The following is a 130,118-nucleotide window of genomic DNA, read 5'->3' as shown; positions in this document are numbered from 1 at the left end:
AAGATTTGTGACTTCCCCAGTTGCTCCTATAAATAACATCAGTATTGTACAACTGAAGATCGCTTTTTGAGATATTTTTCAGACTGACCCCACCTGGACTCGTGACTCATGACTCAGAACTGGTCCTATGGCCCCACCCAGAGGCAGGCTCAGCACTTAAGGACTGTTTTCCACACCCCCATGATTCCATCCCCATCAGCAGAACCCATTCTCTAGTCCCCTGCTCACCAAATTGTCCATAAAAACCCTAACCTCCAACCCAGGGGGAGACTGATTTGAGTGATAACTCCAGTTCTCCTATGTGACTGGCCTTGAGTCAATTAAACACTTTCTCTACTGCAATACCTTGGTCTCGGTGAATTTTGTCTGTGCAGTAGCCAGAAGTAATCTGGCCGTTACAATGGAAGGCCATTTTTACTTGAAAGAACAATTGACAGACTTGGCTCATGCCTCCCAGCACTTTGGGAGGCTGAGGTGGGCATATCTCTTGAGTGTAGGAATTTGAGACCAGCCTGGACAATATAGCGAAACCCCATCTCTACAAAAAATACAAAATTTAGCCAGGCATGGTGGTGTGTGCTGGTAGTCACAGCTACTTGGGAGGCTGAGGTGGGAGAATCACTTGAACCTGGGAGGCAGATGTTGCAGTGAGCCAAGATCATGCCACGCTGCACCCAGCCTGGGCAATAAAGGCAGACCTTGTCTCAAAAAAAAAAAAAAAAAGAAAAGAAAAGAAAAGTAGAAGAAATTACCACTTGTTGAATTTCACTATAGTATCAAAGAAGAATATCCATAATTATCCAAAAAGATTATTTAATTTTCTTTCAAAGGCCTGAGTTTCTTCATATACTTCAACCATAGAAAACCTAGCTATCTTCTATTAAATCAAATATTTACAGAGTTGCAAAAATACAAAAGCAATCCTTTTCTTCTGATCAAATTTTTTTTATTTTGGGAAATATGGTTATTTTTCATAAAAGCATGCAATTTATGTTAAATGTGTTTGGTTTATTATTTTTTAAAATTAATCAGTAATTTAAAAAAATTATTTTTTTATTTTTTTTTTTGAGACGGAGTCTCGCTCTGTCACCCAGGCTGGAGTGCAGTGGCGCGATCTCGGCTCACTGCAAGCTCCGCCTCCCGGGTTCACGCCATTCTCCTGCCTCAGCTTCTCCGAGTAGCTGGGACTACAGGCGCCTGCCACCACGCCCGGCTAATTTTTTGTATTTTTAGTAGAGACGGGGTTTCACCGTGGTCTCAATCTCCTGACCTTGTGATCCGCCCGCCTCGGCCTCCCAAAGTGCTGGGATTACAAGTGTGAGCCACCGTGCCCAGCCTTAAAAATTTTTATCCTTTAAATTTCTAATACAATAACTATTTATAGATAGATAGTTTCCCGAGGCCTCCCTAGACACTGAGCAGACGCCAGGATCATGCTTCCTGTACAGCCTGCAGAACCATGAGCCAATTAAACCTCTTTATTTCATCAATTACACGGTCTCAGGTATTTCATTATAACAATACAAGAATGGCCTAATACAACAGATATAACCCACATGAACATAAGCTCTTCTAAGTCCTCAATAATTTTTTTTTTTTTTTTTGAGATGGAGTTTCGCTCTTGTTGCCCAGGCTGGAGTGCAATGGTGCAATCTCGGCTCACTGCAACCTCCACCTCCCAGGTTCAAGCTATTCTCCTGCCTCAGCCTCCCGAGTAGCTGAGATTACAGGCATGTGCCATCACGCCCAGCTAATTTTGTATTTTTAGTAGAGATGGGATTTCACCATGTTGGTCAAGCTTGATCTTGAACTCCTGACCTCAGGTGATTTGCCCGCCTGGGCATCCCAAAGTGCTGGGATTACAGGCGGGAGCCACTGCACCCAGAGTAATTTTTAAGCGTGTAAAGAAACTGAAAAGTTTGAGAACCACTGCTCTAACTCATGAAATTCCTTCGCTCTCATCACGTTCCTCTTAACTCTGGTTGGAAATGTGATCGAGCGTGAAGGGTGCCAACCATAATCACTATAACAGCCCCCTTTACTTCTAAATTCCAGTGATTGCCCCTACCTCTTTACAGTTTACCCAAACTCTATAGTAGGGAAATAATATTCGTAAAATAGTTATTAGCATCCAAGCCCTTAATATCAAAGTGAAATTACTTCCTTTTTCCAGAAAAAAAATTCTTTCTGGGTACCCCTTTAAGTTACCACTTTTAGCATTAGTTGGACCTCACTCCCCAAACAAACCTCAAATCCTAGTTCATCTATGATTGCTTTCCTTGTTTTACTTTTTGGCAAATGCTGCATTTTACAAAACTGTGTTTTGGCCTTGTATGTTTATTTAATTCCTTTATAACTGTTTCTGACTTCAAAAGTAATGTGTTGGCGGGGCACAATGGCTCACACCTGTAATCCCAGCACTTTGGGAGGCTGAGGCTTGTGGATCACTTGAGGTAAGGTGGATCACTTCGAGACCAGCCTGGCCAATATGGTAAAACCTTGTCTCTACTAAAAAAAATACAAAAATTAGCTGGGCATAGTGTTGCATGCCTGAAATCCCAGCTACTCGGGAGGCTGAGACAGGAGAATCACTTGAATTCAGAAGGTGGAGGTTGCAGTGAACCGAGATTGTGCCACTGCACTCCAGCCTGACAATAGAGCAAGACTCTATCTCAAAAAAAAAAAAAAGAAAGAAAGAAAAAAATACATGCTTTTTGTAAAAACTACCTCTACTATAGAAATAGAGAATCATGTTTGGATTGATGTACATAACTCACGATTTATTTCTATGAATATGATTAAATATATTTTTATATGTATCAGAACGTATAATATATATGCTATTTTGTAGTCAGCTATTTGTACTTCTCTGATTTTGATCTTTATGAAAATGCAAATAATTATTTTGTGTGTGTGTGTGTGTGTGTGTATATGTATTTTTGAGATGGAGTCTCCCTCTGTTGCCCGGGCTGGAGTGCAGTGGTGTGATCTTGGCTCACTGCAACCTCTGCCTCCCCGGTTCAAGGCATTCTCATGCCTCAGACTCCCGAGTAGCTGGAACTACAGGCACATGCCAATACACCCAGCGAATTTTTTTGTATTTTTAGTAGAGACAACGTTTCACCATGTTGGCCAGGCTGGTCTTGAACTCCTGACCTCAAGTGATCCACCCACCTCAGCCTCCCAAAGAGTTGAGATTACAGGCGTGAGCCACCAAGCCCAGCCAGTTATGTCATGTATTAAACATTTTTCTACCTTTTATTTTGGGAAACCCCTAGATACTGTACAACAGTTTTAACGTTTGGAGTGGCTCATTAAGGAGCTATTTTGAGGCTGGGCACGATGGCTCATCCTGTAATCCCAGCACTTTGGGAGTCTGAGGCGGGTGGATTGCTTGAGGCCAGGAGCTTGAGACCAGTCTGGCCAATATGGTCAGACCCTATCTCTACTAAAAATACAAAAATAAGCCCAGGCTGGTGGTGTGTGCCTGTAATCCCAGCTACTCAGAAGGCTGAGGCAGGAGAATCAATTGAACCTGGGAGGCAGAGGTTTCAGTGAGTTGAGATCATGCCACTCCAGCATGGGCAACAGAGCAAGACTCTGTCTCAAAAAAGAAAAAAAAAAGAAAAAGAAAACAGCTATTTTGAGCTTACAAAAGTGCGAGTCTCTTTAAAGAAGTGGCTGACGTGATGGCCGGGTACAGTGGCTCATGCCTGTAATCCCAGCACTTTGGAAGGTGGGGATAGAAGGGTCACTTGAGGCCAGGAGTTCAAGACCAGCCTGGGCAACAGAGCAAAACCTTGTCTCTATGAAAAATAAATACAACAAAATATCAGCTGGGTATGGTGGTGCATGCCTGTAGTCCCAGCTACTCTGGAGGCTGAAGTGGGAGGATCACTTGAGCCCAGGAGGTCATGTTTGCAGTGATCTGTGATTATGCCACCGCACTACAGACTGGGTAACAGAGCCAGACCCTATCTTTAAACAAACAAATAAACAAAACTGTATAGGTTAAGAAAGTAAGGAAGTACTAAAAAACAAAACAAAACAAAACAAAATCTGCTTCCATAAGAGTATTTCAAAGGGGCACAGGAGCCAACTGAGAGACAGATGGTGTTGTTTGCTGAAACTAAATTGCTTGTGTTAGGTTTTTAGTAGTAGAAAGATGTAGCTTCAGGTCCACTTTTTTTTTTTTTTTTTGAGATGGCGTTTCACTCCAGGCTGGAGTGCAGTGGTGCAATCTCAGCTCACTGCAACCTCTGCCTCCTGGGTTCAAGTGATACTCCTGCCTCAGCTTCTCAAGTAGCTGGGATTACAGACGCCTTCCACCATACTCAGCTAATTTTTGTATTTTTAGTAGAGATGAGGTTTCACCATGTTGGCCAGGCTGGTCTCGAACTCCTGTCTTCAAATGACCCGTCCACCTCAACCTCCCAAAGTGCTAGGATTACAGGCATGAGCCACCGTGCCCAGCCTCATGCCCCTTTTCTTCAAAGGTTCACCTTATCTTATGTAAACTGTAGATTTACTGAGCACCAACTAAAGTGTCACAAGTAGGTAACTATTTGCCTTACTGCCACCCCCTTGATTTAAGAAAAATGTATAAATACTGAACTTCCTGTGAACCTCTTTGGAAAAAGCAGCCAGATGCATCTGTGCCTCGGATTTTTCCTAGTTGTACCCTTAAGCTGGCTCAGTACACCTCAAGGAGGGAGGATTGCTTGAGGCCAGAAGTGCAAGACCAGCCTGAGGAGGCTGAAGTGGAAGGATTGTTTGAGTTCAGGAGATTGAGATTGCAGTGAACTGTGATCGCGCCATTGCCCTCCAGCTTGGGCAACTGAGCAAGACCCCCTGTCTCAAAAAAAAAAAAAAAAAAAAGAAGAACTTACAGTGACACAATCTGACAAATATCCCTCAGCCAGGTGATCAAGCTCAGTATTAACAATGTACCTTTGGCATGATGTGCTGAGAATGGCACTTTACCTCTGTGATCATCCTCCCCAAACCCCTAAGCTCAGTCTATCATGAGAAGAATATTAGACAAATTCCTGCTGGGCACAGTGGCTCACGCCTGCAATTGACACTTTGGGAGTCCATGGTGGGTGGATCACTTGAGGTCAGGAGTTTGAGACTAGCCTGGGCAATACAGCAAGACCCCATCTTTACTAAAAATACAAAAATTAGCTGGGTTTGGTGGTGCATGCCTGTAGTCCCAGCTACTGGGGAGGCTGAGACATGAGAATCACTTCAGCCTGGGAGGCAGAGGTTGCAGTGAACCACAATCATGCCACTGCATTCCAGCCTGGGTGACAGAGCAAGACTTTGACTCAAAAAAATTAATTAATTAAATAAAATTAAATAAATAAATAAAAGAGCAAAAGTACAAGGTCTCTAATCAGAAAAGCTCAGAACTCATATCATATTCTGTGGGTGATAGTGGTACCAGATGAACAGGTTATATCTTTGCCTCTCCTAGACAATTCTGGTTGAAAGCTATTTAAAAAGGAAATATAAAAAGTGTTCTTTCTTAATAAAAAGAAATTACCAGTGGATCCTTTATATTTCTTTGCAGTCACTTTTAGACAGGTAATTTAATAAGATAAAAGCTGCACTGGAAAAGAACTCATTTTGAGGAAAAGCCCACTATTTGAGATAAATAACTCACTATTTGAGATGGATGATGCATTTATGATTTCTCAAAATTGGGAATACAGAGTAAATCTGGGTAATGGATTGCAAGGAGTTATACATGATATGTGAAAGAAGGGGAGATGACATTTTTCTGAACTGTTACATCATATTAAAAATACCCCAGGCACGGTGGCTTACACCTGTAATTCCAGCACTTTAGGAAGCCAAGGCAAGAGGATTGCTTGAGGTCAGGAGTTCAAGACAAGACCTATTTCTACCAAGAAAAAAAAAAAATGTGTGTTACCAAGAGCAAAATATGAATTGTGACCCATCCAGATAAGGATGATGACAAAGAAGATGGAAGAACTTGTAACTTAATAAAAATAAGCAGGCGGGGCACAGTGGCTCATGCCTATAATCCCAGCACTTTGGGAAGCTGACATGGGTGGATCACCTGAGGTCAGGAGTTCGAGACCAACCTGGCCAACATGGTGAAACCCCATCTCTACTAAAATAAACGAAAAATTAGCTGGGCATGGTGGCGGGCGCCTGTAATCCCAGTTACTTGGGAGGCTGACGCAGGAGAATTGCTTGAACCCAGGAGGCAGAGGTTGTAGTGAGTTGAGATTGCATCATTGCACTCCAGCCTGGGCAACAAAGCAAGACTCTGTCTCGAAATAAATAAATTAAGTAATATAGGCCATCTCATTTGAGAAGATAGGAACAAAGAAAGTGAACAAGTCAAATGTGGCAAGTCTGGAGGGAAGCTAATTCACAGAAAGAACAAATGGACTAAAAGACGTAGTTCCTGGGCTAAGGAGGGTTGATCAATAATATTAACTTGGGCTGGGCGCATTGGCTCATGCCTTTAATCCCAGCACTTTGGGAGGCCGAGGCGGGCAGATCATGAGGTCAGGAGATCCAGACCATCCTTGCCAACATGGTTAAAACCTGTTCTACTAAAATACAAAAAATTAGCTGGGTGTGGTGGTACCCACCTGTAGTCCCAGCTACTCGGGAGACTGAGGCAGGGGAATTGCTTGAACCTGGGAGGCAGAGATTGCAGTGAGCCGAGATAGCATGGCTGCACTCCAGCCTGGCGACAGAGTGAGACTCCGCCTAAAAAAAAAAAAAAAAAAAAAAAATTAACTTGTACCAAGTGGATCCTGAATATTGGGTTTGCTCAACATCAATGTTAGAAGTAGAAACTACCCAAGATTATACAACCAGATTTCTAAAATAGCATACTTAGACTTAGCGAGGCTGAGACAGGTGGATCACCTGAGGTCACGAGTTCAAGACTAGCTTAGTCAACATGGTGAAAGCCCGTCTCTACTAAAAATACAAAAAAAAAAAAAAAAAAATTAGCTGTGTATGGTGGTGCATGCCTGTGATCCTAGCTACTTGGGAGGCTGAGGCATGAGAATCGCTTGAACCTGAGAGGCAGAGGTTGCAGCCTGGGCGACAGAGCAAGACTCCACCTAAAATAAAATTAAAAAATAAAATAGCTTACTTACGTATGGATGGCAAGGTTAAGAATCTGAGCTAAGTGTCAATGCCTTTTCCAATAAATAAAATATGTGTTAAGTAAGCCAAAAGAAAAAAAGAAAAAAATGGACTTTTATTAACCTTATGGTTTACTTGACTAGATCTCTGTGGGCAAGTGAATAAGACTAATATACTAAGAATTGTATAGTGGGGTTTTTGTTTTCATTTTTTTTTCTAGAGACAGAGTCTTGCTATGTTGCCCAGGCTAGTCCGAAACCCCTGGTCTCAAGCAATCCTCCTGTCTTGGCCTCCCAAAGTGCCGGAATTATAGGCATGAGCTACTGTGCCCGGTCTTGTACAGTCGTTTAATATTTAATAAAACATTCTATAAAATAAAATATTCTGGTATAACACCAACCTAAAAAAAGGTTAGCAACATCTTGCTTCCAAAAAGACATCTTTTGTTATTAGAAAATAAAACAAAGAAAAAACATTCACAATATGAACTCTTAGATCAGAGTATGCACCAAACACTCCGCTAGAAATAAAAAAGGATAAATCTGCTGGGACTTTTGTAACCTGCACTACATGTAACAAGTTGCTCACTTGAAGCCTACATCCTCATCACATTTCTCTTACTAGAAAAGATGGGAGGCATGGCCCCTATTGCACTGTTTTATACTTTATTTTCTGTTTTTATGGTTTTATTCTTATTTTTAAATGACCCAGGTCAGGCGTGGTGGTTCATGCCTGTAATCCCAGCACTTTGGGAGGCCGAGGCAGGCGATCACTTGAGGTCAGGAGTTCAAGACCAGCCTGGCCAACATGGCGAAACCTCGTCTCTACTAAAAATAGAAAAATTAGCTGGGCATGGTAGTGTGTACCTGTAATCCCAGCTACTTGGGAGGCCGAAGCAGGAGAATTGCTTGAACCCGGGAGGCAGAGGTTACAGTGAGTCAAGATAGCACCACTGCACTCCAGCTTAGGCGACAGAGTCCTTCTCAAAAAAAAAAAAAAAAAAAAAGACCCTACAGTAAAAATTGACTGGGTAGAGGGGTGTACCTTCTATCCATTTCAACCCACTTACAGCCATGCAGGGCCATCACTGCAATCAGGATACAGAAGAGTTCCATTCTCCCCAATAAGCTGTCCTGTGCTCTTCCTCTATATATCACAGGGTTTTCTTTCCATGTCGCCATGGGTTTTTGTTCATGTCCTTTGCCACCTGAGTTTTTCTCCCTTCTTCCCAGTCATTTCTGACCACTTGAGCCTTGGAACAATCGGGAATGGAGAGTGCTTCTACCCTAGGAGTGAGAAAAAGGAGAGGGAATTAGAGGAGGGGCCTTCTCGGTTGTGGGAATACAGGAACCTTATTCAGATCAGATCATGAGGTTTCCAGCCTTCTATCTGGAAGAGTCTCATAGCCAGTTGGGCATTTAATTTAGCTCAACTAAAAATCTCTAATAAAGGTGAGAGGTATTAAGCCATCAACAGACATTCACCTGATGTCGCTGGCAATAGTGGCTTATAATTGTGGGACAGCTCAAAGCTACAGAACCAGTTGCTTTCAGCATGGAGACAACGGGTCTACCATTGTAGAAAATGTGGAGACCACACTTTGACCTCATTAGTACCAACGTCTAGCCTGTGTATACAGGAATCTGTTTTAATATCACCAGATTAACTCACATCAAAACAGCTGCTTTGATTTTTAGGGTCCATTATTATTCCTGTTTTACTGGAAGCTACAATGAAGACTTAAGTGATGGAAGTGTCAACACAATAGATTCATGCCTACTAATTCCTGCTGTAGAAACCCTGAGACCAAGATTAGTTTCGAACTGAAGAGTTACAAGTGGGATGCTATGTCCTCTCACAGCTCAGTCACCACACACACAAGAACTCGTTTCTTCTGAATCAATTCTTGTAACTCTTCAGTTCCAAACTAATCTTTTGCATCATTCAATTGTACTCTAATATCAAAAGCATAATTAGAAGACATACTTCACCCAGAACTAGAGCAGTTGCTATTGACATTTGTAGCAGTACAGCTTGTGCTCGGCTCCCTGCTCTAATTCTAGTGCACCAAAGGGGAATGGTTTCTAATTACAGGGAGTAGAACTAACAAAGCATGAAAAACAGGATATCTGTGTTGTAGCTGTGATATAACCTAAGTTATTTAGTGTCTGCACTTGACCAGTAAAATAAGAAACAGCCTCCCAAAGTGCTGGGATTACAGTTGTGAGCCATTGCCAGGCGGGCCAATCACCTGAAGTAGAGAGTTTGAGACCAGCCTGGCCAGTAAGGTGAAACCCCATCTCTACCAAAAATACAAAAATTAGCCAAGCGTGGTGGCACATGCCTGTAATCCCAGCTACTTGAAAGCCTGAGGCAGGAGAATCGCTTGAACCCGGGAGGCAGAGGTTACAGTGAGCTGAGATTGTGCCACTCCAGCCTGGGTGACAGAGCGAGACTCCGTCTCAAAAAAATAATAATAATAACATTAATAAAAAAAAATTAAAATAAAATAAGAAACATGGCCGGGCGCAGTGGCTCACACTTGTAATCCCAGCACTTTGGGAGGCCGAGGCGGGCGGATCACGAGGTCAGGAGATCGAGACCACAGTGAAACCCCGTCTCTAGTAAAAATACAAAAAAATTAGCCGGGCGTGGTGGCGGGTGCCTGTAGTCCCAGCTACTCGGAGAGGCTGAGGCAGGAGAATGGCGTGAACCCGGGAGGCAGAGCTTGCAGTGAGCCGAGATTGCGCCACTGCACTCCAGCCTGGGTGACAGAGCGAGACTCCGTCTCAAAAAAAAAAAAAAAAAAAAAAAAAAGAAACAGGCTGGGCACTGTGACTCACACCTGCAGTCCCAGCACTTTGGGAAGCCAAGGCAGGTGGATAACTTGAGGCCAGGTGTTCAAGACCAGCCTGACCAACATAGTGAAATCCTGTCTCCACTAAAAATACAAAAATTAGCCAGGCATGGTAGCACATGCCTGTAATTCCAGCTACTTGGGAGGCTGAGGCATGAGAATCACTGGAACCTGGGAGGCAGAGGTTACAGTGAGCTGAGACTGTTCCACTACACTCCAGCCTGAGCAACAGAGCTAGACTCTGTCTCAAAAAAAAATAAAAAATAAATAAACTTAAAGGCGGGGCACCGTGGCTTATACCTATAATCTCAGCACTTTGAGAGACCGAGGCGGGTGGATCACAAGGTCAAGAGTTCAAGACCAGGCTAGGCGCGGTGGCTCACGCTTGTAATCCCAGCACTTTGGGAGGCCGAGGCGGGTGGATCACGAGGTCAGGAGATCGAGACCACGGTGAAACCCCGTCTCTACTAAAAATACAAAAAAATTAGCCGGGCGTGGTGGCGGGCGCCTGTAGTCCCAGCTACTCGGAGAGGCTGAGGCAGGAGAATGGCGTGAACCCAGGAGGCGGAGCTTGCAGTGAGCCGAGATTGCGCCACTGCACTCCAGCCTGAGCGACAGAGCGAGACTCCGTCTCAAAAAAAAAAAGAGTTCAAGACCAGCCTCGCCAAGATGGTGAAACCTTGTTTCTACTAAAAATGCAAAAATTAGCCGGGCACAGTGGCAGGTGCCTATAATCCCGGCTACTCGGGAGGCTGAGGCAGGAGAATCGCTTGCACCTGGGGGGCAGAGGTTGCAGTGAGCTGAGATCACACCACTGTACTCCAGCCTGGGCAACAGAGTGAGACTCTGTCTTAAAAAAAAAAAAAAAAATTTGAAGAAGAAACAACCTAGGTGACAATGTTAGTTCCAGCCGCAATACTCCAATTATTAAAATCAAAGTTGAACAATGCTGCCTGTCTATTAAGGGGAAGAGCTAGTTGTAACATTAGTATGAAGAGCTCTCTAATCTAGTGTTTTCATTGTGTCCAATCTGTTAGATACTTGTAAATTGTCTAATCCAGAAACTTATGCACTTTCAAGTTACCTCCATCCCAAATCTACTTGGCTCAAAAAAATTTTTTTTTGTTTTTGAGACAGAGTCTTGCTGTTGCCCAGGCTGCAGTGCAGTGGTGTGATCACAACTCACTGGAGATTCAAACTCCTGGGCTCAAGGGATCCTCCCACTTCAGCCTCCTGAGTAGCTGGGACACAGGCGCCCGCCACCAGGCCAAGCTAATTTTTTGTATTTTTAATAGAGACGAGGTTTAAGTATATAGCCCAGGCTGGTCTCGAACACCTGACCTCAAGTGATCTGCTCACCTCAGCCTCCTAAAGTGCTGAGATTATAGGCATGGGCCACCATACCTGGCTGCTCAAAATGTTTTCACCGATGCAGGATTTTCCCCAGCCAGTATGAACTAATATTGCTTTCATACTCTGCCTCTCATTTATTCTTTCTCCTCTAGATATAATCTAAAGGTTTACAATAAAATGTAACCTCTCCAAGGGATAGATCTTGGAATTGAGGGGATTCACTTAAAAAAAAAAAAAGAGAATGTAAAAATGCAAATAAAAAATGCTAGTACCTGGCATAGGGCCTTGGGAAATGAAATTTAAGCTTCTTTAGCTTTATGGTAACTCATTCCTGTCTCTAACATCTGGAAAACTTTAAACATAGTCCATTAGCTGTACAAAAACACTTATTGAGCTAAGCATACACATATGTGCACACACACGATTTCACACACACATGCAGGGTCCATAAGATGACACCAGAGGCTGGGCGTAGTGGCTCACACCTGTAATCCCAGCACTTAGGGATGCCAAGGAAGGTGGATTGCTTGAGCTCCGGAGTTGGAGACCAGCCCGGGTGACATGGAGAAACCCTGTCTCTAGAAAAATACAAAAATTAGCCAGGCATGGTGTCGTGTATTTGTAGTCTTAGTTACTCTGGAGGCTGAGGTGGGAGGATGGCTTGAGCCCAGGAGTTCAAGGCTGCAGTGAACCAAGATCTCGCCATTGCACTCTAGCCTGGGAAGATGGCCCCAGACATTATTCTTCCCATTAAGGTTAACCCCTTGACTACCTGGTCTCCTTCCCTTTTCTCTCCTCCCCTCCATTTATTTTGATTGCCTAGAACCTTGGTGTAGGGAAGGAGGTGGAATTGCTGGGCTTCTTTTCCAATTTTTACTTGTGTTAAGGATAGGGTAAATTTTAGGAAACCATAGTAATGTGCAAATACAGGCACTCAATACATTAATGGCAAATTAATTAAATGTATAAGCAACCATGGAATCCAATATATTTTTTTTAACATGAACAGTCCTACTAAAGGAAGAATCAAAGACTTTTTTGGGGGGAGGGGACAGTCTCGCTCTTGTTGCCCAGGCTGCAGTGCAATGGCGCAATCTCAGCTCAATACAACCTCCGCCTCCCGGGTTCAAGCGATTCTCTTGCCTCAGCCTCCTGAGTAGCTGGGATTACAGGCACCTGCCACCACACCCAGCTAATTTTGTATTTTAAGTAGAGACGGAGTTTCTCCATGTTGGTCAGGCTGGTCTCGAATTCCCTACCTCAGGTGATCCAACTGCCTGGGCTTCCCAATGTGCTGGGATTACAGGCGCGAGCTACCGTGCCCAGCCCAAAGTCTCTTAAAGATATATTCAGGCTTGAGAAATGTGTTGAAACAAACAACACGACATTTAATAGGGATTGAATGTGATGGCTTGGATTTAGGTTTTAAAAAACTAAGTAATTGGCCGGGCGCGGTGGCTCACGCCTATAATCCCAGCACTTTGGGAGGCCGAGGCAGGCGAATCACGAGGTCAGGAGATCGAGACCATCCTGGTTAACACCGTGAAACCCGTCTCTACCAAAAATAGAAAAAAATTAGCCGGGCATGGTGGCCGGTGCCTGTAATCCCAGCTACTCGGGAGGGTGAGGCAGGAGAATGGCGTGAACCCGGGAGGCAGAGCTTGCAGTGAGCCGAGATGGCGCCACTGCACACCAGCGTGGGAGACAGAGTGAGACTCCGTTTCAAAAAAAAAAACAAAACTAAGTAATTGGGCCGGGTGCGGTGGCTCACGCCAGTAATCCCAGCACTTTGGGAGGGAGACCATGCTGGCTAACACAGTGGAAACCCGTCTCTACTAAAAAAATACAAAAAAATTTGCCTGGTGTGATGGCGGGCGCCTGTAGTCCCAGCTCCTCAGGATGCTAAGGCAGGAGAATCACTTGAACCCCGGAGGCAGAGGTTGCAGTTAGCCGAGATCACACCATTGCACTCCAGCCTGGGCAACACAGCGAGACTCCGTCTCAAAAAAAAAGAAAAAAACCCAAAACTAATTACATACAATAAAGGGAATATAATTAATGTTCAACAGAAGCTTTACTAAAAGCCATGAACCTGGCTCCTGAAAGAGGCAATCTCCTGAAAAAAAAAAAAAAGTCAACAAACATTAGTAAACTTTAGGAGAAAAACACACAGCAAATGACATATTGGTATGATGACAGTGTACTTTACACATAGATAGCTAGGAAGGATAAGAACAGCATATATTTCCAACAATCGCTGAAGTAACAGATAAAAATTTAGAGGGTTGGAGATTAAACAAAAATGTGTAGGTGCTATAGAAAAAATGCATTCCCCAAAATTCATATGTTGAAACCTAATCCCCAATATGATGGTTTTTGTAGTACAGGGCTTTCGGAGGTGTTACACCATCAGGGTGGAGGCCTTCTGAATGGGATTAGTGCCTTTACAAAAGAGTTCCCAGAGAGCTCCCTCACTTCTTCGGTCATGTGAGGACACAGCAAGAGGATGACCATCTGTGATCCACAGAGGGGCCTTCACCAGACACCAAATCTACCAGCACCTTGATCTTGGACTTAGCCTCCTATAAAAAAAATAAATGTGAGTGTGTTTTTTTTTTTTTTTTTTTTGAGACGGAGTCTCACTCTAGCCCAGGCTGGAGTGCAGTGGCACGATCTCAGCTCACTGCAAGCTCCGCCTCTCAGGTTCACGCCATTCTCCTGCCTCAGCCTCCCGAGTAGCTGGGACTACAGGCACTGACCACCACGCCCGGCTTTTTTTTTTTTTTTTTTCTTTTTTTAGAGACGAGGTTTCGCCATGTTAGCCAGGATGGTCTCGATCTCCTGACCTCATGATCCGCCCGCCTCGGCCTCCCAAAGTGCTGGGATTACAGGTGTGAGCCACTACACCAGGCCAAATGTTTGTTGTTTATAAGCCACCCAGTCTATGGCATTTTGTTATGGCAGCCCAAGTGGAAAGATAGTGGGTCTGATGTTCTTACAACTCTTGTTAGAAAAAGGATAAATTATGTCCGCATTGCCCTTACCTGGTTTTGAAAGCAGAGTGGTTATGATCTGAAAAAGGATTATAGGCGGTGGCTTTGAAAGTAGGCTGAAGGTCAAGATTTTAGAGAAAATGGCAGTTTATTACTTCAAGCATTTTTCATAATTGTCAATAAACAAATATACGTAAAATACCTCCAAAAAGATACATGGCTAAGTGCTGCCTCTGGGGAGAACTGGAGAAGTAGGGACACAGAAATGTGTCCTTTAATGTTGTTGTATCTTTAATGTCATGTGAATTTTGTGCCATGTTTATGTATCATCAATTTAACACTTACTAATTATTTTTTTTTTTTTTTTTTTTTTTTTTTTTTTTTTTTTTTTTTTTTTGAGACGGAGTCTCGCTCTTTCACCCAGGCTGGAGTGCAGTGGCGTGATCTCGGCTCACTGCAGGCTCCGCCCCCCGGGGTTCACGCCATTCTCCTGCCTCAACCTCCCTTGTAGCTGGGACTACAGGCGCCTGCCACCTCGCCCGGCTAATTTTTTGTATTTTTAGTAGAGACGGGGTTTCACCGTGTTAGCCAGGATGGTCTTGATCTCCTGACCTCGTGATCCACCCGCCTCGGCCTCCCAAAGTGCTGGGATTACAGGCGTGAGCCACCGCGCCCGGCCAACACTTACTAATTTTAAAAAGTAGAAGACTTGGGCCTGGCAAGGTGGCTCACGCCTGTAATCCCAGCACTTACGGAGGCCGAAGCAGGCGAATCACAAGGTCAGGAGATGGAGACCATCCTGTCTAACATGGTGAAACCCTGCCTCTACTAAAAATACAAACAATTAGCCAGGCGTGGTGGCGGAAGCTTGTAGTACCAGCAACTCGGGAGGCTGAGGCAGGAGAATGGCATGAAGCTGGGAGGAGGAGCTTGCAGTGAGCCAAGATCGTGCCACTGCACTCCAGCCTGGGCAACAGAGCGAGACTCCATCTCAAAAAAAAAAAAAAAAAAAGTAGAAGACCTGGTTCCTACTCTTCCTAAGTTAATTGCTCCTTTTCTGTGTACTCGTACTCTCTGGGATTATTGCTAATGTGGCACTTATCTGAATTCATTGCAATTATTTAGGGCAAGGGAAGAGTTTGTGAGGTTTTCATGTTGGAAAAACAACATCTTAGCCTTTTGCAAATGGAGAATGGATTAACAAGAGGCCAGAATGGATGCAGGCTGATCAGTTAAGAGGCTATTGCAGCTGCCTAAGTGAGAAGTGACAGTAGTTTGGGCCAGGCACGGTGGCTTACGCCTGTAAGCCCAGCACTCTGGGCTAAGGTGGGAGGATTGCTTGAGCCCAGGAGCTCCAGACCAGCCTGGGCGACATGATGAGATCCTGTCTCTTCAAAAAAATAGAAAAAATTGGTGGGGTGTTGTGGTGTGTGCCTGTAGTCCCAGCTACTTGGGAGGCTAAGGTGGGAGGATCACCTGAGCCCAGGAGATCGAGGCTGTAGTGAGCCAAGATTGTACCACTGTACTCTAGCCTGGGCGACAGTTAGACCCTGACTCAAAAAAAAAAAAAAAAAAAAAAAGAAAAGAAAAAAAAACAAAGTTATTTGGACTAGAATAGTGGTGGGAAAGACAGGGAGAAATGAAAAATTTGGGAGATATTTAAATGTCTTTGATATTGGAATTGAGGTAGGAGGAAGTTATCAAAGATGACACCTGTTTCCAGATTTGGGAATGTATTAGCTATCTATTGCTGTGCATGGATTCTTTGGGTCAGATTTGGGAGTGGCTTAGCTGAATAGTTCTTTTTCAGGGTTTCTCATGAGATTTCAGTCAAAGTATTGGCCTGGGCTACAGCCATCTGAAGGCTTGACTGTGGCTGGGGGATCCTGCTACCAAACCCACTCACATTACTGTTGGCAGGAGACCTCAGTTCCATGCAGTCCCTGTGGACCTCTCCATGGGACTTTCTGGATCTCCTCATAAATCGTTAGCTGTCACACAGCAATCTGATGTTTGCTGAATTAATGTTTTTTAAAAACCTAGCCATTTCTGCTAGGGACAGTGGCTCATGCCTGTAATCCCAGCACTTTGGGAGGCCAAAATGGGTGGACCACCTGTGCTCAGGAGTTGGAGAGCAGCCTGGGCAGGATGGCAAAACTCTATCTCTACAAAAAATACAAAAGTTAGCCAGGTGTGGTGGTGCACACCTATAGTTCCAGCTACTTGGGAGGCTGAGGTAAGAGGATTGCTTGAGCCTGGAAGTCGAGGCTCCAGTGAAGCATGTTCGCACCTAGCAGAAATGGTTAGGTTTTTAAGAAACATTTAAAAATGTTTAGCCTGGGTGACAGAGTGAGACCCTGTCTCAAAACCAAAACAAAACACAACAAAAAACCTGACCATCATTTCAACCAGAATTATACATTTATGCATCCATCAATCTTTCATTCCTTGATTGATTACATAATTATTTCATATATATTATGTGCCATGCAATGTTCTAGGTGCTGGGCACAATATTTGTAGGGTCCTTTTCTCAATAAACTTACATTCCAGTGAGCAGAGACAGATAAAAATCAGGTAAATGAATGACAAAGATAATTTTGTCTAGTAATTAATACTGTAAAGAAAAACAGTATAATTGAATAAAGTGATGGGGGATACTACATTAGCTAAGGCCATCAAGCAAGGATTTTCTGAGGTGACATTTGCGTTTACATGGCAAGGAGAGGCCAGCCCCACAAACATTTGCAGAACAAGATTTCCAGGCAGTGGGAGCAGCAAGTGAAAAAGCCTGAAAGATGGATGAGTTAGGTGTGTTTGTGAAATAAAATGAAAGCCAGTGTGATCAGTGCATAATGAAAAGGAAGACCAAAGCCAAATCTTGTAGGACTTTATCAACTTTGATAGAGAAGCTTGATTTTATTTCAACCACCTGGAAGTCACTGGAGGTTTTGAAGCATGAATAATGATATAATTTGGTTTGCCATAATTAAAATATCCATAGTGGGCCAGGCATGGTGGCTCACACCTGTAATCTCAGAACTTTGGAAGGCTGAGGCAGGAGGATTGCTTCAGGCCAGGAGTTCAAGAGCAGCCTGGGCAACATAGTGAGACCCTATCTCTAGAAAATAATCGAAAAATTAGCTGGGTGTGGTGGTGCATACCTGTGGTCTCAGCTACTCGGGAGGCTGAATTAGGAGGATCACTTGAGCCTGGGAGGTCAAGGCTGCAGTGAGCCATGATTGTGCCATTGCAACACAGCAACATTCTGTCTCAGAAACAAAACAAAACAACAAATGAAATAGCCATACTGCTATAGGAACAAGGAGGTATAATTGTTTGCTAGGGCTGCTATAAAAAATGCCACAGACTGAGTGGATTAAAGAATAGAAATTTATCCAGGCGCAGTGGCTCATGCCTATAATCCCAGCATTTCAGGAGGCCGAGGCAGGTGAATCACTTAAGGTCAGGAATTCAAGACCAGCCTGGTCAACATGGTGAAACTTGTCTCTACCAAAAAATACAAAAATTAGCTGGGTGTGGTCCCAGATACGCCTATAGTCCCAGATACTCTGGAGTCTGAGATGGGAGAATTGATTGTACCTGGCAGGTGGAGGTTGCAGTGAGCTAAGATCACACCACTGCACTCCAGCCTGGGTGACAGAGTGAGACCCTGTCTAATAACATAACATAACATAACATAACATAACATAACATAACATAACATAAAATAAACAGAAATTAATTTTGTCACAGCTCTGGAGGCTGGGAGTCCAAGATCAAGATGCTGGTAGGGTTGGTTTCCCCTGAGGGCCTAAGGGAGGAGTCTGTTCCAGGCCTCTCTCCTTGGCTTGCAGATTGCCACCCTCTTGGTTGCTGCCTCTTCACATATTTGTCTCTGTGGGCATGCATCCCTCATATCCCCTTCTTATAATTACACCAGTCATATGGGATTAAGGTCCTACCCCAATGGCCTCATTTTAACTTAATCATCTCTTCAATGACCTAATCTCCGGATATGGTTACATTCTGAGGTACTAGAGGTTGAGACTTAGACAAGTGAATTTGGGAGAGACACATAACAGCCCATAACAAAAGTCAAGAATGGAAGCAGCAAGATCAGTTAGGATACTATTGCAGTATCTCAGCAAGAGATGCCAGTGGCTTGGATTAGGATTTTTAGATTAGGAGTGGTTGGATTAGATAATTATTTTAAAAGTAGCATGCATGGGTTTGCTACTTCTAAGTGCTGAAAAGAAAGGACTCAGGGATTATCATCAGTTTTTGGTCTGAGCAACTTGGTTGCCATTTGCTGAAACAGAGAAAATGGAGAAGCAAGTTTACAGGGAGAACAAGAATTATGAGATTAAATGATTCTTTAAGAATCACTCTTCTCTTATGAGAAGACTTTTTTTTTTTTTTTGATTCGGGTTCTGGCTCTGTTGCCCAACTAGAGTGCAGTGGTACAATTGTGGCTCACTGCAGCCTCAAACTCCTGGGCTCAAGTAATTCTCCTGTCCTAGCTTCCCAAGTATTTGGAACTACAGGTGTGCACCACCACGCCTAACTAAGATTTTCTATTCATACTTTTTATAGAGATGGAGTCTCACTATGTTGCCCAGGCTGGTCTCAAACTCCTAGCCTCAAGCCATCCTCTGCCTTGGTCTCCCAAAATGCTGGAATTACAGGTGTAAGCCATTGCACCCAGCCAATAATTCTAATTTGAACATGTTATGTCTAAAACATATTAGACATTCAGGCCAGGCACGGTGGCTCACGCCTGTAATACCAACACTTTGGGATGCTGAGAAGGGCGGATCACTTGAGGTCAGGAGTTCAAGACCAGCCTGGCCAACATGGTGAAAACTGGTCTCTACTAAAAGTGAAAAAATTAGCTGGGCGTGCTGTGGCATGTGCCTGTAATCCCAGCTACCAGGGAGGCTGAGGCAGGAGAATCACTTGTTGCAGTGAGCTGAGATCACATCATTGCACTCCAGCCTGATATATTGCTATTAATTTCCAAAAAACTTTTCATGGTCTCTGATTCAATTCCTGCACAGCACAAACTCATAGCCTACTGTCCAGAGATTGGGAGTGTGGTAGAAGAGGAGTCACTGCTCAACTGTACAAGGGTCTATGTGTAGAGAAGAACCTGAAGGCCTCATTACTCCTTGTACAAACTCACAACCAAATCCTATTTCAGCTCCTATTTTCTGGTACCTACTTTTCCTAGGACTCTTAGAAGTTCTTCAAAGTAAATCAAATTGCTTCTCACTTGTCTTCCCTTCTGCACCCTATGTCTACTATTAACTATCATTCTTTCAGTCTTACAAAATTTTGTTGAACTCTTGTCTGCTGGAACTTCGCTTTCAGCGAAGATGGAAAGACCAGAACTGGATTTATCCTTCTGCCTAAAACAACTAGAAAACCAGACAGAGTACATAAAACAATGGTTTTTAGATTGTAGATAATGGGCAGTGCAGGACTGTGATCCCCGAGCAAAGGGAAAACACAGGTGACTCCTACAATTGAGCCAGCTTACCGTCTGGAGGCAGTTTTCAGGCTCTAGTGCGGGTAAAGGGAACCCAGACAGAGCATGGCTCTCTGGCTAAGTTGAGGAGATAGATACCAGAGTTCACAGAGGCCAATAGAATTTTTAGGACAGACTGCAAGAGAAGACAGAGCTCTATAGAGAGAGGTCTAGAGACCTGGAAAATGAGTTTCCTCAAGTCTATGACTGAGTTTTGGGCTGTGCATGCACGAGAAGAACATGACTGGGGCCAGAGAAATAATCTCTGGAAAGGAGTAGACAGAAAAAAATCCTAGACCTCACACAGGGCTGGAAATAAATTATTCATGTCTCAAAAGTCACAGTATTATACAGGGCATGAGGCAGAATCTTCAAAAGGTTGTTGCCTGAGTTGTGAAATCAAAATAGATCAAGATTAAAGACCATTCTTTATTTACACCAATAATCTTAAAATAAAATTTTAAAAGGATCTAACTGATTTCAAGTACTTAATGCACACTGTATAAAAGAATTCAGGCCAGTCGTGGTGGCTAACGTCTGTAATCCCAGTACTTTGGGAGGCCAAGGCAGGCAGATCACAAGATCAGGAGATGGAGACCATCCTGGCCAACATGGTGAAACCCAGTCTCTACTAAAAATACAAAAATTGGCTGGGTGTGGTGGCCCGCATGTGTAATCTCAGCTACTCTGGAGGTTGAGGCAGGAGAATGGCTTGAATCCAGGAGGTGGAGATTGCAGTGAGCTGAGATCGAGCCACTGCACTCAAGCCTGGAGACAGAGCAAGACTCCATCTCAAAAAAAAAAAAAAAAAAAAAAAAGAATTCAGCGGCCAGGTGTGGTGGCTCACATCTGCAATCCCAGCACTTTGGGAGCCCGAGGTGGGTGGATCACCTGAAGTCAGGAGTTTGAGACCAGCCTGGCCAACATGGTGAAACCCTGTCTCTACTAAAAATACAAAAAAATTAGCCAGGCGTAGTGGTGTGCGTGTGTAATCCCAGCTACTCGGGAGGCTGGGGCAGTAGAATCGCTTGAATGTGGGAGATGAAGGTTGCAGTAAGCCGATCTCACGCTACTGCACTCCAGCCTGGGCGACAAGAGCGAGACTCCGCCTCAAAAAAAAAAAAAAAAAAGAATTCCGCAAGATCCAGTAACTAGCAGTGTGAAATTCACAACACCTGGCATCTACAAAAAATTACCAAGAATGCAAAGAAGCAACAAAATATAATTCATAATCAGGAGAAAAATAGAAAAATCAATAGGAACAAACTCAGAAATAATAGATATGATGAATTTAGCAGACAAGTTTTTCTTTCTTTTTTTTTTTGAGACGGAGTTTCGCTCTGTCACCCAGGCTGGAATGCAGTGGCATGATCTCAGCTCGCTGCAACCTCTCCCTCCCAGGTTCAAGTGATTCTCCTGCATCAGGCTCCCGAGAAGCTGGGATTACAGGCGCCCACGACACCCAGCTAATTTTTGTATTTTTTATTATTTTTTAAATTATTATTATTATTATTTATTTTTTGAGACAGAGTCTCACTCTGTCGCTCAGGCTGGAGTGCAGTGGCATGATCTCCGCTCACTGCAAGCTCCATCTCCTGGGTTCACGCCATTCTCCTGCCTCAGCCTCCCGAATAGCTGGGACTACAGGTGCCCGCCACCACACCCAGCTAATTTTTTTTTTTTTGTATTTCTGGTAGAGACAGGGTTTTACTGTGTTAGCCAGGATGATCTTGATCTCCTGACCTCGTGATCCACCCGCCTCAGCCTCCCAAAGTGCTGGGATTACAAGTGTGAGCCACCACGCCCGGCCCCGTATTTTTTTTTTTTTCTTTTAGTAGAGACAACGTTTCCCCATGTTGGCCAGGTTAGTCTGGAACTCCTGACCTCAAGTGATTCTCCCTACCTCGTCCTCCTAAAGTGTTGGGATTACAGGCGTGAGGCACCACCCCCAGCTGCATTCTAATGTTTTTGTTGTTGTTTTTTGTTTTTTTGAGACAGAGTCTTGCTCTTGTTCACCCAGGCTGGAGTGCTATGGCACAATCTCAGCTTACTGCAACTTCTGCCTCCCAGGTTCCAGCGATTCTCCTGCCTCAGCCTCCCGAATAGCTGGAATTACAGGCACCCACCACCACGCCTGGCTAATTTTTGTATTTTTAGTAGAGACAGCGTTTCGCTATGTTGGCTAGGCTGGTCTCGAACTCCTGACCTCATGATCTGTCCGCCTTGGCCTCCCAAAGTTCTGGGATTACAGGCGTGAGCCACCACGCCTGGCCTGCAGACAAGTTGTTAAAAATAGATTTTATAAATATACACTGTATGTTCACAAAAGTAGAGGAAAACATGAGCATGGAGAGGAGAGAGAAAATATTTTTAAAGTCCCAAATAGAACTTCCAGAAATGAAAATGCAAGGTCTGAAATTAAAAAATACATTGGATGGAATTTAAAGAAGATCAGATGCTGCAGAAGAAAACATCAATGAATTTGACGACACTGGTATAGAAACGATCTAAAATGGAGCACAAACAGGCTGGGCGCAGTGGCTCAAGCCTATAATCCCAGCACTTTGGGAGGCCGAGGTGGGCAGATCACCTGAGGTCAGAAGTTCGAGACCAGCCTGGCCAATATGGCAAAACCCCATCTCTACTAAAAATACAAAAATTAGCTGGGTGTGATGATGTGCACCTTTAATCCCAGCTACTCGGGAGGCTGAGGCAGGAGAATCGCTTGAACCCAGGAGGCAGGAGATTCTCTTGAACCCAGGAAGTAGAGGTTGCAGTGAGCTGAGGTCATGCTACTGCATGCCAGCCTGGGCAACAGAGCAAGATTCTGTCTAAAAAATAAAATAAAATGGAGCACAAAGATAAAACAAGGCCAGGTGCAGTGGCTCACACTTGTAATCCCAGCACTTTGGGAGGCGGAGGCGGGCGGATCGCGAGGTTAGGAATTCAAGACCAGCCTGGCAAACATAGTGAAACCCCGTCTCTACTAAAACAAAAAAATTTAGCCAGGCATGCTGGTGGGTGCCTGTAATCCCAGCTACTCGGGAGGCTGAGGCAGGAAAATCGCTTGAACGTGGGAGGCGGAGGTTGCAGTGAGCTGAGATCGTGCCACTACACTCTAGCCTGGGTGACAGAGCAATACTCCATCTCAAAAGAAAATATTAACAAGGGAGATAAATTAATTAATCTAAACGTTGGTTCTGGCTGGGTGTGGTGGCTCACACCTGTAATCTCAGCACTTTGGGAGGCCAAGGCATGAGGATCACTTGAGCCCAGGAGTTTGAGACCTGCCTGGGCAACATAGTGACACTCCTGTCACTACAAAAAAATACAAAAATTAGCTGGGTGTCCCACACACTTGTAGTTCTAGCTACTAGGGGGACTGAGGCAGAAGGATGGGTTGAACCTGGGAGGCTGAGGCTGTAGTGAGCCGAGATTGCGCCACTGCACTCCAGCCTGCATGACAGAGTGAGACCTGGTCTCAAAAAATATAATCAAATAATAAATAAATGTTGATTCTTTGAAGAGAGCAATAAAATGGATAAAAACTGAAACAGGGAAAGAGAAATGATAAAAATTACCAAGATTTGGCTTGAAAGATGATATCACTACAGATCTGATAGACATTAAAGGATAAAAAAAAATTATGGGCTGGGCACAGTGGTTCACACCTGTAATCCCAGCACTTTGGGAGGCCGAGGTGGGCAGATAACCTGAGGTCAGGAGTTTGAGACTAGGCTGGCCAACATGGTGAAACTCCGTCTCTACTAAAAATACAAAAATTAGCCAGGTGTGGTGGCAGGCGCCTGTAATCCCAGCTACTCTGGAGGCCGAGGCACAAGAATTCCTTGAACCTGGGAGGTGGAGGTTGTGTAGTAAGCTGAGATCACACCACTGCACTCCAGCCTGGGCTACGGAGCCAGACTCCATCTCAAAAAAAAAATTATGAACAATTTTATGACAATAAATTTGACAATGGAGACAAAATAGAGAAATTCTCTGAAAGGCATAAACTACAAAACTTACTCTTTTTGAGTAAGAAATAGATAAGCTGAAAAGATCTGTATCTATTGTTTCTCTCTGATGCTGTTTAATTTCACAGTAATGTACCCAGCTGTGGCTTTTTTTGTGATCTCGTTTAACCCTCTTTGAATCCTCTCAATCTGAAATTTTCCTTATTTATTATGTAAGAATATGACTTTTGGGGGATTTAAAAAGCAGTATGTCAAGTATTTAGTAAATGTCCAGTACTCAGTAAATATGAGATGCTCTGGCTGGGCATGGTGGCTCAAGCCTGTAATCCCAGCACTTTGGGAGGCCAAGGCAGGCAGATAACAAGGCAAGAGATTGAGACCATCGTGGTGAAACCCCATCTCTACCAAAAATACAAAAAATTAGCTGGGCATGGTGGCGAACACCTGTAGTTCCAGCTACTCGGGAGGCTGAGGTTGGAGAATCGCTTAAACCTGGGAGGTAGAGGTTGCAGTGAGTCGAGATTGTGCCACTGCACTCCAGCCTGGGCGACAGAGCGAGACTCCATCTCAAAAAAAAAAAAAAAAAGGTTAGCCAGGGCTGATTTCCAGCTTGTTTTGGATGTAAACATCCAGAAGAGACATTTCTTCCACCCTTACAATAAAAAAAAAAGGTAAACTTCCTTCAAATTAGCAAGTATTTTTGAACTTATCAAAGAGTTGAGTTCCCAGAACAAAAAACTGGTCCAAAATCTAAGAAGCAACAGATGCCTGCAGGAAGAGAAGGGCGCTAGCTTAATTGGGACAGACACAACCAGATACTGGTATAAGTTTAGCTAGTAGAATTGCGGAATTCATGAAGGCTGGTGTGGACTGGCAGAGCACTCAACTCTGCTGTTCAGGCTGGAGTGCAGTGGTATCATCTGGCTCACTGCAGCGGTATGATCTTGGCTCACTGCAGCCTCTATCTCACAGGCTCAATCCTCCCACCTCAGCTCCTGAGTATTAAGACTATAGATGAGTGCCACCATGCCTGGCATTTTATTTTTTGTAGAGACGAGGTCTCACTATGTTTCCCAGTCTGGTCTTGAACTCCTGGGCTCAAGCAATTCTCCTGCCTCAGCCTCACAAAGTGTTGGAATTACAGGCGTGAGTCACTGCAACTGGCTTTTTTTTTTTTTTAAACTGCTCTAAAAGGCAACTATCAAAAGCAAAAATAGCACAAGTATTGTATGTTTACAGCATTTGTAAAAGTGAAATGTATGGCAACATTGGCACAATGAATGGAAGAGTTGGGAATATACTGTTTTAAAGTCCTCCTGCTACATGTGAAGCGGTCTTTACTGGAGGAGGTTCCTATTATGTGGAACCTATCTGAGTGGACCATTCCATGAAAGTTGTAGGCATGGAAGAATAAAAGTGTTACAGAAATATGTGACCTTGAATTCTAAAATTACACTGCATTACATGTATTATTATAACAAGTATGCTCTTATGCTTTAAAAAGCTGTCTTTGTTTTCTTAATAGACTTGATTTTTTTCAGAAAAATCACAGCAAAATCGAGCAGAAAGTACACAGTTCCTATCATCCCCTCCCCCATATATGCACAGCCTCCCTATCAACATCCTGTACCAGCATGTTCTATTTGTTAGAACTGATGAACCTACATTGACACATCATAATCATCCAAAGTGCATACATAAGGCTTCATTTTCAGTGATGTACATTCAATGGATTTTGACAAATGTGTAACAGCATGCATCCACCATTATAGTATCATGCAGAATAGTTTCACTGCCCTAAAAATCCTGTGCATTCCCCTTGGGCATTCTAAATTTTCATTCCTCTGAAGCTAGAAATCCCAAAGTTAGAGTTGGCCTTTTTCATTCTAAAGTATGTCTTCAATTCTGGGAAATTCTCAGCAATAATTCTTTCACGTTCTTTTTTTTCCCCTGCTGGAATTTCTAGTAGAAAAATATTTATGCTTCTATCTTCCACATTTCTTAACTCTCCTTTCATGCTTTCCATTTCTTAGTTCCTTCCTTGCTCTAATCTTCCGGTTTATGAGTGAACTGTCCAGCTATATTCAACCCATCCATTGAGTTATTTCATTAATATTTGTCAACATCCAATTCACAAATGCTTGTTTGTGCTTTGTGTTTCCAACATTCTCCCTTCTTTCTCTGAAGCTCTATTAAGCTTATTTTCAATTCTTACTGTCTGATCCATTCACTTGACTTTCTCTGATATAGCTAGTTCTATGTATCGTTTTAGTAGTTCTCATGGTCCTCAGATGTTTCATGATTTTCCCTCTGTGCTCATACTTATTCCTTGGGACAATCAGCTGCCTGGGCTATCATGTCTGCCGGAGGGAGAGAGAGAAAAGCCTCAATGTTGGTTTGTGCTGCTCCGCAAGAGTTTAGGACTTAGGAAAAAGGTATATCTCATGTCAAAGTGCTTCCAGGATAATGATCCAGTTAAAGCATTCCCTGTTTTCCCATTTCAGGCATGTCCAGATCACTTCACAATTCCTCTACTCCAGCCACTGCTACTGTTGGAGAGGTAAAGGTAAAGAATAGGGGGACAATAGGGTCCCCAGGCACAGGCTGGCCAATCCACACTGACACACCACACTTCCAAATGTCTTGGCTGGTTCTTTTTTTCCGACCTACTCCTTAAAAGTTGATGTTTTCCAATGCTCCTTGTGTGTTCCTTTTATCTAACATTGGATGGAGTCTCTCTGGCTCACATTTTCTTCACCTACACATAGCAGGTGAACAAATAACATTCAAAGTTTGTTAAATTGTGTAATTGGGAAATTCAAGGGACATTTTCAACCACATTCTCAGTCTTGGAGGAGGTAAGGCTCAGTTTCAGCTTTAAAGTACCTGTTTTTATTGGTTCAGTTATTTTATCTTAAAAAGGAGGTAAATACTAAACAAAGTTAGAAAAAGAATTCTAAAGGTCCAACTCTCTATTTCTGTGGATCTCCATTTGCACTGTGGAGTTGCTTGAGCCATATAATTTTACCACGTTTAGTCTCTGGTGGATGTCAGTTAATATTAAGTGGGTTATGGACTAATTTTTAGCTCTCTGTGAAAATCAACACACCTAGATTTTAACACAAATATTTTGGTATTCATATATCTAGGCATACTATAATTTTTAGGGAGGTTTTAAAATTAATTTTATTTATTTATTTATTTATTTATAGAGACAGGGTCTCACTCTGTTATCCAGGTTACAGTCCAGTGGTACAAACTCCTAGACCCAAGGAATCCTCCTGCCTCAGCCTTCCACCTAGCTGGGACTACAGGCATGCTACCACGTCTGGCTCATTTTTCTTTTTTTTTGGTAAAGATAGGATTTCACTATGTTGCCCAGGCTGATCTCGAACTCCTGGCTTCAAGCAGTCATCCCACTTCGGCCTCCTACCTCAACTTGTGTTGAGATTGTAGGCACAGACCACCTTGCCCAGCCCAGGGAGGTTATTTTTTGAAACTCTTTTCCTTAGACTATATTGCTCTCCTAAGCCAGTCTGAGGTTACTCCTTTGGCTCCACACATTAATATTTATTTTTTATTCTTACCTTTTCAGAACATGGCAAAAAAACCTTTGGCCCCAATTTCTTTGCACAGCCTAGTATCCAGAAAGAGAGAAAACTGATCATCTATGGGGACTGCATGTATTATCAAGCTATGGTATTCAGATTTATTTTATCATCTAAATGATCATTTCCAAATTTTGTATACTAAAAACTCAGATATAGAAGTCCCTGAGTGAATCTGTACACAGAAAGGCTTAGACACAAATACCAAATTAATTGTCATGACAGGCTGGGCACAGTGGCTCATGCTTATCATTTCAGCTACTAAGGAGGCTGAGTTGGAGGATTGCTTGAGCCTGGGAGGTGGAGGTTGCAGTAAACTGAGACTGCACCACTGCACTCCAGCCTGGGTGACAGAGGGAGACCTTTCTCAATAAATAAATGACATAAAATATAAATTGTCATACCTGGGTGTTGGGATGGCTGAGTTTTCTAGTTTTTTTTTTTTTTTTTTTTTTTTTTGAGACGGAGTCTCACTCTGTCACCCAGGCTGGAGTGCGGTGGCGCGATCTCGGCTCACTGCAAGCTCCGCCTCCCGGGTTCACGCCATTCTCCTGCCTCAGCCTCCCGAGTAGCTGGGACTACAGGCGCCCGCCAACACGCCCGGCTAATTTTTTGTATTTTTAGTAGAGACGGGGTTTCACTGTGTTAGCCAGGATGGTCTCGATCTCCTGACCTCGTGATCCGCCCGCCTCGGCCTCCCAAAGTGCTGGGATTACAGGCTTGAGCCACCGCGCCCGGCTGAGTTTTCTAGTTTCTATTATAAAAAGGTTACATTTTATTTGAAGAAAACAAAGTATCCACATGATGGCACTATAACCTACAAAATAAGAGGTTGTCAATTTATGAAGACCAAGAACTTGGTAAATTCTACTTAGAGTACTTACTACTCTAAAATGCTGAAAAGAAATTGCCTAAAGAATGTGCTGAAAAATGGCTGGGCTCATGCCTGTGAATCTCAGCAATTTGAAAGGCCAAGGCAGGCAGATCGCTTGAGCCCAGGAGTTCGAGGCCAGCCTGGGTGACATGGTGGAAACTCCCTCTACGAAAAATACAAAAATTAGCTTGGCATGGTGATGCGCACCCATAGTCTCAGCTACTCGGGAGGCTGTAGTGGGAGGACTGCTTGAGCCCAGGAGGTTGAGGCTGCAGTGAACCAAGATCATGCCACTGCAATCCAGCCTGGGCCATAGAGTAAGAGATCCTGTCTCAAAAAAACAACAAAAAAAAGAATGCTGAAAACTAAGGCATTTTATATACAAGGTAATATGGATATAATTCCCTTATGTTTTACAGAGACTTACTGGCTAATCCTTCATATCCCTTTCCAAGTTCATTTTTCCATGATTTATTTAATAACAGTATCTTAGTCCTAATGTGACCACATGACCATGTTGGGAGCTACTTAATGCATTCCCCATAATGTCATGTCTTCCTATAGGCAATTCTAGGGGGCAATTCAGGAGCTATTAGAGAAACAGTGTTAAATAAGACAGATGCCATCCATGGAGTTTATATTCTGGCCGGAAGATAGGCTTTATTTATTTTTTTGGGATGGAGTCTCACTCACTCTGTCGCCCAGGCTGGAGTGCTGTGGTGTGATCTCAGCTCATTGCAACTGCCGCCTCACAGGCTCAATTGATTCTCCTGCCTCAGCCTCCCAAGTAGCAGGGACTATAGGCACACCACCACGCCCAGCTGATTTTTTGTATTTTTAGTAGAGACGGAGTTTCGCCATGTTGGCCAGGCTGTATAATATGCACTGTATTAAAACCTTTATGTTATTAGCTAATGTATTCTTCTTCACAAACACTTTATGCAGTACGAGGATCCCTGTTCTACAGCTAAAGAAAACTAGGCTGAGAGAGGGGCTAAGGCCACAGAACAAAAATGTGGCATGGAGCCCTTTTCCAGTATGAAATATATTGACAATAACAATCTTCCTCTTTTCCTCATACCTTTCTTCTCCCTTAATGAGGCATGGTGGCACATGTCTGTAGTTCCAGCTACTTGGCCAGCTGAGGTGGGAGGATTGCTTGAGCCTGGGAGGTCGAGGCTGCAGTGAACCATGATTGCACTACTGTACTCCAGCCTAGGTGACAGAGTAAGACCCTGTCTCAAAAAAAAAAAACAAATAAATAAAAATTAGCTTAGTTTAACGACTGCAATCTTATAGTTTTAAATAATTCAGTAGCCTGGGTTTTTATTATAATATCCTTTAGCGATAGTTCTAAGTAGTTTCCTGAGTACAGAGCACATCAGATTTAGAGGTTTAAGTTTACCAAACTTAAAAACCAAAAGCACGTAAACACACATACAAAATGGTATTTCCCATGTTGGAACATAGAACTGTTAACTCTCTAATAGAATGAAACATTTTTTGCCAAATGGCAAATCAAAGACATCATAAATCAAGCACATATTATACTAACTTGTTTTTACCTTTCTCAAATATTTAAATTGGGCACACTATCTTTGTAAGTCTCAAATCCTAAAGTTTGAATAGAAAGGGCCTGCATAGAAATGCTTTTAAGGTGAATCGATTTTCTAGTTTTTCTCTGTATTAAATTAGTAAAATAAACAAAAGAGGATAGTCATTTGAAAAATGCTAAATCTTGAGATCTGTGGTCTAGTGGAAAGAGTACAGGGTTAAAAGTCACAAGTTCAGGGTTCTAGTCCTAATATTACTGTCTACTAGCCAAAGGATGTTTTGAAACCTCTCAGCCTCTACTTTCTAATTTATAAAACAAAGGGGTTTATTTTGACTTCTAAGTTCTCAGATTTCACACAAGTCAACAAATAAACTTGGCCAAGTCATAAAATAATAATTATAGCTTACGTTTATTTAATGCTTATTTTGTGCCAGGCACAATGTTCTATATACTTTACATGCATTAATTTAATTCATGTAACTTGTGAGGCAGGTAGTAATAATATCCTTATTTTATTTTATTTATTTATTTTTTTGAGATAGAGTCTTGCTCCATTACCCAGGCTGGAGTGCAGTGGCACAATCTTGGCTCACTGCTACCTCCACCCCCTGGGTTCAAGTGGTTCTCATGCCTCGGGCTCCTAAGTAGCTGGGATTACAATCATGCGCCACCATGCCCAGCTAATTTTTGTATTTTTAGTAGAGACGGGGTTTTGTCATATTGGCCAGGCTGTTTGTTCTCAAACTCCCCACCTCAAGTGATCTGCTTACCTCAGCCTCCCAATGTGCTAGAATTATAGGCGTGGGCCACTGTGCCTGGCCAATATCCCCATTTTAGAGAACCCATCTATATATTAAAAAAAAAAAAATTAGCCAGGCGTGGTGGTGCACACCTGTAGTCCTAGCTACTCAGGAGGCTGAAGTGGGAGGATTGCTTGAGCCTGGGAGGTCAAGACTGCAGTGAGCTGTGACGGCACCACTGCACTCCAGCCAGGGTGACAGAGTAAGATCCTATCTACAAACAAGCAAAACAAAACAAAACAAAACAAAACAAAGGACTTCATGTCAAACTTAGTTGCATTCTGTTAGCTAATGACATCTCACTGGTGTTTTTGCTTCAATTAAAACGTCATTTTTTAAAAAATATGTAAAACATTCTTGCAGTACACAATTCAAGAGGCCACCAAAGATAATTCAGTCTCCTTTCACTTCTGTTCCTTAAGTTTCAGTCCCTCCTAGTCACTGTAGATTTTCTAAGAGAAAGCACATCACCAGAGCTGTATCTAAGGAAAATGAATCAGACAGAAATACTTAGGACGAACTATACTGGAAGTACCAGATGGGTAATAGTGGGATTAAAAAAAAGGGATGGGTGCAAGTTTCTACAGGCAAAAGCAACAGGACTTAGCATTTAGCACAGGGCCTGGAACATAGCAGGCACTTCAAAATATTTTCTATGTGGCTCCTGAATGACATGAGTAGAAGAATGACCAAAATGATTTCCAGGTGTAAAGGCAAGATGACAAGGAGCTGAAAAGTGCCATTAACATTGCTAAAACAACAATAAAAAAATCAAGATTCAGGTATGAAAGGGGAAGAAGACAAGACATGTAGTTTTGAACCTATGAGTTGGAAATGCTTATGGGCCATGTAAGTGAGAACTGTCAGGTGTTTGGAAATGTGATCTGGTGCTAATGAATGAAGTTGGAAGCTTTGGGTATAAATTTTAGAATTATCCTTCAAAAAAAATGGGTATGATTAGATAACTAAGGAAAATACTGTTTGAGGACAGTATAGAAGATGATGTCCAAGGACAGAAAATTAGTAACTGTCTACATTAGGGAGACAAAGATGAGTGAAACCGTAAGAGCCAAGTATCATGAAAATTCAGGAGGGAGACTATATTAAGAAGGTGGCAGGCTTATGCCTGTAATCCCAACACTTTGGGAAGTCGAGGTGGGAGGATTGCTTTAGACCAGGAATTTGAAGCTGAATGAGCTATGATTGCACCACTGCACTCTAACCTGGGTGGCAGAGCGAGACTCTGCCTCTAAGTAAATACATTAAAAAAAGAAGGCAGCAGTCATTGGTAGTATCTGATGAGGAAAATAGGTCAAGTAGAATGAAAAATGAGAAAAAGTGGTCAGATTTAGTAATCAGAAAGGCGACAGATTTAGTAATCATTGCAAGTGCAATGGCTCATGGCTATAATCCCAGCACTTTCAGAGGCCAAGGTGGAAGGACTGCTTAAGCCCAGGAGTTCCAGACTAGCCTGGACAAGAGACTCCATGTCTACATATAAAAATAAAAATTAAATTAAAAAAAAAAGAGAGGGAAGAGGGCAAAAATTTGGCAGGAAATAACAAACAAGTGGGTGGTGAGGAAGTGAATACAGCCCATGCCTTGCCTTCCTCTCTTGAGAAATCTGAAGGTGGCCGGGCGCAGTGGCTCAAGCCTGTAATCCCAGCACTTTGGGAGGCCGAGGCGGGCGGATCACGAGGTCAGGAGATCGAGACCATCCTGCCTAACATGGTGAAACCCCGTCTCTACTAAAAATACAAAAAATTAGCCGGGCGTGGTGGCAGGCGCCTGTAATCCCAGCTACTCGGGAGGCTGAGGCAGGAGAATGGCGTGATCCCAGGAGGCGGAGCTTGCAGTGAGCCGAGATCGCGCCAGTGCACTCCAGCCTGGGGGACAGAGAAAGACTCCGTCTCAAAAAAAAAAAAAAAAAAAAAAAAAAGAGAAATCTGAAGGTGAGGGGATGGCAAGGGACGGAACAGTAGGCAAATGGGCAAAAAATGAAATGTAAATGTGCAACCTGGAATTGGCAACTCTGTGGCCTTCCTTATAGTGCTAGCAGTGCCAACAGTTTTCAAGAAGCAAGATACTAACACATTTGTAGGGAAAGAAGGAGCCAAGAGGACGAAAAAGGCTGCAGGTATGATTCTTGGTAATTGAGCAAGATCTGATATGGGAAAGAAATGACATCTAACTTACAGTTGGATTTGGAGAGGAAAAAGAGGCGCTCCTCCCGACCCAGAAAGGGAGGGAAAGTTTAAGATATTTTGAAGTGAGGAGGGAGGATAAGGGTGTGACTGACAGCCTGTATTTTCGCAGAAAAGTAGGTGACCTAGTTGTCCCTCCCCAACACAGAATTAACTATCACCTAGGTGAGGAGCCCCAAAAGCTAGACACTGGACTAACATAAACATGAGTAGGTTTTCAAGTATTCATCTTATGGCAGATATTTTTTAAAATCTATAATAATCCTAACAGGTAGGTACTATTTTTCTTCCCATTTAAAAATCTTATGCTTCCCTTAAGAGGATATGACACTTGCCCACAGCTAACAAGCATACATTTAAACCCAGATCCAACTGCATGGTTTTTAAGTCTATTACATCTTACAGCAAGGGTATAGCAGAGGCCATGAACTGATGGGCTTACAAGTATGTGTATCTCACCTCCAGTATTGATCTTTGTAAAAAAACAGATGAACAAAAAAATATGGTTTGTGCTTTCTGAACTTTATAATTAAGACTACATACATATGGGAGTAAAATACTGGCAAGAAAGGAAACAGTAGAGCTAATACTTTGCAAATAAGAAATTGCCATTCCTTTGGTTCTTTTTGATTCATATGAACTCCTGTTACAGAGACAATTGTTGCGGATACATTCCCTTTGACCTATGAAAATTAGATTTGAACAAAGGTTCAGATTGGATTTAGATTAGGTCCTGCTCAGTGAAAATTATGAAAACACTCTGACACTACAGTAACTGATATGAAAGAATACAATAAATCCTCACTTAACATTGTCAATACCGTCTTAGAAACTGGTTTTCAGTGAAACAACGTACAATGAAACCGATTTTTGTTGTCATCAACATTATAACGAAATGAAGACAACATTGAAATGTTTTTTTGTGGACCTGCTGTAAGTTGTTTGGCTTAAAGCCATGATTTCTAAGACCCTATCGTTAAGTGAGGACCTACTGTACTCTATAACCATGCTGCTATTCTTTATTCCTGATATCCCATTACTTTTTTTTTTTTGAGATGGAGCCTCACTCTGCACTCACCGAGGCTGGAGTGCAGTGGAACGATCTCAGTTCACTGCAGCCTTGACCTCCCAGGTTCAAGCGATTCTCCTGCCTCAGCCTCCCAACTAGCTGGGACTACAGGCGTCTGCCACCACTCCTGGCTAATTTTTGTATTTTTAGTAGAGATGGGGTTTCACCATGTTGGCCAGGCTGCTCCTGACCTCAGGTGATCTGCCCATGTCTGCCTCCCAAAATGCTGGGATTACAGGCTTGAGCCCCCGGCCGACCTTTCTAATCTAAAAAAAAAAAAAAAAAAAGAGATGGGGTCTCACTGTGTTCCCTAGGCTGGTCTCCTGGGCTCAAGCGATCCTCCCACCTTGGCCTCCCGTGTTGGGATTACAGGCCCGAGCCAGCGAGCCCGGCATGCGGAGCATTTCCAGTGAAATACTGGGATAAACTGCAATAAATGACCCTAAGAAGCAGGTGAATTGTCTCAAGAGCTCAAGCTTCTTTTGGAGAAGGACTCAACCAGCTGTGACTGGCTGTGAAGACGGAGGAAAAGGGCCACTAGTCAAAGTATGTAGACAGCTTTTAGAAGTCAGAAGAAGCAAGCCTGCAGTCCCAGCTACTCAGGAGGCTGAGGCGGGAGGATCGCTTGAGCCTGGGGAGATAGAGGTTGCAGAGAGCCGAGATCACGTCACTGCAGTCCAGCCTGGACAGAGGTGAGACGCTCATGGACCTTGGCTTGGGGTTGGCGGCTTTAGGAAGAAACCGACCTCGAGCCCCTGAGGACCTGAAAACAGCCGTTACTCTGGCCGACAAGTCGTTGGATTTCTGGCGCACGCGCGGCGCTGCGCGGGCAGCTTCCGGTTTCCAGCCTTGCCCCCGCCCCTACCTTCCGCCCCACCTCCAGGCTAGTTCCTCCTCTTGGCCCCGCCCTCTGACCTTTCTTCTCCCCACCCCTAGGCCCCGCCCCCTGACCCGCACCTTCCCGCCGCCCCTCCCCGGTTCCATTTCATTGTTGGATTGTGGCGCCTCACTCCTGCTGGCGGCCGGCAGGGGGCGGAGTTCGAGCCTGAATTTTTTTCCTCCGGGCGTCCCCCGGAGGCCGTCCCGGCGTGGGGGAGCGGAGGGGAGGGCGGGGCTGGAGGACGCGGTTCGGTCGGCTGCAGCGCTACTTTTGGTCCGGGGTCGGCAGGGAGGCCGCGGCCACCGCATCAGAGCTGACGTGGGACTACGTGGGGCCGCTGCCGGCTCCGGGTTGCTGGGCGGCGGCGCCGCTGCTGAGCGGCGGTCGGGCTCGCCGTCTCCACCTCCTCGCGTCCGTAATCAGTGACGAGGTCCGCTACGTAAATCCCTTTGCGGCGGGTAAGTGGTGCGCCGGCTCCGGCCCCGAGACCCAGCAGCCGGCAACGCGGCGCTGGAGGCGGAGATGGAGGCAGGAGGCGGAGCGGAGCCGGGGGCGGTGGAGCAGCGGAGGCCGAGCGGAGCCGTGGGCGGCGGGCCGGGACCCCGGGGCCGGGCCGAGGACTGGCTGGACAGCCGCGAGTTCACCTGACGCGGCCCCTCGCTCGGCGCCTCCGAGGACGGCGCCTCCGAGGCCGGCGCCTCCGAGGCCGCCGTCTCGCCGCCTCACGTCTGCTTCGTCCGCTCAGCTGCCCCGGGACCCGTCTGCCTTCTCGCGAACTTGGGACGAGTTGGAAAATCCGCCCTCAGCCCTGCGGCTCAGGGGAGCGGTTTAACTCGGAAAAGGAAAAGGAATCCAGAAGTAAGGACCTCGGATTTCAGTGCCCATAGCGCCTCTACCCCACTTTACGAGTGCAGTTTAGACGAAAGCGGACGCAGCCCGTTTTCCCCAAAACCTGGGCCGGAGGGCCTGGCAGCTGAGTCATTCGGTCCCGGGCGCGGGCAGTCTCAGGAGTGGGAAGGGTAGAGCCGCGACCGCTCGGAAGGCGCATTTTCCCTTCTGCCTGAGTCTTGGCTATTTAGGGCCATCTGGTAAGGTTTCCAGAGCCTGTTGAATTTGGGGCATAAACACATTATTAAACATACCTTTTTTTTTTTTTTTTTTTTGAGACAGTCTTGCTGTTACCCAGGCTGGAATGCAGCGGCATGATCTCGGCTCACTGCAGCCTCTGCCTCCTGGGTTCAAGCGATTCTCTTGCCTCAGCCTCCCGAGTAGCTGGGATTACAGGCATGCGCCAACACGCCTGCTAATTTTTGTATTTTTAGTAGACATGGGGTTTTACCATGTTGGTCAGGCTGGTCTCGAACTCCTGACCTTCCACCCACCTCGGCCTCCCAAGTGCTGGGATTACAGGCGTGAGCCACCGCGCCTGACCTCAGCATGCTTCTTGATCCTGTTGCGTTTTATTTGTATGTCAGATACCTGAGTTTGAAATCACTTAGGGGTTTCCTGCATGCTGCTCAGTGAAGCAGCTCTGAGTTTGTAATCACATTTTAAGAAATTGTGACTTACAGGGCCAGTCTCAAAGTGTCACTGAAACTGAAAGAGCCCCTTTAACACTGTGGCTTACGTACGTGACTCAGTTTTCTTTCTACTTAATTTGCCGGGCGGATGAGAGTGTACCTTTCCCTTGAAACAAAAACCTAGATTGAACAGTGAGAGGTCCGCTATGAACATTGTATCAGATTACATTAATCAACAACGCTGTTTTGTTTTGTTTTGTTTTTTGCTTTGGGCGCCACGTTTTTTTCCTAGTCTTTTTTTTTTTTGATACGGAGTCTCGCTCTGTCGCCCAGGCTGGAGTGCAGTGGCCCGCTCTCAGCTCACTGCAAGCTCCGCCTCCTGGGATCGCGCCATTCTCCTGCCTCAGCCTCCTGAGTAGCGGGGACTACGGGTGCCCGCCACCACACCCGGCTAATTTTTTGTATTTTTAGTAGAAACGGGGTTTCACCGTGTTAGCCAGGATGGTCTCGATCTCCTGACCTTGTGATCTGCCCGCCTCAGCCTCCCAAAGTGCTGGGATTACAGGCATGAGCCACCGCGCCCGGCCGTTTTTTCGTAGTCTTGATTCTCTTTTTGTATAACAAACTTTCCCTTCCTAAGTCATAGTAGTCTTAAAGTCTTTCAATCTAAAGTAATTTTTTCCCAAAGGAAGGCAAATCGCACACAGTATGTTTTGGCCAATAAATGCTAAGTATTAAAACCGATGTTTAAAGAACTATGTATTGATCCCAACACAACTTTAACAAATATATTAAAATGGTTTTGATCCTGAATGAGTAAACACTTAAAGCATTGTCAGTATTCACACAACTTTGGCGAATCTGTAAATAGATGAATATAACACATACTTTCCCAGTGAGTTGGTGATGGATATGGAATCATTTTGGTGAGTGTGAAGTTGTAATTACGGTGATGTTTTGTGTACATATTTTGGTGACAGTATATGAATAAATTTTTATTGAATGTGTAAACAGAGGGCATTTTTATTTTTAGTGTTTTTGTTTTTGCATTGTCCCCGAAAGTTAATGAAATTTACTTCTTCTTTCTGAATTTTAAACTCTGGAATCCATAGTTAATAGGCTGTATTCCGTTTTCCTACTCAGGTGAGTCACTGCCTAATCAAAATACAAAATCTTGCTTAGGGTTATGACCATTTCATGAAAAGTAGGGAAGAGTTTTGAATTATTAACATATATGAGGAATCCTGACTGAATCTTTACCAATATAGACATGTAGTTCTTATCCTTTTTCTCCCAAGTTGTATTGCCTGCAAATTAAGTATTGGGCCAGAAGATTGAGCTAGGTTTATTGTTGAAGTGGATATTCCTACTGAAAAGCTCTCAAATGTCCTGTTCTTTTTAGATAGACTTCTTAAAATAAAACTGAACAGTGCAAACACTTAATAGCTGAACCATTGAGAGACGTTATTTTTTAGAGCAGTTTTAGAACCATTGATATTTTTATATTTCCTTATCAACATTGGTAAGGAAATAAGCCTGAAATATTGAATTTTATTGTTTCTGCTTAAGTAAACTGATGGATTCCATATGTAAAAGTCAGCTTTGAAAATAATTATTATTGTACATTGAATGTAGTTTTTTTTTTTTTTTTTGAGACGGAGTCTCGCTCTATCACCCAGGCTGGAGTGCAGTGGCCTGATCTCGGCTCACTGCAAGCTCCGCCTCCCGGGTTCACGCCATTCTCCTGCCTCAGCCTCTCCGAGTAGCTGGGACTACAGGCGCCCGCCACCACGCCCGGCTAATTTTTTTTTGAATTTTTAGTAGAGACGGGGTTTCACCGTGGTCTCGATCTCCTGACCTCGTGATCCCCCTGCCTCGGCCTCCCAAAGTGCTGGGATTACAAGCGTGAGCCACCGCGCCCGGCCTTGAATATAGTTTTGATATTATCAACACAGGAACTTAAAAACCCATTTTAGGCCGGGCGTGGTGGCACACGCCTGTAATCCCAGCATTTTGGGAGGCTGAGGCAGGCAGATCACCTGAGGTCCGGAGTTCAAGACCAGCCTAACCAACATGGAGAAACCCCGTCTCTACTAAAAATACAAAATTAGCCGGGCATGGTGGCCCGTGCCTGTAATTCTGGCTACTTGGGAAGCTGAGACTGGAGAATCGCTTGAACCCAGGAGGCAGAGGGTGCAGTGAGCCAAGATCAAGCCATTGCACCCCAGCCTGTGCAACAAGAGCCAAACTCTGTCTCAAAAAAAACAAAAAAAACATTTTAGGAAAAATGTATCTCATTACACAATAGATAGAAATGAACATTTTAAATAATTATGTTAATAATCTGCTTTTAGACAATACATTTTAAATACCTTTTGCAATGGGAACTCCACAATACTGTGCTGTTCTTAAGAATAAATGCTTTTACTCATATGTTTTCATCTTCTGATACTGTATATCCAGTAGAGAATAAGCAAGAACAAAGAAGAAAACCTAAGGATATCATTAGTGGAAATTTTTCTTGATACTGCTTATGGAAATGCCTTAAGTCTTGCACTGAAAAATGATGTTTTGGTCAATGATGGACCACATATATGTCCCATAAGATTATAATGGAGCTGAAGAATTCCTGTTACCTAGTGATGTCCTAGCTGTCCTAATGTCAGAGGGCAGAGTATTACCTTTTTTCTATGTTTAGGTATGTTTAGACACAAATACATTCCACTGTGTTCTAATCGCCTGCAGTGTATAGTACAGTAACATGCTGTACAAGTTTTGTAGCCTAGGAGCAACAGGCTGTCCCATTTGGCATAGGTGTGTAGTCGGTTGCGCCATCTAGGTTTGTTTAAGAGCAGTTTACAACGTTCGCAGAATGAAGTTGCCTAATATTTCTAAGAACGTATCCCCATTATTAAGTGAAGCATAACTGTAATTCAGTTACAGCAAGGTTTACAAAGTAAAATGATATCTATTTGCACATTTCGTGACAGGCCTTCCTAGGAGTGATAGAGGAAATTACTGGCAACGTGTGTGTGAAGTAGTTTTTATAAGTAGAGGAAATGCATAGGCTATAAAACTATGTGGTAGTTTTGCTTAAAGACTGCTTAAATAACTATCTCATTGGTCAGGAAGGATGCTTACCTCTAAGAAAACCTTACTAGCAACTCATCCTCTTGTCAGACTTTTTGAAGCCTCTCAGATCTCCACAAATGAGAAACATCTTTGTGCATGTTTTCTAAACAGTAGTATAACCAGGCCATTTAAATGTCATGATACTAATAAAATCCTGTGAACATTTAAGAGTGGAGCTAATGTGATGCTAATATTTCCCTGAGAATTTCACAAAATAAACTCAGTGTCTTTAAAGTTATCTTAGTAAAGGTTTTTTTTTGTATTTTTTTAAACATAGCAGACTTAAATCATCCAGCTTAGAATAGCAAAATAGCAGATAGTTTTGTTTATATTCTTAATCTCAATTTTTTTGATAGCACAAAAAATGATTTTTTTATTGATAACACAAAAAATGATTTTTTTTTTTGGTTAGAAATGTTTTTAACTGGAATTTATATCCTAGCACTGATTATGGTGAAAGTATCCACTTTGGAATTATGACAACTGTATCACACATAAAGACCCACGTTACTGAATATGGGTGCTTGGAATGTTTTTACTCTTAAAATTTCTGGAGGAGTAAAATAGGCATGTTTCTGCACTTAGAAAGATACAGGTTTTGTTCAGATGTATAAGATAGGACCAATCTAGGTAAGTAAAATAATGGTAAAATTCTTTTTTCTGATCTTAAGCTAATTCAGGTAGTTTATCTACTTTGTCAGATTTACTATCTAGTAGTTAATGCATTTATACTTAATATGTAGATGAGTGTTTTCTAATGTACTTAATGTGCAGTGAAGAAGCATGCTATTGAAAACAAAACAGAACAACCTTACAGTGATTCTAGTCAAGCAAGTAACTCCCTCAGAAGTTTACAAATTTGGTTTCACATTGGCCGGGTGCAGTGGCTCACGCCTGTAATCTCAGTGCTTTGAGAGGCGGAGGCGGGCGGATCACGAGACCAGCCTGACCAAACATGGTGAAACCCCATCTCTACTAAAAATACAAAAATTAGCTGGGCATGGTGGCTCGTGCCTGTAATCCCAGCTACTCAGGAGGCTGAGGCAGAAGAATTGCTTGAACCCAGGAGTCGGAGGTTGCAGTGAGCCGAGATCATGCTACTGCACTCCAGCCTGGGTGACAGAGCGAGACTGAGTCTCAAAAAAAAAAAAAAAAAATGCTTTCACATGAAGTAGTGGTGGTCGTGGGGGAGGGAGGTGTTTGAAAGGATGGAGATAGGCCATGATTATTTGAATTTCATTCTTCATTTCCTCCTCAGCAGCGCATTCTGTAGTTCATTTACTGTGAAATAGCCAAAAGCAGGCAGCATGTGGGAAATGAATTGAAAGAGAGACACTTATTGAATAGCTAATCCTTTAGTGATTTTAGTAAAGAGTTAAGATTTCTTAAATAATAACAGGTGTCTCAGGCAATTAAATTGGAGTAGCCGTGAATCTATATTAGAGAGCCTCCTGAATTTATGTATAATTCATGTTTGAAATATTAAAGACATTTACCAGTGTTTGGAATATTTATTTATGAGTATCCCTCTTGGCTATTCTGTTTTTACATGAAAGTGTAAAGATTATTTTTTGAAAGTTACTGTTACTTTGCTTCATAAAGAGTATAAGACCAATGGTGTAATTTCATGGTACTGCTTTCTCCATTGTTTTTCCTGTACTCATCTTCCCCTAAAATGCATAACCATAGTCTCATCCCTGTCAATTTCAGCTATATGGCTGTTTGGAATTATTTCTCATAACTAGTCCCACCTTCTCTTAATTTTTTAATCGACTTGGTTGAGAAGGACCAACTTTACAATATGAGCTTCATATTCTCCTTTATCTTTCAAACTTTATTGCTCTTGCTATTAAATTACAGTTAACCTATGGATATCTACTTTTGCAAAGAACTAAAACCTTGCTTCATCACAGAACCAAATAAACAGATTGTATTTCTCTGTGTTCTCTTTCTCTTCCTGCTTCTGTAAAAGGTACGATACCTTTTATTCCACATTCTTTTCTTTTTCTTTTGGGTATGCTAGTTGCAGTGCTTTCAGGTTTTCTTATTCTTTTTCTTTTTTTTTTAGCCTTTCTTTTAGAAACCATCTCAATAATGCATAATTTACAGTTTACATTTTTGGGTTTTTGAAAGTGGAGTAAGAACTTAGATTGTTTGGCAAGTGTCTTATAAAGAATTCTTAATTTAATATTTCCTGTATCTCATAGTTATCTCCAATTGTAATATCTAGTCCAAAAGCAGATTTTTTTTTTTTTTTTTTTTTTTTTTTTTGAGACAGAGTCTCACTTTGTTGCCCAGGCTGGAGTGCAGTGGAGCAATCTCGGCTCACTGCAGCCTTCACCTCCCAGATTCTTCTGCCTCAGCCTCCCAAGTAGCTGGGATTACAGGTGCCTGCCACCGTGCCTGGCTAATTTCTGTATTTTTTGCAGAGATAGGGTTTCACCATGTTGGCCAGGCTGGTCTCGAACTCCTGACCTCATGTAATCCACCCGCCTTGGCCTCCGAAAATGCTGGGATTACAGGCGTGAGCCATGGCGCCTGGCCAAAAGCAGCTTTTTTTTTAAGCAGAAAAAGCAAAACTGTCTTTATTGTCTTTCCAAAGCATTCAACTTAGTCTTCAGAGAAACAGTTCTCTTTTTGAATCATTTAATCTACTTAGTCATTTCATCTAATGTACTATTTAACAAAATTACAAAATTGCAACAAGTATAGCTGGCACAATCAGGTTTGGTGACAAACACAACTAACTCTTGGTAAGCACCTATCCTTGTTGGAGTGAACACAAGTGCCTGGGCACACTAGAGAATATGGTGGGCATTAGCTATACTGTAGGCTTCACAGGAGTGGAGAACACTGTTAATATGGAGAGCTGGAAATTGGTTAAGTAGACTTTGGTATTCTAGTAAACTTGCCCAAGAAGTGTAATTCTTATATATACCTAGTTTTTCCAGAAAGTTACATTAAGGTATTAATGTAACCACAGCAGATAAAAGATTTTTTTTTTTTTTAAGACAGCTCTGTTGCCCTGGCTAGAGTGCAGTGATGCTATCTTGGCTCACTACAATTTCTGCCTCCTGGGTTCAAGTGATTCTCTTGCCTCAGCCTCCAGAGTAGCTGGGATTATACGCGCACACCACCATCCTGGCTCATTTTTGTAATTTTTTTTTTTTAAATGAGAGTCTCGCTCTGTTGCCCAGGGTGGAGTGCAGGGGCGCGATCTTGGCTCACTGCAACCTCTGCCTCTTGGGTTCAAGCAGTTCTCCTGCCTCACCCTCCCAAGGAGCTGGGATTACAGGCGCATGCCATCACGCCTGGCTAATTTTTGTATTTTTAGTAGAGACAGGGTTTCGCCATGTTGGCCAGGCTGGTCTTGAACTCTTGACCTCAGGCGATCTGCCCACCCCAGCCTTCCAAAGTGCTGGGATTACAGGGGTGAGCCACCGCGCCTGGCCTCAACATTTTTAAGTGTTAATTTAATAGTATCTTTTCTCTATCAGCATATTGTATTTGTTTGTTTATATTATATGAGCATTTTCCAACATTTGCTTTATTACCCTCTCTGTAATATATAATCCCATATTCAGATTTCACCATTTGTTCCCAAAATGTCCTTTACAGCATAATCAACATATTTTAAATATCATTTGTATAGAAAGCTATATATTGAAGGATACTGACAGCAATGAAATTGAGCCTGGCACGATGGCTCAAGCCTGTAATCCCAGCACTTTGGGAGGCCGAGGCAGGCGGATCATTTGAAGTCAAGGGTTTGAGACCAGCCTGGCCAAAATGGTGAAACACCATCTCTACTAAAAATACAAAAATTAGCTGAGCATGGTGGCATGTGCCTGTAATCCCAGCTACTTGGGAGGCTGAGGCATGAGAACTGCTTGAACCTGGGACGTGGATTTTGCAGTGAGCTGAGATGATGCCACTGCACTCCAGCCTGGGCGACAGAGCAAGACTCAGTCTCAAAAAAAAAAAAAAAGGAAACAAATTAATTGAAGCTGTTGCACCACAGGGTGACTAGAGCAACATACTGGTGAAAGTAAGGTGAATGCCAACTGTTGTTTTTGTAATCATACCTAATAAAGTTTTTATCAGTGTATTAGATGGCCTTCAAAATATGGCAGAGAAATTCATAACCAGGCAAAATAATTTTGGGTCTCATTTCTTCTTATAAGTTATTACTTGCCTATAACAAATTGATCTAAAATATGCCTTTCTGCTCTAAAAGCTAAAGCTTAAGAGTCCCTTGGCAGATGGGACTTTTAAATTATTCCTGTAGAAAATTGGTAGTATATAAGTGTTACAGCTCTTAGAATTTGTCTAGCAGGCTCTCTGGTTTTTGCCAGAATGCCCTCCACCCACCAAAAAAAGAAAATTGGTAGATTGGTAGTGTACAGGATATATCAGTATCCTTTGGGCATTTAGGTATAAGGAGATCTGCTTAGAAATTGTAACTGGAGAGCTGAGTACAGTGGCTTATGCCTGTAATCCCAACACTTTGGGAGGCTATGGTGGGAGGATTGCTTGAAGCTAGGAGTTTGAGACCAGCCTGGGCAACATAGTGATACCTATTTCTGGAAAAAAAAAAAATTAAAAAGAGAGACATTAAAAAAAAATGAGCCAAAGAAGATAGAACAAAAGGCTAGATAATTTGGAAGAAAAGCATGAAAGTAATGTCATAAAGAATTCAAAGAGTACAGTTTCAAATAGAGGGGGAAATGCTGTAGGGGTATTGAGGAAGATGGGGACTAGAAAGCATCCTTTTAGATTTGGCAAGCAGGCAAGCATTCATTGGTGACCTTGTGGAGAATAGTTGGAATGAAGTAAGTCTCTGATCATCCTGAGTCAGGGTCAAGTTTATCTTGTCATTATTCGGGTATGAGGCTAGTTTTTCTCTTTGATATCCCGTGGCTCCCATGGCCGGAAGCTGGTGTTTTCTTCAGTGCTGGTTACCTCTAGGAAGAGGAAGCGGGAGGCTGTTCCTGGACTTCTCTGAATACCTTTTTCTAGTTTTAAAGTTTTGAACCACAAGAATGTATTACTTATTCAGCAAATAAAACAAAATATTTCCAAGTGAAGTACAGACATTGGCATTTGTTTCTATGATATAGTGCTGTGATTATCATTATTGTTCAAGTGCTATTATTATTTTATTGACACATCTGCCCCCCCTTTAGATTGCAGGCTCCTGGAGAGCTGTCTCCTACAGTGCCCCAGTGTCTAGTATGAGGGGGTGGCATCTAATGGGTTATATGGTTTTTAAGGAGCATAAGATGTTCCTATGTAAAATGATAGTGTAGTATAACAGAATAAGGTTTAATCTCAGAATGGCATCAGTTCTGCTTTTTGTTCCTGTTGTGAGGAGCCTGTTCAAATGCCCTACTGTGTCTTGTCCCTATGCTGAGGGCACATGGTAGCAGTAGTAACCATCACCTTAGTGCCCTTAGTGAGGTTTGATAAACCTGCCTGCTGCCTACAGTTCCAAATTTGACCAGGATTGTATGACATCATTTAGAGGAACCCTTAGGAGGGAACTCTGAAAGCAGTGTGTCTGTCTAAGCACTGCTGTTGCTGGCAGAGGGGTCTAGAGGTTACTTAGGGATGAGCACGATTGTTTTCTCCAGCTCTAAAGGAAATTAAGGACTCTCAGAATTTTTTTTTTTTTTTTTGAGACTCTGTCTCAAAAGAGTTTAGGTCTGTGAATGGTCTTGCTCTGTCACCTAGGCTGGAATACAGAGGTGCGAATATGGCCCATTGCAGCCTCAACTGTCCACGCTCAAGTGATTCTCCCACCTCAGCCTCCTGAGTAGCTGGGAGTCCAGGCCTGTGCCACCATACCTGGTCAGTTTTCTTGTAGAGACAAGGTCTCACTATGTTGCCAAGGCTTGTCTCAAACTCCTGGGTTCAAGCAAACCTGCTGCCTCAGCCTCCCACAGTGCTGGGATTACAGGTGTGAGCCACTATGTCTGGCTCAAATGTTCTTTTGTCTTTGTCTTTGCCAGTTTTACTTCATTCCACATGTCAAATGTATATTTTTAAAGATATTAGTAAAAAAATAAAGGGAGTTTGATTGCTACAATGTCTAAACTAGGTTTTTTAATGGATTGAAGGCTATCAGAAGGACGTTTTGAATAAACTTATTTTGTTTGGAGTTTAATTTTGTGACAAAAACCCAAGTTGGAATTTAAGGTAAATGAAAATTTTGTTGCATTGGAGTGAAATATAAGGAAATAATAAATTCATTAAGTTTATTAAATGATCATTACTTCTTAAAAATAGAGCTGATACCTATGAGCTATACTTAGTGTGTATTAGATGATTTAGATAGCACTGCTTTCTTTTCAGTAGAAAATAATCAGAAAAATAGTGTATCATTTAAGTTTTGTCAATTTTTTTCCCTAGGAAGATAAGAAAAATACAGTAGAAGTAAGATTGACAAAAAAACCGTCCAGGGCTGTTTTTAGCTTTCTAGTCTTTTTTTTTTTTTGGGGGGGGGGGGGGTTGGGGGGGTTATTTTGTATTTTTAGTTTTATAGAAATTAGAATATTCTTCCTGGCCTCGTGTTGAGAGTTTTTAATTTAAATAAAATTTAATTTGAGAGTTTTTTGAAGTGAAATGTTACGATCTCCCAATTCAACATTATAATTTTACTGCAGGATAAATAAAGAAAACGGGAAAGGAGGAAAGCATTGATTACAAATGTCTTAACAATGAGCAAATGTGCAAGGAAAAAATATATTAAGACAAATCTGAGGTAGGTAGATGTACGTTTTTCTGTTCTTTTGAAAATTCTACTTAGCTTAAAGTTCGTGATGAATAAATTGATATATAGATATACACATACATATATGTATATATATATTGTATTATAATATATACTCAAATTATTCAGCCATTCACTTAAGGCACCATCTACTGTGTACCATGCTAGGCGCTATAGGAGATGTGTCAGTATGTCAGTTGACTTATGCTAAGTACTAATCTTTTCATTTAGGAAGTAGACCAATAGGAGGATGTTGATAGTCAAGTGGAATTGTAGAATTCGAAGAATCCCCAGGGTTTTATTCTTCCTCCTGGCCTTTTGGCCATACTTGTACTTAACCTTTTAAAACAGAAGAAAGTCTCTACCAATGTTTTACAAATATCCAAATAGAATTTTTCAAGTTTTCTTTTGATTACTTTCAGAGACATTCTGTTTCATTAGTTGGATGTAGCCCTAGAGAGAAAATTGATTTTCCACTTTTTGTAAAGTTATTTAAAAGAATAGAAACAACTTTAATAACTTCCTTTTCCAATTGGATTCTATTTTTAGAAGAGATAAAAAAATTTTTCAAGGGTAATGCACTTCCTCTGCAAATTATTGTCTTTGAAAATTGGATACAACTAAAATTTTAGAATTTTTTTTTTTTTTTTGGAGACAGAGTCTCACTCTGTTACCCAGGCTGGAGTGCAATGGCATGATCTTGGCTCACTGCAACCTCTGCCTCCCAGGTTCAAGGGATTCTCCTGCCTCAGCCACTTGAGTAGCTGGGATTACAGGGTGCCACCATACCCGGCTAATTTTTTTTATTTTATATTAAAACAATTTTTTATTAAAAAAAAATTTTTTTAGGCCGAGTGCAGTGGCTTAACCTGTAATCCCAGCACTTTGGGAGGCCAAGGTAGGAGAATTGCTTGAGGCCAGGTGTTAAAGACCAGCCTAGGGGAAAAAAAAAAAGAGAAAAGAGAGAAGACCAGCCTGGGTAACATAGCAAGATCCTGTCTCTTAGAAAAAAAAATTGTTTTAATGGAGGGTCCTATTTTTTTTAAATAGATATATTAATGTTTTATTAATTTGGATCCCAATATATTCAAAACAGGTTGGGATAATTTTTGCTTTTCTATCAAAGTTTGCTAAATAATATAAAGGAGATTTCAGAAGAAATATTTAACTTCAAAAGAAAATAATGTTCCTGCTGTTATTAGTTGTTTGTAAATTTAAATATCTCCATTTTAGCAATTTTTTTTTTTTCAAGACACAGTTTCACTCTGTTGCCCAGGCTGGATTGCAGTGGCACAATCTTGGCTCACTGCAACCTCTGTCTCCCAGGTTCAAGTGATTCTTGTGCCTCAGCCCTGGAGTAGCTGGGATTATAGGCGCGTGCCACCACACCCAGCTAATTTTTGTATTATTAGTAGAGGGAGTTTCACCATATTGACCAAGCTGGTCTCAAACTCCTGACCTCGGGTGATCCACCTGCCTAGCCCTCCCAAAGTGCTAGGATTACAGGCATGAGCCACCATGCCCAGCCACCATTTTAGCAAATTTTTACCTGTTTTTTAGAACTGTGGAACCAAATATTTGCCAGTATTTTGCTTGTTGCTAATTTATAGTGCTTAGTGAACGTTTTTGTTTTAGTTTTTATTGTTTTATCCTTACATGTTTTTATTTTTAATTATTTTGTAATTCATAATTGCCCGTTGGTTCTTCTCTCTCTAAAAAGGATTATTGTTTAAGATTAAAATACTACATAGTTAATTGAAGACTATTAGTTTTAGTACAACTATGTTTATTTAATATTATCACAACTATGTTTAATATAGAAAGTGAGATTTGGAGAAATATATTCTATAAGACATCTCTTCAATTTTATTTAGCTATAAATTATATAGTGAATAATGTAAGATTATAATGGACTCTATAAATTCTATCTGGAGCAGCTGTGGCTGATTTATAGATGTTAATGTTGTATGTACATCATTTACAGCTGAGTTTGGGGTCCTGCATTTCTGCTGAGATAGTGCCTGAAAAATGCCTGGTACAGTGCTTGACCCATGTTGAGCACTGAAATGTTAGTTAAATCTTCTGCACTGAGTCCTGTATAGGAATTGGGTTTTAGTGGGTTTAGGAGGTTGTACTGGAGGGCATAAATCTGCAGAATAAATCTGCAGATTTGGATATAAATCTGCAGAATAAACTGGCTTGAAATAGCATATCTATTTTAAATTGCTAGTATTGACCTTTTTTGTAGATGATTTTTACCTTCAAAAAAATAATTTTAGTATCAAACTTTTACTAAATGGCATGAACTGAACACCGTGCTAGGTACTCTGGCAGAATACAAATGGAATAAAATTACAGTCCATACATTTGGTATGAAAGAGAAAGCATATCTGAGTGAGATTGCGACAACAATTGCAGCATACTCCAAAACACATCATCATCGTAAAATGTTGTCCAAACTGTAATTCACAGGGCACTGACTGTGGAAGGAACCCTGGAGTCACAGTCACAACACCTCTTTTTCATCCCTCATCATGCTACCTATTATGTTCCCTGTAAAAGTCCTTTAATCTCTCTGAACATTATTATTATAATAACACCTGACAGTTGCACAGTCTTCCAGGATAATTGATTAATTGGTTTATTTAGCATATACTGTACTAGGCACTGGGAATGCATGGAAATCTATAAGATGGGATTCCCTGTCCCTGAGTTGCTCACGCTCTTGAGTGAATACATGTATTATATGCTACACAAGTGTTATAACAGACTTGTAAAATGCTTTGGGAACTCAAAAGAGAATAACTAATTCTGCCCAGGGCTATTAGAATAGGCTTTTGAAAGTTGGTGTCCTCGAACCAGGCCTGGACAGACTAGTGAGAATTTGCCAGTTGGACAAAGAAGGGTAAAGGGCATTTCAGGAAGAGGGGAGATTAGATGTAAAAGATTAAAACTGGGAGAGTAAGATATGTACTTGAAAAAATGTCTGATTAGGAGGCTGGCATGCAGTGTGTTGGAAAGAGTAGAGGGACTGGAGATAAGGCTGTAGAACTAAAATGGGTCACATTGTGAAAGAGATCGAATGGCAGTGTGGTTTAGTAATGGAGTATATGGACTTTGGAAAAAGACCTTGGTTGAAAACCTGGCTATGCCACTTAATACCTTTGTGGTAAGATCAAATTCTTAACCTCCCTAAGTCTCTTTTTCCTTATTTCTAAAAGAAGAACTAATTATTTTTTATTTTTTGAGACAGTCTCACTCTGTTGCCCAGGCTGGAAGAACTGATGATAGTGATCTTATAGAGTTGTTAATCAAAACTACCAGGCACTTACCACATGATAAACTCTCAATAAATGATGGTTATAGTTATGAGAATTAGAAGTTTGGATTTTATCCTGTAGTCAATAGGAAGCTACTGAAGAGTTTTAAGCAAAGAAGTGTTTTAAGCAGAAATACATGTTTTAGAAACATAACTATTGGCATGGATTGGAGCCAGGAGGTAGAGTGGTGGCTGTGGAAAGGTAGAGAAGGAGACTTAATTGTTATTTAGAAGGTAGAATCATCATACCTGGTGATGATGCTGTGTGGAATGACAGAGAGTTTCAGGGGTTTCTGGCTTGAACAATTGGTTGGATGGTGGGGTCCCATTTCCTGAGATAGGAAACTCAGAAGGGTAGAAAGTTTGTGGAAGAAGAGGAGTTTAGTTCTGGACCCACTGATTTTGAGGTTCCTGCAGGACGTGTGTTTAGAGATGTTAAACAGGGATTTGCATATTGGATTTTGGAATTCAGAAGAGACGTCTCGCCTAGAGTCATGGGTTTAAATCTGGCACTTGAATTCAGAGAAACAGACCATGTGAAGTAGGGAGAGATTTGAGAGTGAGGCAAGAAAGCTAAGCAGAGTCCTGAAGACATGCAATGTTGAAGGTTAACATTGAGGAAGGGAAGGAATTGTCAGAGGAGGTTGTGGAGGAATTGTCAGCGAATCAGATGAGAAGAGGAAAATGTAGTATCAGAACACTGAGACAGTGTTCAAGAAGGAAGATGTCAACAGTTCGAATGCTGCTGAGGGATCAAACAAAAGGTAGGATTTAAAATGTACATTGGATTTAGTGACAGAGATTAGTTACCATTTCTAGAGACGTTTTACAGGCAGAAACCTCTCTAAACTTGGGGGTGTCTAGGAGTATGTGGGATGTGAAGTAACGGAGGTAGTAGTGTTGGCAATTCTTTCAAGTAGTTCAGCAGTGAGAAGGGGAAGAGAGGTTCAAGGGAATAGCTCGAGAGATTTCTGATCCAGTGGATTTGTGGCTATGAGTGTAAGTTGTGAGATGGGAGAGACGTGAATGTGTTTTAAGTCTTTACCGGAAAAAACTGTTAGAGGGGGAGAGAATAATTGATAGTATAATCCCCTGGGGCATGGGCTCCAAACAACAGATACAGGTATTTTAAGAGTGGGGAGGAGGCAGGAAGCAAGGGAACATGGTGAGTGTAGATGTCAATAGCTTTGTTGATTTGGTTGTGGGAAGTTGATGGAGTTCTCATTAGAGACAGGAGGCAAGGGCTTTCATTGAATGTAATCAGTATAGAAACGCAGGGATTGAGAAGAGGGAGAACATTGGAAACAGTTGTGGAGAATGGGATAGTAAGCCAAGTAGGCAAACTCCATCAGTTAGCCGCCCATTTGAGGTTGAAAACCAAGAATTTAATAGCTATATTTATTTTATTTTTTTAGAGATGGGGTCTTGCTCTGTCGCCCAGGCTGGAGTGCGGTGGCACGATTATGGCGCACTGCAGTCTTGACCTCGTGAGCTCAAGTGATCCTTCCACCTCACCCTCCTGAGTAGCTGGGACTACAGGTGCCCACCACTACGCCCAGCCAACTTCTTTGTTTTTTATGTGGATACGGGGTCTCACTATGTTGCCCAGTCTGGTCTCGAACTCCTAGGCTCGTGTGATCCTTCTGCCTTGGTCCCCCAGAGTGTTGGGATTACAGGCGTGAGCCCCTGTGCTTGGCCTCAATAGCTTATTCTGTCTTATAATTTCATTCAGTATTGTTCATCTGCCTTGGTGCAGGCATAGAGGAGATGAAGAGTTGGTTTTATCCAAGATTGGTACTTACTAAGAATATACAGCAGCAGCACAATCTTGGCTTACTGCAGCCTCCACCTCCCAGGTTCAAGCAATTCTCCTGCCTCTACCTCCCAAGTAGCTGGGATTACAGGCGCCTGCCACCACACCTGGCTAATTTTTGTATTTTTAGTAGAGACGGAGTTTCACCATGTTGGCCAGGCTGGTCTTGAACTCTTGACCTCGTGATCTGCCCGCCTTGGCCTCCCAAAGTGCTGGGATTACAGACGTGAGCCACCGTGCCCGGCTGGGCAACAGTAATTAAAATGAGAAGCCATGTTAGCTGAATAGGGTGGGAAGTGAAGAAAGGGGGAGGCGGATGGGCAGAGAGAAAGTGGTGTGGAGATCTCAGTGTGTTGGAATAACAAGTGTGATGGGAGTGGTCAAGGGAGAGGATAAGATGGGAGGATAGGATGTTGTAGGCAAAGTGGAATGTTGGAATTAATTTTTTCAGAGCTGGACCAGTTTGCACATTAGCAATGTCCAGGGTGTGGCCAACCACTGCAGTAGATGGCTGAAGTGGCATAAAGTAAGTCATTGATCTGAGGCATCTGGGTAAGGGATAGGTCTTCTTTTGAGTGTTGAACATAGACAGAATGGTGAAGAGGAAGACTTTTACATCAGGGGCCAGAGTCTTCAGTTTACATCCTGGAGGTGAGTAGATGATTATCTTATGGATGGGTTCAGGATGGTACACCTGATGACCTTGAGCCTCAGTTGAACAAGGGTTTTTACGAGGGAGTAAAGGAGGTACAGGTGGGAAGCAACAGTGGGGAACAAAGCAGATGGCCAGTCAACATGCTGACCTTGATTGGGTGTGGGAAGATGTGCAGTACCCTCTTGAGAGGACAGCTGAGAGGCTTTGGGAGTTCAGATAGCATATTGCTGGGGTTTGGAAGGAGAACAGGAGTGAGGGGTTGTATTATGGAGGGAAAGGAAGCACTAGTTATGAGAGTGAAGATGAAATATGGAAGGAGCTTATATCCTAGTGATTTGAGTGTGATTCTGGCATGGGTGCAGGGGGCATTGCAGTTTAGTTGTGGCTTAGGGCAAGACCCATTTTCTGTGATATATTGTCTTCAGAGTGGATAGCAGCAACTGTGTGGAAAAGCAGCTCAACTGCTTTGTCCAGTGTGGCGATGGGAGGTTACAGTGGACAGTGCCCAGTGCTAAATTCTGGTAAGGAGGAGGAGTTGGGATGGCTGCTGACCTTCCATCTCTGCCTTTCTCCCTAAGGCTCAAGGCCTCATGGCATCCTGACTGATGTTTAGCTTTGTGGGGTTGCTTTTTGTGGTTGATCTGGTTCTGACTGATTATATATAGACACACGATTCTAGCTTTGGAGCCTGAATGGATGACAATACTCTTGACTAAAAGAAGAAATAAAAGGGAGGGGACAGGTGTCCATGAAAACGCCAGGTTGAGATGCTTAGTGGGAGGGAGGTGTGTGTAGATACAGATTTGGGAGCCATCTGTATATAGGATTGAAGAAGCCATAGTATTCATATTATTGGAAAATTCTGTAGTATTGACAAAAGGAAAAGGGCAAAGGACTGAACTCTCTGGGAAATGCCCCCAGAAAAAAATGGACCAGTTAAGATGATTACATGAGATGGTACGTATCAAGACATTTTCATGTATAAAACATTTTGAAATCTGTTTGTCTTTTATCATATCTCAAAAATAGAGGCCTGAATAGTTTATCTTTTTAATCATTAAAACTTTTTTTTTTGATGGGAGACTTCTTGGATTCTACAGTGTGTACCCCTCTGTCCTTAAAGTATACTGAACATAATTAGCCTTTTTTTGATGACTCAGGATAGTTATTATAAAAGTTACTGAGTTGTAACTCACAGGCTGGGCATGGTGGCTCATGCCTGTAATCATAGCACTTTGGGAGGCTGAAGTGGGCTGATCACTTGAGGCCAGGAATTGGAGACCAGCCTGGCCAACATGGTTAAACCCCGTGTCTACTAAAAATACAAAAAATTAGCTGGGTGTGGTGGCGCGTGCCTGTAATCCCAGATGTTTGAGAGGCTGAGGCAGGAGAATCGCTTGAACCCAGGAGGTGGAGGTTGCAGTGAGTCCAGATCGCGCCACTGCACTCCAGCCTGGGTGACAGAGTGAGACACTGTCTCAAAAAAAAAATAAAGGTATTATTCCTAATTTAATTCCATGCAGCCTTTCCAGCCCTATTTGTAGCAGTCCTTCTCTGTCTCTTCCCCACTAAGTCTAATTATCCCCCTTTCTCTCACCCAGATTTTCTACTCCAGTCAGCTATTCTGTTTCCCAGATATCCTCTGTACTTTCCTCCCTCTCATAGTCAACCTGTCCTTTCTACCTGGTGAAATCCTACTCAACCTTCAATATACAACTCATATGACCACATTCTCTGGCAGACGTAGTCAGTCTCTTATGTTTTCCAGAGCATTTCATGGATCACATACATCACATGATTCAAGAAATTACGGCCAGTTGCAATGGCTCACGCCTAGTAATCCCAGCACTTCGGGAGGCCAAGGCAGGCAGATCACCTGAGGTCAGGAGTTGAAGACCAGCGTGGCCAACATGGCGAAACCCCGTCTCTTCTAAAAATACAAAATAGCTGGGCATGGGGGCATGCTCCAGTAATCCCAGCTATGTGGGAGGCTGAGGCCAGAGAACTGCTGGAACCTGGGAGGCAGAGGTTGCAGTGAGCCGAGATCATGCCTCTGCACTCCAGCCTGGGTTGACAGAGCGAGACTCTGCCTCAAGGAAAAAAAAGAAAAGAAATTACTGTACTTGTGATTTACTTTAATTACTGACCTGCCAGTAAACTGTGTTTCTCAAATTTTAGTACGTATTGGAATTGTTTGCATATAAGAGAAATTCTCAAGAAAGTTTGATTCACTAGGTTTGGGGTTGAGCCTAAGCTTCTGCATTTTTTACAACAAATACTTCTTGTTAATTCTGATGCGAGTTGTCCAAGGACCATAATTTGAGAAACCAACAACCATGCAGTTAATGGATTCTGTCAGGGCAAGGGCCATGATTTATCTGCTTTTGTATTTTCAGAGCCTGCCATGTAGACTATGCTAAATGAATGTTTCTAGAATGAAATAGAGTTTACTGGGGCATATAATTTTTGAGTTGAGACCCAAGTTGTTGCAGAACCTTAAGAAAGCTTTTGCCTTTCAAAGGTATAAAAAATAGCACAAGACAACATTTCCCAGGTGGTTTCCAAAATACTCCTGCTAGGGTATGCTTCGTGGGAAAAGGGTTTGCTTGGTAGTCAGATACTTTTAGAAAATGCTGTCTGTTGGACCTGTGCCCTTCACCCTTCTCAAGATACACTAGCAGATTGAAGCTTTTGAGATGTTCTGTGGGAAAGAGACCCTGTTAATCTTTAAAACGTTTTGACAAAGCATTTTCCCTACCCTTTTTCCCCAGATAATGCCTTTTTAGACCTGCAGAACTAATGTCCTGAGGTATTTTCTTTGGAAACTGCTCACATAACCGAAAGTAGAACAGTAGGAATTAATACTTTGTGTGATGATGACCTATACTTACCTAGAATTGGAGAGGCCACTCTGGGAAGTTATAAGAAAAGAGATAAAGGATTAGGCAATATTAAGGGAAAGACATTTTTCTATGGTAGGCTCTATGTTTGTATTTTGGTATAATTGCTCTAAATTGTCCTGGTCAGTTATAAGGATTAAAATAACTGTAGTATAGATGATAGCAGACAGGTTTGAGCATGGAAGGATTGGATTCGGGTAATGGCTACTGGAATGCAAAAGGCAGTATGGAGTCAAAGACAGTAGATGAAGGATCTGTAGGATCTGGTAACTAATTAAATCTGGAAGAACAACTTGGATGTTTTAATTCAAAGATCTAAGTGGACTGTATACTTTTTGGATGTATAGTTCGACTAAGGTGAAAAAAAAACATTGTATTGTTGAGAGCTGAAAAGATGTGTAACAGCAGGGAGTAGTTTCTATAAGTTTTTTTTTTTTTTGGAGACAGAGTCTCGCTCTGTCGCCCAGGCTGGAGTCCAGTGGCGTGATCTCGGCTCACTGCAAGCTCTGCCTCCCGGGTTCACGCCATTCTCCTGCCTCAGCCTCCCGAGTAGCTGGGAGTAGGGGCGCCTACCACGGCGGTGCCCGGCTCATTTTTTGTATTTTTAGTAGAGACGGGGTTTCACCGTGTTAGCCAGGATGGTCTCGATCTCCTGACCTCGTGATCCGCCCGCCTCAGCTTACCAAAGTGCTGGGATAACAGGCATGAGCCACCGCGCCCGGCCTCTATAAGTTTTTAAATTTAAATTTTATTTTGTTTATATTTTATCTTTAACAGGGTAAAACTTATTATAATATAGTTTGCCTTCTAAAAAGAGTCCATATAGGGCCGGGCGCGGTGGCTCACGCTTGTAATCCCAGCACTTTGGGAGGCCGAGGCGGGCGGATCACGAGGTCAGGAGATCGAGACCACGGTGAAACTCCGTCTCTACTAAAAATACAAAAAATTAGCCGGGCGTGGTGGCGGACGCCTGTAGTCCCAGCTACTTGGAGAGGCTGAGGCAGGAGAATGGTGCGAACCCGGGAGGTGGAGCTTGCAGTGAGCCGAGATCGCGCCACTGCACTCCAGCCTGGGTGACAGAGCGAGACTCTGTCTCAAAAAAAAAAAAAAAGAATCATAGAATATTTATACTTTTCATGTAAAATAGAAAACCTAATTTTCCAGTCATTCATCCTAAACAGCAGGGTTAAAGTAGTGATTGGGAAGACTTTATAAGTTTTAAAATAAGGTAGTTTCCATGAGACATTTTGCAGTGCTCCGTTGGTAATGTTCATATTCAGTGAGCAGAAAAGATGAGTTGAGAGACTTAGGACTCTACTATTGAACCTGTTTCTTGAAGAAAACAAAAACCAGATAGTACAATTGGATGTCAGAAATGGTTATTAGAAAGCTGGGTAAAAACAGTACAGGTTGAGTATCCCTTATCTGAAATGCTTGGGACCAGAATTGTTTCAGAATTTGGAATTTTTTGTATTTTAGAATATTTGCATATACATATGAGTTACCTTGGGGATGAGAGCCAGGTCTAGACACGAGATTCATTTATGTTTCATATACACCTTATAGTCTAAAAGTAATTTTATACAATATTTTTAATGATTTTGTACAGGATACAAAGTTTTGAGCCATAGCATGAGGTCACATGTGGAATTTTCTTTTTGTGGCATCATGTAAATGCTCAGAAAGTTTCAGATTTTGGAGCATTTCAGATTTTGGGTTTTTGGATTAAGGATGTTCAACCTGTATTTCCAAATACTGAAGATAGGGCCTTAATTTGTCTTCCTTTTTATTGTCTTTTCAGACAAATGACCATGGAAACAGTTGAATCCCAGCATGATGGAAGTATAACAGCTTCTTTGACAGAGAGCAAGTCTGCTCATGTGCAGACTCAGACTGGCCAAAATTCAATCCCTGCTTTAGCTCAGGTAGGCAATAGGCAGGCACTGTTGAAAGTCAAAATATATGGAAATGAGAATTAGGTACAGGTTCTCTTTTCTTGCCATTGATCTTAAATTTTCCATGTTCCCTGGTTATCAGCCGTTCTTGCTGATTTGATTGTGAAGAAAAGATACGTGTTGTAATTAGCCTTGCATTTTAACAGACATTCAGCAGTGCCCCATCTCCATTGCCAACACCACTATGGAAGGAAAGACAAAAACCCTTCCTGAATATGTAATCCTCAAAGTATGATTTGAGAGGGTTGCTAATTCGAAATTGATACAGTTCTGATGTCCTTAACTGTTAAGATGACAGAAATCTTACCATTTGCCCAATATATATTTGTCTTGATCATTACTTTCTTTTCAGTTAGGTCTCGAACTTTGAATTGGTTTCATTCAGAGGTCACCAGTATCAGTTAGCACCTGTTTCCAGATCCTAAAATTTATTTCTGAGATATCTGTAAAAACACATAGTAAAAATAAACACATTTGTTAGTTCATCAAATATTTATTGAATGTCTGCTGTGTCTAATTAATTATTCTGGATGCATGTGACTATGTAGTTTCAGGCCTTAAATATCTCATGGTTTGGTAGGGTAGACAGATATTTTAGCAATAATTCCAGTAGGGTAAGAAGTGCTGTAAAATACTATGTAGAAAATGAATAAGGCCTACAGAAGAGGGAACAGCCAGCTGACTAGGAGTGCTTTATTGATCTCCTTTGAGCTAGACACAAAGGATGAGTAGGAGTCTGCCAGGTTGATAAGGTGAGGAAGCATATTCCAGGCAGAGCGAAGAGTGTGCACAGAGGCACAAAGCCAGGGCATAGGATATGCAGGGAACTATGGGTATTGAGTTTAACTGGAGCCAGGTGTCTGGGCTGGGCAGTCCAGCTAGTAAAGGTAAGCAGAGGATTGTATACATTTCAGGGTTTAGAGTACACTGTACTCTAAATAGTCTTGAAATATTTTCAGGTGCCCACCATATTTTCAGTTTTGACACTAGTAGCCATGTGGAGGTGGAATTGAAAGTCAGTGAGTCAGAAGTGAAGACACCATCAGGGTGCCTGGTGGAGTCAAAGTAGCGTGAGATACAGAGCAGTGGTGAGACCTTTGTGGTACATTAAAGGGAGAATAAAAAGGACCTGGTGGTTTACTGGAAGGCTCAGGGGAAACACCAGGCACTTCTTGGGCTATATTAGGCCAGACTGGTGTGAGAGCTCTCCTTTCCTGTGCACCCAGCCTGCTTTTCTTTCCTCTTTAAAGCTGCCAACACCCACTGGTTCCCTGGAGGTTTTCTGCAGTATTTTGTAGAGCTCTATCTCCCTAGCAACACCTTTTGTTACACTGAGAGACAGGCATGTAGGCCAGGCCTTTTGCTTACACACACACACACACACACACACACACATACACACACACACCCTCTTGTTAAAAAAATGCATGTTCATTGTAGAAAATAAATATTAAAATGAAGAATATAAAAACTATCCATAATCTTAACATCCAGAGATTTAATCATTGTTAACATTTTGGTGTAGCTCCTTTAGTCTTTTTGTCTGTGTGAATAGAATAGAATAGAAAGCATATACTTTTTTTCATGATTTTGGGATTTTCCAGAATTTTTAGAGCTATGGTTTCTGGTCAGTAATTCTGCCCTTTGCTGAAATTGTAGTTGAAAGCACATTTTTTTTTTTTTTTTTTTGGTAGAGACAAGTTCTCACTATATTGCCCAGGCTGGTCTCAAACTCCTGTGCTGAAGCAGTCCTTGCACCTCAGCTTCCCAAAGTGCTGGAATTACAGGCATGAGCTTCTTGTACCCAGCCTAAAAGTACATTTTCTTCCTTCTGACTCTACTTCCCTCTAGGTGGGTCCTGGCTCACTAAGTTCTACAGATGCCTTTTGCCCCAGAATTCTGGGGCTGAAATCCCAGCAATAGATTTCCATTATTTAAATATGGTAATTTGCAATTCTGAGGACTTTCAGGCTGGGTGACAGCCACCTCTGTGAGCCTCACTCAGAAATTGCCAACTGGTGGCCAGGTGCAGTGGCTCATATCTGTAATCCCAGTACTTTGGGAGGCCAAAGCAGGTGGATCGCTTGAGGCCAGGAGTCCGAGACCAGCCTGGCCAACATGAAGAAACCCTGTCTCTACTAAAAATACAAAACTAGGTGGTTATGGTGGCACACGCCTGTAGTCCCAGCTGCTTGGGAGGCTGAGGCATGAGAATCGCTTGAACCCAGGAGGCTGAGGTTGCAGTGAGCCAAGATGCAGCCACTTCACTCCAGCCTGGGTGACAGAGTGAGACCCTGTCTCAAAAAAAAAAAGAAATGTTGCCAACAGGTTAAGTAATGTGGAGTCTGAAAAGTAGCCTTAGGTTTCTGAGGGCTTGGAATTGAATAGGAGACCAGTGGACAGAAACTAGGTTTTAGTAGGTTAGAGAATAAGTAAGAGGAGGGGAAGTGGAAATTGGAAGTGTAGACTCTTTTAAGAAATTTGTCTTGAACTAATAGAGAAAGATGGGTTTGTGAAACAAAGGGGTGAGAACTGGGATGTGGGAAATTTGGGAATGTTTTGAATAAAATGGAAGATTATAGAGACTTGTGAGAAGGCAGAATCAAGGAACTAGAAAAAGCCTATGTTTACATTTGTAATGCTTCTTTAAAAATCTCAAATAATGTTGTATGCTAATAAATATTGATAGTTATTAAATCTGGATAGTAAATTCGTGGAGTTTTGCTGTTTTTCTATTTTCTATTGTTAGAAGTATTTTTTTTTGTTGTTGTTTTTGTTTTGTTTTGTTTTGTTTTTGAGACAGTCTCACTCTGTTGCTCAGGTTGGAATGCAGTGGTGCAATCTCGGCTCACTGCAACCTCTGCTCACTGCAACCTCTGCTCACTGCAACCTCCACCTCCCGGGTTCCAACGATTGTTGTACCTCAGCCTCTCGAGTAGCTGGGATTACAGGCATGTGCCACCACCACGCCCAACTGATTTTTGTGTTTTTAGTAGAGACAGGGTTATGCCATGTTGGCCAGGCTAGTTTTGAACTCCTGACCTCAAGCAATCCACCTGCTTTGACCTCCTAAAGTGCTGGGATTACTGGCGTGAGCCACTGCACCTGGCCTGTTTGAAGTGTTTGATCTAACTGAAACGATGGTTTTTATCTTTCACATGCTAGAAATATAGAGATTAAGAAGTAATCTGTATGCCGACTCATGGATTATTTTAGTTAACTAAGAATTATCGTCCATGCCATGCATGGATCATGATTTTTTGAAGAATTAGAAGACAATTCTTAGCAGTCAGAATTTTCTGAACATAATTACTCATTTAAGTTCTTGTGACATCAGCAGCTGTTTGTTTATGAGTATTGTTACTATCGTACAATAGTATATATCTTACAAGGAGTAGGAAATCAAGCTGAACTCTATTAACCCTATGATGTATGCCAAAAGTGACTGACTCTTCTGAATTTCTGATGGCTTCATATTTACTTGCCACTTGTCTCATTTTTCTTCAAACTTGAGGATTGTAAATTTCCATATGTTTTAGATTTAAACTTAGTTGTGAATAAAGAGGAATTTCTGACACTCACGTTCCTTGTTTATATGATCAGATTATCAGTAAACAGTGTGGGAACAAAAGGCGTGAGCAGAACATTCAGTGGGTTTGATTCTTTGCATCTAATGTCATTTAATACTAGTTGTTTTGATTGCCCTGGCCTTTCCAGAGCTTCTGCTAATCAAGAATATACTTTGAAAATCATCAGAGACCTAGTAACTGTTGAGCTTGGTTTTGGCTGTCAGGCCCCTGTTCTGCTGATGGATTGAGGTGAGGTGCAGGTACACAAGGGGAGACTGGAGTTTTGCTTTCCTGTTTTATAACTTTGTAGTAATAAATGGAGCCTTTCTCTTCTGTTCGAAAACAAAATCATGGTGATGGTAATGTCAAAAAGTTGGAAGCAGGAGTTGCCATCAGCACATCCTGATATGGCAAATAACTGGAGGTTAAATGTTGTCTTGGCTTTCTTCTTGTCTAAATTATTTTTATGCTGATTTATTTTTAATGGAAGCTGGTATCTTATTAAGTACGTGTATTGATATGTAGGACTAGACTCAGTGGATTCTGGTAAAACTGTTGATAATAAATTGAGGAGTCCATTTTAAATAACCTGGCCAGGAGGAGATCTTTTCCAGAAATCAAAATGGTGAAAAGCAAAAATATTGTATGTACAATACAAGTAGTTTTAAAATAGTGACACTTACATCCTGTGGAAATAATATTGTTTTTAACTGGGTAATGGGAAATTAAAACTTCTTTTGTTGTGAAAGACTTCAAACATACATAAGAGTAGAAGAATGATTCCACATATATATAAAGTTAGTAATTATTAAGATTTTGCTAGGCCAGGCATGGTGGCCCACGCCTGTAATCCCAGCAACTTTGGGAGGCTGAGGGAAGAGGATTGCCTGAGCCCAGGAGTTCAAGACCAGTTTGAGATCTTGTCTCTTCAATAAAAAATAAATTAATACAAAAAAATTTTTTGCCAGGTGTGATGGCATGCCCTTGTAGTCCCAGCTACTTGGGAGATTGAGACCAGTGGATTGCTTGAGCCCAGGAGCTCAAGGCTGTAGTGCACTGTGATTATGCCGATGAATAACCACTGCACTCCAGCCTGACAACATAGCGAGACCTTGTCTCAATAAAATAAAATAAAAAAAAAGATTTTGTAGCACTTGCCTCATCTATCTTCTTTTTTTCTTCTTGTCACTGAAGTATTTTAAGCTGCTCAGCAGATCTCAGACATCATGTCATTTTACTCCTACTTACTTCTGGGTATACAACTCTTAAAACATTATGGACATTTTCTTATATAACAAAATGTCATTATACCTAGTTAAGTATAGTTAATATGCAATCCATATTCATTTCACAAATGTATGATCTACTCTGAAGGCAGTAGAGTGGACACCTTGAACTTTTCTTGTTCCTAGACTCTTGGGAATTGGTAACACTGCCATGAAGACCTAGGTGGGTGAGGTCATTCAGATGGAGCCAGTGGAAAGGATGTACCTTAAAACTGACTTTCTGGAGTATAATTCTCCATGGCTGCTGCTGAAGCCTGGAGGCCTCGACTCTGAAAACTAAATAACTCTTCTTTATAAATGACTACTTCTCAAGGTTTCAGCAAAGATAGAAGGGAAAGATGAAAGGAGCAGTATCACAGGAGTCAAAGGGGTGGAAGGAAACTCTGGAGATTGTCAAGGTCAGCATACTGCCTCGAGAGAATTTGTTCTCATGTAACACTTAACCTCTCCAAGGACCTCTGTATTTTTGGAAACAAGGAGATGCTAGGGAGGCAGAGAAAGCCGCTAGGGAATGTTGTTCAGAGATTATACTCTCCTAATCAAGCTGAACTCTGTTAACCCTATGATGTTTGCCAAAAGTGACTGACTCTTCTGAATTTCTGATGGCTTCATATCTTATCCATTCTTATCTTTTCCATTCTAAGTGCACAATGTGTAAGGAGTCCCTCGGAATAAAGCAGCCCTGGCATGCCATGGGGGATTGAAGTAGGAACAATTTAACAAGGGATACTTGGAAATGTTGTTATGTGGGAGTTGTAAATTTTATTTTTTAATCTGGTGGAAAATTGGAATGGCATTTCTCTGTTTCGGCCAGCTATGCCAAAAATCCATGTTCTTGGTCCCAGATAGGCCAAGGAAGGATGTAGATGGCAATCACAAAACAAACAAAAAATGAGCAAACAAATAGAAGACCTCAAGCAACATTTTCTCTTGTTAATAGGTTAGCAACCTCATATTTGTATATTAAAGACGATCTGCATTATGTTAGGTTGATTTCATATAATTTCAGCTAAGTAGATCTAGTTTAAGGTCAGTGTTTTATTGAATCTTGTATTTTAGCTTCAGTATATTAATTCCCTTAGCTGAGGGACTCTTACTGAAGGAGAAAAGTGTTCCTGTTAAGATTTTGAAATAAAAGTTTCTGTTTTACTGTTGATTTTTTCACTATTGCTCCTTATTTTTATCTATTCTTTCCCCTGGCTGTTTTTCATGGTTCATATTTTATCTGTTACACAGAACATTTGTATTCTGTTAGAATTATCTATAAAAATGAACAAAGGTTGGAAGAAAAAGGAAGAGAGTAATTTTTTTTCAATAAATGCTTAATCTGTATTATAAAATGTTCCTTAGCCAATTCAGAAAAACCCACTGCTTTGAACTGTAACTCATTATTGAAGATAATTAAAGGTTCAGAGGCCATAATAAAAAGTAACTGGTGAACTGTTAATATTAGTAACCAACTTTTTTCAACTTCAACAAGAATTTGTTATGTATCTGTACTCATATTTTGGTAATTTTGTATATAATAGCTAGTATATTTCTTTAAAGGTTAGTTTTTGGCTTTAGAATATGCTTTTATGTTTTCATCCCAATGTATTAAAGGTGACAATGCTTTGCTTTAAATAAATTTTGATGTTTCAGAGGTAATTTCAGGAAGCATAAAGCAATCAGAGTCAAATTTCAGAAAAAGATTTTGGTTTTATACTTACAATAAAAATGCATACAAATTTAGCGTTTGAGAGACTGTTAAAGATTTTTTTGTAATTCGTAATGATTATCTATGAGGTTTGGATACTCGTAGAAAATGTTCAAGTTCCCCTTCTTAGTTTTACTAATGGGTAGTTTGTCACTAGCAGTAATGAAAAAATAACTGAGTATAAATACAGTTACTCCTTTTGCCTTTTTCTGTATGATTTTCTTTAGTAAAACGAGTAAGCTGAGAGGACAGAAAAATGGGGAGTCATTTTTTAATGGGTATAGAGTTTCAGATCTGCAAGATGAAAAAGTTCTGTAGATCTGATTAACAATAATGTGAATATACTTAACACTACAAACTACACTTAAACAGTGAATATGTTATGTGTCTTTTACCACAATAAAAGATAATGAATAACAAAAAAAAAATAGGCTAGACATTGAAATTTGAAAAAAGAAACATTAATTTTATGGTTTCCTTTTTGAGTAAGACTTAGGGATTCTTTTCTTTTTTTTTTTTTTTTTTTGTAGTGACGGAGTCTCGCTCTTTCACCCAGGCTGGAGTGCAGTGGCACAATGTCAGCTAACTGCAACCTTCACCTCCCAGGTTCAAGTGATTCTCTTGCCTCAGGTTCCCGAGAGCTGGGACTACAGGAGCGTGCCACCACACCCGGCTAATTTTTTTTTGTATTTTTAGTAGAGACGGGGTTTCACTGTGTTAGCCAGGATGATCTTGATCTCCTGACCTCGTGATCCGCCCGCCTCGGCCTGCCAAAGTGCTGGGATTACAGGCATGAGCCACTGCACCCGGCCTCTTTTCTTTCTTTCTTTCTTTCTTTCTTTTTCTTTTTTTTTTGAGATGGAGTCTTGCCCTGTTGCCCAGGCTGGAGTGCAGTGGCGCGATCTCGGCTCACTGCAACGTCCGCCTCCCGGGTTCACGCCATTCTCCTGCCTCAGCCTCCTTAGTAGCCGGGACTACAGGCGCCCACCACCACGCCCAGCTAATTTTTTGTATTTTTAGTAGCGATGGAGTTTCACTGTGTTAGCCAGGATGGTCTTGATCTCCTGACCTCGTGATCCGCCCACCTCGGCCTCCCAAAGTGCTGGGATTACAGGCGTGAGCCACGGTGCCCGGCCACCTCTTTTCTTTTTTTTAAGAAACAGAGTCTCACTCTGTCACCCAGACTGGAGTGCAGTGATATGATCGTGGCTCACTGCAGCCTCAGTCTCCTGGGCTCAAGTGATACTCCTGCCTCAGTCTCCTGGAGTAACTAGAACTACAGGTGCATACTGCCATGCCTGGCTAACTTGTACGATTTTTGTAGAGATGGGGTCTCACTGTCTTGTTCAGGCGGGTCTCGAACTCCTGGCCTCAAGTGATCCTCCCTCTTCAGTCTCCCAAAATGTTGGCATTACAGGCATGAGCCACTATGTTCAGCCAGAGATTATTTTCTTTCCCTTATTTTATCATTTGTTATTATAACCCTTGTAAAACCCAGACTATTAAGAATTATATTTGGAAAACAGAGGCTTTGGGAAATTTCTGCTTCATTGAATAGTTGTGACGACATCTTCATAGTGCTGTCCACAAATGTGGATTTTTGTAGCCCTATCAGAGATAAAACTGTAGTGGTTTTCTTAAAAGGTATAGGGGAGAAAAGCCTGGTTATGGTATTGAATGTATTAGGTAGAGACAATATTAGATGAAGAAAACAGATACAGTTCAGGAAAAACACTTGTCTTTAAACAGGTTTCATTCAGAAGTAGACCTCTATTTTGGCAGATAGTAACTATTTTCCTTTAAAACAATGCATATAAAGATGCAACAACAACAACAAAAACTACAGGTCAATATCCCTGATGAACATAGGTACAAAAATCCTTAACAAAATACCAGCAAACCAAATTCAACAACATATTAAAAAGATCATTAACAGTGATCAAGTACCATTCATCCCAGGGATGCAAGGATGTTTCAACATATGCAAATCAGTAAACCTGATAAATCACATCAACAGAATGAAGGAAAAAGACCATATCATCATCTCAATACATGCATAAAAAGCATTTGAAAAATTCAATATTTCCTTATTATAAAAACTCTCAACAAATTACATAAAGACAGGATGTACCTCAATGCAACAAAGGCAGTATATGACACACCCACAACTAACATCATGCTGAATGGGGAAAGGTTGAAAGCTTTTTCTCTAAGATCTGGAATAAGATAAGGATACCAGGCCAGGTGTGGTGGCTCACACCTGTAATCCAGCACTTTGGGAGGTTGAGGCAGGTGGATCGCTGGAGTCCAAGAGTTAAGAGACCAGCCTGGGCAACACAGTGAAACCCTGTCTCTACCAGAAAATATACAAATATTAGCTGGGCATGGTGGCACACACCTGTAAGTCCCAGCTACTTGGGAGGCTGAGGTGGGAGGATGGCTTGAGCCTGGGAGGCACAGGTTGCAATGAGCCAAGATCATGCCCCTGCACTCCAGCCCGGGTTGCAGAGCCAGACCCTGTCTCAAAAAAAAAAAAAAAAAGACACGGATGCCCATTTTTGCTACTTCTATTCAGCATTGTACTGAAAGTCCTAGCCAGAGCAATTAGGCAAAAGAAAGAAAGAAAAGGCAACTGAATTGGAAAGGAAGAAGTCAGCTTTTCCCTGTTCATAGACGACATGATCTTACATATAGAAAACCTTTAAAAAAAGGAACAAAAATTAGAAAACCTTAAAGATGCCACCAGAAAAACCTGTTAGATCTAATAAATTCACTGAAGTTGCAGGATATGAAATCAACTCATAAAAACCAGTATTGTTTTTATCTACTAATAGTGAACTACCTGGAAAAAATATCGAGAAAACTCTATTTACAATAGCTATGAAAAAAATACTTAAAAATAAATTTAAGCAAGGAGGTGAAATATCTGTACATTGAAAACTATAAAAAAAACATTGATGAGAGAAATTGAAGGAGACGAATAATTGTTCATGGATTGGAAGAATTAGTATTGTTAAAATGTCCATACTACCCAGAGTGGTCTACAGATGTAGTGCAATCCCTATCAGAAATATCAATGACATTCTTCACAAAGATAGGGAGAAACAATCCCCAAATTTATACAGGACCACAAAAGACCCCAAATAGCGAAAGCAATCTTGAACCAAAAGAATGAAACTGGAACCACTGCCATGGCCAGTCCATTGCAGGGTATCCTGCAGCTGCTGCAGACCGAGAAGCAGGCTGCTGAGAAGATTTCCAAGGCCCACAGGCAGATGAACCAGGGGCTGAAGCAGGCCAAAGAAGTAGCTTAGTCTGAGATTGAACAGTGCTGCCTGCAGAGGGTAAAAAGAGTTCAAGGCGAATGAAGCTGAAGCACTGAAGTGGAGAAGGAGGCCCAGGAGAAAAGATGATCACCCTCCAGACCTACTTCCGGCAGAACAAGGATGAAGTCTTGAATAACCTCTTGGCCTTTGTCTGCAACATCCGGCCAGAAATCTGTGAAAACTGCTGCATAAATGGGTAGGAGAAGAAAAAAGCACCTGTTCTATGAATTGGCATTTTAGATGCTCTCATGGAATATGAAGCTTCAACATAGCTCGAGTTATATTCTTATGGAAAGGCATTAAATTATTTCTGTATATTGTATAATAGGTCCCTCCACTTTTTGGAGAGTAGCAAATATAGGTTTTGTGTTTTTTTTTTTTTTTTTTTTTTTTTTTTTTTTTTTTTACAGACTTAGAGCTTATCTAAAGATTTCATGTTTCTTAGAAAATTAATTGGTATATGTTATCTATTTTTGTATGCCTTTTGGTTCAAGCAACATATATATCACTGTTGACATTTTCTTTCTTAGATCTAATTAAACAAAACCAATTTTTTTTGAAGAGATTAAATAATTTTTCCCCCTAATGCATTCTTGAATTCATCAGGGCTTTATCTATGAAAAAGTAGTAAATAGTTATTTGTAACCTATGTGAAGCAACATTCAGCCTTAATCTATTCCTGCTAATGATGAGAACAACAATATTGGTATAGTTGTTTGGGCTGGTTTTAGTTTCTCTTAATCATGTTTATGAGATGATAGAACTTAAGAACTTGTTACATGTTATTACTTGGTGTACTGATAATCATTTGAAAGTCAAGACTCTTTGTCATGCAGGAAAAAAAAAAGAACAAAGCTGAAGGCATCACACTACCTGACTTCAAAATATACTATAGAGCTATAGTAATTAAAACTGCATGGTACCAGCATGAAAACAGATACATTGATCAATGGAACAGAATATAAAGTCCACAAGTAAAACCATGCATTTACTTACAGCCAACTTATATTCAACAAAGATGGCAGGACCACACAATGGGTAAAGGGCCATTTCTTTAATAAATGATGTTGGGAAAACTAGATATTCACACAGAAGAATGAAATTAGGCCCTTGTCTCTCACCATAAACAAAAATCAACTCTTGAAAATGAATTAAATATAAGACCCAAAACTATAAAACTACTACAAGGAAACAGGAAACTCCTTGACATTAGTCTGGCCAATGAGTTTTTTGATACAACCTTAAAAGCACAGGCAACAAAAGCAAAAATGGACAAACAGTATTACGTCAAACTATAAAGCTTCCTTACAGCAAAGGAAACATTCCACAGAGTGAAGAGGGAACCTACAGAATGGGAGAAAATATTTGCAAACTATACATCTGATAAGGGGTTAATATCCAAAACACAGAAGGACTCAAACAACTCAATAGTAAGAAAACAACCTGATTTTCTAAAAATGTGCAAAAGACCCAAATAGACTTTTCTCAAAAGAAGACATAAACATGGCCAAGTACAGTCATTCATCACTTAACAACAGGTCTACATTTTGAGAAATATGTTGTTAGGCAATTTCATCTTTTTCTTTTCCCTTATGATCCAACAGAAGCAATGGTGTGGTGATTTCATCTTTGTGCAAACATCTAGAGTGTACTTACACAAACCTGGATGGTATAGTCCACTACATGCCTAAGCCATATGGTACAGTCTATTATTCCTGGGCTGCAAACCTGTATAGGATGCGATTATACTGAATACTATAGGCAATTGGAGCACAATAATAAGTATTTGTGTATCTAAACATAGGAAAGATACAGTAAAAATACGGTATCAAAGATAAAAATGGCACATCTGTATAGGGCATGAAACCACAGTGGAGCTTGCAGGACTGGATGTTGTCCTGGGTGTGCCAGCGAGTGGGCGGTGAGGGAATGTGAAGACCTAGGACATTATTGTACACTACTGTAGACTGTCTTTTTTTTTTTAATAGAGTTTTGTTATTTTGCCCAGGCTGGAGTACAGTGGCACAATCATAGTTCACTGCCGCCTCAAACTCCTGGGCTGAAGTGATCCTCCTGCCTCAGCCTCTCGAGTAACTGGGACTACAGGCACATGCCACCATACCCAGCTAACTTATTTTATTTTTTTGCTATTGTAGACTTGATAAACATCGTACACTTAGGTTACACTAAATTCACAAAACATTTCAATAAACGAACTGTAGCTTACTGTAAGTTTTTTACTTTTTGACTTTTGTAATAACACTTAGCTTAAAACACAAACATATTACACAGCTGCATAAAAATGTTTTCTTCTGTGCTTATTCTGTGTAAACCTTTTCTGTGTTTGAAATTTTTTATTTTTTTTTATTTTTAAACTTTTTTGTTAAAAACTGAGACACAAACACACATGTTGGCCCAGGCCTGTATAGTGTCAGGATCATCTGTATTGCTGTCTTCCACCTTCACATCCTGTCCCATTGGAAGGTTCTCAGGGAAAGAACACTCACGGAGCTGTCATCTCTTATAACAGTGCCTTCTTCTGGATACTTGCTGAAAGACCTGCCTGAGGCTGTCTTACAGTTAACTTTTTAAAATAACTTGAAGTAAAATAATAATAAAAAGTATAGTAAATACATAAACCAATAACAGTCATTTATTATTATCAAGCATATGTACTGTACATAATTGCATTGCTATGCTTTTATTTAATTATTTATGAGACAGGGTCTTACTCTGTTGCCCATGCTGGTATGTGGTGATGCGATCCTCGGCTCACTGCAACCTCCGCCTCCCGGGTTAAAGCTATTCGCATGCCTCAGCCTCCCGAGTATAGAATTACAGTCGTACATCACCATGCCTGGCTAATTTTTGTATTTTTAGTACAAAATTTCTCTACTAAAAGTACAAAAATAAGCAGATGTGGTGGCGGGCGCCTGTAATCCCAGCTACTCGGGAGGCTCAGGCAGGAGAATTGCTTGAACCCAGAGGCGGAGGTTGCAGTGAGCCGAGATGGTCCCAGTGGACTCCAGCCTGGGCAACAGAGCAAGACTCCATCTCAAAAACAAAAAGAAAGAAAATTAGCCAGGAGTGGTGTTGTGCACCTGTTGTAATCCCAGCTACTCAGAGGCTGGGGCAGGAGAATCACTTGAACCCGGGAGGCAGAAGTTGCAGTGAGTCAAGATTGCACCACTGCACTCCAGCCTGGGCAACAGAGTGAGACTGTGTCTCACCAAAAAAAAAGCTCAACATCATTAATCATCAGGGAATTGCAGATCAAAACTACAATGAGGTATCACCTTCCTCTTGTTAGGTTGGTTATTATCAAAATGACAAAAGATAACAGGTATTGGCAAGAATATGGAGAAAAGGGAACACTTATACACTGATGGTGGGAATGTAAATTTGTATAGCCATATGGAAAACAGTATGGAGGTTCCTCCAGATATTAAAAATAGAAGTACCAGATGAACCAGCAATTTCACTACTGGGTATCTATCCAAAGGAAATGAAAGCAGTGTGTGGAACAGATATCTGCACTTCCATGTTTATTGCAGCACTATGCATAATGGCCAAGATACGGAATCAGCTTCGGTGTTCATCAGTGGATGAATGGATAAAGAAAGTGTGGTATGTATACACCATGGAATACTATTCAACCATAAAAAAGAATGAAGTGTCATTTGCAACAAGATGGAGGAATCTGGAAGACATTCTGTTAAGTGAATAAGCCAGGCCCAGAAAGACACATACTGCATGATCTCACTCATGTGTGGAGTCTAAAAAGTTCTCATAGAAGTAGAGAGTAGAATGGTGGTTAGCAGAGGTGGGGGTGCTTAGGCAGAGGGAAGGATGGGAAAATGTTGGTCCAAGAATATATAATTACAGTTAGGAGGAATGAGTTCAAGAGAGCTATCATACAGCATGGTGACTATAGTTAAGGACAATGTATTGTTGAAAAATGGAGAGATAGTTGAATGTTAATAATGTTCTCACCACAAAAACAACTATGTGAGGTAATGCTATTATTAATTAGCTAGATTTAACTATTGCACAATGTATATATACTCCAAAACATCGTGTTGTACATGATAAATGCAATTTTTTCTGTCAATTCAAAATGTAAAGGAAGAACATTTAAAAGATACATCTCCAACCTCCACATGGCTTTCCTTGCCCAGTCTTTCTCTCCTGCTTGTCTCTCTGCCTATCAGTATGAGACACCCTCTCTAGGAAGCTGCTGTCATCCTTTACAAAGAAGGAGTCCAGAATCTAAAATCTTACACAGCCTGCTTCAGGCAGTACTGAAGCCTGGGCTTCTCAGAGGTCACAGTAGAGGCCAGTTGTAGCAAATTTGGTTGAAAAAGCATGAATTATTTTTAAGTTTTTCTAACCACCTGAGCTCAATTTGCCCAGTTGTGAGATTAAACACTTTCTTCAGGCACCAGCAAATCATGGCCACCAGAAAATAAAATCAAATACAAAATAGTTAATGGGCGAGGAGCAGTGGCTCATGCCTGTAATCCCAGCACTTTGGGAGGCCAAGTCAGGAGGATTACTTGAGCCCAGGAGTTCAAGACCAGCCTGGGTCAAAGTAAGACTGCATCTCTACAAAAAAAAAAAAAAAAATTAGCCAGGCATGGTGGCACTTGCCTGTAGTACTATCTACTCAGAAGGCTAAGGTGGGAGGATCTCTTGAGCCCTGGAGGTTGATTGAAGCTGCAGTGATTCGTGATCATGCCACTGCACTCCAGCCTGGGTGACAGAGCAAGACCCTGTCTCAAAACAACAAAAATAAAAATAGAGAACAAAATAATAAATGTGTGCATATTTACTATTGGATATGGTAATATACCATGGTAGGTATTGCCTTTGTAAGTTGGTCTCCCCTGTCTTTTGTTCCTAGAGCTTTCTCATTTTCTCATCTCCAAGGGCTTGTTTACTGCTTCATACATAAAAGGAGGCCAGGTATGATGGCTTATGCCTGTAATCTCAACACTTTGGGAGGCTGAGATAAGAGGATTGCTTGAGCACAGGAGTTCGAGACCAGCCTGGACAGCATAGGGAGACCATATCTCTATGAAAAATTAAAAACTTAGACCAGGTGCAGTGGCTCACGTGTGTAATCCCAGCACTTTGGGAGGCTGAGGCAGTCAGATCACCTGAGGTCAGGAGTTCGAGACCAGCCTGGCCAACAACATGGTAAAACCTTGTCTCTATTAAAAATACAAAAAGTAGCCAGGCATGGTGGTGGGCACCTGTAATCCCAGCTACTCGGGAAGCTGAGGCAGGAAATTCGCTTGAACCTGGGAGGCGGAGGTTGCAGTGAGCCAAGATTGCACCACTGCACTCCAGCCTGGGCGACAAGAGTGAAACTCCGTCTCCAAAAAAAACAAAAAACAAAAACAATTAGTTGAGTGTGGTGACATGCGCTTGTAGTTCAAATTAGGAGGCTGAGGTGGGAGGATCGCTTGAGCCTGGGAAGCTGCACTGCACTCTAGCCTGGGTGACACAGCAAGAACCTATCTCAAAAAAGAAAAAAGAAACAAAAAGAGCCCTAATTTATACATGTATACTCGGTTTGAATTAAATTTAGCTTGTTTACTTAAAAGTAGTGTTGAAGGTATTTTTCATACTATATTTTAATACTAGATTAAAGTTGATACTAATTTTATGCAATTTTAAGTATTAAGACTAATCATTTGATCTTTGCTTTCTTTACCTAAAACATGGGAAATACTGATTTCATAGATTAAATGAGATGATTTGTGTGAAGCACAAGCACAGAGTTTGGCATCTGGTCAATGTGCAATAAATGCTTGCTTTTATCCTCATAGTGACCTTCCTTGATCTTAAAATGGTGGTAATTAGGCTTTAAGATGAAGTGGCTTATGCTGGTTTTAAAATATATTGTATTCGGAATCCTTTGTAAAGTAACATAAATCTACTATGCTTAGTAGGCCTCCAAAGGGTATAGAGGAGAAAAGCTAATTTTTTATAGTTTTATAAGCAAAGTTCCGGTATGTCAGGAGCTTGCTTAAAATTATATGTTTTATGCTTCTTAATTTAGGTACTTTAGATTTCTCCTAGATATTTTAAAACAATGCAGGCCACTTTGGGCATAAAAATCTAAAATATGATTTGTAACTATTTCAGATTTCATGGTAAGACCAAACTGCATTATAATTTTTGTAAGGAGCTAAACTCTTAGACTTTACTATTTATGTACTCTGACCATTGGACAGGAACTGAAAACAACTTAAAGATGCAATTTGGCCTGGCTGTGTTAAATCAGTCTGCTTTGCATTGCTATAAAGGAATACCTGGCCGGGGGCAGTGGCCCATGCCTGTAATCCCAGCACTTTGGGAGCCTGAGTTGGGTGGATTATTTGAGCTCAGGAGTTCTAGACCAGCCTGGCCAACATGGTGAAACCCCGTCTCTACAAAAAAATACAAAAATCAGCTGGGCATGGTGGCAGGTGCCTGTAATCCCAGCTACTCCAGAGGCTGAGGCAGAATCACTTGAACCCAAAAGGCAGAAGTTGCAGTGAGCCAGATTGCACCACTGCTCTCCAGCCTGGGCCACAGAGTGAGGCTCCATCTCAAAAAAAAAGAAAAAGGAAATACTTGAGGCTGGATAATATATAAAGAAAAGAAGTTTGTTTTGGCTCACGGTTCTGCAGGCTGTACAAGAAGCATGGCACCACTATCTGCTTCTAGGGAAGCCTCTAGAAGTTTCAAATCATGGCAGCAGGAGATGGGGGAGCCAGGGTATCACATGGAGAGAGAGGAAGCAAGAGAGAGGGGAAGTGCCACACTCTTCAACAACCAGCTCTCAGAACTACCAGAGCGGGAACTCACTCATGACCATTCATGAGGGATCCCGCCATGACCCAAACACCTCTCACCAGGCCCCACCTCCAACATTGAGGATTATATTTCAACATGACATTGGGAGAGGATAAGCATCCAAACTGTATCACATGTTTTGTCAAAATGATTCTGATTTTGACATCTACTTTTATGTAAATCTTTCTTGTTTCCTTGCCTCCATTTTGGGAACGATTTTTATAAATGTTTTTAATCCTTTCAAATCAAAGAGTTTAATATACATGTATGCTATCTAAGCTGTACTTTGTTGACCAAATTATTTGAATAAAATATAGCAATAATAAAAATAACAAAAGTGAGCTTTTATTGAATATTCGGTATGTGCTAGGCACTGTTCTTTTTTTTTTTTTTTTTTTTGAGACAGAGTTTCACTCTTGTTGCCCAGGCTGGAGTGCAATGGCGTGATCCTGGCTCACTGCAGCCTCTGCCTCCCAGGTTCATGTGATTCTCCTGCCTCAGCCTCCTGAGTAGCTAGGATTACAGGCATATGTCACCACTCCCAGCTAATTTTGTATTTTTAGTAGAGATGGAGTTTCACCATGTTGGCCAGGCTGGTCTCAAACTGCTGAACTCAGGTGATCCACCTGTTTCGGCCTCACAAGGTGCTGAGATTACAGGTGTGAGCCACCACGCCAGGCCGCCAGACACGGTTCTAAGTGCCTTACACACATTAACTAAATCTTCACAACCCTGTAGAAAGGTACTGTTTTCATTCCCATTTGCAGTTGAGGAAAACAAGGCACAGAGAGTCTAAGTCACTTGTTTCAGATCACACAGCTAGAAAAGGCAGAGCCAAGATTTGAACCCAGGCAATCTGGGTTTACAGTCCATTGACCACTCCACCATTATCACCTGAAATGCACAGGTACTCAGTGTTTAACCAGACAATCTCAGAGAACATTACCTAGAAAAATCCATAGTTCATTAAGAGTGATAATGAATATATGCTCTCTTGTCTCTCCCTGTAGACATAATGTATAGCAATTTATATGTGTGTGTGTGTTTATGTGCACTATGGATAATATATACTATTACTCTGTTACTCCATTATTCAGTGGTATAGAAGACAGTTTCAAAGTTAGATCCCAGTTCAGCTTCTGACCCTGGATGTGTGAAGTCATAGAAAATTTAAATTTTACTCATTTTGATGCATTAGGAATTGTTTCCATATAATTCCAGCCACCAACAGCCATTGTATTTGTTGCACTATAATTCTCAGGCCAGGAGTACGAGAGAGTTCAGAGCTTTAGAATTATATCATTTAAGATGATGAGTATCAGTCTCATTGCAATTTAGTAAAATCGATTTAATGAGTGTTTTCTTGGCAAAAAGCCAGTTAATTATATCATCAAATTTGGAGCCATAGTTACTAAACTTTTTTTATTGTGGGAAAAATAACGTAAAATGTACCATGTTAGCAGCAGTTTTTTTTTTTTTTTTTTTTTTTTGAGAGGGAGTCTCGCTTTGTCACCTAGGCTGGAGTGCAGTGACGTGATCTCAGCTCACTGCAACCTCTGCCTCCCAGACTCAAGCAATTCTCCTGCCTCAGCCTCCCAAGTAGCTGGGACTACAGGCACATGTCACCACCCCCAGGTAATTTTTTGTATTTTTAGTAGAGACGGGGTTTCACCGTCTTAGCCAGGATGGTCTTGATCTCCTGACCTCGTGATCCACCCACCTTGGCCTCCCAAAGAGCTGGGATTACAGGCGTGAGCCACTGTGCCTGGCCCATGTTAGCAATTTTTAAGTGCACAGTTCACTGATGTTAAGTAACATTTTCATGAAACAGATCTCCAGAACTTTTTCTATCTTGCAGATCTAGAGCTAAGCACCCATTAAACAACTGCCTCTTCCCCTTCCCCTCAGCCACTGGTAACCACCATTCTACTTTCTGTTTCTCTGAATTTGACTAGATACCTCCTATAGGTGGAATCATGCAGTATTTTGTCTTTTTGTGACTGACATATTTAGCATAATGTCTTTAACCTTCATTCATTTTGTAGCATGTGACAGGACTTTATTTTCTAGGCTGAATATTTTATTGTATGTATGTATGTACCACATTTTGTTTATCGTTACTGTTTTTCTATGGTGGTTTTTGTCAAGTCAGTACTCGTTAGACTTATACCAAGTGATTGGTAGAAGAAATAATGATAATCAGAATAATTCATATGAATTGCAGTTTGTTTCATAGATATTACAATAAAGAGTTGATTTAGGTTAGAAATAAAGATTAACATGGGCCGGGTGCGGTGGCTCACGCCTGTAATCCCAGCACTTTGGGAGGCCGAGGCGGGCGGATCACGAGGTCGGGAGATCGAGACCATCCTGGCTAACACAGTGAAACCCCGTCTCTACTACAAAATACAAAAAAAAAAAAAAAAATTAACATGAAAGTTTTGATAAGTGGTTTGTAGGCATTCATTTGCTGGTTTCTAGCTTTTGGCATGAACATTTCATGTTCATTATTAGAAATGATCCATATTACTGTTAAGAGCAATTTTAATACCTTCTGTTTGCACTTATATGAGGTCTGTTGCATAAAAAGCCTTATTTTGGCTTAGGATCTTACTGCAAATTCTTTATGTGTATTTATTATTTTGAAATACATTTGGCTAGTAAATTATGATCAGTTTCAGTCTTACTGAAACCAAATACGAGATTGGCTTTCAAAAGTTCCTTCCAGAGCTAAAAGAGTTTGACTTCTATAAAGGTCATGTCCATTTTTATAGTACTTTAATATATATATTATTATAATAAGTGAAACATAGCTCATATTGGTTAGAATATAAAATGATGCCCAAATACTATAACTAGGAAATCCAAGATACCATAAGGATTAGCTAGAAAAAAAAAAGTTTAGCTAGGGCACTGTTTTCAAAGGATAAAGAACCCTAATTTTAATTTAAGTGCTTACTGGAAGTACTATCAAAATAGATTATTTAAACCCTTCTGGATAATTAAGAATGAATTATAACACTTGCTTTGCTTTCAAGAAGTGAATTTTTTAGAAACATGAAATTTGACCATTTACGTTTACAGTATCAGAAACAATGATCCTTTTCCCCTTTTTAATTCAGATTATGGATTTCAGCTTATGCGCTATACATAAAAAAAGGATTGGAGGCAACAATAACATCTCTTTAGAAGATAATGGATAGTAAATATAGAAATAATAATCATACTTGGCTAATCTCTTTGTAACAAATATTTTCAACATATATTCTTAAGGTAAAATTTAACTACATTGAATTTGAAATTTGTTACCACACTATCTTAAAAACAAAACAAAAAAAACAGCTAGGCCAGACGCGGTGGCTCACACCTGTTATCTCAGCAATTTGGGAGGCCAAGGCAGGTAGATTACCTGAGGCCAGGAGTCGAGACCAGCCTGACAACATGGTGAAACTCTGTCTCTACTAAAATTACAAAAATTAACTGGGTGTGGTGACGGGCACCTGTAATCCCAGCTACTGGGGAGGCTGAGGCAGGAGAATCGCTTCAACCCAGGAGGTGGAGGTTGCGGTGAGCCCAGATCACGCCACTGCCCTCCAGCCTGGGCGACAGAACAAGAGTATCAAAAAAAAATAAAAATTACCCGGGTGTGGGGGCGGGCACCTGTAATCCCAGCCACCCGGGAGGGTGAGGCAGGAGGATTGCTTGAGCGTGGGAGGTGGAGGTTGCAGTGAGCCAACATTGTGCCACTGAACCCCAGCCTGAGCAACAGAGCTAGACTCTGTCTCAAACCCAAAACAAAAAACACCTTAATGGGAAGGAAGTCACTCAAGATAACCAAAATGAAGACCAACTACATCTTTCATTTTGTGTTTGTCTTACTGAGCACAATCAAATATGACTTTTAAAAATTAAAGTGGGCCGGGCACGGTGGCTCACACCTGTAATCCCAGCACTTTGAGAGGCCAAGGTGGGTGGATCACCTGAGGTCAGGAGTTCAAGACCAGCCTGGCACAGATGGTGAAACCCTGTCTTTACTAAAAATACAAAATCAGCCAGGCGTGGTGGCACATGCCTGTAATCCCAGCTACTTGTGTGGCTGAGGCAGGAGAATTGCTTGAACCCGGGAGGTGGAGGTTGCAGTGAGCCGAGATCGTACCACTGCACTCCATCCTGGGCGACAGAGCAAGACTCCGTCTCAGTGGGGGAAAAGAGATTAAAGTGGAATATTTTACATCTGTATTCAGGTATTTGATTTATAATATTCTTATTATTTTCAGCTTTAAAACATTTGAAATATTCCAATATTCTCTTAAATGCTTTTTCTCTTATAGAACAGACTTTTGAGAATCCTGTCTTAATACATAAACATCAAGATCGTTTTCAACTTCTTGCTTAGCTTCTTAGTGTATTTTTATTGTAGTCCTTAAACTAGGTAGTACAGAGATTTGATTTTTCAGGAGCAGAGTTGATAGAGCAGTCTGCTATGTTGTGAATTCACATTTTAAAATCCTTTATTGTCTTGAATGCAGGCCTAGTAGCTCTGTGACATGTGCAGCTATACTATGACATCATAAACCCCATCGTGAGGGAACCTAGCTACATTCAGAGCTAGTCCACTAGGTGCTGATCAAATGCTGTGTTACAACACTGTGAGGTTTTCCCAGTTATAAGTGTCATTATTAGGGTTTTTTTTTTTTTATTGCAAAGCCAAGTAAGGCTGTCAATTCCATCATCTTACCTTATTTCTTCAGATTAAGTACTGTTTATAGTGGGATTTTCAGTGGATGTGGTGGCATCAGCATAATCTATGTTTCAGGCGTCCTGTAGAAGAGGATTATTCTTCAGGGGATGTGGAAGAAAAGGTAAATGATGTCTGCTATAAGTACCTTCTGCGCACTTTTAAAGCCTTGTGAAACGAGGGGTAAAAATTGTGAAATATAAAATAACATCCATTTTATGTTTTAGTTTTTTGAGCAGTTGCCTACTTGGTTATTAGAATGTGATAAATTATTCGTAGATCTTGGTATCACTTTTTCCTTCTCTTCATTTAGGCTTTTTATGTAAACATTCCCTCCTCTGAGAAATTATCTACAACAAATAGTCTCTTACCACACCACCCCCAGTCCCTGCTTTGTCGCTCTCAAATCCGTTATTCTGCTTTACTATTCTTTTAAGAATGGAGCACCACCCAAATTATGTATTTGTTTCTTCATCTATTTCTGTCTTCTGATCTGGGAGAGCAGCGACTTTTCTCATTCACTGCTGTATTAAGCTCCCAGTAGATATTTGTTCAGCAGTAGAAGAGTCAATTCATAAATATGATGTGTTTTGGTGAAATTTTTGCTTATAAAAATGTCTTAGAATGAACATTTGATGTTTATAAGAAAGATTTCTCTATTTCTACCTGCGGTATATGTATTTTAGTTCAAGTGAACTTTGGTTTGTCTCCTTGTGTGTCTTTTAGGAAAGACTTTTTAACTAATTCCTTTCTGTTTTCAGGGCTTCTTTAGAACCCTACTTACATATTATGAATAAAGCAATTGTAATACTTTGTAGATTCCTCCTTGTTAATATTACAAGGATCTTCTTTTTTTTTTGAGACTGAGTCTCACTCTGTTACCCAGGCTGTAGTGCAATGGCGTGATGTCGGCGCACCGCAACCTCTGCTTCCTGGATTCAAGTGATTCTCCTGCCTTATCCTCCCAAGTAGCTGGGATTATAGGCATGTGCCACCACACCTGGCTAATTTTTATATTTTTGTTAGAGACAGGGTTTCACCATGTTGGCCAGGCTGGTCTTGAACTCCTGACCTGAAATGATCCGTCCATTCTCGGCCTCCCAAAGTGCTGGGATTACAGGTATGTGCCACTGTGCCCAGCCTTCTTCTTCTTCTTTTTTTTTTTAAGACACACTCTCGCTCTGTTGCTGAGGCTGAAGTGCAGTGGTGTGATCTCAGCTCACTGCAACTTCCGCCTTCCAGGTTCAAGCAATTCTCATGCCTCAGCCTCCCCAGTTGCTGGGATTACAGGCGCATGCTACCACACCTGGCTAATTTTTGTATTTTTAGTAGAGATGGGGCTTCACCATGTTGGCCAGGCTGGTCTTGAACTCCTGACCTCAATCGATCTGCCCACCTTGGCCTCCCAAAGTGTTGGGATTACAGGCGTGTGCCACTGTGCCTGGCCTCAGATGTTTATTTCTTATCTGGGCTCTAATCCAATAACTAGTCCCCTAATTCTCCTTGCCTATTGAACATTTCTACCTGGTGGTCCTGTTGTTGCCCTGCCATTTTAGGGGCCTAGGCTCCCCAAAACTGAATCCATCACCTTGCACAAATCAGAAAAGATGCTTCTTTATTTACCTATTTTGTCTTTGGGGATACCATGCATGTTATTGGATCTTTCATTGACCTTATTCCCTCTATGCCATCTGTGTACCATACCCTACTTCACAGGCAGCGATGTACTCAGCTATAGCCCCCCACACACAGTATAATAATAGTGCTAAGATGTTAAGGGTAGGAAGCCATGTGAATTTTTTTAATGAATAATAATGGAGTTTAACCTTTTTTTTTATTATTTTACTTTAAGTTCTAGGGTACATGTGCACAATGTGCAGGTTTGTTACATATGTATACATGTGCCGTGTTGGTGTGCTGCACCCATTAACTCGTCATTTAGCATTAGGTATATCTCCTAATGCTATCCCTCCTCTCTCCCCCAACCCCACGACAGGCTCCGATGTGTGATGTTCCCCTTCCTGTGTCCAAGTGTTCTCACTGTTCAATTCCCACCTATGAGTGAGAACATGCGGTGTTTGGTTTTCTGTCCTTGTGATAGTTTGCTGAGAATGATGGTTTCCAGCTTCATCCATGTCCCTACAAAGGACATGAACTCATCGTTTTTTATGGCTGCATAGTATTCCATGGTGTATATGTGCCACATTTTCTTAATCCAGTCTATCATTGTTGGACATTTGGGTTGGTTCCAAGTCTTTGCTGTTGTGAATAGTGCCGCAATAAACGTACGTGTGCATGTGTCTTTATAGCAGCATGATTTATAATCCTTTGGGTATATACCCAGTAATGGGATGGCTGGGTCAAATGGTATTTCTAGTTCTAGATCCTTGAGGAATCGCCACACTGTCTTCCACAATGGTTGAACTAGTTTACAGTCCCACCAACAGTGTAAAAGTGTTCCTATTTCTCCACATCCTCTCCAGCACCTGTTGTTTCCTGACTTTTTAATGATCGCCATTCTAACTGGTGTGAGATGGTATCTCATTGTGGTTTAGATTTGCATTTCTCTGATGGCCAGTGATGATGAGCATTTTTTCATGTGTCTGTTGGCCACATAAATGTCTTCTTTTGAGAAGTGTCTGTTCATATTCTTCGCCCACTTTTTGATGGGGTGGTTTGTTTTTTTTCTTGTAAATTTGTTTAAGTTCTTTGTAGATTCGGGATATTAGCCCTTTGTCAGATGAGTAGATTGCAAAATTTTTTTCCCATTCTATAGGTTGCCTGTTCACTCTGATTGTAGTTTCTTTTGCTGTGCAGAAGCTCTTTAGTTTAATTAGATTCCATTTGTCAATTTTGGCTTTGTTGCCATTGCTTTTTATATTTTAGACATGAAGTCCTTGCCCATGGCTATGTCCTGAATGGTATTGCCTAGGTTTTCTTCTAGGGTTTTTATGGTTTTAGGTCTAACATTTAAGTCTTTAATCCTTATCTTGAATTAAGTTTCGTACAAGGTGTAAGGAAAAGATCCAGTTTCAGCTTTTTACATATGGCTAGCCAGTTTTCCCAGCACCTTTAATTAAATAGGGAATCCTTTTCCCATTTCTTGTTTTTGTCAGGTTTGTCAAAGATCAGATGGTTGTAGATGTGTGATTTCTGAGGGCTCCGTTCTGTTGCATTGGTCTATATCTTTGTTTTGGTACTAGTACCATGCTGTTTTGGTTACTGTAGCCTTGTAGTATAGTTTGAAGTCAGGCAACGTGATGCCTCCAGCTTTGTTCTTTTGGCTTAGGATTGTCTTGGCAATGTGGGCTCTTTTTGGGTTCCATATGAACTTTAAAGTAGTTTTTTCCAATTCTGTGAAGAAAGTCATTGGTAGCCTGATGGGGATGGCATTGAATCTATAAATTACCTTGAGCAGTATGGCCATTTTCATGATATTGATTCTTCCTATTCATGAGAATGAATGTTCTTCCATTTGTTTGTGTCCTCTTTTATTTCATTGAGCAGTGGTTTGCAGTTCTCCTTGAAGAGGTCCTTCACATCCCTTGTAAGTTGGATTCCTAGGTATTTTATTCTCTTTGAAGCAATTGTGAATGGGAGTTCACTCATGATTTGGCTCTCTGTCTGTTATGGGTGTATAAGAATGCTTGTGATTTTTGCACATCGATTTTGTATCCTGAGACTTTGCTGAAGTTGCTTATCAGCTTAAGGAGATTTTGGGCTGAGACGATGGGGTTTTCTAGATATACAATCATGTCATCTGCAAACAGGGACAATTTGACTTCCTCTTTTCCTAATTGAATACCCTTTATTTCTTTCTTCTGCCTGATTGCCCTTTCCAGAACTTCCAACACTATGTTGAATAGGAGTGGTGAGAGAGGGCATCCCTGTCTTATGCCAGTTTTCAAAGGGAATGCTTCCCATTTTTGCCCATTCAGTATGATATTGGCTGTGGGTTTGTCATAAGTAGCTCTTATTATTTTGAGATATGTCCCATCAGTACCTAATTTATTGAGAGTTTTTAGCATGAAGCGTTGTTGAATTTTGTCAAAGGCCTTTTCTGCGTCTATTGAGATAATCATGTGGTTTTTGTCTTTGTTTCTGTTTATATGCTGGATTACGTTTATTGATTTGCATATGTTGAACCAGCCTTGCATCCCAGGGATGAAGCCCACTTGATCATGGTGGAGAAGCTTTTTTTTTTTTTTTTTTTTTTTTTTGAGACAGAGTCTCGCTCTCTCGCCCAAGCTGGAGTGCAGTGGCATGATCTTTGCTCACTGCAAGCTCCACCTCCCGGGTTCACACCATTCTCCTGCTTCAGCCTCCCTAGTAGCTGGGACTACAGGCGCCCACCACACCCGGCTAATTTTTTTTGTATTTTTTAGTAGAAACAGGGTTTCACCATGTTAGCCAGGATGGTCTCGATCTCCTGAACTCGTGATCCGCCTGCCTCAGGCTCCCAAAGTGCTGGGATTACAGGCGTGAGCCACCGTGCCCGGCTGGATAAGCTTTTTGATGTGCTGCTGGATTCAGTTTGCCAGTATTTTACTGAGGATTTTCGCATCGATGATCATCAGGGATATTGTTCTAATAAAATTCTCTTTTTTTGTTGTGTCTCTGCCAGGCTTTGGTATCGGGATGATGCTGGCCTCATAAGATGAATTAGGGAGGATTCCCTGTTTTTCTATTGATTGGAATAGTTTCAGAAGGAATGGTACCAGCTCCTCTGTGTACCTCTGGTAGAATTCAACTGTGAATCCATCTGGTCCTGGACTTTTTTTGGTTGGTAGGCTATTAATTATTGCCTCAATTTCAGAGTCTGTTATTGGTCTATTGAGGGATTCAACTTCTTCCTGGTTTAGTCTTGGGAGGGTATATGTGTCGAATTTATCCATTTCTTCTAGATTTTCTAGTTTATTTGCGTAGAAGTGTTTATAGTATTCTCTGATGGTAGTTTGTATTTCTGTGGGATCGGTGGTGATATCCCCTTTATCATGTTTTATTGCATCTATTTGATTCTTCTGTCTTTTCTTCTTTATTAGAGTTTAACCTATTAACTCTACCAGTATAATTATAAGCTTGACGCTCTTGCTTATAAGTTTTGGCCAAACCAGTGAGAATGTAGAATGATAGTTCTCCAGATCTAAGGGTTTTCTTTTTTAAAAGGAGACATTTGAATTCTACCTCCAGATGCGTCATTTGTGCAGGTTCTCAGCCTTTATTTTAGCATTTTAATGAAAAAATTGTCTTATGAGCTTTTGGCCTGCCTAGAGTTTGGACATACAGAAGTTTCCTTGTAGTTACAGAATCTGTATAACCCATCTCCAGAATTGTAAGGATATGGTTTATGTTAGTGGGTACAAGTTCTTTAAGTTCTTTTTCTGCAGCAGGTATTCTTGACCAAGCCTTTTTTTTTGTTGAGACAGTCTTGCCCTGTCATCCAGGCTGGAGTGCAGTGGCATGTTCTCAGCTCACTGCGACCTCCACCTCCTGGGTTCAAGAAATTCTCATGCCTCAGCCTTCTGAGTAGCTGGGATTACAGGTGCGCACAACCACACCTGGCTAATTTTTGTATTTTTAGTAGAGAGGGGGTTTCACCATATTGGCCAGGCTGGTCTTGAACTCCTGACCTCAGGTGATCCACCTGCCTTGGCCTCCTGAAGTGCTGGGATTATAGTCATGAGGACTTAGCCATTTTTGATAGAGCTATTGTTTAATTAAAATTCTGAGAATTGTATTTGAAAGATGATTAAAGCAATGTAAAGGATGATTTATGCCTATCAGATGCCCATGAATCTTTGTTGAATTGTTTTTCTGTTCTCCAGAATAATCTGATTTCTTTGAAGCTGGGCATTTCCCCACAAAAAATGAAGGTGGACATCACCTGCCATCTCAACCCACAGGTCTAGGTTGTGAGAATACTTGTAGGACCCCTGGGTTTCCCCCGCTATAGTTTCAAGTTCATTGTCTTCAGATACTTTATTCTATGTATTTGGAAAAAAGAGTAAAACATTGAGAGGCACTGGGATCTGACAAGCTTTGGGAGCTCCTTAATTCTAAAAAGAAAATTATTTTGATTTGAGAAAATGTAATATCTTCAGAAATTTCCACCACCCAGCTATGTGACTGCATTTTTTAAAAAGGAAAGGAACAGAGAGGAAAATCAAGTCACTCTACCCTCCTTACTTACCTGTGGATTGTCCCTACACAAGGTGGTGGGTGGGAGAAGTGGTGGTGGAGCACTGTGTCCTCCAGAGAGCTCAGTCTGGAATTTGGCAGTAAAGATCATGTCCCAATTTCCTGAGCTGATGGGATAGAAACTGGTCAGTGAAGTCTTCTCTTTGTGTTAATTTTTTTTTCCTTTGTTTTCTTTTGTTTTATGTAGTTATAAAGCATAATTTCTATTTTGCCAATCTCTGACATATGGGCTCTGTCAGGGTTACTGGATATGTTTATTTTGTCTCTGCTGCTCTATTGGAGCTGAAATCTCAGCCTGTATGAGCAGTTCTTTAAGCTGAAAGCCAGGGTGTGGGGGCTAGATTAGTGTGGAATAGCTGTTTTCAAAGTGTGGTGTGCAGAACCCTGGGGGTGACTCTGAGACACTTTCATGAGGCTTGCTAGGTCAAAACCATTTTTACAGTAATGCTAAGATGTTCTTTTTCTTTTTCTCTGTTTTGATATCCGCACTGATGGTGCAAAAATAGTGGTGGTGGGGGAGTGGTAAATTGTTGGGTGCCTTAACAAGTCAGTGACACAAACTGTATTAGTATTAACTGTATTCCTCACTGCCATCCACTTGCAGTTTTTTTTAAAGTCAGTTTTACTTAAGAATATCTTTGATGAAGCAGTAAAAATTGCCATTGCATTAAGTCTTGACTCTGAGTACATGCTGTTTTGATATTCTGTGTCCTGAAGTGGGACAGCTGCAGAAAGCCCCCTCTGCTGCATCCTGAAGACCCATGGTGTTCTTGAGGAAAAGCACGTGTGTTATTTGAGTGCCAAGATGAATTAGCTGCCTGTTTTTCCACAGAACATAATTTTCTTCAAAAGAATGACTAATTGCCAAATGATGGCTATTCAAACTTGAAGACATTTCCTCAAAAACAAATGAAGTGAGCTTGTCAGTTCAAGGAAAACAACTCATGGTGTTTATTGTCACAAGCTTTTAAGCCAAAACTTTGAATTTTGGAAAATCTGCATCTGCCATTGTGAGCTTGACAATATTCATAGTTTTCTGATCAAACTGGTTATACTTTAATGAAATGTGATTTATAATACTGTGTCATGAAATGTGTCCACGTTTGGAAGATCTCCTGAACTCAGTGAGCCAGTATTTTCCAAATGAATACTTCAGGATGTTACAAAATCTTACGTGGGTAAAAGATTCATCCAAACTACAAGACAGATCAATTGATTTTAATGTAACTGATACAGTCTCAGATTGTATGTTGCAATGAACCCTTAAGAGACAACCAGTTGTCAAGTTTTAGTGTATCAATGAAGAATATCCATGATTTTCTACAGAAGCTATTATAATATTCCTCCCTTTTTCTAACACGAGTCTTTGTGAGGCCCAGATTTTCTTCACATACCAACTAAAGCAACATATTGCAACAGATTCAGTGTAGAAGTAGATATGAGAATCTGGCTGTCTTCAGTTAAACCTGACATTAAAGTAATTTGTAAAAATGTACAACAGTACTACTCTTCTCATTTTTTTGAAAATGTAATCATTTTTCATAAAATGTTATTTATGGTAGCACATATTTATTATTTTAAAATAAGTTACTATTTTTAAAATTTCTGTTTTAATTTCCAATATGTTAAATATCAACAGATATAACCAGTGGTGTGCACAGCTGGCTTGTACCAGTGAAAGCCAATTGTATAATCTTTATCTGGCTTTGTGTTCAACGTCATCCATTGGCAGCTTGAAATCAGGCATAGTAGGAGTATTTACATCACAGAAGTAAGCAAATGCTACAAGTCAGTGTTCCTCCTTCTTAAGATCTAGTTAAGTGTTTACCAGCCCTCTACTGAGTATAAATCACAGAAACAAAAGTTCTTTGAGGTCATCAGTAATTTTTAAGAGTGTAAAGATGCCCTGAGACTAAAATATTTGAGAATTAGTTGTGAGGAGAAAGAGTTGTCTTTTGAGAGTTAGTCACCATAGAGGTGGTTGCCTTTTTATAATTCATAGAGAGTTGCCTTTTGTGCCATAAACATTTGTAGAATAAATCCAATGTTTTAAAACTTGTAGTTGTTAAATCTACTGGTTCCATAATGGGATGATGTCTTTCTTTTCCCTGGAATCTAAACTGGATGATAATACTCTGGGGGTAGGTGAGCTGAATTTTCCCTGTAGGCTACATATTGGTTCCCTCTGTCCTGGTTTCACACTATCTGTCCAACTGTTATCTAGGTTTAGATCAAGCCTTCACTCAAGCTCTGGCATCTACACAAAGCCCTCACTTACTTACTGTTTGGCCCCATACTGATCTTTCTATTCTGTACTCCTGTGATATTCATGGCCTCTAAAATGGAGCAATTTGTTCTATACTATTTGGTGTGCCATTGTTTCTTAGGTGCTAGTTTTATTAATTCTATTTTCTAATAGTGCACCTAGTACAATGCCCAACACCTAGGTTCTCTTACACGGATAAAACATGTTTTAACTTTTGGATTGCCAGAGAAGTTTATTTTCCAAGGGAATGATGATTTAAATAAATCTTAGTTATTTGTTATAAACCCAGTTTTTAATAATTCTTTTCAGATATTAATATAAGTTGGAAATCATTGGTGTTCTTCAAAGTGAAGTCACACACAAAGTCTTCCTTGAAAACATTGTTTTAAATGCTGTGGTTCTACTACCGCTCATGATAGACACTGGTGACTTATTTCCAAGGTCTTTGACTCTTGAGTAAGTCATAATGAATAGTGAATCTTAGTAAAATGAGGCAAAGTTTCTGCAATTATGCTAGCCTATAGGACAGAGTTGTTTACTAATTAGAAAACCTGGCAGGTTTTGAGTCCAGAGGAGTGGTTAGTATCGTGTTTTTCTGGTAGAGATCTCTGTTGAAGGAACTCAGGGAAGTAGTGAGGAGATGGCTGTTGTGCTGATCTCTGCCCAAAGTTAAGTGATAGTTCTGGCCTCTCTGGATGCTTTAGCTAGGGAGAGGAAAAGTGTCCAGAGGCCTCACCAGCCTTCAAGGCATGAGCTTTCTCTGGGTCAGAGACACCAGGGGCTTGAAAGGTCCTGGAATTTCTTCAGCCTATGCCTTTTTAGTTATTATGAGGGCATAGCAGTGACTGTGATTTTTATCAGTCTAGAGACAAAGCATCAGCTCACATCCAGAGTAACACTAGAATATCATATGTCACACATTTAATAAAAATAATTCACTGGCCAGGTGTGGTGGCTCACGCCTGTAATCCCAGCACTTTGGGAGGCCAAGGCGGGCAGATCACAAGGTCAGGAAATCGAGACCATCCTGGCTAACATGGTGAAACCCTGTCTCTACTAAAAATACAAAAAATTAGCTGGGCGTGGTGGCGGGCGCCTGTAGTCCCAGCTACTCAGGAGGCTGAGGCAGGAGAATGGCGTAAACCCGGGAGGTGGAGCTTGCAGGGAGCCAAGATCACGCCACTGCACTCCAGCCTGGGCGACAGAGCGAGCCTCCATCTCAAAATAAGAACAACAACAACAACAACAAAAAGAACCATATTTAACTTCTATCTCCAATTTCTCTGAAGAAGTTAGAGAGGGTAGTTTATACTCTGGCCTAAGAAAGGCTTCACTGTTAGTACGCGTGAGGTCGTAGTGAGGTAGTTTAACTGCTTTGGAACTTTGTGCTTGGAACATTCTTAGCCACCGAAGTATGGGCACCAAAAGCTATAAGGAGCATGTGTTCCTTAATATCTGTCAGATCAGAAAATGACTGTTCCAGGACAGTAGCCACCTCCTGATGGTAAGTATCCTAGATGGTTTGTCATTTCTCAGCAGCAGGAAAAAGAGAAGTAGGCCAGCCATATTAGTGAGTGGTATTACTTAAAAATAGCAAAAACAATAACAACAAAGGTCCAGCTTTAATCCTCATTGGTGATCATTTTGGCAGGTTTCTGTGGCTGGATCAGGCACAGGAAGAGGCTCCCTAGCTGTAACTCTAGTGCAGTTACCTTCGGGCCAAACTATACATGTCCAGGGAGTAATTCAGACACCACAGCCATCGGTTATTCAGTCACCACAAATACACACTGTTCAGGTTAGCTTCCTTCCTGGATGGTTTTGTCTTTGACTTTCTCGAGCCATTTTTTTCCTCTTTCACTAATTCATTTATCATTTTTCTTTATGAAGTGCTTATGTGCAAATCTTTTTATTAGATATTTGGAGGAATCTCTTTTCCTTGCATAAGGTGCAGTGTGTCCTGCTAGGTAGGTAGGTTTCACTTCAGAGCTGCAGCTTTGTTGTCAGCTCTTCATTTGGGGACTGAGTAATTGCAGATGAGCAGTTCATGTCTTCTTCACATTGTTCTGTGTTCAAACTCAGATTTATTTAGCAATGCTCCCCAAGGGTTCTGAAAAATATTTTGAGGGTGCTTCAGAGAAGGTGTCTGATAAACACAGTAATATAAAGATTCTGGTGCTGATGCTGTTTTCCTTTTTTTTTTTTTTTTTTTTTTTTTGAGACGGAGTCTCACTTTGTCGCCAAGGCTGGAGGGCAGTGGCATGATCTTGGGCCACTGCAAGCTCTGCCTCCCGGGTTCACGCCATTCTCCTGCCTCAGCCTCCCGAGTAGCTGGGACTACAGGCGCCCGCCACTATGCATGGCTAATTTTTTTTGTATTTTTAGTAGAGACGGGGTTTCACCGTGTTAGCCAGGATGGTCTCGATCTCCTGACCTCGTGATCTGCCCATCTCGGCTTCCCAAAGTGCTGGGATTACAGGCGTGAGCCACCGCGCCCAGCCAGTGCTGATGCTGTTTTCATGAATAATCACCTTAGTAGGTAGATATAAATTTATAATCACCTTAATAGGTAGATACAAATTTATTTTAAATTCGGTATACATAATTCTTAGTAAGATGATATTATTGATGTATCCCTCTCGATTAAACCTTGGCTTTTGTAGATATAATTATTATTGTGGTTGTGATCCAAAGCTGTATTTTACCCTTAACATTTCTTGAAGTTAAAACATTTTTTCCATCAATAGTTATTAAGTATGCATTTTTTAAAGTATACATCTTAATTACTGAATTTATTTTTGTTCCTTTTTAAGGTCAGTTATTATCCTTTAAATGCTGAAATTATTTGAACCTAATCGATGACAAAAAAAATCTGTGAGGAAAATGGAGACACGTATACATAGTGTAGTCCTTTTCCTGCATGTTCAAGTAGTTTATCATAGTAGAATGATGAGAGTGGCGACAAGATATCTGATGTGACAAATTCACATACATTAAAAGCTTGATTATCTTTATGGCATGGGTATCTTCTCCTGTGTTGCCCAGAAGTGTAAGAATAATTCTCATCATTATCTTTTTTTCCTGTGATGGTCCCTGATTCCAAGAGTTTCTAACTCTGACACTAATTATAAAACAAGAAAGTCTTTCCAACCTCTTCTTTGTTTTATGACTTTTATTGGGGTCCACATATTTCTACTTAGTTTTAGCCTGGCTGGTATTGGAAGAAAGTATTGTCTATTATTATTATTTATTATTTAATAGAGACAGAATTCTCAGTATGTTACCCAGGTTGGTGTTGAGGCCCTGGCCTCAAGTGATCCTCTTGCCTCAGTCTTCCAAAGTCCTGGGATTACAGATGTGAGCCACAGCACCCGGCTGAAAGAAAGTATTCTCTTATATTCAGTAGACTTTGTTTGGATTTTGTTAAGTGAATGATTTAATTGTCCTTGTAGAAAGAGGTGCCAGTGGATCTTGTCCTAGAATACTTACGTGTTGGATCATGGTCAAGCCACTTAATCTCTCTGCATGAACTTTAATTTTCACCTTTCTAAAATAGATAAATTAATAGCCTACCTCACCTAAGGGAGTTGTTATGATTCTATGACGGATGTGTGACAGCCCGGTATAAAATGATAAATATTTAATATTTGGTGGTGATATATGATTATCTGAGCCAACAACATTTTTTTCAGTCAGTTCTGTTGATTGGGTGTGTGTGCTTATGTGTGGGGCGTTCATGAGCAAAGACACAGAGTCATATGTGGAGGTGAATATATACCTCTGTGTACTTTGGGCAGTATATATTCTTGCTTTCATTGTTGATATTTTAATAAGCTCTTTTGATTTTGTCCAAATCAGTTTCCCATGTAATTACAATATGAAGTGAGTTTTGTAAACTCTGCTACCCTAGGCCCTCAAAGTATTAATAATTGATTGAATATATCGAAAGCAGTCATGTTGAAGAGATTATTTTAGTTTTCTGACTTCTTTAATAATCATATCACTGTATTATTACTTGACTTGAAAAATGCAATCATGCTTAAAACTCTGATCTTTCTCTTAAGGAGAAATTCTTTATTTGGATCTTCAAGACTCACCGCCACCAAGCCCTAACTTACTGCTTGTAATAGAAATCCTGATTTTGCCCAGGCTTGCTTACTGCCTTGCTTATCTACTTAAATATTCTGTCTTGGGCCTATCTGATGGCTAATGTGAAGACCCAGCTCACGCCAGTGCCAGCTGTGAGAGTGTGGGGAGAGCAGTGTGATCCTGGAGCTCTCTTCTGCATTGGCCCCTCACTGGCTCCCTCCTGGATCCATAGGAGCACTTTCAGGTTGAGGAGCTTAGGTCTTGGGTATTTTACATTTTGTTCTTTCCTGCAATGCCTCATTTGACATCCCAACCACTCTTTCCCTAGTATTTCTGTAGTATAGAGTACCTGTATCATTCCTTTCCACACACATTTGTTTTATAACTGAAATGTTTGTGTCTGCGCTTCCTTTCTTGAGCCAGACTCCTTTAGTGCAGATTCACTGTGTTCTATTGTTCAGTTGCTTCCACACACAGCGCCTGGCTCAGTGCTGCACATGCAGACTCTTAGCTTCAATTTTTTGAATGAGGGAAAAGAACATATATTTTATGATACATTTCAGAAAATCTTGTATTATAGGTAGCAACAATTGCAGAGACAGATGAATCTGCCGAATCAGAAGGTGTAATTGATTCTCATAAGCGTAGAGAAATCCTTTCACGAAGACCCTCTTATAGGTAAGTTAACCAAGTTTCTTAATGTAAAGATACTTTTTCCAAAATGGTACAATAATTATACATCAAATCAATTCTTCCTTTATAGCTTTTCTGTTTTAAGACTCATTCATGTATCTTAGTGACTTACATTGTTAAATTGTATTTTAGGAAAATACTGAACGAACTGTCCTCTGATGTGCCTGGTGTTCCCAAGATTGAAGAAGAAAGATCAGAGGAAGAAGGAACACCACCTAACATTGCTACCATGGCAGTACCAACTAGCATATATCAGACTAGCACGGGGCAATACAGTATGTATGCTGCAATTCGATATGATACAGTGCTAGCTTTAAGTCTTCTTTAGTTATATTGAAGCAACTCAGGTTTTGGCATTAAATTGTTCCATTTTAAAATGCATCATTAATACCTAAACTGTATCATAGAATGAAAGTATATGTTAAAAAGTGAGATATTTGTATTGACAGCTGTCATATAATTTTGAAAAGTAAAAATTTTGACTGCTGAATATAGAAGAAAATTTTGGGGTAAAAATAAAGGGAGAATTTTTCCTATTTACATGTTTATATTAATCTCTAGTAAAACATTGTTTTTGTTGTCTTTATGATGCATGCAAACATAAATGTCTGTATTTCATTCTTGTTGGCTTTTGTTACCCACAATTACATACTATACTTACTAATCTAAGAGTTTTCTAAAGTATGTTTTCAATGTTTCACTACTCTATACTCTGTTAATTTGTGCTACAGTTTTTCCTAAAGAGAATGGAAAAATGATTTAATTTTTAAACTGTAGCAATTGGATAGATAATTTTATTTGAAATTTTACACACTGAAAGCTCTAAATAAACAGATACATTCACATTCAGTGTTGTGCATTTTAATGGACTGTTAATTCTGTGCTTTTTGCTCTGATTAAAGCACTAGTTTTTTTTCCTAAAAGAAGAATGTTTGATATGTAAAAAACAAGAGCTAGAAAGAAAAGAAAAAGGAGGAGAAAGGATAGGGATATCACATATCCTAAGCTAGCCCCTTAGGTACTGGAATAATGTGATATTCCTGTCCTTTCTGAAGTATAAATTGTCCATGGAAATTGTCTAAATCAATTTCCCATGTAATTATAATATGAAGTAAAGTGAGTTTTGTAAACTCTGCTACCCTAGGCCCTCAAAGTAATTGACCGAATATATTGACAGCAGTCATGTTGTTGAAGAGATTCATGATTTTATTTTTCTGACTTTAAAAAGAGCTACTTAGGTACTGGAATATATGTGATATTAAATAATGTGGTTATCCAAATAAGGTATTAAGATTTTAGATATATTCTTTGTTCTTCCTTTAAAAAGTAGCAATACCAAAAAAAAAAAATCTCAAGTCTTAATTTAAGTCCTGGCTACTAAAACAGGCTATAGTCTTTAATGTATGAGAAGACTTTATATAGTCATTATTTTTGTGGAGCTTTTTAGAGTTTTTCTTGTAGCAGTGGTAGATTTGCAGTAGTAAACTATTAAATACATTCTCGTTGGTAATTGAGGGGAACTCCTACCATGATACCTAGCAGATCCGGGGTGTAGCGTATTCACACGTTTGACAGGGCACCCAGTAGACTTGTCCAAAGTCAGTGTTAGGAAAAGAAAACTCCCCACCATCCATAAGAAATAGTCCTTGAGGTTTACATTGTCACTTTTTTATTACTTCTCTCATTTACATGCTCTTTTGTCTGGCACACTGGGAATCTCTGGTGGGTTTTAGAACTGTAAAACTGAATATGCCAGCTGATGAGCCTCTACAGCACAGCACGCAGGTTATGAGAGTGCTGAATGCCTCGTCCCTCCGTCGCCAGAGGGGCTGGGCAGGAGCTGCTGGCGCCTCCTGGCTGGTCAGCCCTGGCCTTGAGCAGCTCCATCCGTGGGGTGGGCTGTACACATATCATGTTCGGTTTGTGTAATGACAGGGAAAAGGTTGGAAGTGACTGCTGAAATGATGCTAAGACTTCTCAAAGTGTTGGGAACCACTAAGATGCTGTCATCGTAACATTTCTCTGGCATATCCTAATGCTACTTAGGACTTCTGATAGAAGCAGTGATTCCTTTACAAGTTGATAGGGAAGCAGATGCTGTAGGGTTAACTTGTCTAGATTATTAGCTGAAAATTTGAAATTGTGAAAATGTATGGGATTGAAGCTGGAGAGGATGTGGGGAAGGAACCATCTTTGTGCCATTTGCAAACTCAATGATCAGAGCAAGAAGCTTTATTAAATTCACATCTCAGGTTTTAGTCTTTGAAGTGGGAATAATACTAAATTACCAAACTCTGGGGTTCCTGTGAAGACAAAGGAGATAACGGGTAAAAGTAGGGGGAAAAAGAAAAAGACATGCTACTGTTGGCATGAAACAGAAATTAAGTTAGGTGTACCATTGTCTCATTCATGTTCATTGAACTTTCCCTCCAGCCAGCCCCAATGGCTTCATTCCCTGTGTCCTTGGTGCCTGCTCACAGCAAGGGGCTGGCCTTAAACCTCACTCTGTGTGTCTGTGTGGGGATGAGAGGAGCAGAGTCAGGAATTCTGGTTGAGAACTAGAAAACTGCATCTTTAGAAATTAAATCTTAGGCCAGGTGTGATGGCTCCCACCTGTAATCCCAGCACTTTGGGAGGTCTAGGCATGAGGGTTGCTTGAGGCCAGGACTTTGAGACCAGTCTGGGCAATAGAGTGAGACCTTGTCTCTACAAAAGAATTTTAAAAATTAGCAGGGCGTGGTGGTATGCACTCATCCCAGCTACTCAGGAGGCTGAGGTGGGAGGATTGCCTGAGCCCAGGAGTTTGAGGCGACAGTGAGTTATGATTGCACCACTGCACTGTCCATCCTGGGCAGTGGAGTGAGACTCTGTCTCAAAACAACAAACAAAAAAGACACATCTGTCTATTTGCCACATAAGAGGTCATGGACTATTTCTTACTTTGGTTTCTTAATTTCAGCCTATACAGTATGATCCTAGAAATTATTCTGATGAGAAGTTATAGTTCTGTATGTACAGTGTGCAGGTAAAAAATGCCATTTGTTCACACAATGTGAATTTCTTTTGTTAAAAATGCATTTTGGGGACATTTAGTGAAATATATGTAGATAATTCTTTGAGAAGTGAATACTAACAGCATTCAAACTTTTTAGAAGACGTTTACTTTAACTGGAGGGTAAACATATACTTACACACACAACATCCATTTTTATTCATCTTATTTCTTATAGAACTAACTTAGCAGATATTAATGCTTAGTGTTGTAGCAGAATGTCTAGAAATGGAGACAATTGCCAGTATCCTTTGGTTTTTGAATAGAGGAACTTATTTTACTAGAATTTCTGGAGATTTTCCTATTTTTTTTCCTTCCCTTTCAGCTGTAAATGTTTTTTTAATGCTCTTTCATAACCTTTTATTATAAAAAATTTTTTTAGGTTTAATTCTTCAGCTTTTATCCATGGATGGCTTTCTCCCAAACTTTGCTTTTATTTCTTTTTTTCCAAGATTAGTATTTTATTAGTTATTTTTAATTTGGAATAATGAGTTAGCTGGTGTTTAAAAGAACTAAATGTGTACCAAAGTTGAAGAAATAAAGTATATTCAAGTTTTCCCATATACAGGCAGTTACATTTTTAATAGTTGAAAGATATTTGGCAGAAGTTGGCCTTATTATATTGACTTACTATTATCACAAAAACTAAAAAGTGAAAGTTGGGATAGGCTACTCCCTGGGGAATAGGAAAAAGAGCATAAAATAGACAGGGATCCATTATTACAACACCAAGTAAGTGAGCTGTACCTGCAGAATCCTCACTGGAAGTACAGATCTTAGTGATAGGTGTGTTGCATAACAGTTGAGCTGGTCAAGGAAAGTCTTTTATCTCAGGAGCATATACCTGAGAGATGGCAGGAGAGAGCTTTAGAATTAACAAAGAATGTTACTTGCTGCATAAGACAGTTAAGATATGCAGTAAATGAGTGAATTTGTAAAAACAACCGAGGAAATTAAAATGTTTGAAGCTTCCTAATTCATTAAATTTTCTCTTGAAACAAAAGTTACTTAAATCCTCCATCCTACTATACCCAAACTCTTCCTATACCATAAAGACTATCACCCAAGACTTCAGTTTTTTTTCCCCATAAATGGCCCTTGTCTCTGCTTGTGCCTACTGTATTTTACGAGGAATCTTATTAGAGTATTAGCTCATCTTTCTGGAATTCTTATACACGAAAGGTAAGTGGGTCGATCTAAACTGCACCATTACGAAAAGAAAAATGTGAACTTTGTGGCCTGCTTATAAGAATTCAGAATTCTCGGGAGGCTCATGAATAAGCACCAATTCAACTTCTTCATAAAGGGAATTAGAACATGATAGGCTTATACATTCGAAAGTTAATCCAGTTGCAGTTCTTAATAGTGACGTTGTTTACATTTCTCTAAGGCAACTGTTTCAAAATTTTTTAAGGCACTACTTAATGTAACTCTGGCTTTTAAACTTCGATGTTGCTATTCTTGTTATAGCATGATTTAGTCTTCCTTCTGCTATATGCACCTCTTGGCTTTTAAGGTACAGGTACTCATAGGTACTCTCTTATGGTCACTCTGAATTTAAACCTGAGAATTCATTGGAACAAAGGTCTTTTTGCTGCTGTTTTTAAAGTTAATGCAGTGAGATTTCATTTATGAATCTTCCTATTGCAATTTGGAACAAGAGTGGTTTTAAATATAAACATTTACATGTGTATATATTTTAATTAGCTCATGTGTATAAATTTAGGATTAGAAGTATATAACATGGGCGGGGCGTGATGGTTCATGCCGGTAATCCCAGCACTTTGGGAGGCCCAGGCGGGCAGATCACCTGAGGTCAGGCATTCAAGACCAGCCTGGCCAACATGGTGAAACCCCATCTCTACTAAAAATACAAAATTAGCCGGGTGTGGTGGCGCACACTTGTAATCCCAGCTACTTCGGAGGCTGAGGCAGGAGAATCGCTTGAACCCAGCAGGTGGAGGTTGCAGTGAGCTGAGATCACACGATTGCACTTCAGCCTGGGCAAGAAGAGTGAAACTCCATCTTAAAATAAATGAATAAATAAATAAATAAATAAATAAGAAGTATATAACATCGCCAGGCTTAGTGGTTTGTGCCTGTAGTCCCAGCTACTCAGAAGGCTGAGGCAGAAGGATTGCTTGAGCCTAGCAGTTTAAGACCAGCCTGGGCAACACAGCAAGATCCCATCTCTTAAATAAATAGCTAAAATAGAAGATGTGTCTAAATTCATTCAGTTAATTTCATCTTATTTTTTCTATCTTGATTTATGTTTATTGAAAGCACATGTTATGCTATCCTTGAATATTTTGAAACCTAAGAGATTTCTCCTCAAATCTCTGAATACAAACAGGACCACATAAAACCTATTTCCAGGATCCTGAGGCATTGGGAAATCTTGTTTATTGTCAGATGAGAGAGAACATTTTCAATGGGAAGGTCCTCTGTCATTTGATAACAACGAAGTCAAGAGCACCTTTGGTATAAAAATGAAAATGAGGCTGACGTGCCTGACTTAATCAGTAGAAATGTTTTCTCACTAGAGCCAGTGTGTGAGGGGTATGTGTGTGTTTGTTTAGCTTTTGTTTTCCATATCTAATTATATAATGACTTCCCCAGAAAATAAAATGAGAAACAGATTCTTGATGTGTCAGCTGTTCATATTGTGAAAACAAAGTTTTTTGATCAGAACTGTGGGGAAACATTACTGAAAACAAAAAAGGAAATGAGTAAAGCAAAAAGAAAGAAGAGAAAAAAGAAAGTAAAGATCTTTGTTATCTACCTATTTAGGGGTTCTTACCCCTGAGGCAGCTACTCTCACCTCAGATTGACTTGATCGTTATTTAAAAGCTTGATAATTTCATTGGTGTTGAAAAACTAGGTTCTATGATTGGAATTTGAAACCATACCTCATTTAACTCTCCTAGATTCACAGGCGGCTTAAGTTGTTTGTAATATCATCTGTCATGAGGAAATGATAGCCATTCATTCATTCATTCATTCATTCTGTTTATTGAGTGGCTGCTCTGTTCTAGGCTTTGTACTTCTTTTTTTTTGAGACGGAGTTTCGCTCTTGTCCAGGCTGGAGTACAATGGTGCAATCTCGGCTCACCGCAACCCCCGCCTCCCAGGTTCAAGCGATTATACTCCCTCAGCCTACCGAGGAGCTGGGATTACAGGCATGCACCACCACGCCTGGCTAATTTCTTGTATTTTTAGTAGGGACGGGGTTTCTCCATGTTGGTCAGGCTGGTCTCGAACTCCTGACCTCAGGTGATCCACCCGCCTCGGCCTCCCAAAGTGGTGCTAGGATTACAGATGTGAGCCACCGCGCCCGGCCTAGGCTTTGTACTTCTAACACACTGTGGTTACCTGACGTTAGGCTGCTTTTTCTAAAGCACTATTTCTGTGACATCAAACTAATTATCAACTGAAAAATACACATTCAAATATATGAAAACATACACAATTTACTCATGTCTAGCCACAAGGGGCCAAGAAAGCAGTGTCTTTTGACATTTTCATACTTGTAAGAAGTTAGTTAGATCTCCCTCAAACCCTTTTACTGTAAGGGCTGAATCCTGAGACCCGTGAAATCTTTGGAAAGCCATGGTTTAAAAATACCCTGTTTTTAAAGTGTGTACAGAAAATACTGCTCTAGATGAGCCAGATAAAGTGCTGTTACATCAGGGTGTCTCAACCTCAGCTCTGTTGACATTCTGTAACTGCCTCTTCAGTTTCTGCCACACTGGCCTGTCAGTGAAATAAAACACAGAGAACGCAGCATGTGGAAATCTTTTTAAAAATGTTAATCTATCTTCCTGTGTAGACACTGGCACCTTAGGTGAAAGAAGTGAAAATTTGTTGTTGTTACTCTTTCCATAATTCTCATAGGTTTGTCCTATCAGGTTATCGCCTAAGTGCTTTTTTGCCTAGATGCCATTAAAAACGTTTGGAAATGACTTGGAAATATCCAGAGTGTATTTTAAACACTACTGTTATGCTACTGTAAGGTATTTACATTGATGTATAGATGTCATGTTATTCTGGTGATGTGTTTTTAAAATCTTCATTGTAAAGCCCAGTTAGCTAGTTTATATGTGATTTTTTAAAAAGCATAGCCTCTGGTACCATTTAATATCTACTATTTAAAGCATGCAGTTGGAATGTTTATGTTAAAATATACAGACCTTTCAGATATTTTAAATAATACTTGTCTATTAGAGTGAAATTTTGAAACAAAACATTTGATCAGTTATTCTTTGGAAGCTTCAAGTCAATTAATATGTTAACTTTTAAACATGACTGGCAGATCTCAGTATTTAAAGGAAATCTACCTCCTATTTGTTGCCATTAGCTGTAGTTATTTGAGACACTTGGTAGAGGTAAATATTGCAGCACAAATCCTTTTAGTAACAGTTACTTTTTAAGGACCTTTCCAACTTGACATTTTATAGTTCAGGATTCTCCTGACAGACAAAATGGCAAAGATTACAGTTTTCTAGACTTGAGCTTTATAACCAAAATATGTTTATATATATATATTTATATATAAATGTATAATTATATATAAATTATATAAATTATATACTTATATATGACATGACATATATAATTATAATATATATTAAAAATTTTGGTTATATATACAACATATATAACTATATATAATTTATATAGTTACATAATATATAATATATAACATAAATTATATATAACATATAATATATAACAAATTATATATAATATATGTTATATATAATTGTATATAACATATTATACATATCTACCATAGATATGTATATATAATCATGTAAATTATATAATTTATAATTATTTTTAAAATATAAATTTTTAAAGTATAAAAATTATTAAAAAATAAAAATAAATTATAAACAATATATAATTATATAAACATCTATATACATATATAGATATGTTATATATAATATATATAACATTAATTATATATAATATATATAACATTAATTATATATACATATATACCATAGATATGTTATATGTAATTATATAATTATAATATAATATAATTATATATTATATAAAATTATATAATATATAATTATATATTTATAAAATTTAATATATAATTATATATAAAATTATATATAATATATAATTATATAAAATATATATTTATATATTAAATATATATAATATATAATTATATATGTTATATGTTTATATATTATATATTATATATAATATCTAATATATATTATATTAGATATTATATATGATATCTAATATATATTATATTAGATATTATATCTAATATATATTATATATAATACATATTAGATATTATATATATATAATTATATGTATGTATTTTTTTTTGAGATGGAGTCTCAGTTGCCCAGGCTGGAGTGCAGTGCCGCAATCTCAGCTCACTGCAACCTCCAACTCCCGGGTTCAAGCAATTCTCCTGTCTCGCCTCCCGAATAACTGGGACTACAGGCATCTGCCACCACACCTGGTTAATTTTTGTATTTTTAGTAGAGGCAGGATTTCACCATATTGATCAGGCTGGTCTCAAACTCCTGACCTCAGGTGATCTGCCCACCTTGGCCTCCCAAAGTCCTAAGATTACAGGCGTGAGCCACTGCACCTTGCCTATATATTTCTTAAAAGCTGCTTTCTTTTGATGACAAATTAGAAAAGTAGTTAGCTGAATGAAGGTACAAATTCATTTTAATTGCAATATTAAATGGGAATTTTTCTTTTCTTTTCTTTTTTTAGAGACAGGGTTTTCCTGTGTTGCCCAGGCTGGCCTCGAACTCCTGGGCTCAAGTGATCCTCCTGCCTTGGCCTCCCAAAGTACTGGGATCACAGGCATGAGCCATCACACCTGGCCTTAAATGGGAATTTTAAATGGTAGAAGAATGGTGTTTATAAGGAAAAACATCTGAGACAATGGAGAAAACCAGGAAGCTGGACTCCCCCTGTCTGCTTCTCTACTCTTCCTCTTGAGTAATGTAGTTAGCTGGATGCTAAGGAGGAGGAACACTCCATGGGCTCTATGAATCTCAAACAGTTCTGAATATAAAATATTTTCAAGTGTTTATAACCTTTTTCTAGAGTATTGTCCCATGACGAAGCTGATCTTCCTTCTCAATTCAGCATAGAAAATAAGGGTAACCTGAGAAAGAAGCAATGGTAATAAATAGACCCAGAGTATATTCTTCCAATAGGGGATTATTAAAAATAAATCTTGAAATTATCTAATATTTCTTTTCTTTTTCTGTTAAGTTGCTGTAGCCCAAGGTGGAACAATCCAGATTTCTAACCCAGGATCTGATGGTGTTCAGGGACTGCAGGCATTAACAATGACAAATTCAGGAGCTCCTCCACCAGGTGCTACAATTGTACAGTACGCAGCACAATCAGCTGATGGCACACAGCAGTTCTTTGTCCCAGGCAGCCAGGTTGTTGTTCAAGGTATATTTTATTAATCTAATACATTTAGAATACCTATGGATTACTATATCACACCATTGAGTGGTGATTTTATAGTTTTCTGAAATATATCGAAGGTAGATGGGGGTTGGGAGGCACTTAAAAAGGCTTACAGAAGAAATATTTTAATACATTAAACAGCAAATTAAGTTTTATCATTTTTCACCTTTTAGCAGGTTTTACTGGCTCTGGAGAAAGGCCACATTCAGAGTAGCATGATAGAAAAAGAGAGATAGAAACATGAATGAATTTTTTTTTTTTTTTTCCGAGATGGAGTCTCGCTCTGGCACCCAGGCTGGAGTACAATGGTGCGATCTCGGCTCACTGCAACCTCTGTCTCCTGGGTTCAAGCGATTCTTCTGCCTCAGCTTCCTGGGGAGCTGGGATTACAGGCATGAGCCACCACGTCTGGCTAGTTTTTGTATTTTTAGTAGAGACGGGGTTTCACCACGTTGGGCAGGCTGGTCTCGAAGTCCTGACCTCAGATGGAGTCGTCCTGACCTCAGGTGGAGGCCTCAGCCTCCTAAAGTGCTGGGATTACAGGTGTGAGCCACCGCACCTGGCCACATGAATGAATTTTTAAATTAATTAGATATCCTTCATTTGGGGGTTGCAAACGTTGTACCTGATAGATCTATTACCTAATCTATGACAATTTAAGTATTCAGGCTATGATGCCCCAAATTTGTTTTTTTCCCCAGCTGTTACTTTTAAGTCTAATTTCTAGGCAACTCATTTCGAAACAAATGCTGACTTTGGGTTTTTTGTTTGTTTTGTTTTTTTGTTTTTTTGACTGACTGTTCTTAGTTGTTTGAATTCTGAAGCATCCATTCTAGCTCTTATGGAAGCTGTCAGTAGTGAAATAAAAGTTGAGATATAGCCAGCCCTAAGCTTTTAGAGTTACCTGAGATTTCAACTGGATTTGCGTTATACATTATTTTAATTCAGTTGTGCTTATGATAACTATAATAGATGTATTTAATACAGCTTTCAAAACTCATGTGTTTTAATTGAATTCTATTCCTCTTGGTCCATTGGCTTAGGATTTAGGATATAGCACTAATTTTTTAAAAATTTGTTTATTTTATTTATTTATTTATTTATTTATTTATTTATTTATTTTTGAGACGGAGTCTCGCTCTGTCGCCCAGGCTAGAGTGCAGCAGCGCGATCTCGGCTCACTGCAACCTCCGCCTCCCGGGTTCATGCCATTCTCCTGCCTCAGCCTCCCAAGTAGCTGGGACTACAGGCACCCGCCACCGTGCCCGGCTAATTTTTTTTGTATTTTTAGTAGAGATGGGGTTCACCGTGTTAGCCAGGATGGTCTTGATCTCCTGACCTCGTGATCCGCCCACCTCAGCCTCCCAAAGTGCTGGGATTACAAGTGTGAGCCACCACGCCCAGCCTAAATTTATTTATTTACTTTTTGAGACGGATTCTCGCTCTGTCACCCAGGCTGGAGTGCAGTGGCGCAATCTCGGCTCACTGCAACCTCCGCCTCCCAGGTTCAAGGAATTCTCCTGCCTCAGCCTCCTGAGTAGCTGGGACTACAGGCGCACAACGCCATGCCTGGCTAATTTATTGTATTTTAGTAGAGACGGGGGTTTCACCGTATTGCCCAGGCTGGTCGCGAACTCCTGAGCTCAGGCAATCCACCCACCTTGGCCTCCCAAAGTGCTCGGATTACAGGCAGCACTAATGTTAAGGAAAGTAAAATCAGTTCTTTTAGTTAGAATGTCTTGCAGGTATTATAAGCATATTATAATTGATGAGTCTCTTGATAATTATACCCTCAGGTATTTTGGGGGTTAATGTGGACTATGATAAAAGTGTGTGAAGAACTGAGATGGTGGCATTTATGGAGTAAAAAATGCATAGTACGAACCCAGTACTTTAATGTTTTCTTGAAATGTAAAATGAAAGCCACCTGTTCTATTCCCCCATACTCATGGACCATATTTATGTCTAAGTGAATAGTCTTAAAGAATAATTATTTTTTCTCATTTTATCTTTGTTACATGGAAGAATCTACTGCAAACAACAGAGTTTTGAGAATTTTTAATGTTTTACACAATACGCACGTAAGTTTGTGCCTTGGGGTTTTTATTTAAGAATTACTTTTCTTCCACAAGTCACAAAGATTTTTTTCCACATTTTCTTCTATTTGCTTTATGGTTTTACCTTTCACATTTATGTCTTTAATGTACCTGGGCTTCATTTCTGTATATAGTATTTGGTGGGAATTCATTTTTAACTTTTTTCTCCTTATATGGAGTCACTCCCAAGGGTTTGTTGTTTCCTCACTGGTGTATGGGGCAGCCTTAATTAAACAGTAGGTTTGCTTTTGCACCTGGATCTGGCCCGTCTTCTGTCTGATTCATCTTTTTCTGAATGCCAGTGCCATACATGTTTGTTATCTCATAAAACAAGTTCCCCTTGTCTTTTTTCTCAGTCTGATGCAGAGTTAGCTTTTTGTGCACTATTATTCTTTCATATTTATTTGGAATAAGTTTGAGTTTCTAAATAGTAGTAGTAAAAATAATAATAATAAAACCAATGATGAGACTGTATTAATTTTTTTTTTCTTGAGATGGAGTCTCGCTCTGTTGCCCTGCCTGGAGTGCAGTGGCACGATGGCTCACTGCAAGCTCCACCTCCTGGGTTCACGCCATTCTCCTGCCTCAGCCTCCCGAGTAGCTGGGACTACAGGCGCCTGCCACCACGCCCGACTAATTTTTTTGTATTTTTAGTAGAGATGGGGTTTCACCATGTTCGCCAGGATGGTCTTGATCTCCTGACCCATGATCCGCCTGCCTCGGCCTCCCAAAGTGCTGGGATTACAGGCATAAGCCACCACGCCCGGCCAAGACTGCATTTAATTTAGGGAGAGCTGAAGTCTTCATAATGTTAAATTTATCTATCCCAAACCATAGAAAGTCTTGTTTATTCAGATCTCATTTTACTTCTTTTAACAGTTAAACATTTTTCTTTTTATTTATTTATTTATTTATTATACTTTAAGTTTTAGGGAACAGTTGAACATTTTTCTTCATGGAGATCTTGCATATTCTTTCTTTAGTTGGTTCCTAAGTACTTTATGGGTTTTGTTGCCATTACAGTGGTACCTTATTTTTTATTGTATTTTCTAATTGTTGCTGATGTAGCGAAATATGGATTATTTTAAGTCGATCTTTTATCTATTAACTTTGCTAAGCTCTAATTACGTCTAATAATTTACTGATTCTTTGTGAATCAGTCTGTGATCCTATGTGAATGTTTATACAAATAGTGATGTTTTGTTTCCTTCCTTCCAATCTTTATTCCTCTTTTCTTTTTCTCTTTTTTTCTTTTCCATAAATAATCATGGCCAGGAGCTCCATTTTAAACGCAGCAAGGCCAGTGGGCATTCTTGTATTCCTGAACTTAGTAGCAGTGTTCCCTGCCCTCCTTCTCCCTTCATCTCACTAAAGGGCCCTGTCAGCTTCTTTGTGGATTCTCAGTGCCTGTCTTGGCTGATGCCTCAGCCATATTTAACACTGTCGACTTCTGCTTCCTCCACTTCCTGAGACTGTGTCCTCCTTGCACTTCTCTCTCTGCTGCTTCTCTGTCAGTCTCGTGGCTAGGCTAAGCTTCCCCTGCCCCTGTCCTGAGTGTTTCAGTGATCCTCAGGCTCACTCCCCCACCCTCTTCCTGCTGAGCTCCCTCCCTGGAGGACTCCCTCCCAGGCTGGCTTCAGTTCACTGTGACTATGTCCTGACTCCAGCTGGTTCCTTAGGTGGCCACACATACCTCTGACTCCTGAAATCCACTGTTCCTTTCTTCACTGATTGACCACTACTATCTCACCTGGTGCTTGATGCCAGAAACCTGGGTGTTGTCCCGTATTCTTCCCAGTCTCCACTCTAAGTCACTGTGTAGATTCTTCTCCCTGGCTGAGCCATGCATGCTTCTGCCACTCCACACCCCTCTGTCATGGCCCTGGCCCTGGCCTGGGTGCTATCCCTCTGACCCAGGCTACCCCTGTGGGCTGCAGTCTCCAGCAGCCACTGGAAGCTGGCTATTGTGGAACAGCTTTCTGATCCTCCTAATCATGCCAGAGGCAGCAGCTCCCTTCTTGGCTCAGTTTTTTGGGAATTGTTCCTGAAATTTCAGCTAGACTCTTCATTCCTCACAGTGATTCTGGGAGCCACTGATAGTTCTTAAAAACAGCAGTTTCTTGCCCCCAACATCTCCATTACTGCATTGCACTGTTTTGTTTTGTTTTGTTTTGTTTTGAGACAGAGTCTCACTCTCTTGGCCAGGCTGGAACACAGTGTTGTGATCTCAGCTCACTGCAACCTCTGTCTCCTGGGCGCAAGTATTTCTCCTGCCTCAGCTTCCCAAGTAGTTGGGATTACAGGCATGTGCCACCATGCCCAGCTAATTTTTGTATTTTTAGTAGAGATGGGGTTACACCATGTTGGCCAGGCTGGTCTCGAGCTCCTGACTTTAGGTAATCCGTCCATCTGGGCCTCCCAAAATGCTAAGATTATAGGCGTGAGCCACTGCACCTGGTGTCTGGGGTCTTTTTTATAAGGGCACTAATCCTGTTCACAAGGGTTCCACCCTCATGACCTCATCACCTCTCAGAGGTCCCACCTCCAAATGCTATTGCATTGGAGGTGAGGATTTCAACAGAGGAAATTGGGCAGGGATACAAACATTCAGTCCATAGCATCCACTCAAAAGCATCCATCAATGTCTGTGACCTGTTAGACAAAGCTCCATATTTTTCATGTGGCCCAAATCTTTGCTTGATCCAAGCCTTGCATTCTTTAATAGCTGCCTACCTCTCCACTTCTCCCTCTTTTGTAATACAGCTCTTTCTTTCATTTCCTGGGATAGGTCATGCCCTCTCTCCCTCCAGGGACTTCTTCACACATACCGATTGCCTGATAAGAATACTTTCCCCGAGGAAGCCTTGCCCATCCTCCACATCTGGCTTAGGCAACCTCCTGTGAGTTCCTACTGTACTTCCTTAGGCACACATCATGTTGTATTGTGGCTCTTTGTGTCTTGCTAGATGGTAAGTTCTATTTGGACAAGTACCTAGCACAGACCCTGGCATGTGATAAATGTTCAGTAAGTATTTACCAAATGAAAGTGAACTATTCTTCCTCTGAAAATGTGATTTGTTCTGTGCGCTGATTGACTTGAGATTAACTGGTCCAGGGAATATATTAAAACTTTATTAAGAGCAGTAATCAACTAAGCAACCCATTTCCCTTCTTTCTTTCCTTCCTTGACTTTTTTTCACACCAATATTTATTGAGCATCTATGTGCCAATTTAAAGAAATACTGACATAAAAATCAATTTCTTACTGATTTTCTGAAATTTGAACTAAAATTTACTAATAGCATTCTTGGACCCAAACCCTCAGGTGTGGCTGGGACAGCAAAGAGTCCCTGCTGGAGCCCCAGATTGGGGTTGATGTCTAGATGACCATCCAGGCTTTCTTACTCAGTCAAGATATCTTCAGCTGAATTGAAACCCTAGCCCCCTTGTCAGGTATCCTGGAGAATTACTAGAAACATGGACACCCCCTGAAACTTTACCTCCTGATCATCTGCCGTGTAAAGTCGTTACCTTTACTGGAAGATGATTAAATTAAATACAGCTAAAATGTGGTGGGATGTCCTTTCATTGACATAAGGTTTGGTTGAATTCTAATCATACAAGGGAAAGGGCTTTGTACAACTCACCTATGAAGACAAAAGGTCGGCCGGGCGCGGTGGCTCACACCTGTAATCCCAGCACTTTGGGAGGCCGAGGTGGGCGGATCACCTGAGGTCGAGGGTTCAAGACCAGCCTGGCCAACATGGTGAAACCCCGTCTCTACTAAAAATACAAAAATTAGCCAGGCATGGTGGGCACCTGTAATCCCAGCTACTCGGGAGGCTGAGGCAGGAGAATCATTTGAACCCGGGAGGCGGAGGTTGCAGTGAGCCAAAATTGCACCTTTGTACTCCAGCCTGGGGGAGATTAGTGAGACTTCGTCTCAAAAAAAAAAAAAAAGACAAAAGGTCTCAGTGGCAGCCGGGCGCGGTGGCTCATGCCTGTAATCCCAGCACTTTGGGAGGCTGAGGTGGGTGGATCACGAGGTCAGGAGATCGAGACCACGGTGAAACCCCGTCTCTACTAAAAATACAAAAAAAAAATTAGCCGGGTGTGGTGGCGGGCGCCTGCAGTCCCAGCTACTCGGAGAGGCTGAGGCAGGAGAATGGCGGGAACCCGGGAGGCGGAGCTTGCAGTGAGCCGAGATTGCGCCACTGCACTCCAGCCTGGGCGACAGAGTGAGACTCCGTCTCAAAAAAAAAAAAAAAAAAGGTCTCAGTGGCATGTCACTTATTTTTTTGCAGTGAAAATGCCAATAATTTTTTTCCAGGCTATGGTCTGTTCTGTGGTTGAACATTCGCCCATTTTTGTGTCTAACCTTATAATCACTGAATTTCCTATAATCCAGTTCACTATGTGCCAAGCCTTCATTAAGTGATCCAAATAAAATTTGACATTTAAAAAAAATGTACAAATAGTAATTTTGATTTATTTATGAATTTTAAAAATCACAAATGTCTTTTCAGGGGGGTTTAATCTGGTAAAATAATGTATTAGATTGAATCACATGAAACTGCTATTTTTGTAGGCCAGAAAGGTCAAATATCAGCAAGTTCATGTGATTCAATCTAGTAGTTATGGGAGAATACTACATAATACTTGCTCCATTGGCACAGTGAATTTTTAAAATTTAATTATCTACTCCCTTCAAGTGAAAGTAGCAAATTCTGTATCACCTTAGGAGGAGTTGGATTTTCTGATGGTGTAGCAAATGGCTCAGCAAATAAAAATGTTAAGTGAACATAGGTGGCTGGATATTTCTCGGTGAGTTTAGAAGTGACTATGAAATATGGTATTTCTTTGCTGATAGTCAATTTTTTTTTTTTAAATCTCCCAAGTCTTTTTTTCTCCTATGAGTTAGGAAAATATGTTGGGTTTATTCTCCCTTAGTTTACCTAGAAACCTTGGACACAACAATAATAAAGAAGTAGCCCTGTAAGATGCAATCATGTAACTTTTAATGCTAAAAGAGACATTATTATTATTATTTTTTTTTTTTGCCAGAGCCCACCTCAAACAGATTTCTATGTAAAAATGAGAAACAAGAGCATTAAGATGGTTTATTACAGGAAGAGTTTTTATAGGGCTTGGGTTTCAGTGAGCTCGCCTGTGACAAAGCAAATTGATGGCAGTGATAGGCTAGTGATGTCATTGTGATGTCAGTCCTCCTGCTTATCCTGCACATGCTTGCTAATTTGGAACACTTTATGTTGAACTGTGTTAGAGGAAACAAGACAGTTCTGTCTGCAGAAGCCCATTATGGCTGTAACTGGAGATGACACAGGTAAGAATGTTAAAGAGGGGTTTTCAGTTAGTTGTGCAGATTGTTTTGAAGTTTAGGAAGTATTCAGGAACATCTGAGTGTTTCAGAAAGTGTTACTCTCCTAGTCACTTAGGTGTAAGACTTTTTTGAAATATACATCCATATATTCAGCTCACTTTGTTAGGGCATCTTAGTGTGATTGTTTCTTTGCTCAATATTCTATTACTTGCTTGACTGAGGCACTAATCCTCTCTTCCTCCCTCTATCCTCCCTCCCCTCCTCCCCCCTCTTCCCCTCCTCTTCTCTTCCCCTCTCCTCCTCCCCTCCGTCTCTGTGTTTCTCTTTCATGTGCATACCATTCTGCCCTACTAAAATAAGCTGTTACTTCATCTGCAACCTGTTGCGAATTCAATCTAGCCTCAGATTAAACATACAGTATATACTGTTCACGTTCTGATTTCATTACTGTGGACAAATGCAGCTCCAAACAGAATAGGAAAAACCCGCGTGTTATGGATGTTTTTGTGCCTACTTGTTTCTTTCCTCCTGTATTTAAAATGGTCTTTTCAGCTAATTGAGTTCAAAGGGCTGATGTCATTACATTTCCTGGAATCGTGTTTCAGCAGGGGAAGTGGAAAAGTTAAACTCCGAGGGAGCTGCACATTGACGTCAGCTCCGAGTCATGTTGTGATTTAGTCAGTTCCTTTCCGCTTTGTAAAATGCTGCTGACAGATTTAGAGTTAACTAGCTCACCACTGCCTCTGCCTCCAAACTCCCTTTTAGACTGAATAGCTTTTCTTGTTAGCCCTACTTTAACATTTCTTTTGAAGTGGGTGTCTGCTTGAAGAGGGAAACACGTCATGAAACTGTAATGCATGAACAGAACTCAGGAGTTGTCTGGCCAGCTTAGTGGTAAGATCGAACCTCCTGCTGAGGCCGTCCCTGCACGCGCCTGGTGAGAAAATGGACTATGTATTGTATAAGCTGGCGGATTCTTTACTCTTACTCCATCTATAGGAACTTGCGATTCAGAGCTCTCTCTAGTGTTCAGTCGGGGAAGTGCTTGTCTTTTACTTTTTCTCCCAGCCTCTGGTATTTAAATTTGTAATCGGTAATTTTTCACTGGATTTGCTTTTCTCAGTAACAAATAGTGATTTTGAAAGGCTTAGTTACTGATAACCTTTGTGTGCTTGCAGCGTTGTTTATTCAATAGTGATTTTGAAAGGCTTAGTTACTGATAACCTTTGTGTGCTTGCAGCGTTGTTTATTCAGTGGTCTTGTTTGTATTACAATACTGAATTTGCAGCTGAATTAAGAAAGCGTGGATGGTTTTAAACAACCTCACTACAATTTAGCTCTTCGAAGTTAATGGGTCTCAGCCCTCTTTCTGGATAGGAACATTGGATTGTCTTGAGTAAGTAAAACCTGTATTACATTGTTTTTAAAACTGTCTTGAGGAACTATTTTTTTTCTCGAAGTTTGTGAAGTTCTAGAGATGCTCTAGACTGCAGAACTCAAGTGATGAATTTATTATAAGACATAGATGAACTTAAAATAATCTCAAACACTGCATGCCATATGATTCTTAGAACCAGAAGGCACTTTTGTACATATATTTTCTAAAAATTATTGGTTTATATCTTTCTTTACCAAGTCTTTCATTCCTATTCCCCCTTTGACTTGTCTAAGCATAAGACTTATAACAAAAAATAAATAAAATGATGTGAAAACGCTGTGTACTTTTTTTTTTTTTTTTTTTTGAGACAGAGTCTCGCTCTGTCGCCCAGGCTGGAGTGCAGTGGCGCGATCTTGGCTCACTGCAAGCTGCGCCTCCCGGGTTCACGCCATTCTCCTGCCTCAGCCTCCTGAGTAGCTGGGACTACAGGCGCCCGCCTAATTTTTTGTATTTTTAATAGAGACAGGGTTTCACCGTGTTACCCAGGATGGTCTCGATTTCCTGACCTCGTGATCCGCCCGCCTCGGCAACGCTGTGTACTTTTAACCACTACATATAAATAAATAAACATTTTTGACATTTGTTTTTACAGAACGAACATAACATCCTTGAAAGTTTTTTTTTTTTTTTTTTTCAGACGGAGTCTCGCTCTGTCACCCAGGCACCCAGGCTGGAGTGCAGTGGCGCGATCTCGGCTCACTGCAAGCTCTGCCTCCCGGGGTCACGCCATTCTCCTGCCTCAGCCTCTCCGAGTAGCTGGGACTACAGGCGCCCGCCACCACGCCCGGCCAATTTTTTGTATTTTTAGTAGAGACGGGGTTTCACCGTGGTCTTGATCTCCTGACCTCGTGATCCGCCCGCCTTGGCCTCCCAAAGTGCTGGGATTACAAGCGTGAGCCACCGTGCCTGGCAACCTTGAAAGTTTTTTTTCACAGTTTTACCAATAATGCTACACATGATTGATTTTCCCTTTCCAATTTAAACTTTTCAAAATGCTGAAACTTTAAAATGTCAAACAACTTAAAACACTTTTTCACAAGACCTGATTTTGCCTTTGGAAATCATATTTTTAAAAATCTGGTCATTTCTTACAGAATCAGTGCTATTTGAAAAATGAGTAATAAATCTTATTTCATTTTACTTTATTTATTTATTTATTTATTTATTTATTTATTTATTTAATGAGACGGAGTCTTGCTCTGTCGCCCAGGCTGGAGTGCAGTGACTGGATCTCGGCTCATTGCAAGCTCGGCTTCCTGGGTTCACGCCATTCTCCTGCCTCAGCCTCCCGAGTAGCTGGGACTACAGGTGCCCACCACCACGCCCGGCTAATTTTGTTTTTTTTTTTTTGTATTTTGGTAGAGACGGGGTTTCACCGTGTTAGCCAGGATGGTCTCGATCTCCTGACCTCATGATCTGCCTGCCTCGGCCTCCCAAAGTGCTGGGATTACAGGCGTGAGCCACCGCGCCCGGCCTCATTTTACTTTATTTTTTAAAGCCAAAAGAGCACAGGGTTAGGGACGTTTTTGAAGGTGTAGTAGAGTAGCTTTAGGAACCAGACCTCTGGGCTCTTAGTTCTGAGGTAACCCTGTGGATCGGCAGACCAAGTAGATCTAGATTAGTGGCTTGCAGACTTTTCAACCATGACCCACATTATATCACAACAAAGTGGACCTATGTGTGTGTGTACCCTACATTTATATAAAATAAGTTTCAGACATAATTCTTATCCTTACAAAATATGATGTACCCATAATTCCTTTTCTGTCCTCTTTTTAAAATGCTATTCTTGACCCGTGAAATTTACTTTATGACCTGTTAATGGTCTACAGATTACAGTTTGAAAAACTTTGATCTAGACCGAAATTAGGCTCCTAGCACTAATGGCTGGCCTGGAAAAGATATTAGCAGCATTTACTTACAGGATCATGAAGTGAAATATGAAAAGCAAATGACTGGCCGGGCGCGGTGGCTCACGCCTGTAATCCCAGCACTTTGGGAGGCCGAGGCAGGCAGATCACAACCTCAGGAGTTAGAGACCAGCCTGGCCAACATGGTGAAACCCCGTCTCTACTAAAAATACAAAAATTAGCCAGGCGTGGTGGCACATGCCTGTAATCTCAGCTACTTGGGAAGCTGAGGCAAGAGAATGGCTTGAACCCAGGAGGCAGAGATTGCAATGAGCCAAGATCGCACCACTGCACTCCAGCCTGGGCGACAGAACGAGACTCCATCTCAAAAAAAAAAAAAAAAAAAGTAAATGACTATAGTTTATAGGATTATATTATTGATTTTGTGGGGCATAATTTACATTTTTATTAGAAATTGCCTTCTGTTCATAAACTGATTCTGTTAGGAGCATAATTTCCTATCTTTTAGACTCTGAATCTGACGTTGCATTCTGGCTGGATTTCTGAATTGTTAAAAACAAACTTTCCAACAAATTTGGAAAACTAGTGTCTTAGTTAATATTTGATGCATGAGAATAAGGATACCATCTTTGTGAAAGGAGGCTATTAGCAATTATTTTTGCTTAGAAATATTTACATAAAAGAATAATTTCGAGGCCGGGCGTGGTGGCTCACGCCTGTAATCCCAGCACTTTGGGAGACCGAGGTGGGCAGATCATCTGAGGTCAGGAGTTCAAGACCAGTGTGGCCAACATGGTGAAACCCCATTTCCACAAAAATACAAAAATTAGCCGGGCGTGGTGGCACATGCCTGTAATCCCAGCTACTCGGGAGGCTGAGACGGAAGAATCACTTGAACCTGGGAGGTGGAGGTTGCAGTGAGCTGAGATCGTGCCATTGCACTCCAGCCTGGGTGACAGAAGAAGACTGTGTCTCAACAACAACAAAAAAGAATAATTTCATTTAGGTGTGACAGCTTCTTGAAGTTGGTAACTGAACAAGTTATAATCACTTTGGAAGTGAAAATAACAAGGCATTTATCTAAAGATTCAGTAAACCAAATCTGCAGGGTAAAATTGGAAATTACTCATGTTATTTTCCTACTACTTTTGAAAAATGTATAATGAAATGTAATTTGGGATATTTATTTCACTTTGCCCTGTTTATATGAATATATTAGGCAAATATATTTATTCATTTATATTCTAATAAAATAATTATACTTTGCATTTACGTAAACTTTAAAATAAAAAAAAATCACTTAATGTTACAAATAAACATGAATACCAACTGTAGAAAGTGCTGTCAAAGAAACTGTCAGATTGTGAGTGACCCAGAAACAGGACATACAGGTGAAGGGATCAGGTAGGCCTCACTAGGAAACCATGTTCAAATGCTAAAAAAGGCAGTTTACAGGCATTCTCACTGATATATGCCCAACTACACCCAGGTCAGACTGGGTAAATGACTTCCAAGTTTACAAAGCTAGCAAGTAGTGAACCCGTTCGAGTCTTCAGAATCCTCGGGTTTTGCTCATAGCATATTAATGTGACTCCTCAAAAGTCACCTGACATTGACACATGAATGCAGTGTCATGTGAGTACATGCTGCTACACACTGCTTATAAAACATATAAAATGAGGTTAGGTTAACATCATTTTAAGTCGTTAAAATGGCTTTTTTTTTTTTTTTTTTAGACAGAGTTTCACTCTTTTTGCCTAGGCTGGAGTACGGTGGCGTGATCTCGGCTCACTGCAACCTCTGCCTCCCAGGTTCAAGTGATTCACCTGCCTCAGCCTCCCAAGTAGCTGAGATTACAAGGGCCCACCACCACACCCGGCTAATTTTACATTTTTAGTAGAGATAGGGTTTCACCATTTGATCAAGCTGGTCTCGACCTCAAGCGATCCACCTGCCTCAGCCTCCCAAAGTGCTGGGATTACAGGCATGAGCCACCACACCCAGCCTAAAATTGAATTTTTTATAGATTATTATTACTCTCATAGGACAATAGAGCATATATTTGCTATTATATGGAACATTAAATTTCAGTGTTCATAATTTCCCATCTTTTATATAGACTGACTCATAGATTTTCACATACTAAACTTTAAAAGGTCCCTTATGTATAACTTACTTAGCTGGATTGTGGTAATAATTTCATAATGTATGCATATGTGAAAGCATCACGTTGTACGCTTTGAGTATATACAGTTTTTGTCAATTATACCTCAATGCTGAAAATATTTTGGTGAGTTAATTCTATGTGGTCTATGTGTTATAGTGATTGTAGCAAATTTGAAAATGTTCAGTGCTTAAATAGCCATTTTTATGTAGGATTTAATTTTCACAGAGAAGGGAACGTTTTTGGCAGTGTGGGACACCAGGCATGGAGGTGTAGGATCTGGGTATTAGGAGCAGGTGGTGGTAGAGAGGAAGAGAACCACAGCAGTGGTGGTGATGTCAGCAGCTTACCAGAGCTAGGGATAGAAGCCCCCCACTTAGAAGTGTGACATCTGAGTTAACCTCTGCTGCTTACTTAAAAATGTATTTAGGATTAGTGCCATGCTGTGAAATGGCGTATGAGAGCAGGAACTCTCTATATAAAAATGTTTTTTATTCAGTCTTTGTGCTCAGTACTACAGATATCTTAATAAATAAACAATTGAATAAAATAATCATTTGGGGTGTTGAGAAATCGTTTCACTTTGGAAGTTACCAACATAGGTACTTGGCTGGGTTTCTGACTTATTTCTTTGTTTCCTACTCTCATTTGTGGTTTTTTTTCAGTTTTCTTCTTCCCAGTCTGACGAGAGTATATCTTTGGCCATTCAAGGTTCTATTATAAATAATTGCATACATTGAAAAGGACATCTTACATTATCTTTAATAATGTATTCTCTAAAGGAATATAATGATATATAATTTTATAATTTTTTAATAGGCATATTTTTTAACAAAATAAGGAATAAGAGCCATAAATTTTGATTCCCTGGGTTTGTCAGAAGGGAAACTCCAGGGGGAAATGTATTTATGGATGTTATATGCGTTTTAACTAATATACAGTATAAACATAATTTGGAACATTGTCTTTCGGAACTTAAGGAGGGGAAGAGGAAGGGAACTAACATTTGTGGAGTGCCTGCCATGTGCCAGGCACTGTGCTAGACACTTTGACATACATTATAGGGTTTACTGTGAGTATTAAATGAGATACTGTATCCCCATTTTACAGATGAGGAAACTGAACTTGCCCCAAGTCACATGGCTGGTAAGTGGCAGAGCTGGACTAGAACCCAGACTCCAAACCCCATGCTTTTTCTGCTGTACCGTGTTTAAAGCTTGCAAAGAGAGGTATGAAGTTAATGACCAAAATTGAGAGTTCTAGGAATTTTCTTTTCCCATGAAATATTTGATACTGAACCTAAAAAAAAGAAAATGCTTTCATGTCAGGAGCTAGATGGAAGCACATCATAATGAGAACGCCTTTGCTTTTAAAATGCTATGTTAGACTTATCTAAAGTGCATCTAAGGAAAATTTAAGAAACAATGCCTTTTATCAAGAAAGGCCACTTTGAAGAGACACATCGCATCTTGCAGGGCTTTCCATGTCTTAGAGGTAAAGGTTTAGCTATAATAATGTAAGTTTATAAGAAAGACTGCTTATTTTAAGCATTCTGAATGACAGCAGGCTTGTGCAAAACCCGAGGAAGTTTAAATTTTACTTCATACAGCATACATAAACTCATGAAACACCCATTATATGCCAAGTACTGTGCTAGATTCTAGGGGTTTCTGGGGTTAAAAAGATACTATCCCTGATTTGTCTTAAAGTTTTTGCTTTCCTGAGAATAAAGTTAGTGTACAAATATCTTATAATCTTTCTTCAATCATGATTGTTAATTCCCCACTGATAAGCCATATATTTTCAGAATATGAAAATTCTAGAATAAAAAGTAATTTAGACACTTTCAGTAGTTAAATGGGACAGGAAGTGGCCTTTATAAGAATACAGGAATAGCAATGTGTCATCAGAGAATGCAGGATGGTCTTTGAACAGTGATCCTTGGTATCTTATCTGCTTTAAATTTCCACTGAGTTCTTAATATTGGAAATTTGAAGCTAACTAAGATAAATACTTTTTATAACTTGTTTTAAAATTAAAACTTGTGACATTTAGATTTTCTCAAAACAAGAGATTATCTTTGTATCTTTATTTTTTTAAGAGACAGGGTCTTGCTATGTTGCCCAGGCTGGACTTGAACTCCTGGGCTCAAGTAATCCTCATGCCTCAGCCTCTGAAGGAGCTGGGATTACAGGCATGAGCCACTGTGCACAGCTATCTTTGCCCATATCTTTTTAAATGTACTTTACTAATAAGATTATATTTGAGTATATGGAATTTGTCCATTGACCATTAGAAGTATACCACCATATAGATCCTTTGAGATATTATAGAAATTTATACAAATTCTTACTAATTTATACTAATTCCTGTTTCTGGCTTGAACTAATGAGCTGTCATTCTGATTTTTTTGAGGGAAGTAAAATGAATATATGATACCTCTGAAAAATTATAATAAAACCCAGTCACCTACCATCTCAGAACTAATACATCTGAATATATCATCCCCTTCCAAGTTATTTTATTTTTATTTTTATTTTTTTTATTTATTTATTTTTTTTTGAGACGGAGTCTCGCTCTGTCGCCCAGGCTGGAGTGCAGTGGCGCAATCTCGGCTCACTGCAAGCTCCGCCTCCCGGGTTCACGCCATTCTCCTGCCTCAGCCTCTCCGAGTAGCTGGGACTGCAGGCGCCCGCCACCACGCCCGGCTAATTTTTTTTTTGTATTTTTAGTAGAGATGGGGTTTCACCGTGGTCTCGATCTCTTGACCTCGTGATCCGCCCGCCTTGGCCTCCCAAAGTGCTGGGATTACAAGCGTGAGCCACCGCGCCCGGCCAAGAGTTGTTTAGAAGCATTTCTGATAAATACAAGTCCAATGAATGAACTTCTTTTTTTCTTTTTTACTTTTTTTTTTTCCTGAGACAGGGTCTTACTCTGTCGCCCAGGCTGGAGTGCAGTAGCATAATAACGGCTCACTGTAGCCTCAACCTCCTGGGCTCACATGATCTTCACACTTCAGGCTCTGGAACCACAGACGCGCGCCACCACACCTGGTTAATTTTTGTATTTCTTGTAGAGATCAGGTTTCTCCATGTTGCTCAGGCTGGTCTTGAACTCCTGGACTCAAGTGAACCTCCCACCTTGGCCTTCCGAAATGCTGGGATTATAGGCGTGAGCCACCATGTCTGCCCTTGAACTTCATTGTTCACCTGTTGACTATTCCCACCCACCCTTTTTTTTAAAAAAAAGTTTTTTGTGGCCGGGCACAGTGGCTCATGCTTGTGATCCCAGCACTTTGGGAGGCTGAGGCAGGTAGATCATGAGGTTAGGAGTTCGAGACCAGTCTGGCCAAAATGGTGAAATCTCATCTCTACTAAAAATACAGAAATTAGCCGGGAGCAGTGGTGGGCATCTGTAATCCCAGGTACTTGGAAGGCTGAGGCAGGAGAATCGCTTAAACCTGCGAGGTGGAGGTTGCAGTGAGCCGAGATTGTGCCACTGCACTCTACCCTGGGCAGCAGAGTGAGACTCCATCTCAAAATAAAAATAAAAAAAAGTTTTTTTTTGTTTTTGTTTTCTTTAAACTAGCTTTTGCATATATCATGGAACCATCCTGCTCTAACTTCATATTACAAGAAAACAGCAAATGTCTACAGAACTAGAGTGTAATGAGCCCCTCTCTACCTATTAATTTTACTGCACGTCTGTGTGAGCAGTGTTTGGAAAGAATGATCCTAGACCGAGGTCCATATCCATGCTGCCTGCACGTGTCAACCTGGTGTCATGTAAACTTCTCATTCGTCACTGGCTATTGTTCCAATTTTAGAAGACCTAGGTGGCCACCAGCTGTTCTATTGTTTCAGCCTTTATTACCCCATAACCTTCTTCCCTGGATGTGGGTGAAGAGAAAAGAGAGGAGAGCTGTGTTATTCTCTGCTCCACTCCATCTCCTCTGACAATACGATGAAGATATTTTAAACAATCTATTAAGTTAGTTTATAACTGGCTTAACGTGACCTTCTTAACTATCTCAAAGCTATACAGTTTTGTACGACTCATTGAGTTGTCTGTGTATATATTATTTTGAATAGTCACAAAAACAAATTTAAGACTTCTCCCAAGTTTATTCATATGCTGGTGATCATTAATCACAATTAGGCCGGGTGCGGTGGCTCACACCTGTAATCCCAGCACTTTGGGAGGCCAAGGCAGGCAGATCACGAGGTCAGGAGATCAAGAACATCCTGGCCAACATGGTGAAACCCCGTTTCTACTAAAAATACAAAAATTAGCTGGGCATGATGGTGCGTGCCTGTAATCCCAGCTACTCGGGAGGCTGAGGCAAGAGAATCACTTAAACCAGGGTGTAGGAGGTTGCAGTAAGCCAAGATTGCACCACTGCGCTCCAGCCTGGCGTCAGCAAAACTCTGTCTCAAAAAAAAAAAAAAAAATTATTACCTGTCACCAGTGTTTTAAAATTACGTGTAGAAGGAAAAGGCAGTACAACCTTATAAACAATATTTTTATTAATTCTATGAAAATCTTTAAGTGAGCTTCCTTGAAAGCCATGTTTTTAACTGTTGTATTCTTTCACCTAATTCTCAAGCCTTAGAAGGCAAAAATCTGGCATATACCCAAATAGAAGCACATAAATCAATTAATCTTTGTTTAACTTTTTAAAACAAAGTTTCAGTGATAATATCCTATTTAGCTGACAAAGTATTTGTCTCCCATGGGTAGCATTTCACTTCTTATTCATTGGGTATAATACATTTTCATGAAATAAAGAAATGCTGTGTTTTCCTCTTTTGATTGGAATTTAGTTCAGGCAATTGTTACAGAATTTGGTAACTTTTTAAGAAGTCTTTTTTCTTGCACTTAGCTTTGAGAGCATGTATTTTGTAATGTCTCATCAGAGTGACAAACTAACTCTGGACCATACGTTCTCAATGTTGAAGTGTTGGTGGTAGAAACATTTTATCACTCGAATCCATCTGTCTTTTCTAGGAAGCTATGTTTCTTGCAGTAGACAAATTTTGAATATAAATTAGGAAACTTTGAGAACTTACGTTTAGTATTTGATCTGAATACTAAGTAAATATTAAACGCTATCGTTTAACTGTATGATTATATGTGCTTAGACAATACTTTTAAATGAATATTTACAAATGTATTATTTTCCTAGGAAACCTAAGAAAGACAAAAATTATCTTTCCCCGGAGAAACTAGGTTTAAGCAGAGCTTTGCTGGGTTTTTGTTGTTGTTTTTTGTTTTTTTACTCAAACTGCAGTGAGCCCAATTCCTTCCAGTGCTTCAATCATTTTCTAGTAATGAGAATTGCACTTAAAGACATTCAGTGACTATTTCAGGCGTGATATGGAGTATAGGAAAATCTCTAAACTGAAACATTCAGAGGATGGAGATATTCTGCTTAATGGAAATTTTTGCAGTGGTGTGCTACAGTCAGCTTCTGCTGGCTTGCTAGAGCCTATTATTAAATTTTCAGGCCGGGCGTGGTGGCTCACGCCTGTAATCCCAACACTTTTCGAGGCTGAGGCAGGCAGATCACTTGAGGTCAGGAGTTCAAGACCAGCCTGGCCAACATGGCAAAACACCATCTCTACTAAAAATACAAAATTAGCCAGGCGTGGTGGTGCACGCCTGTAATCCCAGCTGCTTGGGAGGCTGAGGTACAAGAATCGCTTGAACTGGGGAGGTAGAGGTTACAGTGAGCCAAGATTACACCACTGCACTCCAGCCTGGAGCCACTTAGTGAGACTCTATCTAAAAAAAAAAGCCGGGCACAATGGCTCACACCTGTAATCCCAGCACTTTGGGAGGCCAAGGTGGGAGGATCACGAGGTCAGGAGATTGAGACCATCCTGGCTAACACGGTGAAACCCCGTCTCTACTAAAAATACAAAAAATTAGCCGGGCATGGTGGCGGGCACCTGTAGTCCCAGCTACTCGGGAGGCTGAGGCAGGAGAATGGCATGAACCCAGGAGGCGGAGCTTGCAGTGAGCCAAGATTGTGCCACTGCACTCCAGCCTGGGCAACAGAGCGAGACTCCGTCTCAAAAAAAAAAAAAAAAAGAAGAAGAAAATTTCAGTACCTTTGTGAGCTGGTTGTAAAACAGCCATTATTAAAAATTAAATGTGGCTGGGTGCAGTGGCTCACGCCTGTAATCCCAGTACTTTGGGAGGCTGAGGCGGGCGGATCACAAGGTCAGGAGGTAGACCATCCTGACTAACATGGTGAAACCCCGTCTCTACTAAAAAATACAAAAAAAAATAGCCGGGTGTGGTGATGGGCGCCTGTAGTCCCAGCTACTCGGGAGGCTGAGGCAGGAGAATGGCGTGAACTGGGGAGGCAGAGCTTGCAGTGAGCCGAGATCGCACCACTGCACTCCAGCCTGGGTGACGGAGCAAGACTCTGTCTCAAAAAAAAAAAAAATTAAATATGCGTGTGTATAAATATATATATATATATACATGCATATATATGTGCATATATACATATACACAATTTACACATTAAAAACATTAGTACTAAAAACTCATAATTTCCAAGTATTTTCTCTGTGCTCTGTGGGTATTGCCATCTGTTTTGTCTGTATGCTGTGCTGCTTCCCACGTGTGTATCTTTCCAACTCTACGCTCAGGAAAGTCACCTTGGTAGCTTGAAATTGGCCATGGTGGAAGTATTTACATCGTGAGAATTATCGAACACTACACATCAGGGCTTTTTCATTGTTTTCCCCTGAGGACTGTTTTCTTAAATATTTATTAGCACACCACTGATTTTAAGCTAAATGAGCGTCTGTGAGCTTTTGCCTTTGATAAAAACCTGTCTAAAATGCATTAGGATGCTTTTCTACCTTAAGTGTTTAGAGGATGCTGAATATCATTGTTCTAATTGCTGAAGACGATCTTTAATACTTGAGATTGCTACAATGCTCGGAATAATTATCTTAAGCATTATAAGATCACCTCTTGTGAGATGTCAAAAGTATATCATTTCCAGATCAGTTTTATGTAAAATGTCAAATTATGAATTCTTTATATAAGCTCGAAATATTTTGTTTTACTGCAGCTGCCACTGGTGACATGCCAGCTTACCAGATCCGAGCTCCTACCGCTGCTTTGCCACAGGGAGTGGTGATGGCTGCATCGCCCGGAAGTTTGCACAGTCCCCAGCAGCTGGCAGAAGAAGCAACACGCAAACGAGAGCTGAGGCTAATGAAAAACAGGTGAGATGTTGCACAGGGAATTGGTAACTTCTAGGACACTTTTAAAAAATTACAGTTTTCGCCAGGCACGGTGGCTCACGCCTGTAATCCCAGCACTTTGGGAGGCCAAGGCAGGCGGATCACAGGGTCAGAAGATCGAGACCATCCTGGCTAACACGGTGAAACCCCGTCTCTACTAAAAAATACAAAAAAATTCTCCAGGCATGGTGGCGGGCGCCTGTAGTCCTAGCTACTTGGGAGGCTGAGGCAGGACAATGGCATGAACACGGGAGGCGGAGGTTCCAGTGAGCCAAGATCGCGCCACTGCACTCCAGCCTGGGTGACAGAGTGAGACTCCATCTCAAAAAATTGATAAAACTATTAAATATTAATAAATAATAATAAAATAATGAAAAATTATATTAATAAATAAAAATAAAAATTACAGTTTTCAGCTGGGCGCAGTGGCTCCTGCCTGTAATCCCAGCACTTTGGGAGGCTGAGGTGGGCAGATCACAAGGTCAAGAGATTGAGACCATCCTGGCCAACATGGCGAAACCCTGTCTCTAGTAAAAATACAAAAATTAGCTGGGTGTGGTGGTGTGCGCCTGTAATCCCAGCTACTCAGGAGGCTGAGGCAGGAGAATCACTTGAACCCAGAAGGCGGAGCTTGCAGTAAGCTGAGGTCGCGCCACTGGACTGCAGCCTGGGTGACAGAGTGAGACTCCATCTTAAAAGAAAAAAATTACAGTTTTCATAAGCTGTTTCTCCCAAGTTACATGTTATGTGGCATTTCATGTGGGTTTGTGCTCTGTGTGTGTTATTAGATTGTCTTCCAGTCAGAATTCCTGGCCACTAAACTATTTCATCAGCAGGAGTTACATCCCTATGTTGTAAGGGTAATGTCCAAAAGACACAGTAACTTTTAAAAATAATGATTAAAGGACTTTGTTAGAAACAAAGAGCTATTTTGTATTTAGTGTTTGCTGTGAAGTAGGTGATAAGTCGAATTTTTTAGCTTGTCTCTGAGAAAAATAAATTGAAGTGTAAGTGAAGCATTACTTTTCGACATTTTCTACATGTAGTTTCCTTTTGTCTATTTTGTAACTTTTTTTCCTCTATTACACTGAAATACATGTTTAATCTGATAAATTCTAGTCAAGTGCAAATACAAAATAACAAAAGGAATTGAAATCATCCATGGCTGTAGCCACTTAGGGTACCCCCTATTATAGTCTGTGTACTTGCAGTCAGCTCTCATTTTCTCTCACTCTTTCTCGCTCCATATCTCTGTCATTTTATTTTTTAAGCAACATATGATAAAATGCTATTTTCTAAAACTTTTTAAAAATTTAAACATAAATAAAATTTTATTTTATTTAACTTGTATATTATTTATTGGTTTAGTTTTTATTATGGATAATGGTGCAAATTAATCTGATTTTCAAAAGGAACAGAATTGTCTTACAGTTTCCCAGTGGTCTTGTCACCTTAGTCCTAAGTGTCAAATAATGTCCTCATTGTGAGCAGCCAGGACAGAGGCTCAGCAGTGTTATCAAGGTCCCAGACTCCCGCTCCCGGCCATGTCATCTTCAGTATGTATCATTCATTCTCATGATCACAGCGTGTCTGCTGAACCTCTAGGCATTGCCTCAGACGGGAAGAAGGGCTAGAGCCAAAAATTGGGGCTAGCTGAGGTCTGGCCCAACTGCAAACCTTTCCTGGAAGATCCTCCAAAAACTTTCACCTACATTTCATTGGCTAGAAATAGGTCTTTAGTCCCTAGCTGTACAGGATTCTGAGAAAGGTTTATTTTCGCTTTCTAAATCTCAGTTTCAGAGCAAGACAAGAGAAAAGCAGATGATACCTGGCTGCTAGGTTGCTCATTATCTGTTTAGCAGGTTTTAAGTGCTTTATTTCTACCGTGTCTTTAATGCTTACATGAGAATAGGTGATTATTATGCCCAGTTTACAGATGAGGACCAGAAGTTCAGAGGTGTTAAGGAATAAGTTGGTCAAGATCACATGACCCAAACTGGGCAGAACCAGGATGGGCAACCAGGCAGTCTTTATTCCAGAGCCTGTCCTCTATACCAGCATCGGGCATCTCGAAAATACCCCATGATAACCTGCAAATTTCACTTCCTGGGGAAGTGTGAGGCTTTAGTCATTCACATATCTCTTACATATTCTCTTTTTATTCTTTGATTGGCATCTACAATCGATATGTCATTATATCTTATTTCTGCCAATCCAGCAACAGTTTTTATTTCTTTCCAGCCTTGTCAGTTTCTTCCTTGCCTTGCATTTCCTCTCCGTGCTGAGGATACACCCAGACACATGCAAGCCTGAAAACTGAGCTCACTATTAATAGAAGAAACAGGTGTTTTCCATGGCTGAGGAGTACTTAGGAATGTACCATCTACTGATGTGATCGGGGAAAGCTTTGTGCCTGCAACATTTTGACTCTAGTAATATGTGTGTCTGTGCATGCACACACACACATGCACACTCAAATGTAAAAGATGAAGTAGGAGTATTTATAATAGCTTGGTAAATAAAATGTTAAAGATTAAACACCCACAACACTGCTATTAGGTCTTTAAATTTTTCATTTAATGGTAACCCTGTTTTGTAAAATGACTATCTTCCTTCTAGGTCTAGAATTTAATATAATTTAATCATGAAAACCTTGGTATTCATAAATGAATTTCAGTGCCTTTGTGGAAAAGAGTTAAATTATGTTCCCAGATTGGCAGATATGTGTGTTTGGATTTATTCTTAACTTTTCCAATTGCATCATTTAGATTAAATTAGTCACTATAACATTCTATTCAATTTTACATTTAAAATTTTTTTTGTTAGCCAGCTGAGAAGTCTGAGAACTTTGTGCGTTCACAGGGTGAGTCCATTGTTCCTGGCTAGGAAGCAGGGGTTGATCTTTTCCTGCAGTTCATTTGGATTGAAGGTTCTTCTTTGCTGACTCTTGCTTCCACAGTGAAAACACAGATCTCCAGTCAGTGAGAGTCAGCTATCTTAAAAAACAAAAATCCTGTATACATCACATGTGGTTCAGGATGCTAACTGGCATTACAGAAACCGGTGTTTAGACATTCAACACTGCTTTTGTTAACATATTTGAATGATAATATCTGTTTCAGTGTAGGCTTTTTTGACATGAAGGGTGATCTACCTCAAAGGCAGTTATTCTGGAATTGAATCCTCCAAAATGAGGCCAATCAAAGGGTGTCTTCTACAGAGGAGTTAAGGGAAGTGGTTGCCATCCCTCCCACCCTGAAAAAAAGAAAAAGAGAAAATGTTGGCTCTATTTATTGTTTTGGTGGGGTTATGTATGAAAATGACTAAGTCAACTCATCTGTTTGTGTTGTTGCTTTGGCTACTGGTCTGTTCTTTCATTTTGGGCTTATAGTGCTTTAAAATTCAATATATTGGATATTAAATGCATGTGATTAGGAAACAGTCTTGAAATATGCCCAGAGTTACTCAGTAGCTTCTTTTTTATAATTTTAATTGTGGTGGTCTCGCATTTGTGGGTTTAAATTGTCTGAGTTATCGAGTGTTGTATTTTGTAGCCCCCTTCTTTAATTTTCAGAAGCACTGTCCATTTCATTTCGGTTTCTAAAAATGCACATCTTTTGTTTATTATGATTTATCCATGTTGTGTTTTCTAGCCAATAAACTGTGTCTTGCAGTCACGATTGATCTTGTTTTACTGAGATTTAGTTTTGAAGACTAAAAATGTCCAGTGTTGATATTTAAGGTTTTCAAGGATTAATTCTTATAATCATTTTTGATCGAATAAAATTAACTCATTATGTTGGAGTATGTGCCTTTTGGGAGACAAAAATAATTAAGAGAATTGAAAGGATCTATAAATGTTTTTGTAGAAATTCCACTTGGGGATGTGGTCCTATTGTAGTTTACTGAAAACAGTTCTGGTCATTGTTACCAGTGGAATGTGTGCCCTAAGAAAACACCATTTGTGATGAATGCTGGGCAAACTGTGTTCTCAAATCATTCCTGTTGTCTGATGGTTATCTTACAAAAACATGTGCCTGGTTATGTTTGTTATGTGGCTTTGTACAGTCCTTACCTAGGATCGATTGGCTGTTGAGTTCGGGGGGCAGAAGTGCACTGACCCACTGTGGATTGTGTTGGAAGGCTGTTCCTGTAGTCATTTGCCTTGTGTTGCTTCCAGGGAAGCTGCCCGGGAGTGTCGCAGGAAGAAGAAAGAATATGTCAAATGTCTTGAAAATCGTGTGGCTGTGCTTGAAAACCAAAACAAGACTCTCATTGAGGAACTCAAGGCCCTCAAAGATCTTTATTGCCATAAAGTAGAGTAACTGTCTTTGACTTGGACCTTGTTTACTGTGAACTCTAATCAAGGCAGGAGATGCAGCAGTTCTACTTATTGCCATGTGGACTTGTGGAAAGGACACGTGTGACCCTTAAGAATCCAGTTTGGATTAGTGTTTGAAATTGAATTGGGAATGTTGTTCCAGGATGTGGAATGCAGCCGTGATCACACTTACCGAGCTTACTTTGATCTGTTTGTCAATAGCATGCAAAAAATGCTTTGTTTGCCCTTTGCTTCTGCTTTTTTCAGGGAAGCTGCCAAAGAATGTCGACGTCGAAAGAAAGAATATGTAAAATGTCTGGAGAGCCGAGTTGCAGTGCTGGAAGTCCAGAACAAGAAGCTTATAGAGGAGCTTGAAACCTTGAAAGACATTTGTTCTCCCAAAACAGATTAGTAGAAATATTTAACTATGAACTGAAGACAGCATGTATAGTTGCTTTTGAAGGAATACAATATATAGCTGGCAAGAATGGTGGCTTCTTTTCTTTGTATCATTCATCTTCTTCTTTAATCACTTAACATTCCTAAAATGCTTCACTGTACGTAGTTAAGTCATAGCTATAACTTCAAATTTTTTAAAAGAGACAAACTGTAAAAAATGTGTGTATTCTTAAAATGCAATATTTGTAAGGCTTGTTCCAATGCCACATACTTGCAGCTCCCATTCTATGTGTCATCAATAGTGTCCTATGCAATAAAATTATTTGTAGGTCTTTAAATCATCTTAGGAAAGGATGATCAAAAATAATGCATCCAGCAGTACAATAAAAGTAACCACAAAAAATACCTCAGGAAAGAAGAGAAAGAAAGTCTATCTAATGACATGCCTATATGAGAAGAATAGCCTAGATATGAATATATGGCATTTGCAGATTTTTATATTAGTCGCTTTGTTAAAAAAAAAAAAAGATTGTATTGCTGTCCTTGAATGCCATAGTCAAAGAGAGTTTTTAATAGAACCATGTTGGTTGCACTTTGTAGTGTTTGGTGCTCATTTAAATATCTGAACATTTACTACAGTTTTTAACTCCATTGTGTCATATAAAAGATCTTGCAGAAGTTCTTAGTGTCGGTTTAATATTACCTAATGAAAGTGATGACATATTTTTTACATCTGGAATGAGCCTGTTGGGATCGCATTGCATACCTTCGGGGTACAAGTCAGTTTCTACACTGGGTGCTGATCCTTGCACACGCCCTTTCTCCCATCTCACAGTGGGGATGGCCGCAGGGCTGTGCACCCAGAAGAAAATGGCTGTTAGCGTTTCAGCCTTCATAATGGCCTGAGACTTTCTTTCGGTAGGTAGTCTGGAGCTGTCCGGCTGGTGGCCCCCTATTTTGCCATTTAGCGAACAACCACAGGAATTTTAAAAACAAAAACATCCCAAGATTTTTTCGTTTCAAAACGCTTCAAAGTCCACATTAGATCAGATACTCGGCTGTCAGCACATTCAGCTGAGGCTGATTACAACCGAGACTGCAATGTGATCTACGTTTCATCTTGTTTTTATAATAAAAAGCTTCAGGGAACAAGCCCAAAGCCCTCACCGCAGGATGCTCTGTCCCCTCTCATTCCCTGACATTTCTTGATTGTCTGCCTCGTGCTGGACTCTGCTGTGTTTCCTGCTGTGACTTCTGCTTTAAGGATGTCCCTGCCCCCCCGCCCAGTTTCAAGAGTGGATCTGATCAGTGTGTGGTGGGAGATAGAAAATTGGGAGCTGGTTTGTGGAGCATCCAGCTGCTGCTTCCCCTGTACCACTGGAATTCTTTCCCTTATCTGTCACTCCCAGCAAGTAGGTCATGTCATTGTTGGCTTTCTTTAAAAAAAATTTATTCTTCCTTCAGAGTAGGAGCTCTGAATTTCTTTTTTCTTTTTCTTTTTTTTTTTTTTTAAGACAGAGTCTTGCTTGTCGCCCAGGCTGGAGTGCAGTGGCATGATCTCAACTCACCACAACCTCCGCCTCCTGGGTTCAAACAATTCTCCTGCCTCAGCCTCCCGAGTAGCTGAGATTACAGGCGTGCACCACTACACCCAGCTAATTTTTCTATTTTTAGTAGAGATGAGGTTTCACCATGTTGGCCAGGCTGGGCTCGAACTCCTGGCCTCAAGTAATCCACCTGCCTTGGCCTCCCAAAGTGCTGGGATTACAGGTGCGAGCCACCGCACCCAGCCTAAATTTCTTTTATCTCAATTTTTGTCTTCTCTTCTGCAGAGAAGATGAGGAAAGAAGACAAGGAAGAAAAAGGAAAGGAAAACTCCAGGTTTCAGGTGCAGGACAGTAGGACCTTGCATTCACTCATCCGCCCAGTCAGTTGCTGTACATCAGTGGTGTGGCTGGGGTGGGTGGACACACAGAGGGGACATGAGGATCAGCAGGCAAGATGTACAAAGTTGGAGATGATGCACGCTACATGTTAGAATTCTAGAAAGATGCAGGTGGGGGTTAAACAGGAGACTTGATGTGGGAAGTGGATTTTGAACTGGGCCTTGAAGTGATTGACAGTGCTGGGGCGTGAGGTGGGTACTTCGGGAATACAGAGCACACACACTGCTCCAAGGAGCTTGGGTCTGGAGGACAGAGGGAGGCCAAGTGAGTTCTCACTGAAGAGCTAGTTTCATTTAAAAATCGGGGCAAGACAGAAGGAATGTGTGCGCGTGCCTGGGTGTACTCTAGTCTGCAAAATAGGTTATATTAGAGGAAAGGGACTCTATCCAATTACTTGGGACCACCAGCAACAGAAGCCCCCCTTCCCAAACCCAGTGGGTTAAACAATAAGGAAATATACTACCTTGCAAAACAAGAAGTCCAGTGGTAAGAAATCCCAGGCTGACTAATTTAGTGACAACGATGGCATCACGACCAGATCCTTCCTCCTCATTCTTTTCCCTCTACCTGCTGGTTCCCCTGACCTTAATATTGCTGCCACAGTCCCAGGCATCAGAAATGGAAAAGACAGCACCCTTTTTGGGAGGTACTGCTTTTTTGTTTGTTTTTTGTTGTTCTTTTGAGATGGAGTCTCACTCTGTCGCCCAGGCTGGGGTGCAGTGGTGTGATCTCGGCTCACTGCAAGCTCCACCTCCCAGCCCAAAGACTGGGCTGAAAGGCACTGGGTTGCTCATGAGGATTCAGCCCCTAGGATTGAGGAGCTTCCAGGCTCCAGGGAAGCATATGGCCATCAATGTCGAATAAAACTGGGCTTCTGGAAGAATGGCTTGTAGACACTGGGGATGTCTGGCGCTGGGACTGAGTGAGCACTTACCCTGTACCACAAGTGAGGAACAGCTTGTGAGAGGCTGGGGCTTGAGCCACGCTCCCAGACATGCATGGGAACTCTTATTCTTGCTCATGAAATGTATCCCTGAAACCAAGCTTCTGGTACCAAAATAGCACAATTTGACAGCAGTGCTTTCAGCCTTACAGCAGATACTGCCTACGACCTTTCCCTCAACAGAACCAGCAGTAGGGGAAGATTTGCAGGGGGGAACGTTGCACATCTCGCACACCCATGCGTGTGGGATCCACAGCGCTCCCCAGACCCGTGCGTGTGGGATCCAGAGCTCCCTGCACACCCGTGCATGTGGGATCCAGAGTTCTCACTGCGTGTGTCTTTCTTTGAATCCTAAAAGTTTCATCTGGACTGCTGGCTATAGAAATTACTGCTCCAAGATTAGGGGACTGCATACCTTCTCTGTCCTGTGTAACCAGGTACTTCATAACACTAAGTCATGTGAGATGGGAATATTAGGAAAATGAACTCCTGCTAGTATTTAAACATGCGTGACCACGAAGCATGCCTGAAACTGAGAACATGGACATCAGCAACACACTGTGCATGAACGGCAGCTGTTTGAGTGCCAGATGCCTCATTCCTTGTTCAACCACACTTCTCAGTTTTCTTCATATATGCTTATGTCCAAAACATGCAGTTTCCCATGTGCCTAACAGTACACCTTTAAAAAATATCATGACTTGTGAAACCAACTTGATTGTTCTAGTCTATACCAAAAATAATTAGGCTGCTTTGACGTGTGAGGCAGGCAGAGCTGTTGCCAGTTGGCTGGCCATAATGCAATGACTGTCCTATGGTAGTATACCATGGTTCTCAGAAGCTCAGATGTGCCAGGCTGGAGTGCAGTGGCATGATCTCGGCTCACTGCAACCTCTGCCCCCTGGGTTCAAGTGATTCTCCTGCCTCAACCTCCTGAGTAGCTGGGATTATAGGTGTGTGCCACCACGCCTGTATAATTTTTGTATTTTTAGTAGAAACAGGGTTTTGCCATGTTGCCCAGGCTGGTCTCGAACTCCTGACCTCAGGTGATCCACCCGCCTCGGCCTCCCAAAGTGCTGGGATTACAGGCGTGAGCAACCGCGCTGGCCCTGCTTCATCTTTTCTAAGGTCATCTTAAAGACGTAGACTTGATTCTGAACTACTCAAGCATGGTATATTTTAATCTTTATGC

General features: G+C 40.9%; 1 protein-coding gene and 1 non-coding gene across 23 annotated transcripts; both read left to right on the top strand.

Moving 5' to 3' along the window:
* The first annotated feature begins 34,936 nt into the window (after nt 1-34,936).
* CREM (cAMP responsive element modulator) lies at nt 34,937-127,205 on the top strand. 22 transcript variants are annotated; one of them, XM_030797655.1, is made up of 9 exons: nt 35,029-35,292; nt 46,152-46,249; nt 56,747-56,870; nt 91,495-91,592; nt 91,740-91,882; nt 100,933-101,121; nt 115,160-115,195; nt 121,143-121,299; nt 125,498-127,205. In XM_030797655.1, the coding sequence occupies exons 2-9, from the start codon at nt 46,206-46,208 to the stop codon at nt 125,640-125,642; spliced, it is 936 nt and encodes a 311-aa protein (XP_030653515.1). In that variant the 5' UTR covers nt 35,029-35,292; nt 46,152-46,205; the 3' UTR covers nt 125,643-127,205. The 22 variants fall into 22 exon arrangements, with proteins under 22 accessions (XP_030653511.1, XP_030653504.1, XP_030653509.1 ...); XM_030797643.1 differs by lacking the exon at nt 115,160-115,195 and having other exon boundaries at nt 125,906-127,205; XM_030797642.1 differs by lacking the exon at nt 115,160-115,195.
* LOC115831341 lies at nt 43,791-43,850 on the top strand. Its single transcript, XR_004026859.1, has one exon. It is a non-coding gene; the product is annotated as a U7 small nuclear RNA (small nuclear RNA).
* Nucleotides 127,206-130,118: the final 2,913 nt, after the last annotated feature.

The sequence above is a fragment of the Nomascus leucogenys genome, chromosome 18 (genome assembly GCF_006542625.1).
Source record: "Nomascus leucogenys isolate Asia chromosome 18, Asia_NLE_v1, whole genome shotgun sequence".
Lineage (NCBI taxonomy): Eukaryota > Metazoa > Chordata > Mammalia > Primates > Hylobatidae > Nomascus > Nomascus leucogenys.
Note: the sequence above shows the minus strand (reverse complement) of the source record. Positions and strands in the feature narration are given on the sequence as shown.

Coding starts and splice junctions, on each gene's coding strand:
- CREM (XM_030797655.1), top strand. CDS start 46,206: ATGAGCAAATGTGCAAGGAAAAAATATATTAAGACAAATCTGAG. Junction 46,250..56,746: donor TATATTAAGACAAATCTGAG/GTAGGTAGATGT, acceptor TTGTCTTTTCAG/ACAAATGACCATGGAAACAG. Junction 101,122..115,159: donor CAGCCAGGTTGTTGTTCAAG/GTATATTTTATT, acceptor CCCATTTTACAG/ATGAGGAAACTGAACTTGCC.